The 120,185-nt window shown below is 44.8% G+C and overlaps 2 protein-coding genes across 11 annotated transcripts; one reads left to right on the plus strand and one right to left on the minus strand.

Annotated features, from left to right (window-relative positions):
• The first annotated feature begins 1,678 nt into the window (after positions 1-1,678).
• On the plus strand, positions 1,679-91,595 carry MPP3 (MAGUK p55 scaffold protein 3). Of its 10 annotated transcripts, none has more exons than XM_061591361.1 (21): positions 1,679-2,196; positions 7,954-7,999; positions 9,762-9,882; positions 12,253-12,371; positions 17,188-17,265; positions 18,420-18,500; positions 27,724-27,861; positions 29,695-29,776; positions 30,451-30,536; positions 39,769-39,843; positions 41,938-42,134; positions 45,626-45,685; positions 47,569-47,633; positions 56,328-56,348; positions 59,035-59,076; positions 61,104-61,268; positions 64,333-64,413; positions 76,159-76,252; positions 83,581-83,689; positions 85,320-85,442; positions 87,555-91,595. In XM_061591361.1, the coding sequence occupies exons 3-21, from the start codon at positions 9,858-9,860 to the stop codon at positions 87,732-87,734; spliced, it is 1,821 nt and encodes a 606-aa protein (XP_061447345.1). In that variant the 5' UTR covers positions 1,679-2,196; positions 7,954-7,999; positions 9,762-9,857; the 3' UTR covers positions 87,735-91,595. The 10 variants fall into 10 exon arrangements, with proteins under 10 accessions (XP_061447345.1, XP_061447344.1, XP_061447348.1 ...); XM_061591365.1 differs by lacking the exon at positions 1,679-2,196 and adding an exon at positions 2,636-2,974; XM_061591360.1 differs by lacking the exon at positions 7,954-7,999.
• Positions 91,596-92,484: 889 nt separating this feature from the next.
• On the minus strand, positions 92,485-115,964 carry CFAP97D1 (CFAP97 domain containing 1). The gene is made up of 6 exons (XM_061592106.1): positions 115,844-115,964; positions 106,516-106,586; positions 101,510-101,628; positions 96,735-96,858; positions 93,943-93,995; positions 92,485-92,548 (listed from the first exon to the last, which is right to left on the minus strand). Exons 1-6 carry the CDS (start codon positions 115,962-115,964, stop codon positions 92,485-92,487), a joined length of 552 nt encoding a protein of 183 aa, XP_061448090.1.
• Positions 115,965-120,185: the final 4,221 nt, after the last annotated feature.

Consider the following 120,185-nt stretch of genomic DNA (forward strand, 5'->3'; position numbering starts at 1 on the left):
CACACTATTAGTATTACAAGATGATGCCACACACACAGTGCACAGCTGTACCCCAGTTTGAGCCTATTGCACACATCTACTGGGAGTCCTAGTGAGCTGAAAGACAAGAGAAAAAATAAACCAGATAGATAGATAGATAAATTTTATTACAGTCATAGACCAGCAAAAAAATAAACCAGGATTCTGCATTCAAAGAACTGGCTGGCTAGTTCACATCAGTGGTGTGTAAAATTAATTGCATGCCTCTCTGCCTCTTTGTTATCATTATCTTCTTTAGGATTTCTAGGTCACAGTGCTGCAAGAACAGAAGCTATATGTGGCAGGATTCCTCCTTTCCGCAACTTTTATTGGGTTTCCATCCCAGTCCAGCTGATGCGTTTCCTCAAAGAATCTGGATTGCAAACATTGTGACAGCTTTGTTGGAATGTTTGGGAACATTCTGTGGAATTGCAACCAACTCAATTAATTGGTGCCAGAGGCTTCACTGTCACAAGTGCAATACAATACAGGCAGAACAGAATGCAGAGGATTTAGCATCTCTTGTACTTTTATTGCATACAGTTGCTGGTTTGCTTCTCTTTGGACATTCCAAGAGCAATCCCTTTCCCAGCAGTTAGAAGGATGTTTGATGCCTCTTTTTCTGGTGTGGGTTCCAGTGCAACTCTTGTGCACCTACAGGTTTTTTATGGATCACAGTGGCTAATATTAGTGGAAGAAAAATGTACTGCCTTCAAGTTGATTCCGACTTATGGCGACCCTATGAATAGGATTTTCATGAGGCTGAGAGGCAATGACTGGCCCAAGGTCACCCAGTGAGCTTCATGGCTATGTGGGGATTCGAACCCTGGTCTCCCAGGTCATAGTCCAACACCTTAACCACTACACCACACTGGGAGGATAAAAATGCAAAGGATCATTCAACAGTAAACAGTTGAAGACAGAAATGCCCAGGGACAAAACAAATACATTAAACAAAGCACTCAAGATGAAAAACTGAAATGGACGGGAGGGAACCGCAACCCTCATCAAACGTCAAAATTAAATTAACTTAATAAAAATGGAGAAACATTAAAAGAATAAACTTGATCATTTAGGAACCTAGAGGGCTGCCTTAGAGCAAATCCATTTCCTAGTTCATCTAGCTCAGCATTGTTTACATCAGGGATGGGGAACCTTTTTCAGCCTGAAAGCCGCATTCCCTTCCCGGTAACCTTGCAAGGGCCACATGCCAGTGGTAGGCAGGGCCAGAGGCAAAAGGGGTGGGATGATAAATGCCACCGCCTTGCAGTAGGTTAGCTTCTACACACACCCCTCTCTCTCCTCTACCCAGACAAGCAAGAAGCATTGTCAGCATCCAAGGGCACATTCTGTCAGGGAAAAACACTTGGGGTACGAAGCAGGGCCAATGAGGGGCACAGCTTGCCTTGGGAGAGTTCTGAGGGCCACATTTGGCCCCAGGTCTGAGGTTCCCGGGCCGCACTATACATTTAAATCACATCCAACACATATTTAAAGCATATGCCTTTCCCCAAAGAATCCTGGGAACTGTGGTTTTCCCCTCCAGAGCTACGGATGCCCAGCACCCTTAACAAACTACACTTCCCATGAATCTTTGGAGGAAATCGCCGGCTTTAAATGTGGGTTGGCTGTGCTCTAAAGGTATGACGAGGAGGGCTCTTGGGAGTTTAGACAAGGGTCAGTTTCAGCCCTCACTGGAGATGTTTGGCCTTGAACCTGGGTATGCAAAGCAGATGTCCTGCGACTGAGCAACAGCCCTATTTGTTGAAGTATTCATTGGCTTTGAGCCCAGGAGGGCGGAACCGACTCCCCGGCACGGCTCCACCTATGGTGCTCCAGCAGCCTCTGCGCGGGAATCCCCCAATTGAGCTGAGGATTCCTTCCCTTCGTCCGACCCTTACGGCGCTGAGACCGCTTCCTGTTTGGAGTGGGAGAGTTAGGTAGGGCTCAGGCCTTCCTCCGTTTCTCCATCCCGATTTTTGTCCGGGTGATCCGCCAGCCGTGCAGGCGAGGGAGGGAATAATACCCTTATGAAACGAGGAAACCACGCCACGGAACAGGATTAAGAAGGCACCCAAGCGCGTGTGAATAATCGGCACAAATGCGAGACAACCGCGCTCCTCTCTGCCTGTTGACTCAGGAGCAAATCCCACCGTGTTCAGTGAAGTTTACTCCCAGGTAGGAGAGCGCAGAATGTTCCCCCTCCACCCACGGCTGGCGTGAAGCCTGCGAAGCGGGAGGAGGCGGGCCGCCGCCGGCTCGCTCTCTCCGTCTCCGTCGTTCGGAGGCGCAACTCCCGAGGAGGGAGGCTGCAGAGCAGAAGCGGCCCGCGGGCATTGTCTTCCCAGCGCCGAACAAAAGGGGGAGGGAAGGTGCACAGGAGCGGTGTGCGTGTGTGTGCTTAGCTTTCCTTTTCGTCCCTCCCCACGAGTTTCATCCTCGCCGCGAAGCGCATGAGCGAGGCGCGCCTCGAGGGCGAGCCAAATATTAGAGCGCGCGCTCAGCGAGTGGACACCCCCGAAGGAAAGGACCGGCAAACCATCCAGCCACCCAGCCACCCAAGCGCGGATTGCCGCTCCTCCTGCGGGTAACGTTGCAGCGGGATTCGGTGCGTGCATGTAGGCGGGCGAGCGAGGCGGTAGCGGCGTTAGGAGGAATGGAGAAGCCAGGCCGGGCCAGGCCAAGCTTGTGGAGCTGCGCGCGCGCACCTGACCCTCCCTCTGGAACTTCCTTCGGTTCTCTTCTGCGTGGCCCATAGAGGCTTGCGGGGCCCTCCTATCCACCTCTCCAGTCCACTCTCCGCCCTCGATCCTCCAAAGAATTGTCTCTTTCCCTGCCCAAGCACAGTTTAATTTCGAAAGCTGAGAGAGGTGCATGGGCCTAGCATCCCTGCTTCAAATCATGTGTTTTTGACCTGGGACCCCAGGGCCAGCTGCCTGCCTGCCTGATCCCAAGGGTAGGGGTGAGCAAGGCTTCCTTGTAGTGAAAGAGCGCTACCATCCTCAGGTGTTTTCTCATGATGTGCTTGTATGGTGCTGTGCCAAGGGTGAGCCCGGCAGCCTCTTCATCACACATTCTAGGGCTGGAAGTAGGCAAGCATCTCAGCTTCGGGCCTCAGCTAGAGGCAGGACTCCCAAGAGCAACGTGTGGATTTCTAAGGTGGCAAGTCTCCGGCCTGCCTGCGGGACATGTTCTGTATGTGTGGGATTGGATGAGCTTATTCACTGATGAGAGAAAACCACTCTGCACATGCTCAGAATTTTTTAAAAAATGATTTCTCATATTCTAGGGAAGAGCCTTGACAGGTTTGGGAGCTGAAAGTAAACCCTAGATCCTGTTGCTGTTGGTTTCATAGCCTCTCCTCCTTCTTGAAAATATTTCACCAAGTAAGACGAAGTTGGGAGAAAGAGCTACCTGAAGCAGAGAGAGAAAAATTAGATTTTATTTTCTTTGCCGTTCTCCCCTGTACCCCTTTCTCACACACGTGTGCTGATGTGCAATTGTGAACTGACATGTTGCATTCTCCTTGCGGATGCATTTATTTATTTATTTTCTTAAAATTTCTACCCCACCTTTCTTTCATCATAGAAACCCAGGGCAGTATGCATGTGGTTCACTGACCTAGACCTGACCCAGACCTGCTTACTTTTAGCGAGGTGGTGGCCTCATGTGCCTTCAGACCATTCCCTGGGACACGCATACACATGGAACTGACATGAACAGCCTAACAGAATCAGGGGGAGGGTGCTTCCCCCCTTTGTCCTCCTCTCCCAGCCCTCTGCTACCTTCAATCTCTTTCCCACCCTCTGCTCTCCTCCTTCTACTCCCATATTACCTCCTATGTTACCCACACACTCTCTCTTTCCTCCTTGGGAAGACAGGAAACTGCCTTACACTCTGTCAAACCAGGGATTCATTTGGCTCAGTATTGTCTATACTGACTGGCAATGGCTCTCCAAGGTTTCAGGCAGGGAGTCTCTCCCAGCCCTACCTGGAGATGCCGGGATTGAACCTGGATCCAAAGTAGCTGCTCTACCACTGAGCCACAGCCCATGATGGTTAAAAGATTACTCAGGAGCTTTTCCTGAGAGATTCTGTCAAAAGATTCTGGTATTTATACATATACTAAGTCACCTTTACATTCAACAGATTTGCTAACATACTCAGAGAGCTCAGAAAAATGGGTGAAATGTCTGCCCCCAATCTCTGCTGTCTTTCGACCTCTTGTCTTCTCTTCCTCCTTCTCTCGCATCGCCCCACCACCCTCTTTTGTCACCTGATCATCGCTGTGCCCTGTTGACCTAATCCCCTGTCTAAACCCCAAAGTGCATCTTAAGAATGTAAGATGAGCCCTGCTGGATCAGACCAAAGACCTATCTGGCCAGCATCTTGTTTCCCACAGTGGCCAACCAGATGCCTCTGGGAAGCTCGCAAGTGGAATGTGAGGGCAACAGTCCTCCACCAAGAGAATGGCTACTGCCGCTGATTGGCTGTGTGATCGGCCATTCTGATGCCTTGACCTATGGGAGACACCCAGGAGCCAGTGGATGCTTTAGAATCCACTCAGTCCAGAGATCAGCCCAAAGCAAAACCCATTCTTCTGAGCAGTGGTGGCTGATGGCTCCATGTCAGTGGGGCAGTGAAATCCATTCTGGGTTTTAATCTCAACCTTCAAGGTGCTGAAGCACCCTGGACAGCTTTTTGAAAGTTTAGACTAAAACCAGGAGTGGATTCCACTGCCCCACTGACATGGAGCCACCAGTTGCCACTGGTTCTGAGTCTATTAAATATGAGCAAAGAGACTTATGACAGCTGCCTGAGAGAAGCTCAGCATGGGCCAAGCCTTAAGGCTACAGGGCAAATGCTTAAGGCCGGCCAAATGCTAGTGATGGAAGAAGCTGGCTGTATAGACTTCTAAGTAAATTAGGGAACTGACAATGTTTGATCAGTTTGTTGGCATATTACCACTCCCTACAGCCCCCACAACTGGATTTGTTTCCCCATGCAGGGGCTCTGGAGCTAGCATTGTGCCTCGACAGAGGCCTGTAATTGCTGCTGTATCTGTTGCTTTTCCTTTTGTCTGTTTCAATGTTTGTGAATTGCCCTGGGAGCTCTGTTGACAAAGAGTGGTTTAAAACAGCAATAAAATAAAATAACTGCATTGGAAACCGCTTCTTACTATCCTGTAAACAAAGTGCGAGTGGAGGTTCATGATGGGAAAGTATCTGTCTCTTCTGCACCAGAGGTGAGCGCAACCTCTTTTCAGAAAAGCAAACGAGAAATTTGGCCGTTAGGGTAGGTGCTGGGCAAGAAGCCTAAGAGGCCTCATAGCGCTGACTCTTGAGTGTGTCAGACCTGGGAGCAAACGAGGGCCCCCTGAGATGGAATGTGGTCGTGCCTGATGCAAAGATGACTCACGGTGGGGAGGACCTGAGTCCTAAGGGACTGCCCTGGGTTGTGGTTGGCCTGTCAACAGCCTGGCTGAATTCAGTGGGATGTGTCTTGCACAGAGTGTTTGAATGCTGCAGCGTGGATGGCAGAATGTTTAGTACTCAAGCATATGTAGGAAGAGATTACAACCAGAGCAGATGGATAAAAGGTCTAGGGCAGCCTTTTCCACCCTGGTACCCTCCAGATTTTTTGGATTTCATCAGCCCCAGTCAGCATGGCCAATGAGCAGGAATGATGGGAATTGCAGTACAAAGCACCTGGAGGGCATCAGGTTGGAGAAGTCTGGTCTAGAGATTAGTGGGCTGGCCTTGATGTGATGGATCACTTGATTTTTCTGCCTCCTTAAGGTAGGAAGACAAAAAGTGCTGAGCACAGTCCTGTGTAAGTTCCCATTAAATTCAATGGAGCTGATTCCCAGGTTTAAGACTGCAGGCTGAAGATCCAATCCTAACATCACCTACTGGACAACTGAATACAGTTGGACTTGAGTAAACAATATATAGGATTGTGGACTGGTTCTGCTGCAATCATATTCAGATGACTTATTTCTGAATAAAGATGTATAGGATTTCACTGTTCAGGCTTGATCTGCTAAACCTGAACCACCTTGGAGCCTGAAGTCAACATCAGAGGCACTTCTCCGTGTGCCTCCTCTAAGACAGGTGCAGAGGAATTTGCAAGAATGAGCTTTTTCAGTGGTGTTTCTCTCCCCAGCCCCAGGGAAACATACAGAGCACCATCATTGTCAGCTTTTAGGTGTCAGGCTGAAACATCCCTGTTTGCCCAGGCTTCTGGTCATTAAATGGGATCATGTTGTGGTACGATTTGTGACCTGTTTTGGGCTAGGGTAGGATTTGTCCTTTTTATAGTTATTGTTGGATGAGCACTTCTAGGAATTCTGTTCTATTGTGTTTTTTGTGTGTTTCATTTTAAATGATTGCTGTATTTTATGGATTTGAGACATTTTCTTGTGCAGAGTGGTGAATAAATGTAAATAATGATAGTGAAACAATATTAATGGCTCTGTAGTGACAGGCTGCTGCTTTTGCTGCTGAAGTAATAAGCCATTCTTTGGAATGCAGCCACAAGCTTCCAAATGTGCTCCATAAGGCAGTGTGGTAGGCCTGTGCCCAAGGGGGAACAATTCAGATAATCCTTTTGTCGTGAGCATAGGCAATAAATAAACAGAAGAGCAGGGTAGCTGTGTGAGCAGATGCTTGATATTTTATTGGAATTTAGCTGCCTTATATCAGGTCAGATTGTTTGTCCATGTAGCCTCATATTATCTGCTCTGACTGGCAGTGGCTCTCCAAGGCCTAAGGCAGAGGTCTTTCCCATCATCTACTAGCAGTTATCTTAAGTGGTGAGGCCAGGGATTGAGCTGGAAACCTTTTGCAGGCGCAGCATGTGTGCGGCCTGGGAGCAGTGGTCCATCCCCAGCAGGTCTTGCTGCTTGCAAACATGTGTAAGCATCATTTTATGTGGGCCTAGTGCTGCTGGAAGTGGGCCACCTGACATCCTTAATGGAGTGAGAGAAAGGAAGCAGACAGGATTATGTAACATTGGTAAGACTTAGAATTAGGATTCTCCATCATGGTGGAGATGATGACGACGATGATGATTATCTTTTAACAAGCCTTTTAAGTTGAGACCTATCCTAGTCTGCATCTGTGTCAGAATTGTTTAGTATGTTTTTAATAATGTTTTTAACCCTTTTAAAGGTTTATTTAAAATGTTTTTAATGCTGTTTTGTTTTAATGTATTTTAAGATCTGTTTTTATGATGTTTTAAAGTGTTTTAGTACTTTGTTTGCTGCCCTGGGCTCCTGCTGGAAGGGCGGGATACAAATTATTTATTATTATTATTATTATTATTATTATTATTATTAATAATAATAATAATAATAATAATAATAGATCAGGCTAAAAAGATCCCAGGTGACTGGCTGTGTAGACATTTGACACAGAATCTAGAGCATACAAAGCTACCTTATACCATGGGCCATTAAGCTTGATACTGGCTGGTAGGGGTTCTCCAAAGTTTCAGACAGGGGTCTTTCAAGTCCTTATTTGAAGATGCTGGGGATTGAACCTGAAGCCTTCTCTTTGCAAAGCAGGTGTTATACAACTATGCTATGGCCTCTCATTACCCTGGTGCCTAGGCATGTGCTCTTACTAAGCAAGGCATATTAGAAATCTGTTTTGGCAGACTCGTTTGGTCTGTTATCTCTCAGTCTTCCTTAGCTGTTGGTGAAGCTGTTCATGTGCACTCAAGCTACCATTGGCAAAGTGGTGATAGGAAGCCTTCCCCAGATAATGAACAATTCTCAGGTTTGACTATAGATAAAGTTTTACCGAGGTTTTGTGTTGAAAGCCAGTGTGCTAGAAAATGGCGCAAAGGTGAATCTTGCTGCAGGATGAAATTGTTGCTCTTTAAGTGGAATTTCCTCTTTGCAGCAATTTTACCCTTTTTCTTTTCTTTTAGGACAGTTGGCCACCCCAGTGCTGAAGAGAGGGAGTACACAGCCTAGGTATAATTTTTTTGAAGAGAGGTTCACTAAACAGGAAGGTGATGCTGCAATTAAGGGTTTCGCTTTGCTGGAGTTCATTAAGTTTCCCCTTTGCCAAAATGAAAAAAAGGATGCACAAATGCACCTGCTGGTGTGCTGCAGACTGGAGATCTCAGGCACAAAATTAGAGGGGTGGGATGACTTGAAGGCTGCAATCCTGTAAACGTGTACTGGGAGTGAGACCTATTTAATTCAGTGGGTCTTATTTCTGAGTAGACATGCGTAGGATTGCACTGTAAAGCTGCAATCTCAAGCATACTTACTATGGAGTAAGTCCCATTGGAATCCGTAAACATGCATACAATTGAATTGTAAATATGTGCTAAAAATGTTATGGTATTACATGTGGATTGGGGAGAAGAGGGGTGTCTTTCTGATCCCCAGTCCTGTCATTCCCAGTATATACACACACAGAGAAGCCATGCCAGCCGGGTGAACATCATTTGGCCGAGTAATAGCTGCATATTATTGTGCAATACAAAAAGTTGCCCTCAAAGGCTTCTATTTGATAGGGTTGACCAAAAGTGAGGTAGTTATAATGTCATGATAAACCATGGTTTATTGTGATAGAAATGAATCACAATGAGTCTTGGGCTCCCCATCTGCCTCTGACATGCTCGGTTAGAGGAGGCAGTTGGAAGCTTTCACTTCTGTTTTTGATTAACCACAGTTTGTCATTTCATTGGAACCCAGCAAACTGTGGTTAATCCTGCCTATGTTTTATTGAAACAAGGCAATAAACCCTAATTTGAACTTGGCTAGTTTTAGTAAATTATAATGTAAAACTAACCACAGTTTATCCATGTTTAGATATAACAACAAGCCACAATTAGTTAACAGTGGAGGCAAAAGCTGCACATTTTCTCATAGTGGTCTTGCCGAGGAGGAGAGGGGACAGGGGAGCTGATAAGCTGGAAGATAAGTGGAGGAAGTGGAGGAACAGGGACAGAGGGACGTCTCAGAAAGAGGAGCTGAGGAAGAACCTCAGACAAGGCCTAGAGACAGAAAGGGCTGTGCTTGCATGAAGGTGTAGACTGAGGATCTTACATCGGTTCCTTTGCTTTGTGGTTCTACCTTCCATGAGTTTGAGTCTTTTGGTTCCTAGTCTCTCGAAATGTATTGATTGGGCTGTGAGGCCAGCCTGATTTACTACACTGCTCTTGCATCTATGTCCCTCTCTGGGAGACCTTATGCAACTTCTCCCCCTTGCAAACTTTGACATATGTTCTACTTGCTTCCGTCCCATTTTTATCTGTTCAGCCCCCTACTCCCCAAGCAATGGCCTCTTACCAAATAGTATGGCAGGAATGCTGGGGAAATGTAGCTGGGCAATAATATTTGAATAAGGCAGGAATGGGGGCCCCGTGGCCCTCCAGAGGTTGCTGAACTACAACTCCCATCATCCCTGATCATACAGAGAGAGAAAACCTGTGGCTGGACTACATCTCCAATCATCCCTGACCCTTGGCCATGCTGGCTAGGGCAGATGGGAGGTGGAGTCCAACATAGCAGGTGGGCTCCTGCTGGGAGGAAGGGTGGGATATAAATTAAATAATAAATACATAAATAATGTAAAGGACCAATGGTTCCCCAAAGCTGGAGTAAGGAATGACTCCTTATTTCGTCAGTCCAATAATAAAAAAAGACATTTTCACCCACTTCTTGCTTGCTGTGTGTAAGATATATAAAAGTATTTCTCATCTATTTGTTTCCCTGACTGCAGGCATTCTGCTTACGTGTAAGTCCCATCCCCTTGGAAGTGGATCAGTCATTTGGGCTGAAAATCCATTGACTCTAGGTGGCAAGTGAGGAACAAACCATGCCTGTCCTGTCTGAAGATTCAGGTAAGGAGCCCTTTGCTGCTTTGGTGCATTCCCAAACAATATGTTAATAAGGTGCTGTATTAGAGTTGCGTTTGATCAAAAACCAGGCTCAGAGCACCATGACGTTCAGCAGTGGCATACAATAATTTAAATAAATAAATCTTTGTGTTGTGCTCCAGTGGAAACCTTGAGGGTGGCTTACAACTAGAATCTGTCAATGTCTGTTTCTCTCCATTTCTCATTTTTCAAATCAGAAGTTCAGTTCTTCACATTTCTACATCAGTTTACAATTTTTTAAAGCCCTCATGAAAATTCATCAGCATTTTCATGTGAATTTCTCCTTATATACACATTTTAATGCAATTTCCTCGATATATGCATTGTGCAAGTAATTTCCCCCAATATAATGCATTTCAGTAAGTTGTTTTCATCAATATATGCATTTAATGCACATTTTACCTTAGTAAATGCATTTTTGTATGCATTACCTGGTTGAAGAACTGCATTGCAAACTTCAAAGAAGTACGAAATTCAAAGGGTGGCTGAGTTTTGGTTTGCATATTTTTTCAGGAAGTGCAAATGAAGTTTGCGAACAGAACCACGTTTCTCCCCCATTCTTACTTCCAGCAAGGTAGTTTAAAAACAAGAAACCGTATCCCGTTAAATAAGTGGGGCCTGGAACAAAATGTTATAGGGTTTTATTGCCTCTTCTTCAGAAAACTATATAATTTTTTTGGTATTCTTACCTAACTGACATTCAACATTCCATGGTATCTGGATGTCATTGAGCATGCTCAGTTCTCATTGTACTCCTTTTTTGGGAGGGGATTGCCCCCCCTTAAATTCTTTTTTTTTTGTAGTCCTGCATACATCAGGATTCACCCAACCATGCCAACACCTTCCTGTAGTTTTTCTGTGGCCACATTTTGGTTCTGGTCCTGTTAGCGCAGGGGCACTGAGTTTGCTATTGGAGGGAGTGATATAAACCCAACAGTAATCAGAAAGATGAAGCCGCAGAGAGTTGACAGCTGAAAAAACAACAACTGAGCAATTCAGTGGAATGGTAAAAAAAAAAAAATCTTCAAGCTGCTTACAGCATCATAAAATGCAAAACAGTTAAAAACCAGAGAACAGGAAAACAAAACTACAGTAAACAACATTTCCTCAAAGTGCCCATCCAGCAGTACTATCAAAAAGGTCAAATTCTGACTTGCCCCACAAAAAGATGAGCACCACAACAACCGAGGTATGATCCAAAATGAACAGCCCAAAGCTTTTCCTGGCACCTAAAAGCTGATAATGTTGGCACCAGGCATGTTTCCCTGGGGAGAGCATTCCACAGACAGGGAGTCACCACTGAAAAAGTGAATTCTTACATTTCCACTCTCCACACCTCTCTTGGAGGAGACACACAGTGAAGGGTCCTGATAATAAAGCAGGGCCCAGACAGGTTCATGCAGGCAAAGGCGGTTCCTGAGGTATTGGAGTCCTAAGTCACATTTAGACTTTAGGTCAAAGTCAACTCTTTGAATTGGGGCTGGAAACTAAGGCTGCATTTGCACCATACATTTATTCTACTATTATTCCACTTTAAAGAGTCATGGCTTGCCCCAAAGAATCCTGGGAAGTGTTGTTTGTGAAGGGTGCTGAGAGTAGTTAGGAGACCCCTCTTCCCCTCACAGAGCTACAATTGCCAGAGTGGTTTCACAGTCAGTCTCTCTTCCCGAAGAACTCTGGGAATTGTAGTTCTGTGAGGGGAATATGGAACTGCTAACAACTTTCAGCACCCTTCAGAAACAACCCTTCTCAGGATTCTTGGGGGGAAGCCATGACTGTTTCAAGTGGAACAATAGTGGAGTAAATGTAAGGTGTACTAATAGATAGTGAGTGCAGTTGGACCAGGACTGGTGTTGTATGTAGCCCTTCACTGAGGAATTTCCCCTTGCCAGTGGTGCCTGATGATCATTGGTACTGGTGGGCTGTAAGGCAGTAGGCCTGCAATAGGTGGAGCCAGAGCCAATGACAGGCGCAATTACAGCCAACGACAGGCAGAGCCAATTAATTCCAGTTTTGTCCTACTCCTCCTGCTGCATTCTACAAGGACATTGAGACTAAGAAGGAGGAAGGTGACAGGCAGTGGCATCCCCTGGACTGTTACAAGTAAGAAGGCAGGCAGGTGGGGACTGGCTAAAGGCAGACTGAGGTTGGTGGGGCAATGCCCCATTTGCCCTAATGGAACAGCCCCCACTGCTCTCCCTGGTCCCAGTTTCTTGTTTTGTGCTGCAGCCATGACAGAAACTGCCTCTAGAGCCTGGCCTTAAGCTCTTTCTATGCTGTTTATCACTGAATAATGGGTTATTCCAGCGATTATCTTCTGTGATTGTCCTGTAGGCTTGCATGAGACCCTTGCCCTCTTGACATCGCAGCTGAGACCTGACTCAAATCACAAGGAGGAAATGGTGTTCCTGAGAGATATCTTCAGTGAGAGGAGTCTAAGCTATTTAATGAAGGTAAATATTTTGATCCTTCCAGTTCCCACTTGGCCTAATAGTCAACCCTGAAACCTCTTTGCAGTCTGCGAGCTCAAAAACCGGACATTGTGATGTAACAAAGAGAATGGAGAGTGCTTCTGAACACTTCCAGATTTTTAAATTTACATTCCTCTCTCCCTCCCAGGTATTTGGGTTGGCACTGGTGGTGGACATCCCATCTAGGCTCTGGCTTGGCCGGGCCTGCTTAGCTGCAGACCTATGGGTACCTCAGCCACTCTCCAACCATTCCTGTTGCTTATACATTCTCCAGGAGCTGGTGATGGAATGTGGTGATGGTGGTGGAGGAGCAGTGCAGGTCCCCTCCCCTCCACCACATATCATTGCCTGTATGAGCTGTGTCTTTCATGTAAACCAGGGCTGTGGAACCTCATGCCTGGGGCCCAAATGCAACCAGTGACTGTTGGTGGCTCCATGTCAGTGGGGCAGCGGAATCTGCTCTAGATTTTAGTCCAAACTTTCAAGGACCTGTCCAAGGTTTCACATCTAGGACAGCTCCTTGAAAGTTTGGACTGAAACAAAGAGCGGGTTCCACTGTCCCATTGACATGAAGCTGCTAGCTGCCACTGAATGCAACTGTCCAGCCTTCTCTCTCTTGCTCTTGGGACTCTCCCAAGACCACACTCTCTTTTCCAAGGCCCTTTGAATACTTGAAAGACTGCCTTATCCCTTAGATACCCAGTAGGTCACTGCAGTCTGTGGGAGGGCTTCTCTTGCAAGTTCCAAAAGATCTCAGAAGCCTGTTCCACAGGAACTCAGGCTTTCAATGTGGCTACACCATTTTATGGAATAGCATTTCTGTAAAGATTCGTCAGGCTTCCATTATCCACATCTTCCAGAAACAACTGAAGACATTTTTATTCCTACAAACTTTCCCAGATGGATGAATGGGTCTCTGCCACGAGTGACTGCTCTGTATTGTTTTTAAATTCATTTGCTTTCATTTTCTGTGCTGTTTTAAACTTTTTTTTTAGCCTTTTTATTGTATTGTGCAAATCACCTTGGCAGATATATGTGGAAGACAATTGATGATGATGAAGAAGAAGAAAGTGTTTTAGCCTGGCTGGAATGCATCCTTGAACTGTGATAATGCCTCTAGCTTGTCTGGATGGAGAGGGGTGTGCTGAGAAATGTCTTGCTTTTGCATGGCTGGAACGTAGCCTACTGTGCCCTGCCCACTTTTGCCTCTGGGGCTGCCCTCTACTGGTGTGGGCGTCCTAGAAGGTTGCTTGGGAGGAAATGTGGCCCTTGGCCTGGGAAAGGCTCCCCACCCCTGTTGTAAATTTTTGATGAATGGTGTGCAATTCATTTTAAAAATGAATGGAACACTAAACCAGTGAGCCACATTCATTTGGTTTATTTTTATTATTAAACTGAATGGGAATTAAATGGAAATGGACTGCCTTCAAGTCGATCCCGACTTATGGTGACCCTATGAATAGGGATTTCATGGTAAGCGGTATTCAGAGGGGGTTTACCATTGCATCCCTCTGAGTCTAGGCCTCCCCAGCTGGCTAGGGCCTGCTCAGCTTGCCACGGCTGCACAAGCCAGCCCCTTCCTTGTCAGCAACTGCCAGCTGGGGGGCAACTGGGCTCCTTGGGACTATGCAGCTTGCCCACGGCTGCACAGGTGGTAGGGCACGTAACCCCTGAGCCACTCCCTGTGGGGGTGATCTTTAGCTGGCCCTTGACACCCAGGAGACAGGAGCGGGGATTTGAACTCACAGACTCTGGACTCCCAGCCAGGCTCTCCTCCCTGCTGTGCTATACCAGCTATAATGGGAGTTAAAAGAAATATGAAATAAATGGGGGGGGGAATCTAGTTGCTTTTCATTTAGTTTCTGTGAGTCCGGGCACCTTTTGAATTGTCTATAACAGGGACAGGGAACCTGTGACTTTCCAGATGCTGTTGGACTTCTAATGCCCATCAGCCCCAGCAAGCATGGCCAGTGGTCAGGGATGATGGGGTGTTATAGTCCCGCAACATTTGGAGGGCCAGAGTTTCCCCACCTCTGGTGGAAATAAGAGAGTTGGAGTGTGACTGAGGAAACTTGGGATCCAATCCTTACTCTGTCATGAAGCTGACAAGGTGACCTTGGGCTAGCCACTGTCTCTCAGCACTTACCTCACAGGTTTATTTTGAAGATAAAATGAGAGTGGGTTAAAAAAAATATATACTTCCCCGGGTTGTTTGGAGGAAGTTTGGGTGCAAATGTAATCAATAAATAACAGCTACACAAGTGCCTCCCACTGTTTGCTCATGTTCAGATGAGCAGCACAGCCTTGGATTGGGAAACAAGATCAGGAGAGAGGTTTGGGGGCAAGGAGAGGGGGGTGGGGTGGGGACCCTGTGGCTCTCCAGTGTTGCTGAACTCCAACTCCCATCAGCCTCAGCTAGAATGACCAATGGTCAATGATGATGGAAGTTGGGGTCCAATGACATTTGGAGGGCCACAGGCTCCTCATCCCTGAGCTATAAAATACCAGTGTGGGTGTGGATGTATCGTGCCATGGAGCCACACTCTTGACACTGGTGTTGTTTCTGCTTACCGTGACAGTGTGGGGGTAGGGTGGCAGTGAGGTCAGGAATGTGCAGGCATACTGGATTGGCTCTGCCAGTGTGCTAGCACAGCCCCAAGTTTGCCACTGCATGTCCCAACTTCACTATTGCCGTGCTTGATAAATGGCAGTGATGCTAGTTTCGGGATGGCAGGTCTGTGGCATGGTCCCACTGCTTCAGTAGTTTCTGATAAAAATGGGAGTTCTTTGTCCGACCTATTTGAAATTTGGCAGGTCTAATCTCTGGGGTGGGTGCATGCGCGCATAAGTAGAATGCCTGAAAATGTCATGTGCCTTGGACAGCAAACAGTGGTGTGACAGAGCTGAAACTGATCAAAAAACGGAAACCACGGGAGATCATGAAAACAAACTGGCTAATAACGAATGAAGAACAAAACAAATGCATGTTCAGATGAGTGAAAAATTAAAGGAATAGAGAAGCAAAACAATTTTTTTTCCTCTTGCACATCCCAGCACTTGATCGCGGACGAGTTCTGTCCGCATACTTTGTCCCCCACAGATGAAAAGGGGGAAGGGAAGAAATAGCATGAAACGGATGCTCTTTGTGAGTAGATGTTCCCATGCAGGCCTTGTCGATGCAGGATGTTGTCTGTGTACTGGAGGGGAGGCGTTTTTGGTGCTCCTCAGTTATGCTGCTGCAGTGTCAGATCCCTGTCAAAATGTGAACTGGAGCTAAGTCAGTGGTGGGGGACCTTTTTCAGCCTGAAGGCCACATTCCCTTCTGGGCATCCTTCTGCGGGTCATGCGAGAGTCTTGGGCAGGGCCAAAGGCAAAAGTGGCTGGAGCAATGAATTTACTTTTGTACAGTAGGCTAGTTTCTACAAACACTCGCACACTACTCTCTGTCCTCCATCCAGTATTCAAGTACATAATCCAGCCAGGCAAAAACATTCAAGGAGGCTGCAAAGTGGCGAGAGGTTTGGCCTGAGGAAAGGGGATGTGACTGAGGAGGAGGTGTAGGCTAGAGAGGGTCCCGAGGACCAGATAGAGATGCATGGAGGGCTGGGTTTGGCTCCTGGGTCTGAGATTCGCCACCTGTGGGCTAAATAATCACAGCCAGCTTCTACACATCTAGATCTGAAACAGCAGCATTTCTGAGGCCAATGAGTGTTAGTTAAGCCCCACAACTGTCGTATCAAGCAAACTGGGTCCTGTGTTTGAATCCGTACAGGGAGGGAGGAAACAATTAAAATGCAATGTGTGGCATGGAGCAGTGAATACAAAACTACCCTCATGAAGTAAACTTCTTTCATATTAACAGCCAAGCCTGTGCAGTCTTGCAAGAGCCTTTGCTCAGATTTTCAAAGAAATCACTAGAATATGCATACGTTTGCAGTGATGAATTTTAATGGCACTTCTTGTCAGGATGGTCTGCAGAGTGCTTTTTGGAGTTTACAAAACCATGCCTTCAGTTTATACCCAAACAACCAACAACAGCAACAAAACACTTTTAGAGGGAATTAATAGTTTGAAAGAAATGCTTGCACTGTATTATTTATTTGTTTATTATTTGATTTATATTCCACCCTTCCTCTCAGCAGGAGCCCAGGCCTGCATTAAAAAAAGTTCTCTTTTTGTGTATATGGTTGTGTACACCATCTGAGATGTGGTGGGTGGCTACAGGGGAGAGGGCCTTTTTGCTGGTGTGGCCATGGCTTTGAAACAGTGGGAACTAAGTCCCTCTGGTTCTCTCCATCTCACCAGGTTTCTGTTATGACCAGTATATCTGCAGTGCACTCTACGAGGGGTTTCCCTTGCACTTAACCTGGATACTGCAGTTAGTGCAGAATGCGACGGGTTCTGACAAGATCAGATCCTTTCAGCATATAACACCTCTGCTCAGGATCTTCACTGGCTGCCAATTTGCTACTGAGCCAAGTCAAAGGTGTTACTATTAGTATTTAAAGCTATCAACAGCTTGGAGCCATTTTACTTGCGGGATTGCCTTACCCCATATATATTCATCTATCTCACCCATCTTGGCTCAGAGGCTTCTAGCATTAGCATATAAACACATATAGTGTCTCTTTCCGAATGTCTTTGGTGCTTGTGTTTCAACTTATGATGCTTTGGCCTCACTGAATTGCTCTCATATGCCCCTGCACTCTCAATGCCTAGTTTTTCTCTCCCTCTCCCATTTAAATGATAAGTCCTGAACAGTTATTTTGTACATGTGTGTGTCTATCTTCTGTTACAGATTCACGAAAAGCTGTGCCATTATGAAAGGCAGAGCCCAGTCCCAGTTCTTCACAGTGCCTCAGCTCTAGCTGAAGATGTAAGTGTTGGCATCACCTTTTATCAGAGCATGTGCGTACAGTGTGATCAGGGCCGGCATCAGAGTTTGGGCGCATCGGGCACCTGCCAAGGCCCCCACACTGATAGGAGGCGCGCTACCAATCCCTGAAGCCTTCTGGTGCTGCTGTTGCTACCTGTTCATCCTGCTCTCTGAGTGAGCAGTAAGAGGAGCATAAATGAGCCCTAACCTCAACATGCTTTGTCATCTCCACCTCTGGCAAATGGTGCCTATTGGGTCTGGAATCTTATAATTGTTCCATCCAGCTTCTAATATGCAGAGAGCCATCTGTCTCAGGAGTGGAGGGTGACCAGAAGGGGCCCGCCTCTTGCCCATAGGCCACCTCATGTTTGTGGGGAACCCAGTGCTAAATCATTCGTAGACTACCTGACCCTTTGGGAGCAAACCAAACCCAAGATCCACTGGGTTGGGTGACTTATGATCTAGCAGATCTCCACCTTAGGTGGGGCTATACCAGCATGAGTTCCCAACTCCAGCTCATTTGGAGATATGACAGTGTAAACCCCTCATCCCGGTTCAGGTGAGACCAGCATAAGTCCCAAGATCCAGAGGGCCACAGGTTCCCAACCTGGCATAGACACTACCAAGCTAGATGAAATGGAAACATAATCCAGAATATCAACCAGCATTTACTGTACTATTATAAATATTCACTCTATTGTTGAAATTCATCTTTCATTGTTTTATACAGCTTATGTACTATCTAGCCTTGTGCTGCTTTGTATTCCTTCTAACCACTGAGATAATTATTAATGGTTTTCTTTCATTGTGTGTATATGTGTGTGTGTGTGTATGTGTATATGTGTGTGTATATATATGTCTGTGTGTGTGTGTCTGTGTGTGTATATATATAGGTTCATGACTTAGGGGGGTTTTTTGCATCTGATTTGGGATAAGACAGCTTTTCTATGCTCTTGTGTCATTTCTCAGTCTTGCATACCTTGCAGTGCATTTATATATGCCATAGAAGTGATCTTTGACATGTCACTTCTCCAGAGCATGATACCAAGATTAGCAAACCATTGACCTGAAAATGCAAGCAAAAACTAAGATGCTGTCTCACCTGTCTTGTGCATAGATGGATTTCTCTCTTGTCTGCCTGTGTTTTTTTTAAGGTAATGGAAGAATTGCAGACTTCACCAATGAACAATGATGAAAAAGAACTACTGCAGTTGCTGTCAACTCCACATCTCAGGGTAAAAAGGTTCTCTGTTCTGTAGTTTGAGAAAGGAGTGGGAGTTGGAAACAGTGTTTGGTCATTTCCTGATCAGTTCTAATCATTTGTCATTGCTCAGCTATGTGTAACAGGCTAGAATTACACCTAGGTAGTTCCCCGCTGCAGACTCAGAAGAGCTTGCTGAGGTTTTGCTGTGGGTAACTGCTTAGAGTATATGTGTGAGGGGCAGAATGTTTACAAAACAGAGCCTAAGAGAAATTAATAAAGTTTGGCTAGGGTTAAAAAAACTCACATGGGGCCTAAATACTGAAAGGACTGAGAACTCTGTGGACAGAAACGTGTATAAATGGTTGTGGGCCCGTGGCCCATTTTGTACAGGAAAAACTGCTTCCCGGGGTGGCAGTCAGGAGTGAAGAAGCCAGGTGGAGAGGATGCTTACCCTTTCCCCTTCCACCATTTCCCTATTCTAAAATGGTTCCCTCTTTTGTGGGGTAGGGTTCAAGATGTGATGGCATTTGCTGGGAGAAAGTGAGAGCCTAGGAAGGAAGGTCAAAGGGGTATATATGTGTGTGTGTGGCTGGTTTCTTTGAGACGTGCCTGGTCTGTCATTGAAACTCCCCTCCCTTTCCTGGGTGTGGTTCCTTTAAAATCCTAAATGCAGTAAGTGCAACAGCTTTAATCTGCCCTCCTGCACCTGGTGGAATGATCATCCTTGGCTCGCTCATGAGCAATTTATTTTCAATCTAATCTTATCCTTCAAGGCCAATAGACTCTTGGTTTTGGCTTTACGTGTTCTGTCTCTGGGGCCACCTACTAAGAATCTCACATAGACTGTGGGACAAGAGGAGGATTTTTGCTGGAAAAATCAAATGGTCTTTGCCTGGCATTGGAAGGGCACCAGATTTAGTGCCAAGCAAGCCTCCCTAGGGAGGTAGGGCACTACAGCTGAAAAGGCCAGATCCCTGGTCACTTACCTGCTTGTGATGTGAGCCTTCTCTTGGAAGGCCTGCACATATCATGTTCCCTTGCCCTGTGAGGTGGGGCAGGTGGCCATGTGGGTAAGCCCATTCATGTTCCTCCAGCTCTTCCAGCTGGTGGTTTATTTTAGGTGGGTGAATTCTGCAATATGTCATTGAAGCAATCATAGTGCATTAATGGTGGATTTGTACTGGTCCGTCCACACTTCATTCCACTTTGTTAGTTGTTCTGCAATGCTTCCCATATGTTACCGCATTATTGCCATTCAGAAGGGCACCCTTGCTCTACAGTGCAACAAAAGCGGGACAACGCCCTCCCTCTGGTGGTGGTATGAAAGTCACAGGATTTTAGCAGGAAGCAATGGGACATGCACTGATTGGTGCAAGTACACCCGGAGACAGTTGGATGCTGGAAGGTGGGATTGTGTATAACCGCCCTGATACCATCATGAGCACAAATCATCATGAATGTAGAATAAAAAGGATGTCAGGAGGGGCCCTAAGGCTGTTCCAAAAAGGCATCTGGAAATATGGTCATTTAGCTGTCTGTTTATTGCTGCTGCAATCAGTTTGTTGCTACTCATAGTTTTAATAACATTTTGCTAATTTTTTGATACTTTTAATGCTTCAGGTTTATTGCTATTCTTTTAATATATTCAATAGCATATGTTACTGTTGATTTGTTTGGTTTTATTAGCTGCCCTGGGTATTTTGTACGGTAGAAAAGTGAGATAAAAATACTTTTAATGATTTATTCCTAATTCTGGGTGTGTTTATGTGTGGTGGGGAGGGGTGAATGGTTGTGGCTACTTGGTGAGCATAAAAAGACACTGCACATTTGCAGAGGATATTTCATTTGTATTATTTTTAGTTTATTTTATTTCTAATAACAATAACAATATGGTTGTAGTGCTGAAACCAGCCAAGCCTTGCTGAGCTGCAGTTTCCCATCCCCTCCAATATTTAATCAAGCCCGCCTACTCATTGAAACCTGTTGCTTCTTGTCCTGCAGCATTGAATGCATCATATACATGGCTGCTTCCGTCTTGGTAGCAAGAGATCTTTCTTCTCCCACTCCAGGAGGAAAGTCTTTTGCTCTCCTTTCCTTTTAGGTATTGAATAGCTATATAACAAACTGGGTTTTTTTTAGAGCAGGGTTTTAATAACTTTGACTGAGTGCAATAAGCTATAAAGACAATCCTTTTCAAACGATCCTCAAATTGCAGAGCTCTATAATAGATGTAGAATGAGATAGGAACTCAGGTAGCACAGGGGGAAAATGTTTTTATCAGCTGGTTCTCCTCCCCCTGATTGTTTGTAAAAGAAATAGAATTTTAGATTATGCCTAGTAAGTCAATAAATTCTTCTCTGGCTGGCAGGGAGTCAGTGGCAACTGGTGGCTCCATGCTTAGTAAGAAGTTTCAAGGAGTTCTCCAAGGTGCTGAAACCTACAGGTTCGGACTAAAACCCAGAGCGGATTCCACTGCTCCACTGACATGGAGCCATCAGCTGCCACTGCCAGGAGAGGGAGGGATGTGGTAGAAAAATATCTGTGAGTATATATGCCAGGTGTGGGTGTCCTGCCCAAACCCGTCGAAATCAGACACGAACACAAAGATGTGCTTTTCTTTATTAGTTTAATGGAAAATTTCAGTTCAGAATGCTTCATGAATCACCTTACCATTTACACAGGATTTGGCATCTCTACTAGGTAAAGCTAGGCTTGACTACACTGCATTAAGACATTGTCGCAGCAATTAGACACCCCCCCTTACAAGCTTTCAGTAAGGATGGGTGGTCTTCTTCCACTTGTGTGAGAAAGGTGTCATGATCGGGATCATGCGTGCATGTGAGCGCTCCTCCTCAGTGGACAGTGGGAACCCTTTGAGCCTGCTGGCATACCAGCCTACACATCTGAGGCAAGGGCACTGTGGACTGTTCAGGGAGGCCCTTCTCCTCAGGAGGAGGGGTGTGCGGCGGTGACGGCGGGGTGAGCGCGGAAGGGGGTGATGGGAAAGTGAAGAAGCAAGTTCCTGATCGGGCTGTGCCTCAGTAGAAATTAGATCTATGGGGGCGGAGGTGTCACAGTCAGTAGCACTGGAGTGTTCTAGCTCAACCATACCTGAACGCCCTCCTTCAAGTCCCAGTCTGTCTGCTCCTCTTTGTCCTCTTTGGTCCAAAACCATTAAACGGGGCTCTCATGCCAGTGAGGGACCTTTCGCCCTTCCAGATGATGTTGGACTACAGTTCCCATCAGCCCAAGCCAGCATGGCCAGTGGTCAAGGATGATGGGGACTATAGTTTAGCAACATCTGGAAGCCAAAGATTCCCCACACCTGCTGTATACTAAATCATGTCTTGCTTTCTATCTTGTGTTGAGGTAGTGAATGCTGTTGCTTAATGTAGCTAAAATGGCAATGCTCACACATAGGAGGGTGGTATTAGCAGGCTTGGGAGAGCCACGAGGTTAGTGCAAGTGCAAGACATTTTTTTTCAAAGGGAAGAAGGCTCAAGCAGGAAGAAGCACCCAAGATAGCCTAATGAGGGCTGAGTGTGCTCAGTGGCCCTGGAATGCTGGCTGATTTGTTTGGGGAGGGTAATAGAAACCCTGGGATGGGTAGGGAATGGAGTAGCTGGAATCCTGTAATGGGAGAACCCCACACTGCAACATTTTGTTGCAGATCCTGCTTGAGTAATTATATAACTCTATTTTTATGTTCATCTAAAAAATAAAGAAGTGTGAGTTAACAGATGCCTGAAATACATCATGTGCATGTTTTTACCTTCACAATCAAGCACTGAAACCAAGGAAGGAGGAAGCTGCTTGGGATCATTTTGGAGAGGGAAAATGGATGGCAGAGAAAGGATTAAGCCCCCCCCCCCCATGCCTCTGCTTATTCCCCATTCCCAATCGCCTCCACTGGAAGTGCATTTTCCTAGTCTCAAATGGCCAGTGAGGTGTCTTTGTGTGCATTTTAATGTAATGTAAAGCCCACATCTGTGTAACTGCGTTTGCTCGCAAGACATTCTGAGTTATTTCTGCCCATTACTGCACCTTGGGCTCTCTCTTTGGGGAGGGATCTTAGCCTAGTGGAAGTGCATATGCTTTGCACGCTTCATGCAGAAAACCCCAGATTCAGTCCAGGGCATCTCCAGTTAAACTAAAATAAATAACATCAAGTGGCTGGCGATGTGGAAGATATCTCTGCCTGAGACCCTGGAGAGCTGCTGCCAGTCAGAGCAGATAGCACTGTGCTATCAAATAGTCTTAAAAGGTATGTATTAAATCGTGTTGCTTTCCCCTTTCCCTATTGCCTTCTCCCTCCCCCAGGACTGTTGAAGTGTTCATTGAGAGGTCTTTGGGGATGGGGACCTGTGTTTTGTGCTTTCTGCCTGCTGATGTTGCTGCGTAAATAATGATTAATAGTTAAACAGGGCACAGGACTCTGAAGGGAGTCTTTGCAGTGCTGGATCCGGTGACACTACAGGCTGTTCAGTAAGATCATCCCTGTAAATATCGTGTAAACTTGCATTGCGCTGACTGGAGATTCAGTTTCTTTCTGATTTCTAGGACCAGCATTCAGGTTTTTTTAAAAAAAATTGTGTGTGCATCTGTACTGCTCCTCTTAGCTGGTTCCCTCCTGCCCCACCATCAATATACATCTACTTGCTCAGAAGTCAACTTCTCCTTTGAAGTGTGGAAAAATGCTTTCTCTATATAGTCTCTGCTGCAGCTTTATGGCTGGCTGCCAGTTCAGATCCATTGTATGAAATATTTAATGATACCAGGCGAGCGCAGAGATTATGTTCTTTTTAGAGATATTGCTGATCTAATAAAGCATGCAAGAAAAGCTAGGGGAGACAATTTAAGGGAGAAATGAAGAGAGAAATCAAAAGAAGCAGAGTTTCCTCTCTTGCACTTGCTCACAAACGTATTGTGTGTCCGAGGAAGATGACCTCCAAGGTTGATGTGAAAAAGTGACACATGATCACAAATATCAGCTTTGCCTTCTGTTGGTGGGGCTCAGATTCTGCAATCCCAATATGGAAATAATTTCCATGTGTGATTGTGCTGCACCAAGTGTAGTGCAATAGGGTCAATGGGCTACATTCAGAAATGGAATGCTGTATACATGGATCGCCTTGGATCGCCTCTGTGGACAGTTGCTGCTTTCAGACAATGGAAAACTATTGTTGGTTTTAGCTAAACAAACCATGGTTTGTGTTATGTTTGAATGTGAGCCTGCTCACAAACTGGTTTGTCTGGGGCTGACCAACCAGGATCTGAAACCATGGTTTGAAGCTGGTCTGCAAACCACAGTTACAGCCAGTGTTCTGCCTCGGTAGGCTACTGTAAGCATGGAGGACAGGAGTGAACTGATGAATGTACAAAGCTGAGTGCTGAGCAAATGGGAAAACAAAAGCAGGTCAGCATCTCTATCCAATGGTTCACCTGTTGTATGTCTGGAAGCATAAACTTTTGCACAAACTATGGTTTCATATTACATCTGAACTGAGTCCGTGTGTAGCTTTCTGCTACTCAGATGTTGTTCTTGATCAGAACTCAGGATTGAGAGACAGTGGCTTGCCAAAGGGCCATTTCATACATTATATTTCTTAGTTGTATATCTGAAAATAGAAACATATGAATATCATGCAGGTATTCTCATTTGGGAGCTGAGACTGGCTGCATTCAGTTTCTGGGCCCCAATTCAAAATACTAATTTTAAACTTCAAAGTTCCAGAAGTGTGGGGCCAGGATACCTTAGGGAGCACCTTCTTCTCTATGTTCTCTATACACTTAGTTTATCAGATGAGGCTTTGCCCATACCCCAGACAACAAAGATAAGGCTGGTGAGAACAAGGAAAAGGACCTTTGCAGCTGTGGCTCTCCCTCTCTGAAATTCACCACTGAGCGCTCTTGCTTGTAGTTTTAGAAAGCTGGCAAAAGCATTTTTGTGTCCCCTTGATTTCATCTGATCTGAGAGGCAGCTTTTTCAAAGTCAGATGCCAATGGTATCTAATTCCACATAGACCTTTTTGTATTTATTACATTGTGATCAGGGATGAAGTCATCCGGTGTTGCGGGGGATTGCAGACTGAGGACTTTTTTGGGAGCAGGGTCCCAGCCAGGTCCCTATGTGTGAGCCAATCATGAAAAGGGAGCATGTTAGCCATCAGAAAAAGTCCTTGTCCTTTCATGCTGATCGTAGCCAATCAGAGTGAAAGGAGGTGAGTCAGCCACTGAGAAGACTCTTCTCAGTAGCTAACATACAGCCTCCCCTTTCATTGGCTCCTAAGGACATCTTTTGTAATGGAGTGTGGACTCGCAAGATGGAAGAGAGAGCAAGTGAAATAATGGAAAGTGGAAAAGGTGGCATGGCTGTGAGGGAGTGTAGTGTGGCTATCATGAAAGGACCCTGCATGTCTCAATTTGTCATGACACTACTGATTATGATAGATGCTTGTTGGAGATGACCTGAGGTAAAACTTGATTATTGACATGTATTCTGGACATGCCCAGTAAAACAAAGATATTAGACTAACATCTTGAACTTAAACAAGTGATATATGATGGATTGCAAAATATTATGTATTATTATTTTATTTATTACATTTATTTACCACCTTTCTTCCAAGGAGCTCAAAACGGTGTATATGGTTCTCCATTTATCCTTACAACAACCCTGTGAGATAGGTTAGGTTGAGAAGCAGTGACTGGCCCAAGGTCACCCAGTGAGTTTCATGGCTGAGTGCAGATTCAAACCCTGTTCTCCCAGGTCATAGCCAACACTCTAGCCATTATACCACACTGGCTGACAGAGTGAAAAAAGATACTGGATTGATAGCCAATGTTAGTCATGCTTGGAGCAGATCCACTGAAATCAATAGATGAATATTAGATTTACCTTGAGTATGATTTAGGTGGATATCATCCAGTGTTGTATTTCTTTAAAGAATATATTAAAACAACTTGCTGAGAATGAATTGTTATTCTCTTTACAGCAGGAATTCTGTAGCTGCATTTTGGAAATTATCTTCAGTACCTCCAATTTCCAATTGGTTTAAACTTTTGACAATTTTGGAAAAACAGATTGACAAGTTTATAAAAAAATAGACAAATGTTCTGGAAGAATAAATTCCAGGATAACATCTGATCATGTGCATTTCCCCTCCCCCATGTCCTAAGTTTGCTTTCTTTTTCTTTCTTGTGTATAAATGATGTTTTACCTTTTAAGCTTTTCAAATAAAGAACATTAAAAAAGAGCATTTGTGTTTCAAAAAAGGTCTGATTGGGATGATTGGTGGGCAGGTTTGTTTGAATTGTTTTGGTGCTGTTCCTTGGCTAGTTAAGACGGTTTTGCAATGTGCTACTGATATTTTTTTTGTGGTTGGATTTTGTGGCTGGGTGGTTTTAAACTGTGTCTTTGTGGGTTTTAATTGTGAAAGCAAACTGAGGAATAGAAATGTTGAAATGCAAGTAACTGAAATGAAACTCTCATTTCATTACTTGAAGCAGGGTCAGTAATGGGAGAAGCTTTTCAAGTGGAGTGCGCGGTGCCCCCAGTACCAGATTTAGGCTGCATTCCAACATGAGGTTTATTGAGTTATTTTTCCTTTATAATCGTTGTGCTTCTGTCCCGATTTCTGATGTTCCTTTCACACTGCACTACCTGTTATGTTATGGAACCGTGTTTTTTTCATCAATATATTGCCATGTTGCGCTAAATTTCATTCATACCTACAGGCGTGGTGTGACATAACGAGAGTGGGTGTCAGACATGTCCCCTCCCCACCCTTTATGCACATGTGCACTTCTGCAGGCTGGTATACCGCCCAAAATTTCATTACGTGAGCCATGGTGGTATGATCCCAAGAAAACTGCAGGAAGAATGAAACACCAAACTCCTGCAATTTTTTCAGATTAGCGGGATTGCAGATGGATTTTTTTTCTGGAAGCAGTTAACATAGAAATGAGTGCTCAACTTTCACTTGATTCTGCTAGGTTTCCAGAAGTGGCTTTTATGTTGTGTGAAAGATCACATAAAATGTGAAGATTAACCGGGAAGTAAACACCAGGAAAATGGAATAAAGTACTGTCTGAATGCAGCTTTAATCTTTCAAGTGAAACCTCTTCCCCCAAGAAAGAAAACTAGTACTGCCAGATCGTATTTATACACAAAGGGTATATTCAGGGGGAAAGGGAGGCTGAACTGTGCCCCTTTCCCCTCTGCTGCAATCAGAGTACAGGAGAAGTACTCTATTTATTTATTACATTTCTATCCCACCTTTCCTCCAAGGAGCTTGAGGTAACATACATGGTTCTCCCTCTCCCCATTTTATCTTCTCAACAACCCTGTGAGGTAAGTTAGGCTGACAAATGGTGCCAGGGCCAAGGTTACCCAGTGAGCTTTATGGTCAAGTGGGGATTTGAACCTTGGTTTTTCCAGTCCTGAGTCCAACACTCTAGCCACTACACCACACTCACACATGATGCCATGTGAGTCTTTGCTAGTGATGCTTGAGAAATTGGATCTTTTGAATTCTGATATGATCTGCAGTGACCCAGTCTGCATCTCCTGGGGTAATTTGTGGATAAGAACATACTTATCCTTTGGATCTTGCATTGCTCCAAATTTTGCAATGCACAAAACAGGTATCAAAACACATTTAAAAGTTTGAGAGAAAATACATTTAGAAATACATACTTAGTGAGAAAATTATTCAAAAACACTATTTAAATATGTGTTTAAATGCAGGACTTTTTAAAATTGTGGATTTAACATGGAAATGGAAGGGAGGAGTGAGCACATGTGAAAGTGATACATACTGGAAATTGAATGATCCAGCCATTTCTAATCACGACATACCTGGTGCCTGTGTAGAAATGGAGATAGCTCTGGTTAGTCTATTTTCACTCTGTTGTTGCTTTCATGGAGAGACAGTGTGGTATAGTTGTTAGAGTGTTGGATAAGAACCAGGGAGAGCAGGGTTCAAATCCCTGCTCAGTCATGAAGTTCCCTACGTCACCTTAGGCCAGTCGCTGTCTCTCAGCCTAACTTCCTCACAGGGTTGTTGAGAGGATAAAATTGGGAGGGGGAAAACCATGATGTAACACCACCTTGAGTGGAGTAAAGGTGAGATAGAAATGTAAATGTGTTTTACCCATTCAATTCCGTTTCTATTTCAAGCTCCAGTTAACTGATGTGTCTTGCTTGGACTTTTAAAGCCCTGTTGCTCTTTCCTTTCTCCCACGACCCTAAGGCGATGCTTGTTGTCCATGATACTGTTGCCCAGAAGAATTTTGACCCTGTCCTCCCTCCTTTGCCGGACAATATCGATGAAGATTTTGATGAGGAATCTGTGAAAATAGTTCGCCTGGTGAAGAATAAAGAGCCTTTGGTATGTATGTAAGACACAGTCTTTGTCACAGGCAGCAAAAAGGCTTGTGAGAATGTAAGAAGGACCCTGCCGGATCAGAAGAAATGTCCATCTGAGCCAGCAGTTGGCTTCCCACAGAGGACAACCAGATCCTTCCAAGAACCGTTACGCAGGGCATGGGGGCAATAGTGCTACCCTACTGTCGCTTGTCATGCTTCCCCTCAATCACCACCACTTAATCTGTTGTAGATGATGGACACGTTATTTATTTTTTCCTCCAGATACACTTTTATATAGCAGTGCTGCTTTATTTCATCAGCCCTTGCCACATCTACCAGGTTTTCAGGCAAGCCTTGCCTCTCTGTGCCTCTTTGTATCCCTTCTTAAGATCACAGCTGTGGGTTTGCTTCCCTAACCTGTTACTGTAACTCTGAGGTAATTTTGCTGCCACTGTTTGATACTGTTTCACAGCCCTTGTTTATATATTTTTTACCAATCCTTATATGTATTATAGTAGCTGGCCAATAACCAGACATGTTTTGAACCAAAGTGATTTATTAAATAATGGATTTGGAGATAAACAAGAATACTTTGTGTTCAGGTTCTTCTGCATGTAGTTACAAATAAATGTCCTTCCTCTCTGCTCACAACACAACCCTCTCCCTCCACAAGTCAAGCCATATCTGCTGTTCAACTGGCAAACACTCAGATACAAACTCTCAAAATCCATTCACTCAACCAATCACAAACCAGCCTACACCAACAATCTCACTCATTCCCTCCTCTCAACACTCACCGCTTACCTTAATCATTCTAATATAGAAACTCACCATATATAACATAACACAAATGCATACAACATTTTAATGTACAAGCGTGGAACATCACATCGCTCCCCATGTGCTTCTGAACATGGAGTTTCTGTTTAGTTCTCATGGCGAAGGGTCATTGATGGACCGGTCCTCCTTGAATTTGTCTAATCTCATTTTAAAGCCATCTCAGTTGGTGGCCATTGCTGCATTTAGTGGTAGTGAATCCCATACATTAATTATACGTTGTGTGCAGAAGTACTTTTAAAAAAAATTCCCCCTCTGTGTCTTGAACTGACTCCAACAGGGCAGGTACAAATCATTTTGTTGTCCCCCCTCCCCTGCCAATTCTATGCAGTCAGCTAGACTGATGGCCCTTCTCTTCCCTGCCATCTGCCATCTGAGGCATCCGCCTCACTCTACCTAATGCTGAGGTTGGCCCTGAGGTGAGCCCATCCTAGTATTATGGGAGAGGGAGAAACCCTAGGTTTTCTTTGTGCTTCTAAGTGTGGAGATGGACAAGAGCATCTTCAGGCAAATGCTGTGGGCTTGCAGATGTGGAGTTGTGAGTGCAGTGAGTTTTGCCAGTGTGAAGAAGCAGAGGAAAGATCTGGAAGTGAGAAGAATTCCCTCTTCCCTTTCTCATAATATGAGGACACAGGGTACCCCAGACTGGCATAAGATGCAGGAGAGACCAAAGAAGACAACACAGAATTCCCAGAATTCAGTTCCATGAGATAATGGTGATGACTGCTTCCTTAAATAGCTTTGAAAGGAGAAATCAGATAAATTTGTGGCAGACAGATCTATCAATGACTATTAGCCAGGATAGGTAAATGGAACTTCCAGAGGTGGTACGTCACTCAGTACTAGTTGCTGGGAGATGCATGGTGGGAGGAGGGGTAGGTGGGGCTGTTAGCGCCCTGCTTGTAGCCTTCCCAGAGGCATGTGTTTGGCAACTGTGTGGAGCCAGATGCTGCATAAGATGGGCTTCCAGTTTCAACCAGCAGTGCTGCTCTGATGGATATCTGTCTTTTCATTCAAGGGTGCAACAATCAGACGGGATGAGCACACAGGAGCCGTGATTGTGGCGCGGATCATGAGGGGAGGGGCAGCTGACCGTAGTGGTACGTTCTTTCCATAATGAGTCTTTCTTTTCTCTGTGTTGAAGCTAGAGAGGACAAGCCCTGCTTAGATTGGCTCGGGATTTTTTCTTTTTCATTCAGGGAAACCAGAAAATGTTTCCTGAGCCAGTCTGAGAGCTCTGAAAGATACACCTTCCAAATAGCCCCTAAGCATGCTCCTCCCTGAAGTGTGTTAACAGTGTGGTGGGTTGCACTGGATTATGGGAGTTGTTACTTTCCAAAGGTCTCCCCACAAAGGACTTTTGCTCACCCCTTGCACTGTCTTTTCCTTCCTTGATGTGACAGGAGGAGGGGCAGGGGTGGGAGGAATGCTCAGCCCCAGTACTCGTTCGTGGCATCATAAACCATGGTTTATGAAGCCTCAAATGACTGTCCAGGCTAGTCCAGTGATTGGCCCAAGGTTACCCAATGAGCTTCATGGCTGACTGGGGATACATCATGTTATACTTTTAATTGAATTTGGAAGAACGTGGAAGGTTTTGCTTTGGTTTTCTATTCTGTTCATTCTGCTCAGAGGCTTGGGAATAGGCATTGGTGGAATTCTCTGGCTTTGTTCTCTGCTGTGAGCCTTTGGGTGTTTTTGCAGACAACTTGTGGAGTGTTTCACATCTTAGAAGGGATAGTAACCTTTTAATAATGTTTCCTCTTCCTTATAGGTCTTGTTCATGTAGGAGATGAGCTGCGGGAAGTCAATGGGGTTGCCGTGCTTCACAAACGACCAGAAGAAATTAGTCAGATTTTGGTTTGTTTTGCATTTTCCATGCTTTGTTTCCTATTTTATTAGGGCTGCAATATTTACAGTGTAATCCGATTCATGAATGCCCCATTGAGTTCAATGCAACTTACTCCTAAGTAAGTGTGTACATGCAAGATTGCAGCCTAAGGGAGTGAGGTTGCAAACCACTAGGATTTCTGAGTAGATATGGTTAGGCTTGCACTGTAGGTCCTCGGTGGGACTTTTCTGAATAGACATGCATAGGACTGCTCTATTAATCAATAAACTGGTTTAACTAACTAAAAAGTTACTGATAATTGGGGCAGTAGATTTTTTTTAAAAAACTATATTTAATAACAGTACATGATTAAGTTTTAGGCAGTATGTCTTTCTTTTTTTAAAAAAAGGTGATGATTTAATTACTAACAATGCACAATTTAATTACTAATAATGCAAGTATGTGTAAAAAACTGTGGGTGGCGAGACCCATCTTAAAAGAGGCATCTGCACTCTTCTCTCTCTCTCTTTCATAGGATGGAATAGATCTTCTAAGACACCACCAGCTAGGACACAATGTGTGACTCCTCTAAAAACAAAGAAAATATGCTTCTTCCTTCAGAAATGTTGTTTTACCCATATACAAATTTAATCAAGTTAATTGGCTAAAACATGATACGATTGATCAATTTTAACATTTTTTTTTAAAAAAAATGCGTTGCAACAGGCAGCAGTTTGCATTTGTTTTTAAAAAAATCCTTGCAGATGTTACTAAAAGTGCATTCACACGTGCTTTTTGAACACAGGAATAAGCTGGCACTTTGCCTACTCTTGTTCTAATGTGTGCCTGGTAAATTGTTAAAATCGCAGGGCCAGACTAATGTCCTCCTGCAAAGTAGGATGGACCCCCCAGGCATGACAGACCCCCCCAGGCATGCCGCCCTCCCCAATCCCAATTCTCCAACATATTCCAGACAGACCCAACTCCGCTGTGGGAGGGACAAAGCAGACCTGTTGCGGCACGTCTGTGTCACATTTCCTGATGTCTTTTTCTTTCAGAGGTAGTTGTGGGAGGGGCAGGAAGGCAATCTGGATTGAAGCCGTGGTGCTGGGGAGCGGCATTTAACCCTTCCCCCTGTTCCATTTTCCTGGTTTTACTTTTGACTTCCTCCGTGAACCCATCCCCATCCCCATGCGTTATAGCAGCTGGTGGTGAGGAGATTCTCCAACAGGGAAATGTCATGGTATGGGGGGGGGGACGGGACAGTTACTTCCCAATCATCAGAACTTTGATTAAAAATCCCCTCTCCCTTACTGGCTGCATTTCACTAAAGAAAAGAGAGACTGGCTGATCACAAGAATTTAAGGGGAGCCCTGCTGGATCAGGCCAGTGGCTTATCTAGTCCATCATCTACTCCAATGGCCTATCTAGTCTAGCAAGTAGATGCCCACAGGAAGCCCACAAGCAGGGTGCGAGTGCAGCATCCCTCTCCCACTTGTGTTCCCCAACAACTAATATTTGGAGGCACACTTCCTCTGATCCTTGAGACAATGGATAGAGAACCTTATTCTCCATGAATTTGTCTAATCTGCTCTTAAAGCCATCTAAGTCGGTGGCCGTCACCAACTTGTGGTAGCAAGTTCCGGTGATGGGTCTCACACACTGTGTCTGCTTTGGCCCCCATGTGTAGAATATGGAGAAAAGGGTCCCTTTACTCCCCCCCCAGTTCCCCTTATCGCTTCCCTCTGTTTCTGTATAAGCTCATCTCTTGATAGGCTGTCCTATTCTCCTCTTCCTGCTAAGCTGTTGCCTGTGTCAGAAACAACTCCCTGTTTGTTGAGCCTCTTCCATTTTCTTGTTTGCATAAGCTTTGCATTGAAAACTGCTACTTAAACAGAAGGGGACGGCTCCGTTTTAGCAGTGGTTTCAATGGAAAGTGTTTGGTGCTGTCGGAGCAAGGCACACTGCCACTGCCAGTTAGCTGATGGGCGGCGGAGAGGGGGAAACATGCCTTGCTCCAGCCAAGGAGCAATCAGGAGCTCGCTTTAAGTTTCCAGTTGTTCTTTTGTAGCCATGCTGGTACCTGACCTGCACCTGACATCACATATGACATGTGGGAGGGTAGGTGGACATGGTTTAGGGCAGATGTGGAGGAAATTTGGCCCTCCAGATGTTGCTGAACTACAACTCCCATCACCCCTGGCCATTAGCCATGCTTGCCGGGGCGGATCTGGAGGGCCAAAGGTTCTCCACACCTGGTTTAGGGAAAATGGCCTCAGGGACCAGATGGGGAGGACTGGTGGGCCACATGTGGCCCCCCACACTTGGTTTAATGACTCAGACTAGGCTCTGCAGTCGTAGTGTCCAAACAAATTAATGTTGATATTGTTAAACAGCTGCTATGGGTAGTGGTAGGATCAGGAACATAGCGATGGGTGAGGTTAACCCTTCTGCCTCCCACTGTTGTCCCACTGAAAATGCCCTCTCCATGCTACTCTTAGTCCCAGAATGGGAAGTTTCCATTGGTGCCAATAGTATGGGCCAATAACAGCTTGATGGTGGAGTGTTTTGTTGCAAAGGAAAGGTTAACCTCCCCTTCCTATCCCCCATGGTCCTGATTGCCTCTTCCTAGCGGCTATTTAATTTTGTTTTTAAGCTGCATGGTAATTGCTTACATGCAGTTCATGACACATCTTGTGTGGCCCTCAAATTCTTTGGATGGGAAGGGACCATTGTTCAATGGCAGAACACCTGCAATGCATGTAGAAGGTCCGAGGTTTAATCCTGAGCATCTCTAGCTAAAAGGATGTGTGATGAGTAAGAGCCTTTGCCTGAGACCCTAGTAAGTTGCTGCCAGCCAGAGCAGACCATATTAGGTTAGATGAACAAATAGTCTTACTATGTTCTTATATGTTCCACTGCCACCTGAATCTCCACCCCCCACCCCGTGGGACCATGTAGACACACGTGTTCAGTGCAGCACCCAGTATGTCTCCTGCAGTATATAAGTTTAAGATCACCAGGAACAATGCAAGTTGTCTTGTACTTGGTCGGACCATTGGACCATCTATGGTGACTGGCCAGCGGCTTTCCAAGATGCCAGATGGGAATCTTTTCCCAACCCTGTCTGGAAATGCCAGGGATTGAATTTGGGATTTTTGGCATGTGTGGCACCTGCTTTACCATGGAGAAGAGCCCTGCTGGGATAGCCAACCAGATGCTTATGTGAAGCTCACTAGCAAGACATGAGCACAGCTGCATTCTCCCCACTTCTACTCCCTAGCAACTGGAATTTAGAAGCCCATTGTTTCCGATGCTGGTGGTAGTACACCGCCGTTGTGGCCAGTAGCCACATCATGGTTTCACTGTGTGCATCATGACTTCACTATGCGCTGTGTTAGGAATGGGGAACCTGTGGTCATCCGTATGGTCCCGGACTACAACTCCCATCTTCTCTGCCAGTTGGCCATGCTGTCTGGACTGATGGGAGCTGTAATCCAACAAGAGCTGGAGGGCCACAGGTTCCCCATCCCTTCGCTATGTGAAGAAGTGCTTCCTTTGGTCTGTCATCATGAATCTTCCACCCTTTGGCTTCATCAGATGGCACCAGTTTTAAGAGAGTGTTACAAGTGCTATGGCCCTTCCTCAGTACTTGTAGGAGGACAATCTCTGAAAGGGTCCACCTATCTCAGTGATGTCAAATGCTATTACTAAGAAGATGTTCATCTCCAGAAGAGTCTTTTAGTTGGGAACATGACTCTCCTGTCATTCTGGTGGTGCAGAGACCCACTTAACATGCCAGCTCTGGCACAGCATTAATTATATCGTCACGAGGCACACTTCTTCCGTGCCAAAGAGGAGATGACGTGCCCAGTGACTCCTACGCAGGGAACTGAAAAAGCAACCCTCATCCAGAACACAGTTGTTGATGTTGCTGTAATTACCACTGAAATGTCTCTTCAGAACTAAGCAAGCACTAGAAAAGTTGGCCTAGGGAGATGGTGGAGTAGCCAAGGAATCATCAGTATTTTTTCCTTTTTTTTCATTTTACGGAAACCAGGAAAAGCACCCCTTACAAAAAAGAAAGAAAGAAAAGCAAAATGTTCTGGAGAACATCATAATGAAATTTTATTTCTGAAGTGAGTTTTCTCAAATAGATGGCACAGGGAGCTGGGGTCAGGGCAGTCTCATGCTGCAAACTGCAAACAATTAGGAGAGGACACTCAGATCAGTGGTAGAGGTCATGCTTTCTCAGATCTAATCCTTGGCATCTCCAGCTAAAACGGCTTGAAATCTCCGGAAACAGGGCTAGAAAGATTTGCTGTGTGAGAGATTCTGCCAGAGTGGATCAGGGATAGGAACCTGCAGTCCTCCATATGTTGTTGGACTCCAGCACCCATCAGCTCCAGCTAGCTTGGTCACTGGTCAGGGATGACTGGAACGTCTAGTCCAGTTTTGTCTGAAGAGCTGCATTGTCCCATCCCTGAAGTAGACAGTTCTGAGGAGGTGAACCAGTGGTTTGATTCATTATAAGGAAGCTTCATCTATTGAGAATATGGATGCCAGCAAAGTTCTCTTGATCCAGACTTGGAAAAGCCCGCTTCAAAGCTTTTAACACTCTGAAATTCTTCTCTTGTCTCCCAATCCCCAAAGTATCCTCCCTGGGCAGCACAACTCTTCAGGATTTCAGGCAGGAGTCTTTCCCAGCCCTACCTGGAGATGCCGGGGATTGAACCTGGGATCTTCTGCGTGCAAAGCAGATGCTCTGCCATTGCTGCTATTGCAATTTATTACAATCTTTTTGGCCCAAAGACAGCCCCCCTCAAATGTTGAACAGCATATTAAAACAACAAATATGGAGTAGAGTATGATAAAATACCGTAAGTCAATCAGCAAGCAAAATTATAGAATGGCAAAATCTCAGTGGGGGTGTGGGAAGGCGCAGAAGAAAGCCTTCTTTCTGCAAGATGGGGCTTGCCATCTACAATTTTTATTGTAACCTATAAAAATTCAGTAACCTATTAGAATTCTTTGAGAGTGTCAACAAGCATATAGATAGAGGTGATCCAGTGGACATAGTGTACTTAGACTTTCAAAAAGCGTTTGACAAGGTACCTCACCAAAGGCTTCTGAGGAAGCTTAGCAGTCATGGAATAAGAGGAGAGGTCCTCTTGTGGATAAGGAATTGGTTAAGAAGCAGAAAGCAGAGAGTAGGAATAAACGGACAGTTCTCCCAATGGAGGGCTGTAGAAAGTGGAGTCCCTCAAGGATCGGTATTGGGACCTGTACTTTTCAACTTGTTCATTAATGACCTAGAATTAGGAGTGAGCAGTGAAGTGGCCAAGTTTGCTGACGACACTAAATTGTTCAGGGTTGTTAAAACAAAAAGGGATTGCGAAGAGCTCCAAAAAGATCTCTCCAAACTGAGTGAATAGGCGGAAAAATGGCAAATGCAATTCAGTATAAACAAGTGTAAAATTATGCATATTGGAGCAAAAAATCTTAATTTCACATATACGCTCATGGGGTCTGAACTGGCAGTGACCGACCAGGAGAGAGACCTCGGGGTTGTGGTGGACAGCACGATGAAAATGTCGACCCAGTGTGCGGCAGCTGTGAAAAAGGCAAATTCCATGCTAGCAATAATTAGGAAAGGTATTGAAAATAAAACAGCCGATATCATAATGCCATTGTATAAATCTATGGTGCGGCCGCATTTGGAATACTGTGTACAGTTCTGGTCGCCTCATCTCAGAATGGATATTATAGAGTTGGAAAAGGTTCAGAAGAGGGCAACCAGAATGATCAAGGGGATGGAGCGACTCCCTTACGAGGAAAGGTTGCAGCATTTGGGGCTTTTTAGTTTAGAGAAAAGGCGGGTCAGAGGAGACATGATAGAAGTGTATAAAATTATGCATGGCATTGAGAAAGTGGATAGAGAAAAGTTCTTCTCCCTCTCTCATAATACTAGAACTCGTGGACATTCAAAGAAGCTGAATGTTGGAAGATTCAGGACAGACAAAAGGAAGTACTTCTTTACTCAGCGCATAGTTAAACTATGGAATTTGCTTCCACAAGATGCAGTAATGGCCACCAGCTTGGATGGCTTTAAAAGAAGATTAGACCAATTCATGGAGGACAGGGCTATCAATGGCTACTAGCCATGATGGCTGTGCTGTGCCACCCTAGTCAGAGGCAGCATGCTTCTGAAAACCAGTTGCCAGAAGCCTCAGGAGGGGAGAGTGTTCTTGCACTCGGGTCCTGCTTGCGGGCTTCCCCCAGGCACCTGGTAGGCCATTGTGAGAACAGGATGCTGGACTAGATGGGCCACTGGCCTGATCCAGCAGGCTCTTCTTATGTTCTTATGTTCTTATTTAGCACAGTTGCCCCCCAGCTGGCAGTTACGGACAAGGAATGGGCTGGCTTGTGCAGCTATGGCAAGCTGAGCGGGCCCTAGCCAGCTGGGGAGGACTAGCCTCAGAGGGAGGCAACGGTAAACCCCCTCTGAATACCGCTTACCATGAAAACCCTATTCATAGGGCAGCCATAAGTCGGGTTCAACTTGAAGGCAGTCCATTTCCATTTCATATATATATATGATGCTGCCCAAATTAATTTTAATTAATCTAGTCAGTTTCTTTTCTCTTTTTAGCAAAATTTGATTAATTGACTGGTGCTGAATTAAAATGGCAGTTCTGTACTCATTTGAATTTCTTTCTGAGTTAATAACGTGCATAAGATTGTGCTATAATGTTTCAGTTCTAATTTATTATTCTGTGATGTGGCATGCCCTAATATGTGGTTAATAACATAGGTGATGGTTTGCAGTGTGACATAAAGAGGTCCTCTGAATGCTGGCCACTTGAATGAGTACGAAAATGAGCTAAGTGCCATAATGTGAAGGGTAACATCCTTTCATCTTTTTCTGCTTGGAAACAAGGCAGAAAGTGGAAGAATACTTCTCAATGGGTCAATTAATGTTCAAAGTGTTGAAGGAAAGAGATCCTAGTTATCCAGAACTCTCATTCAGCCCAAGGGGAGAATGCCTTTTGCTCCCTACTGGAACAAAGGAACCCAGAACTTTCAGGATTCTCATTCAAGCACTTAAGAATTGTTTAAGCTTTGCTGAAGAGCTTCAGGTTACAAAGAGGCCCTCCCATGGTTCTCTCTTTCAAAGCTAGTGGCAGGGTCTCCTTTTAGCAGACTCTGGCAATATGGTGCATGCAAAATGCATTTTTGTACTTTTAATACTTCAAGATTAAACAGGCAAAACAGCTCCTCCAGGGACAAAAGCAGCCCATGAAAAATAGCTGTTGCCTTTCAGAATATAACAGCCAACCCTGAAAACGCCGACATCCTTTGACAAGGGATGTGTTTCTCTGCAAAAAACACTGAATTCTGTGTCAAGTGCTGGTTTTTGTAACCTGGAAATTGTGCAAATTAAGGAAATCTGCATACTGTAGATTAGATTTTTTGGCATATTGTTTTTACCCACTGCATTTGTTAGTAATGAGGGTCATAGGAACAGAAAAGCCATACTAGAACAGGCCAAAAGGCCCATCTGGTCCATCATCGTGTTCTCGCAGTGGCCAGCCGGATGCCCACAAGAAGGACCTGAATATAATAACACTCTCCCCACTTGTGATTCCCAGCAACTGGTATTCAGAGGCATACAGAGAAGGGAGAACATAGCCATTGTGGCTAGTTGCCATTAATCCTCTATAATGAGCTAGCTCTGATCACACAAAATCTTGTTTTGTCTCCATCTTCTTCCCTTGCCCATTGCAATTCCATTGGCAGACTTTTTAAAGTCATGAGAAGAGTATGCTTTTGACAAACAACAGTAAAGCTAAGATTGTCAAGGTGCTGTTTCTTGCAACCATTACCAAATTCTGAGCCTGTGCAGAGTTAGGAAGATGCGATAGCATTGGTCTGTCTAGCTCAGTATTGTCTACACTGACTGGCAGTCCCTCTCCAGGGCTTTGGACAAGAATCTATTCAAGCTGTACCGGGAGGTGCATTCTGCAAAGTGTAAACCGATCAGCTGCAGCCTCCCACTCCAAAGGGGAAAATTTCAGGATGCAGATTGCAGAACGAAGTTACAGTTTATACCCAGCCCAGCATTTGAATCTCATGGTAGGCAAAGGATGACCAAAATAACCCCAGCCAAATGTAATCATAGGTGTTGTGCTTGCAAAGGTGAAGATCAACTCTGAAAGCAGGCGGGGCACAGAATCAATTGAAATAAAATTGGATAGGATTACTGAGTTGGGGTAGTGTGGTTGTCAGACCACACAGCTCCATCTTTTTGAGCTGTGGGATGATAGGACAAATGCCATTTAACTTGTCTATCACATTGCCTTTCCTCCAAGGAGCTGAGAGTGTTGTACATGGGTGTATCCCTTTATATTCTCTAACCTTGAGAGGGAGCCTAGCTGGATTAAAGAGTGACTGGTTCAAGGCTTCTAGTTAACTTCATGTCAAAGGAGAGAGTTTGAACCTGAGACTCACCTGTACAGTTCAGCCTTCTACCCACTGTGCCACACTGATTTGTAATTCCACCGCCAGTGTGGCATAGTGGTTAGAGTGTTGGACTATGATGTGGGAGACCAGGGTCCAAATCCCCACATAGCCATGAAGCTCACTGGGTGACATTGGGCCAGTCACTGCCTCTCAGCCTCACAGGAAGGCAATGGTAAACCACCTCTGAATACCACTTACCATGAAAACCCTATTCATAGGGTTGCCATAAGTCAGGATTGACTTGAAGGCAGTCCATTTCCATTTTCTCCCTCCCTTAAAAAATATGGCTGTACTTGGCACCTTAGCATTCAGCTTTTGCACACATCTTTTACTTTTTTCTAAAGATTTCTGTAGAAAGGAATGTCTCTGACACATCTTCCTTCAATCCGCTGAGCAAAGCAACATGCAATCTAGAAAAGCAGGGATATTACGCTTTCAGGAAAGCGGGGATATTACGCTTTCAGGAAAGGGCTGTCTTTTAGTGGTAGCACACATGTTTTGCACACTGAAGATCTCAGGCTCAATCCCTGGCATCTCCAGGAAGAACTGGGAAAGGTTTGTGGCTGAAATCTTTGAGAGACAACGCTGGTTGGTGCTGATAGTACTGAGCCAGTTGGGGTGACTCTGTATGAGTCAGCTTTCTTTGGCGCTGTGTATCAAGCACCAAACTGACCTAAACAGTGTTTACAATACAGACATAGTCTGGCTTTTTGTATTAAAAAAGTTCTTTTCTTTTAGGCTCAGTCCCAGGGGTCGATAACACTGAAAATAATTCCAGCCATCAAAGAAGAAGATTGCCTGAAGGACAGCAAGGTAAGAGATCTTCCTGGCAGTAAGAAAGCACGCTGGGCCTGTTCAGATAGTTTTCTGAATACATGTTTTGGGGGGGAACGGGCTTGTGGCCCCACCCCATGTAGATGTGTTTGGTGGAAGGTCTGAAAGGGCCTATGTTCATAGCTTCCATCACCAAAATTGTGGACTCTTTAATTGGGGAGATCAACACTCATCGTGGGCTGTTGATTAGTGCATGGGTTCTTCCAGACCTTCTGCTGAATGTGTGTGTAGAGGGGAGGCAGTGGTTGCAATCCCACTCTCCCTGATAAGGGCATCCAGGCAAATGATTGTACAGTGCTTTTGGCTTGTTAATACATGGATCTTCCCTTTGGCTCCATGGAGAATCCCCACAGCTCTCAGTTCAGAGCTGCGCTTACACTGTGAACATGAACGGATAGTTTTAACTGTGATGGCTTCTTGGGAGTTCCAAGAAGGGAGTCATGGCAGTTCAGCAGGTTGGAAACCAGTTTTCAGGTCAAGAGGGTAAGCATTTGGGTGGGGACTGTCTTGGGGCCAAAAAGTTGTAATAAATTGTAATAGCAGCAGTGGCAGAGCCTCTGCTTTGCACACAGAAGGTCCCAGGTTCAGTCCCCAGCATCTCCAGGTAGGGCTGGGAAAGACTCTTGTCTGAAATCAGAGTTGCTGTTGCCCAGGGAGGGAGGAAGTCAGGGCCAGCGCTACCTCTATGCAGAGGAAGGCAGCAGCCCCCCCCCCAAAATAGTTGGAGCAGATGCAGATCTCATTTGGCTTCTGAACATGGAATGTCAGATGGCAACATGCCTTGGGCTGGCCTGGAGGAGGTTGAGGAGGCAATTGACTCCATAACAGAAGGCCTCTTTGCTCATTAATGCCCTCGCATGTTCACTGGATGTGTGAGCGGGCTAATAAGCAAATAGGGCTAGATTGTCTTGAGGATGCAACCGAGCCCTTTGCTTGCATGTTTTCAAAAGACTTAAACAGGCCTGCTTGTAATCCAGCCCAAGAGAACCATTTTCATTGTATTTTTGAAGAGCTTATGGCTTATCCCACAGCGTGGGTGGGCTCTGTTGACCTTTCCCCTGAAATCAGTGGTTTGTCGGGATTTCTAAGGTCATGTTCTCCACATAAGAGGGACACAGTCTCTGGGTATGTGGGGTCAAAAATGGTTTGAACTGGCAGGCGTGTGTGTATACGTGCCAGTATGGTTTGAAAGGGCTCAGGGGCATGTGTGGACCAAAATGTTTTAGATGGTGTTTTGGGTGTATGGGGGAACTGCAATAGTGGCAGTGGCAGTTCCCCTCCCCCTTTCTCTTTTCACAGTTTAAAAAATGCTGCTGGTAATGTCGGCAGTGGTTTTCTTTTTTTTTAACTGCTTAAAAACAACAGCCCCCTGTCCACCCCCTGTCCACCCCCAGAATTCTCCTGGAATGACACTAGCATTACATTAGCTAGTTGTTATAGATTGCAGTTTAAAAAAAAACAGTTAAAAAAGCAACTGTTGCCAAAACAAACACTTTTTTTAAAAAAAAATGTAGAACAGGAACGTGGAACCTTTGGCCCTCCTGATGCTGATGGACTCCAACTCCCATCAGCCCCAGCCAGCACAGCCAGTGGTTAGGGATGTTAGGAATTGTAGTCCAGCAACATCTGGAGACCCACAGGTTCACCATCTTGATGTATAAGTGGCAGGGGAAGGAAGCCACCATCCTCACCATGGTAAGCGCCCCTCCCACCTAAAAACGCTTGAACTGTTTTGGGCCCCACCCCCCAAAATACTCTTATTTATTTATAATCTTAAGTAATTGAAGTGGCTCCTCCAATTTGCTGCTTGTGAATGGGGCTGACAAATGTGAGAGGCCAGTTTGGCCCAATGCTAATATATGTCCCTCCCCCTCCGCTCTACCATTTTGAGAACCATTGACTTTCTATTCATTTTATTTGTAATTTATGTTCATATTCCTGAGGCTCATGATGACATGCCATTGAGAATGATGAATTCTGCAGACTTTATAAAATTTTATGTTTTTTCTGTACTTGCGTGGAACTGCAGGAAACCCACAGCTCTGGCCATAATAGTCATTCTTTCATTACCAGGTGTTCATGAGAGCCCTCTTCTCCTATAACCCGAAAGAGGATAAAGCTATCCCATGCCAGGAGGCTGGGCTGCCATTTCAGAGAAGGCACATCTTGGAGGTGGTGAGCCAGGATGACCCAACATGGTGGCAGGCCAAGCGTGTGGGTGACACGAATCTTCGGGCAGGGCTGATCCCCTCTAAGCAGTTCCAAGAAAGGTTGGTCAGGGAGAGCAGTTGGGTGGCTCTGGGAGCAGGTGTGACAAGAAACCATAGCTGAACTTTTAGGATAATAAAGCAGTGATGAACATCCGCTTCCCTTGAGTGAGAAGGGAAGCAATTAGAAGTTTTTGCTTCTAGTTTGTGGTAAACCATAATTTGCTGTTTCATCCAAAGTTAACAAACTATGGTTTGTGCAAACTGTTGTTCACCTTCAAACCAGGATGAAACTGGGATTTGGGATTCACGGTTTGAAGACAAGCCAAGTGTTACCACATTTGGACAAAACCCCAAACAGTGGTTTTTTGCAACCTAGAAGGGGAAAAGTCAAGTGTCTAATCTCTTTCTCTTGTATGACATTCTTGGATGGCTGTTCCCCCTGGTGAAACATTTGGGAAAAGGGCCTCTAAGAGAAAATCTTCAAAACTTGGCCAGTTTCATATTAGAGAAAGTTTCCTGGCCCTTAGGGCTTCATAGATGATAACCAGCCCTTTGAATTGTGTCTGGAAACAAAGTGGTAGCCAGTTCCTCCAAAATGGGAGATGTGTGCTCCCTAAAATTGACTCCAGTTGACGTTCTGGCTGCAGTTATCTGAACCAGCTGAAGTTTCTATAGTCACTTTATCTCTGTGCTTCACCATCTACATTGGCTCCAAGTTTGTTTCCAGGTTCAATTCAGTGTTAGGTTTGAGTTTCGACCTTTTACACCTGAGGGGCCTCTTGTCTCCCTATATCTCTGCCCAAACCCTGACAGTGTTCCCAAACCTGGTGCCCTCCGAATGTTTTGGACTACAAAACATCTGGAGGGCAGCAGGTTCAGGAAGACTGTTCTGAGATCCTTAACAGAGCATCTTCTTTGCATGTCCTCATCATCTGATGTGTAGTGGATGGCTCCAGGGAAAAGGGTCTACTTCTAAGAAAGAGGCTTGCCTTCATGTCCTTTCAATGCTGAGTAAAGAGCTTTTTTTTAAATTTCCCAGACTTTAAAAAATCCTCTGTACATTGCTTTTATGCTGCTTGGTGCATGTTTTAATTTTGCTGGCTCCTGTTATGCTATTCTTTTTGTATTGTGGTGGTTTAATGCTCTTGTTTTAATTGTAATTTTAGCTCTTTGTAAGAGAGGTAGTGCATGATGCTAAATCCCATATAGCAGGGACAGGAGACCTGCATTGCTGGACTACAGTTCCCAATATCAGCCTTGACCATTGGCCCTGCTGACCTGGGCTGATGGGAGTTGGAGTCCAGCAACAGTTAGAGGTCCCCTATCCCTGCTTACAAGATCCTGCATTTGAGTAGTGCCTCTGTATAACTGAATTGGTTTTTAAGTGATCTGATCAGCCACATAGGATAAACTTGATTCCCCATGGCAAATCTTAGGCTCTGATCATCAAGACCAGTTTTTTCCTCTCTCTCTTAAGCCTCTCTGCAACCACACCAGCACTGGGGGGTTTAAAGAACAGTATCCAGCTCCGAAAGGCAGGATGCAGCTTGCCACTGTGAATTTTCTCCTCTTAAAAATTGATTTTTAGTACAAAGAAGGGGACAAATCAATGATAATAGAAACAAATGTTCTGCATGTTGCAATTGGCTGCCTTCCGCTTTTAATCACACCATTTCCTTTGAATATTCATCTTTGCACAGCTCCTCCTTCCTTCTGCCTATGGCAACTAAATAGCCAGAAAACGCACAAGAATCAGAAGCCAAGAATCCTGCAGTGCTGCAGATAGCTTTCAAAAGCAGGGAGAGGAAATAATGCCTCCCTTCTCCAGAGCTGCATTGGGGGGGGGCAACTTAGCCCTGGCCTCCACAAGCAGGCTCCCCTTCCCCGGCCATCACTTCTGTGCATACCACTGGCCTTTGCTATGGCCCTGCCACTGCGCTCACATTGCATACACAAAAGGCCTCCAACATCACACACCTGTTCCAGGCTCCATATACCCTCTGGGAGGCCTTGGACATTGCCCACTCCTTCCCAGTGAGGCTGTGTTAAGTCTGCTTCCAAATAAGAATCCAGCTGCTCTTGCCTTATCTTGCACTCACGCCCCTTGAACAAACCCGTTGATGTGGATGCTATGCAAATAGCTTGAACTGAGCTAGTTTGGATCTGAATCCCTGCATCTGCTTATCTCTTATTCCAGGAAAAGACGCAAGGGAGGATGGGGAAGGTGGGGCATGAGTTCAGGCAGGGAATCAGGACCTTGGAGAGCTCTAAGGGCAGCTGAACCAAGTTCAAGCTGCGTACGGGTGTCCAACAGCAACTGACTAGGTTATTGCTGCAGCGAAGGTCAGGAGCCAACGGAGGGTTTAAATCAGGGATGGGGAACCTGTGGCCCTCCAGAGGTTGCTGGACTGTAATTCCCATCATCCCTGACCATTGCTCATGCTGTCTGGGGTTGATGGGAATTGGAATCCAATAACATCTGGAAGGCCACAGGTTCCCCATTCCTGTTCAAATAGGCTGCACCTCAGAAGACCCTTCTGATTGTAGGGAGGCTGGCCCCTGACAGCTTACAGAACAGATCCAGGAATGGGATCTGCTTCTACTCCAACTGTTACTGGCAGCCATGTCCCCATCAAAGAAACCTATCCATGTTTGTTCTGGAACAGTGACCATTTCAATGTGCTGCTCCACCCACCAAATACATAACTGGATAGGATGTGGAATCAATGGAGGAAGTCTCAGAATCAAGGACTAAGAGCTTTGAAAAGCAGCGAGAAGAATGAGGGAGATGGCTGGAGGGGGCAATGGTGCAGGCTGTGTATAGCAGTGCAGAGTAGAGCTGTTGTAGGCATTAGGCAACGAATGGTGTATTGGGCGATGAACTGCCCCCCAAACCTAAAGAGACCCCATTCAGAATCAGCATCCAACCTTGCTTGGCATCACTAACAAGCACCCCTTTTAGATTGTAAGCTCCTTGGGGACAGGGACCTGACCTCCTGACCTGTCTTCTGTGAAGCTGCATGCACACTGATGTTGCCATATAAACAGCAATAATAGCCTCTAGCTGAAATGGTCCAGCCCGTTCAAGACAAATTCCAATTATTTTATTGCCACATCTCATCCCTGGAATGTATGAAGAAAGTGTATGCATTTGAGCATGAACAGAGTGTCTCATGCTCTCCAGTTAGTAAATGCAACATCTCTGATTCAGGGTAAGGGGCTTCCAGATCAGAGGGCTTCTTTTTCAGCATCTGCCATTGGAGAAATGAATCACTCTGCGTTTCTATTAGTTTGACGTGCTAAAACCTCTCTAATTGTCCCATTGTTTGTACACTCCTGTGAGGAGGTGTAACAGAGTGCCAATTTGTACATTAACCTCCTTTTATAATGAGTTAGCAGTCTGTTTGGGAGCAGGGTTAAGACATCATGTCATGATGGCTTATTAAGATAATTTTATTGGAGCAAGATACAAACCTATTGATTACTTGGCCAGCGTACTACTTTTATTACGTGACCATCTCTTGTGAAGGTACACTGTGGATGTCTTCCAGGAAAAACAACAACAATGAAGACTCAGATCAAACTTTCTCCACCTGCTTTAAAAAAAAGGAGTGAGTGAAGGGTGCATTATAATTGAGGACGGGAGTGTCTCTGGAGGAATGGTTCTGTGAACAGGCAGCAGAACCATTGATTACAACAGGGGTGGGTACCTTGCCAGCCCAAGGGCCACGTTCCCTTCTGGGCAACCTTCTGAGGGCCACAAGCTAATGGTGGGCAGGGCCAGAGGCAAGAGTGGGTGGAGCAACAAATATAAATTTTATATTATTTTACTTAATTGCTTGTTACCTGAAAGGTCTCCAACTGACTTATATTTAAAAACAAACATAAGTACTTTATACCATGAAAAATTCATATAAAACATTAACATGCACGCACACGCTGCTCCATAACAGCCACAGGGAGCTTTAGTAGCATACTAACAGCAGTGTAAAGTCAGCTCAGCCCATCAAAAGCCTGGGGAAAAAAAGGTAAGTCTGCTTGGCCCCGAAAAGATGGTGAAGACACCAGGTGGACCTCGCTGGGGAGAGCATTTCACAGATGGGGAGCCACAACTGAAAATGCCCTCTCCCTTGTCATCTCCCTCTCGGCCTCCTTCAGAAGGAGGACTTGTATAAGAGCCTCAGATAAAGATCTAAGGGTCTGGGTAGGTTCATGTCAGGAGAGACATTCCAGAAGATATTGGGGTCCTGAGCCATGAAGAGGTTTATAGGTAACTGTGCCACGGTCCAGACTTCAGCTGTCTGGAATGTGTTCGCATCAATGGACTCAATGCTATATGCCCCCTTACCAAAGACCACTGGAATTAGGTTCCCTTGCTGCCCTCAAGCTAGTTTACACACACAGAGAGACAAAGAAAAGAGGCATTATCAGAGTTCAAGGACACATTCCGAATCAGGCTAAAACAGTGTGAATCAGGGCCATTGAGGAGTGTTAGGCTGAGGAGGAGATGTAGTGTGGGGGGAGTCCCAAGGGACAGATAGAGAAATTTGGAGGGCCACATTTGGCCCCCTAGGCCTAACGTTCCTGAACACTGCACGAGAAGATATATGAACAGTAAAGGTAACTGAGGCAGTGTGATAAAGAGCTTAGAGGGCCAGACTTAGACATGGAGGCCCAGGTTCACATCACATCCCCAGTCGGTCATGATGCTGATTGGGTGAGGCCTAGTCACTATCTCTCAGTCTAATCTACCTTACAGGGTTGCTGTGAGATAGAATGGGAGGGAAGAACCATGTAAGACCCCCAAGCTCCTTTGGAAGAAGGTTGGGATTATAGAAAAAAGGCTGGGCTGAGGGTCATCAACATCTGGATGCAGCTTCAAATCCTTACATTTTTGAATGCAGCAAAGCCATAAAATAGATAAGGGGAAACACACAGTTTGTGGTTATTCAGAATTGCTTCTCGGTAGTGAACACAGACACCCCTGGAATGGATCAGGAACGTGTTCTGGATCAGGACTCCACAGCTGCTTCCCTCCCCTGTGGAATAAAAGCAGCCACTTTTAGCTTTTTAAAAATTGCTATTATTAACTGAATAAAATAATGTGTAATTTGGTTCTTCATTCCATTGTTTTAATAGAAACTGAGTGCAACTAACTTGGTCACATCGATATCATACATTTAAAGCAGTCTTAAACGGCTAGAACAGTCATGGCTTTGCCCCAAATAATTGTGGGAACTCTAGTTTGTTGAGGGTGCTGGGAACTGTAGCTCTGTGAGGGGTCTCCTAACAACTCAGCACCCTTCATCTACAGTTCCCAGGATTCTTTGGGGGAGCCATGATTGTTGAAGTGGCGTAAGACTGCTTCAAATGTATGGTGCGGACATGACTTTATTCAGGATCCAACCCAGATCGTTTGACTAAAGACTATCACTTTCTTCTTACATTTCCCCTTTTCTGAATCTGAACTATGAACTCTTGTTTTTGCACATAGGCGTTTGATGTACAGAAGGGCCATGGGCGCAGTGCACAACACCAGAAGTGTGGCAAAACCACTCTGTGAGTCTCTTGTTTGGTCAATGTGATTTGTGTTTTCACTGCATCTGGTTCCCCTCCCCCCCCATATTCTTTGGTGAGGTTTTGTAATGCCATCCCTTGAAAGGTACAAGGCCACACAAAGAGCCTGCAGTATTGCTGTATTGTGTTGTTCAGATACAGCAGCAGTGATGTAGCACTGCGGGGGAGGCGAGAGTAATACAGGGAAGGTAGCTCTGTGGTGTGAAGAAAGCATTTTGTGTCCCATCCTCCACTCACTTCTGTGGAGTTAATGACAGCCATTTGTTCTATGCTCATGCAATGCAGGGCTAGAGGAATGTGAATCGGGGAAGGAAGGCTTACAATCATAAATTCGGAAGGGATCTCTCAGGCCACCAAGTTGACCCCCTGCTCAGTGCAGGAATCAAACTTATAGTATACCTGACAGGTGGCTGTCCGGTTGCCTCTTGAATGCCTCTAGTGTTGGAGAGCCCACCACCTCCTTAGGTAATTGGTTCCATTGTTGTTCCCCTCTAACAGTTAAGAAGCTTTTTCCTGATGTTCAGCCGAAATCTGGCTTAGAACCAGCCACTAGGGAACTTGTATATAAATAGTAAATTCCTAATCTCATATGAGCGATGGGCAATACATAAACAATCAGTTGCAGAGTTTATTAATCAGAATACTCCTGCAAAAGGACAAAGGTCAGATTATGGGAGAATACTATAATGATAACATGATTTATGTCGATGTGATGACCCTGTAAATAAAGTTAGTATGACCAATACAAGCCCTGCAAGGTATGCAGGCAACCCATGGTGCCTAAGTCAAGGCACTATATCTGGCTTGTTGGGATCTATTCTTGAGAAAGCCCTGTACAAAGGCACTTGATGCCTTGCCAAGTGGCAAGACCATGCGTGGTATCTTTCCTCCCTTCCATACAACCTTTTGCTTTCCCTGCAGGAGCTGCACTGATTGCCAGCATTCCAAGGCTGGTCCTTCCCTCTCAGAAGTTAGAATGTTTAAATGGATACTGTGTGTTATCACAGTAGCTCAGCCAATGGCTGATGAGATTCAAACACAGTTGCCAGTCCTTATTGGGAGGGGTTTTTTCAATTTTTTTGTACACAATTCTGGGATGCTTAAAAATTAAGTTATGTTGCAGGGCAGGCTACCCCCATCCCTAAAGTCATTGCAGGCTTTGTATATCTGCTGCTTTCTCTGGCCTGATCCTTATGATTAAGATAGCCACTCCATATCCTGTTATAAGAATGATTTAGTGAAATGACTATAAGGTGGTAGTGGTGTTTTTTTTGGGGGGGGGCATTGTGATGACTGGTTTTGTGAATGTTCTGACACACATGTGGAGCTCACCAGCTGCTAAAAAACTTTCGCAATCTGGGTTGAGTCCAGAGATTGCTTTATGCCCAGATGTAGCCCCATCAAAGTATCAGTCCTGGAGCCAGCATTGAAATAGTAAAGGGCAGTGTCACTGCAAACGCACAGATGGTCTTTCCTTGGTCACTGTTGTCTCTGCTCATCCCCTGCATATCTGGATTCCAAGCAAACCTGAGTCCCAGCTACCTCTTTCTTTTTAAAGATTAAGCATTGTGTAACAAGTGAAGTGGAACATTTTAAGCAGGAAACCTTCCTCATTTCAAAATGCATTGTTTAATAAAATTAATTTGTAGCACAATGAATATAATGTAAGTCAGGCTGAACAATTGGAATGGATATAGTACCAGGCAAATCTACAATCAAAGATATAATTAACTTTTTTCAGGTGACTAACCATAGAAGCACATATATTTATGCATACAGCACTTCAGGCATACTAAAATGAGCATGTTAACCATTTTCAGTGCCTTCATTTCCCCCCGCCCTTTAAAATCTAAATAAGAGAAGGGAACTATTTGCTATTGACTGTGTTTGAACTATCATATCTCTGTATAATAAGCCAGGAAACTATGGTTAACAACTTTGGAACAACCTGTCATGGCCCCGTCAGAGGACTCCTCAGATGAGGACGACTCGGGAGTAACAGCAGCAGACCCAGGAGCAGCAGGAGACATGGAGGAGCCTCCTGAGAATCCAGCTCCTTCTGCCCCCCAGCTGCAGAGCACCCCAGGGACAGCAGAGGCCCTGCAGCCAGACACAGACAGTGAACAGGATACTCCCCCCTCACCTGCAGAACGTAGACAGCAGAAGGTCAGGCAGAAGAGAGGCAGGCCTGTCTCCTTAAGGCCCAAACGCTGAGGGCTCACACCTGCTGTCCATCCTGCTCTTTATAAGGCACCCCTTGGCTGCAGCTTGTTGCTGACTGCAACGTCAGGCGTGGCTTTGTGTAGACCTAGTTTCCCTGCAGCATCTCTTTGACTGACCTCCTTGGCAATTGATCCCGGACCTCCACTGACCTCGCTTCTGGACTTCTGACTCGGCAAGTACGCTTCGGATAGGCCTGGCAGATTTACAACCCGACTGCTGGCTAAGGACTTTCCTTCCCTGCCAAAGACCCAGGAATTTCCAGCCCCCCCTGACACTGCTGATGCAGTGTAGAGCTGACAGTTTGCAGTCAGCCCAAACAAAGCAGGCAACAAAGGAGTGGGGGAAGTGCTGACCATGGAGCAACTCCAGCAGGAAAACTTGCTCCTGCGCTCACAAGTAGACCAGCTGCTGTTGGCCGTCCAAGGCTTGCAAACCCAGCTAGCAGCAGCCCCACCCCCTCTCCCTACAGGGAGAGCCAAGTGCCCTGTGACTCTCCCAGAGAAATTTACTGGGGCTTCCGACCAGCTCTCAGCCTTCTTGGCCCAGGCCCAGCTCTTCATGGAGTTACGCCCAGAGGCCTTCCCAGATGATAAGACCCGGGTGGGATTCTTGATTAACCTCTGCACCGGGGCGGCAGCTAGATGGGCCACGCCCCTGCTCCTCGAGCGGAGCCCCGTGCTCAACGACCTAGCCGGCTTCACCAGAGAACTGAAGGCTATGTTCGAGGACCCAGTCCAATCTGCTACAGCCAACCGCTGGATACGCAGGCTGTGGCAAGGCCGACGCCCCTTGGGGGAATATGTAACAGACTTTCGTCTATTGCAACAAAACCTGGGCTGGAACGAAGCCGCTCTCATGGACCAGTTTCAGGAGGGGCTGTCGGATGAGCTCCTGGATGAGCTAGCTAGGTTGGAGCGCCCTGGAACCCTGCAAGCCCTCATACACCTGTGTCTCCAGATTGACGGGAGGCTGGAAAGCAGGCATGCTGCCAACCGACCCCGGCCAGTCTACAGAGCATCAGCCCCAGTGGCTGGGCCCTTGGAGCCTGTCGGCAAGGACCCTACACCCCCGGCAGAACCAATGCAGCTGGGAGGGGCTCGGCCACGTCTCTCTGCGGCCGAAAAGCTGCGACGCCGGCAACAGGGCCTCTGCCTGTATTGCGGGACCCCAGGACATTTTGCAGCCCAGTGTTCCGCGAAACGACCCACAGCCCCTGCCTCGGGAAACACCCATGCCCCGGCCTTCACAGGCCCCTGAGCCGGGGCACCGTCATGGTTCAAGGGGCCTGCCACCTCAGTTCCTCACCGCCCAAGCATCTGACCGTGTTGATCGCACTGACAGTCCCCGGAAGGCGGACCCTACAAGTACCTGCCATGCTGGACTCAGGATCCACCAGCAATTTTATGGACGTGTCCTTTGCCAAGCTCCACCGGGTTCCTAGTCAACCCATTCACCGCCCCCTCCTGGTGGAGACTATTGATGGCCGGCTTCTCGCCTCGGGCCCTGTAGTACAGGAGAGAGTGCCGCTCGACATGTTCCTGGGGGAGCACGAGGAAAGCCTCCAGTTCTACCTGGCTGCCGCACCCCACTTCCCGGTCGTGCTGGGCCTGGCATGGCTCCAGCGGCATGACCCCATCATCCAGTACCGGGAGTTCGCGGATGTGTTTGGGAAGCAAGAGGCAGACCAGTTGCCGCCCCATCGTCCTTACGACTGTCCCATTGACCTGCTCCCCGGAGCCAAGATTCCTGTGGGCCGGCTTTATTCCCTGTCAGAACCCGAACTGGCAGCCCTCAGAGAGTTCCTCGACAAGAACCTGCGCCGAGGGTTCATTCGCCCTTCCACGTCCCCTGCAGCCGCCCCTGTCCTCTTTGTCAAAAAGAAATGTGGGGAACTCCGGCTGTGCAATGACTACCGTGCCCTCAACCAGATTACAGTTCGGAATCGCTACCCTCTGCCCCTGATCCCAGAACTGTTAGAGCGGCTGCGGGGTGCTCGCATTTTCACCAAACTAGACCTGAGAGGGGCCTACAACCTGGTGCGTATGCGGGAGGGCGATGAGTGGAAGACGGCCTTCCGCACCCGTTATGGGCACTTTGAGTACACCGTGATGCCGTTTGGCTTGTGCAACGCCCCTGCCGTCTTCCAGCACTTCATGAACGACATCTTCCGGGACCTCCTAGACCGCTTCCTGGTGATCTACTTGGATGACATCCTGATCTACTCGCGGAACCCCTCGGAACATAAGGAGCACGTTCGAGCGGTGCTGCAGCGCCTACGGGAGCACCGCCTCTTCGCCAAGCTCGAAAAATGCGCCTTTGACCTCACGACCGTGGATTTCCTAGGCCATCGGATCTCGCCCTCGGGTATCCAGATGGACCCCGCCAAAATTGAGACCATCCTCCACTGGGCAGCTCCGCAAAGCCCCAAAGATGTGCAGCTCTTCTTGGGCTTCGCCAACTATTACCGCCGGTTCATCTCCCACTTCTCCGAACTCACCACGCCCATATCAGACCTGCTTCGAGGCAAAGAGAAGTTTGTTTGGACCGAGGCCGCTCAACAGGCCTTCCGGCGCCTCCAACACGCCTTTACATCTGAACCCATCCTCCAGCAACCCGACCCTACCCGACCTTACATAGTGGAGGCCGATGCATCTGATAAGGCAGTGGCAGCGGTCCTACTTCAGCCGGTGGGGAGCAAGCAGTCCCTGCTCCCCTGTGCGTTCCACTCCCAGAAACTCAACGCTTCAGAACAGAACTACACCATTTGGGAGAAGGAGTTACTGGCCATCAAAGTAGCCTTCGAGACCTGGCGTCATCTCCTGGAAGGGGCACGCCATCCGGTCCAGGTACAAACAGACCACCGAAATCTGGAGCACCTGCAAAGCGCCCGACGGCTGAACCAACGCCAGATCCGGTGGTCCCTGTTTTTCTCCCGGTTCCAGTTCACGGTCACCTACCTCCCTGGCCGCCGAAACACCCTAGCAGACGCGCTCTCTCGCAAGCCAGAATACCAAGCCGAGCAGGTCGATCGCCCCCTTCACCCAATTCTTCGCCCAGAGAACTTCGCCGCTACCCACCAGCCGCAACCCCTCCTGGACCGGGTGCAGGAACAGCAGCAAAAGGACCCCTACGCCCTGGCCCAGCAGCGAGAGCTCCAGTCAGGGATGCCCGCCCGGGACAGCCCCTTTTCCTTGCAGCAGGGCCTCTTGTATCACCGGAACCGGTTGTACGTTCCCCCGGGAGCTCTGCGGGGAGAGGTGCTCCACCTCTGCCATGACAGCCAGCCGGCAGGGCATTTTGGAACGTATAAAACCCTCCACTTGGTCCTACGGGATTTCTGGTGGCCCCAGGTCCAAGCGGACGTCAAGGACTATGTAGCGGCCTGTGATACCTGCCAGCGAGCCAAGAGCCACCCCGGCAAGCCCCCGGGGCTCCTGCTCCCACTGCCTACCCCCCCCGGGCCCTGGCGCTCGGTCTCCCTGGATTTTATCACAGACTTACCGGCCTCCCGGGGAATGACCACCATCCTCGTAGTCGTAGACCTGTTCACCAAGATGGCCCATTTCCTCCCCTGTGCCGGCCTACCCTCTGCCCCAGAAACTGCACAACTGTTCTTGACCCAGGTTTTCCGGTTACACGGCCTCCCCGACCACCTGATCTCTGACCGAGGAGCCCAGTTCACCGCCCGGTTCTGGCAGGCCCTGTTTCGGGCCCTGAATGTCCAGATCCACTTGTCCTCCGCCCACCACCCTCAATCAGATGGACAAACAGAACGTACCAACGCCACCGTCGAACAATACCTGCGGTGTTACACCTGCTTCCAACAGGACAATTGGGTGGATCTGTTACCGCTGGCGGAGTTCGCGTATAATAACTCCGTGCATGCCTCCACGCGCCAGACCCCGTTCTTTGCCTCTTACGGCTACCACCCCCGATTCTTCCCCTCAGTGCGACCCCCGTCGCTGGTCCCCGCTGCGGATGTCATGCTGCAGGAGTTGCAAGCCCTGCAGGCAGTCCTGAAGGAGCAGCTGGAGCAGGCCAAGGACGCATATAAGCGCTTTGCTGACCGCCACCGCCAACCAGGCCCGCCGCTGAAGGTAGGCGACCGGGTATGGCTCTCAACCAAATTCCTGCGTTCGCAACGGCCGTCTCACAAGCTGGAGGCTCGGAATGCAGGTCCCTTCCGGATCACCCAGCAAATTAACCCGGTGGCATTCCGGCTCCAACTCCCTGCCTCCTTCCGCATTCACCCTGTCTTCCATAGATCACTGCTGACTCCCGCACTCCCACCTCACCCCTTGGGTAGTCAACCACGGCCCCCACCACCGATACAAGTCAACGGGGAAGAGGAATTCGAAGTGGCGCAGATCCTGGACTCCCGGAGGCATCGGGGCTGCCTCCAGTACCTCATGTGGCGCAGGTGCATGCCCCTCGTCTGGTCCGGCGCTTCCACCAGCGCTACCCGGATAAGCCGGGCCCCGGCGGGAGGCGGAGGGTTGGTCGTGGGGCGGGGGATAGTGTCATGGCCCCGTCAGAGGACTCCTCAGATGAGGACGACTCGGGAGTAACAGCAGCAGACCCAGCAGCAGCAGGAGACACGGAGGAGCCTCCTGAGAATCCAGCTCCTTCTGCCCCTCAGCTGCAGAGCACCCCAGGGACAGCAGAGGCCCTGCAGCCAGACACAGACAGTGAACAGGATACTCCCCCCTCACCTGCAGAACGTAGACAGCAGAAGGTCAGGCAGAAGAGAGGCAGGCCTGTCTCCTTAAGGCCCAAACGCTGAGGGCTCACACCTGCTGTCCATCCTGCTCTTTATAAGGCACCCCTTGGCTGCAGCTTGTTGCTGACTGCAACGTCAGGCGTGGCTTTGTGTAGACCTAGTTTCCCTGCAGCATCTCTTTGACTGACCTCCTTGGCAATTGATCCCGGACCTCCACTGACCTCGCTTCTGGACTTCTGACTCGGCAAGTACGCTTCGGATAGGCCTGGCAGATTTACAACCCGACTGCTGGCTAGGGACTTTCCTTCCCTGCCAAAGACCCAGAAATTTCCAGCCCCCCCTGACACTGCTGATGCAGTGTAGAGCTGACACAACCCAGGATGTTTTGACGTTGCTTTAATATCCTAGGTTGTTTTGAAGGAGATAACTATAGTTTCCTAGTTTCCGAAATGGGAAACTGTGGTGAATTATAAAGACTTCCTGGTTTAATTGTGGCTCATGTGAAGGGGCAGAGGTGAGAAAAGGAGGGGGGAACCCCAGGATGTCAAAAGGAAAAAACGTAGATGATGAAATTCCAAATGGATTTAATAAAACTTTTTAAAAGAAATGTGCCCAACACACGTTTCGGCTTGACAAATCTCAGCCTTTGTCAGGGGCTAAAACAAATAAATATAAAATACAATCAATAGATAGTTTGTATCAAATATCTACGTACAATATATATCTGAACCATGAACAGGGGTAGGGCACATTTCTTTTAAAAAGTTTTATTAAATCCATTTGGAATTTCATCATCTACATTTTTCCTTTTTTCCTTTTGACATCCTGAGGTTCCCCCTCCTTTTCTCACCTCTGCCCCTTTGGATGCCATCCACTCCTGCCAGTCATGTGAAGGGGCTGCATGTATAGACCACAGACGTGTTCGTATCTCAGCTTCATAAACTATGATATGATCATCCAAACATAAAAAAACCCCTTGAAACTAACATTTAGATCACAGTAACAGTGCAATCCTGTGCATGCCTACTAAGAAATTATATGCATATCTGCTAATACATTTGATTTTATAGGACTGTAGCCTTGGAATGTTTTATTAATCCCCCCCTCTGATATTTCAATTCAAATAATATTGGCTATTGCAAAAACTTCAGGGAGATGTATACACTATTTAAAATCCACACTGCATTATTTATTTCTGTTTACTAAATATGTCAAACAGCCATAATATCTCCGATCTCAGGGTATTTAGGGCAGCTGAACATTTTCCATTTCATTTTTTTGTTGGAAAACCCACATTGGTATGCACAACTCATCTTGAATGGAAGCATTTGCCAGAAGGGGGTGAGAACTGGGAACTTGGGGTGGCCTGGCTATGTCGTTAGCATGCCAAAATAATAATGCGGATTGGCCACAAGGTGTTAACCAAGAATGGGAGCCTCAACTGGTAGCATCTGCTGTCATTCTGCAAGGAAGGGAGGAAGGAGGGTTCGTACGCAGGCCACTTGGGTCTTGTGGAGTGGAACTTACCCAGAATGAAAGGCTATTCCAGGGATCTCCAGCATTGGTGATCAATGTGGGCACATAGCCTTCTCCATTGCCCTTATATCTCCCCATGCAACTGTCTATACAAGTTGGGGAGGCCAGAATCTGAACAAATAGCTCTAATTAATTGCAACATTTTTCCTTGGTCTCCTGTTAACTGTGTTGCCTCTATCTTTTCATGCTGACCACAGATGATCAATCTTCTGAGAAAGGTAGGTTCTTCACCTGTTTCTGGAGTGAGCCAGCTGTGCCTTTTCCTGCACATAAAGAGCTTGCTAAATAAAACAGTCCTCTCTGACCAAAGCCAATCGGAAGCAGATCCTGATTCTAAGACAGGAAGCCCAAGTTCTGCAAATAAGAGAGGGCTGTATCCAGTATTAGCCCTACTCAGAGTATACCTATTTAAGTTAATGGACATGATTAACTTACGTCCATTAAGTTCAGTGGATCTACTCTGAGTAGGACTTAGTTGGATACAACCCAGAATAAAATGTGTGCTGTATGTACATCTATTTGTATAGTTTTTTATAATTAATTTTGCTTCTAAAAAGATACATTCTTTTTCAAATAACCTGGATACACAGTGACGTTGGAAAGGGTGGGCATGGAGATGTTTTCAGTTTCATGTGCAAGCATGAGGACTAGGAACCTTTTTTTAAAAAAAAATACTGTGCGGCTGCTTCACACATGACTGCTTCTATTTGACTCAGCAGTAAGCTCTGTTGCATTCACTGGGCTTAGGATTGTACCCTTATGTTTCTGTGTCAGGGAAAAAATGTATGCATGTGAACAACCTTGAGAGTCTCAGTGTTGCACAGAAATGTCTTTTTAACCTCTTTAAGTGCAGTCCTGCTACGTGGTGAACAAGAACATAGATGCAATGCGGATAGGGATAGTTTGCATTCTATGACAGATGAGCAAGATGGATTGCTGGGTGGCTGAGCACAGGATAGGACCGAGGTGAATTGGAGGGCCAGGGAGAGAGAAGCAAGAGGGGGCTTGCAGAAGACACTGATGATGAAGAAGAGGAGACTAGCCATGATGGCTATGTTCTACCTCCAGTGTCGGAGACAGGATGCCTCAACGCCAATTGCTGTAAATCACAAGAGGGGAGAGGGCTGTTGCACTGAGGTCCTGCTTTCGGACTTCCCACAGGCATCTGGTTGGCCACTGTGAGAACAGGATGCTGGACTGGATAGGCCGCTGGCCTGATCCAGCAGGGCTTTTCTTACGTTCTTAGGGAGGCTGATGAAGAGGCCATTTCTGTACAAGGGAGCAGGATCTGTGCTTGTGTTGGAAACCTGCAAATGTCGGTCTGACACACAGCCCTATCTGGGGGATGAGGGGGAGGGGGCTTGATTCAGCGTGGATCTTGGGCATAATGTCATTGGAATGCCAAATTTGCTCCTAAATCTAATTTCACTCCAGCCCAGGTCTGGTTTTGTTTGTATCTCTGCCCACCTCATTAGCAATTGATGGATTTGAATTTAGGCTTGCTGCACAATTAGCCCTTTAGCACGGCAAAGTGGGAAGAACTGTTGCATTTTCTTTTGTATTCCCCCTCAGGGATTCTAATGTCAATCTTGTTTAATTTTCCTTAGCTATTAATTTGCCTTGTGCTTTTTTGTTTTGTTTTTTAATCATGTAATTTTGTGTGTGTGCTAATCACATGGATTAAGCTCCTGCCGTTTCTTAAAAGCGATTGTGCTGCTCCTTGGAGCCTTTGTTAACACAGCAGGCATTTCCTCTTGATCCACGATGTGATGCTCTTGCTTCCCCCCCCTTTCTGACTTTTGGGGCTTGCTCCTTGCAAGAAAAGAACAACTACTTAAGACTGTAGGGACAGGGTTTTGACGGAATGAGTGCACAGCATCTAGTGCTGGAGGTGATTTTATAAATAAATGTTGTTATTTTTATCAGCTCGGGGGCTACATTTTAATTCCAGCACTTTAGCTCCTGGTGCTGTTTGCTTTCAGTTTCCATGTGGTCTCTGGGCATAATTGCCATTAAAGAACAAAGTTAGAAGTCCAGTTGAGAGAGGAGGAGGAAATCGTTTTGGTGTACAGTGGTAAACATTGCACTTTCCAAATTAATTTTAAATGGGCTGAAGTCTCATTGCTTGACGTTTAGCCAGTGGCTAGAGCAGGGGTGGGGAACTTTTTTTCAGCCTTCCCTTCTGAGCAACCTTTCAAGGGCCACATGCCAGCGGTGGGTGTGGCCAGAAGCAAAAGTAGGCGGAGCAAAAAATTAAAATTCACCTTTGTACAATAGGCTGATTTCTACACACAATCACACATCCCTCTCTGCCCTCCATCCAGACAAGCGAGGGGTATTTTCAGCGTTCGAGGACACATTGTAGCCACCACTGCCTGTTGCTTCTTTTATTTCTTGCATTTTGTTCTATTCCATAGAATTCAAATTGCAATGCAATAAAATACAATATAAGAAATAAAAGAAGAATTAAAATAGAATTAAAACCAGCATTGAATAGTTAATGTTATGGATGTGCCATCTTCAACCACCAGTCCAGAGATGTGCCATGGACCACTTGGATGAAGCTCGTGGACCACACTTTGGGAACCCCTGAGTCAGACCATTGGGCCACCTAGCTCAGCATTGCCGATACGATCTGGTATTAGCTCTCCAGGGTTTTAGACAAGGGTCTTTCCTAGGCCTAACTGGAGACGCCGTGTCCTTATTGTAACCACATGCATCACATCAGTACTTCCTTTTTACTGTTCAGTTGCCCCCCTCCAGTTTCATGCAAAAGCATCAGAGATGTCATATGAAACTCTTCATCTTCCACTATATATATATATATATATATATATATCGGTAAAACAACTTCTGTTCTCTTAACACCCTTCCATTCTCTCTCTCTTTTTTCTGTCTAAACAGAAGACTGTGATTGTGAAGGATACTTCAATGGACAATATATAGGTGAGGAACTGGCGGTCTTCAACCCATTCTGGCCGTGGTTGTGGGCCATGCCATACACAAGCCATGTTAGTATCATACATTAATTTATTATTTCATTTTGTATGCTACTCTCCCAACACAAATGTGCCCACATTTCCCAACATAAATATCTTAAGTGGTCCACAGCATGACAGCAAAAATACACATCAGTGCATCATTACAATGACAGGTTATACTAATTCATTTCAAAACATAATCTGACAATCCAAACAAATAATTTGTTTTGATAATGTGGACTTTATAACATTTTCAATGCAGTGTACAATACGCTATCAATTAAATATGCTGCTTACATAGAAATAGGATGGTATATACTCTGCCTTGGAAAAACGAACCAACCAAAACCTCCTCCGAGATTCTGTGCTGGGAAAGCTGAATTCTGCAACCTGCATGTACTTTGAATACATTAGGATGTTGCCTTATATCATATTAGACCCTGGTAGGCTAAAATCGTGTCGGTGTTGGCTGGTCCCCAAGTGCAACGTTGGTGGCATTCACTTCTATGGAAGAAATTAAAGGTTTGCACCCAGATAGCACTACTCTGGACTGTCTAAAGGGAGAAGCAGGCTCCACCCCTCTTAGCTGTGTCACATAGAACTCAATGGGAACCATGATAACTGAGCCAACCCCTTTTTCCATAGTCCAGGTCCAGTTTCTTTGTCCTGTTAGATTGTGACAGACTATTGGGAACTGGCATATATATATGTGAATAAGATAAGAGAACCCTGTGAACAGTCAAGGGCAAGGGTGAATACAGACAACCCCTTAACGAAATGGGGGCTTGTTGTCCCTGTGTTGAAGCAGTGTGGGGTTCCGTGCATTTACAGCAAGGATGGGGAACTTTTCATGTTTAAACTGCCAGGAAGAGAATTGCAGCATCTGGAGAAGTTTGTGATCCAATGAATTGTTATGTTCCGATCCCCACATCAGTCCAAGTGGTGCAGGTGAGGTCATGTCACATAGGAATCGGCAAAGATTGAAATCCCTCAAGCATTTCTAATCTTTTGTCGTCTTTTTGGAAGCAGGTAGAGACATTCTTTAGGCAGGCTTTGGGATGGCAAGTTGCTTTTTGTTTTTATTTTCTTTTTCTGTTTTTATTTTATGATGATCTGTTGCATTTGTGTTAAGCATTTTAGAAGTGGGACCTGCAACAAACTGTTGCATTGTGGAGTGCATCAGTACCTGATGCCAGCCTAGCCAATGATGCCCTTTTCAAGTTTACTCCATTCCACTCCCATTCCACCTGCCTGCAGTCAGCTTGCGTTCTGTGGCCACTGAGTGTGCTCAGTCCTCTTGGGGCTGATTTGGGGTTTTCCCCCTCCTTAATAGTTTTTTCCCCTAAAGAGTTCTGCAACCTTGGGGCTACTATTTTGGGGAAGCTGATAACCATTTTTAAAATTAAAATCAAAGTTAAAAAACAAAGGAGGAGTGCTAAATTGTCAGGGAGTCCCTATGGGCCACCGCAAATCTCTCCACAGGCCATATGTGGCCTGTGGGTCAGTCAACCCTGGCTTAGAGTTTAAGAGCCACCAAGCTACTATAGGCAAGAGTAGTGGGGACTAAAGAAAGCTTTAGTTATATCAGGCGTGGGGAAACTTTTTCAGCTTGAGGGCCTCATTCCCTTCTGGGCAACTTGGTGGGGGGGGCACATGCCAGTGGTCAGTGGGGCCAGAGGCAAAAGTGGGTGGAGCAATGAATGAATATGTTATTTTGGTACAGTAGGCTAGTTTCGCTGGACACCCCTCACTGGCCTCCATCCAGGCAAGCGAGAGGCATGATCAGAGTTCAAGGACACCTTCCAGCCAGGCAAAATCACTCAAGGAGGGGGTGAAGCAGGGCCAGTGAGGGAGTGTGGCCTGGGGAGAGGCCCAGGGCTGGATAGAGACACCGAGAGGTCCATATTTGGGCCCTGGGTCTGCGGTTCCCCCAACCCAGAATTGTACTTTGGGCTGCGCTTGGTGGTAATAACGTTGTTTTTGGCTTTGTAGCTGGCTTGAGACGGAGTTTCCGACTGAGCCGAAAGGAGAAGCAAAATGGCCAGAATGAAGCCAAGCAAGTCGAACAACCTCACCCCTCAGAACTCCTCACGTACGAGGAAGTCATCCAATACCAGCAGCAGCCGGGAGAAAGGAAGAGGCTGGTGGTTTTAATCGGTGAGGCTAAAAAGCAGTTTTAATTTGGGAGGTTAAAAGGTGGTTTTAATCGGTGAGGCTAAAAGTGTGGTTGTAGGAAGCTGCCTTTGTGCGGAGCCGGACCAATTGATCCATTTAACTCAGGGCTGTCAACACTGACTGGCAGCAGCTCTCTAGGGTTTTGGATGGGGGACATTCCCACCTCTACTTGGAGATTCTGGCTATTGAACCTGGGGGCTTCTGCATGCAAAGCAGATGCTCTGCCAATGAGTTACAGCCCCTCCCTTTAGGTACACGTGAGTAACATGTGAATAAGGTTTTTGAGGCATTTCTTTCAGCTCTGGTGATGTACCTCAATGGGTTGTCCCTAACTAAGTTGTGCTCAGAGTACACCCGTTGAAATTAATGAACCTAAGTTAGTCATATCCATTAATTTCAATAAGTTTACTCTGAGTAGAACTAGTATTGGATACAATCCAGTAGGTTTTGCATGGGGCTATATATGCACCATACATTTAAAGCACATTCCCCCTTCCCACAAAAAAGAATCCTGGGAACTGTAGTTTGTATGGGTGCTAGGAATTGTAGCTCTGTGATGGGTAAACTACAGTTCCCGGGATTCTTGGAGAGGGGTGTGCTTTACATGTATAGTGTGTATGCAGCTTGGGTCTCTTAGCCTGGCGGAGAGAAACTGTTTTCGCTTATTTCACTAGGGCTTACTCCACTCTTTCAACACTAGCGACAGACTTCTCTGTGGCACTGTAAGGCTATATTGCTAATTAAAGCACTTTCCGGGGCATCCAATCCAGTTAGAAACAACGAACCGTATAATAACTTTTGGAGCTTAGACTTCTCCAAGCAGCTTTGGACACCTTGAATATCTGGAGGGGAACAGGAAGCGTAAGAAACACAAGCACCTCTCTGTGCTTCCGGTCCGCGGGCTTCTCTGCTGCTTCGGGATGGGGCCGTGGCTCAGTGGTAGAGCATCTGCTTTGCATGTAGACGGTCCCAGGCTCAATCCCTGGCATCTCCAGGTAAGGCTAGGAGAAACCTGCTCGTCTGTAGACAGTACCAAGCTAGATGGACCAATGGTCTGAACTCAGTGTAAGGCAGCTCTCTCTTTCCAAAATGGAAATGCTGTATCTCTCTCCACTGTGAGCGGGGGCGGGGGGCAGATACTGTCCCTTCCCAATGAAGAGAGAATGTGTTGTTTGGAAGTGGAAGAGAGACGCAGAGAGACGGGAAGCAGGGATTAAGACCATAGGAAGAACCTGGCTGCTGGATCAGGTCAAAGGCCCTTCCAGTCCAGCATCCTGTTCTTACAGTGGCTAGTCACATGCCTATGGAAAACCCATAAGGCTGAGTGCAGCAGTGTTCTCTGCACTTGTGTTTCCCAGCACGCTGCCTCTGACAGCGGAGGTACTTTTTGTGCTCCTTGTTCTTCCATTGTGCATTTCGATCATGTCCATGGGTCCACCATTGTTGTTTGGTCTTTGTAGCCGAGCCAAAAACTGTGTGGTTACCAGGTTGCTGCAACCTGCCTCTCCTAGGGGGAGCATCACTCAAGAAACTCCCCTGCCACCTTTCCTTGCAGGAAATAGTGGTGGGGAGCGTGTCGGCTTTGGCCGCAGGAAAAGAAAGGGGGAAGCCTCCTAGATTAGAGACACAAGAACCTTGTACTGGAGACTCAAGACTCATGTTGGTTGTGCCAAACAGAGACCCTCAAATAAGGATTTATATTCAAAATATGTGAGACTCAGTGAGCATACCTCTCTGCAACTGGAGGCTTCCCCCTCTTCATTTCCGCCTTTGGTGTCTTCCTGTTTTTCTTTTCCTCTTCCTATGATGAGCAGCAGCCAAGGAAGCTCCTGTGTCCCTTTTTACTGCTTCAGGGCTTGCTGGTTTGCTCTGGATGAACTGAGGCACTTCAGGTATCTTGGACACACAGTTTCCAAACAACCCCCAGGGTTGTCAGGGCTGGGTAGATACTTTTTGCAGAAGGACAAGATGGTACCCTGTCCTATTACGCTTAACGAAGCTGACCAGTCGGGATGGACGAATCTGCCAATTTCGGTTTCTTTCAGTTGCACATTTTCCCAGTCTTTCAGTTCTCCGTATTTCCCCATCAGTTTGCGATCTTATCTTTAAGAAAAAGTCCTCATGAAAGTTCATCAGCATTTCTATTGCAAGTTTCTCCTAATATACATATGTTTGTAAATTTCCCTAATATACACTTTCTTTTTGCAAAGCAGTTTTCCTTAATATAATGTATTCTTGTATGATATTTTCACAAATGTATGCATTTTTATGCACACTTTATCCTAGTATATGCATTTTTGGTTGGGGAACCGCACTGCAAAGTTCAGAGAAGTGCACATTTTGAAAGCTGGCTGTGTTTTGGTTCGCATATTGTTTCAAAAAGAGTGAATGAGGTAGATTTGCCTTTAAATGCAAACTGAATTAAAATTCTCCCCCCATCCCTACTGACCAAACTGGCAGTTTGAATCTAATTTCAACACTGGTGATGGGAGGGTGTCCTCCACTGCAAGTGAGGGTAGCAGGCTGGCTTAGAGGGCATAAGGCAGGCTGTATGTGGTGCGCGCACACTGAGATCTCTCATATTAATGCCTTGCTGCCACTCTCTGCCCTTCAGTATCTGCTTCCTGAAGTGGCTGCCTCACTCCACCTAATGGCAGGGCTGGTTCTGCCAACCATTCATTCATTCATCCTGTCCTTCCTTCCTTCCAAAGGAGCCCAGGGCAGCAAACAACAATAATAAACATCATTTTTAACGCATTCTAAAAAAAAAGTTAAAAAGCATTCCATCCAAGCATGGAGCCAGATGAGTTCAGGGATTTCTGTGAAGCTACTGGATAATCCCTGTCTGTCTTTTCCAACTTGGATGTGGAAGCCTGATGACATCCAAAACTTTAGCGGAGATGTTCCTTAGAATAAAATGAGGTGGCTCTGGGTGCAGAACTATTTCTGGCCTGCTTTTATTGTTGTTGTTAAGTTTCCTCTTCTGTAAGCTAACCATATGCCTTTGTTTTGCCCACTGAGATACCTTCTCCCTCTAACCTCACAGGTTCTTTGGGGTCCCGCTTAAATGAACTTAAGCAGAAGGTGGTAGCAGAGAACCCACAGGAGTATGGGGTTGCAGTGCCACGTAAGTACTTTTTTTTTAAATGCAAAACACACTCCTATCCCACACCAGCACCTCCATAGCATGCCAAGACATTTATTACAGCCTGTTAGGTCAGTGGATTCCCATGTACAACTTGAAGGGTGTTTGGCAGGCCTGATTCAGAAGGCATAAGTTGGAGTCCATATCCAGAGAAACAGGCTGTAGCAGTGGACACGGAACTAGTGTGTGTGTGTGTGAGGGGGAGAGAGGGGGGGAATCAAAGGCAGAAGAAGCAGGGCCAGGAGGTATTCCTGGATGGTGACAGAATGTGTTCGTGTATATGTGTGCATACATACATACTAGGGGCTCCACCCTGATCACTTTGCTTGCCAACCTCACCTACCATCGTCAAAGCTCCCCTTCCCCCTTGGGTCACCAAAGGCCCCTTCCCTACCACAGGGGCATCCAGAGCTACCCTCCCTTCCCCCCGCCCCGGGGTCACCAGAGGTACCCTCCCTTCCACCCCCCTGGGGTTGCTATGGCCAGCTTCCCATCTACCTGATGAAGCAGAGACATAGGCCGGCATGCTCCAGGCCTTCCACATGGGCCTGCCAAGCTCCAGGTTTCCAACTACCATTGCTGCTTTCGAGCTCCAGGCCTCCCACCAACATCTCCACTACCACTACTGAGCACAGACCTCCTACTGCCAACGCCTCTGACCTCCAGGCCTCCCACTGCCGATGCAGAGCTCTGGGCCCCATTTTTTTTTTTAATAAGATGGTTTGCTGCTGTGCCTATATGTCATGCTGCATGATATCGTGACAGCATAATGTCTTACAGAAATATAGTATGGGATACACACTCACATTCTCCAGGAAGTTCAAAGCAATTTATAATTCCAGTGTGATGTGTTGGTTACTGTCAGACTAGGACTGTGGAGACCCAAGTTCAAAACACACACACACAGATCTTACACTCTTACTCTCTTGGCCTAATCTCCCTCACAGGGTTGTTGTGAGGATAAAAGGCAGGGTGCAACAGAACCATGTATGCCACCTTGGCCCCCGAAGAGGAAAGGCAGGATTTAAATGTAATAAATCAATACATTTTAAAGCCAACAGTATAATAACTCTTCAACAACAGTGTAGAACAGCCACACAGAACAATATTTCAGACACCTTCCAATAAAAACATCAACAGGGATAACTTTCTTCACCTCTTCAGGAGGGTTATTTGGGCAAATTGCTGTAAAGGCTTGAATGTCTGACTCTCACCATCTAAACCTGCCACAAAGTTGGCACATACAGTAAGCCTGCAAACTAGACATCAGCATGCAAGTGAGCTCATACAGGGAGGGGACAGTCCTAAGACAGGAGGGTCTTAGGCTGCACAAGGTTTTGAATTTCTGCAGTGGAAATTTCTGTAGGGCAAGAGGGACTTACCAAGAAAATGTGATCCAGCTCAAGGTGCCAGCCAGCCAACCATGCCCTTTTCCAGGACACCCCATTCCAAACTGCCATCCCCAGTCATTAAGGAAAGATGTATTAATTTTGCGACTTTTAAAGATCTGGAAAAACAAACAAATGCAAATTCTCAGATACAAAACTTGGTATTTTGAAGCCTTTGTTGCCATGTCAATTACATTCACACACAAGTTGCTGCACTGGGCGCAAGGGGCTGCCCTGTTGGGATGATGGATTACTTGATATGAAGCCGTCCGTCTGTAGCAAATGAGAGAAATAATTATCCCAAGGCGTCTTAAATAAGCATTGTGTAGGCATGTATGTCTCATAATAACCCAATCCCCTTCCCATTTCTGATTATTTTAGAGCTGCGCAGTTGGGCCTTTTTGTCTCTTGGGATCATAAATGCAGACTCTGCCTTCTACCTTAGAAGGGTTGTAAACGCACCTGAGCGAGGAGACTGTTTGTGCCAAGTGCGTGCTTATGTTATGTGGCAGGACTTCTTGCCCATGGGATTCTACTTGGCCAGTTTGCTACAATTTTCAGCACACTCATCAGAGCTAGCCTGGTCCCAAGAGCTGTTTAAACAGAGCAGAGCTGGCGTGGAAGTGGTTTTTCAGGTGCCAAGCAGCTATTTCAGTGGGACTTGCTATTCCCATTGGGATAGTACAGTTGAAAGGAAGCAGAGGCCCATCTAGCTCTACCCACAGGCATACCACACATCCACCTACACCACTGTTTTTCCGCCTTGTGTCCCCAGATATTGTTGGACTTCAGCTCCTATCATCCCCAACTACTGGCTAAGCTGGCTAGGAATGATGGGAGTTGTGGGCCAACAACATCTGGGGAGCCAAGACTGAAGAACACTGATCAGCACAGCCTGGATTGCTGTGGACAGTTATGGGGCAGAGGGCAGGTGCCTTGCAGAGCAAAATAGGTCTGAATGAGTTGAGCATGTGAGCTACAACAGAGAAGCAAGAGATGGGAGTGAGTCCTAGGGGTCCTAGCCAATGTGGCTTAGGGGAGAATTCTTGCCTGGTTCCAAATGTGGAGATTGGTCAGGCCCTGTGTGAGTGAAATTGACTCGCTCCGAAAGAAAATGCCATTGGCAGTAAACTCCAAACCATTCAGTTTCCTGTCTGTGATTGGGTTATGGCTCACAACAGCAATCTCCTGTCTAGGTCAAGGACCCATTTCTTATTATTTGAAAGGGGATGAAAGGAGGACCCCCAAAATGCATGCAGTGATTGTGTGTGTGGTGTGTGTGTGTGTGTGTGAGAGAGAGAGAGAGAGAGAGAGAGAGAACGAGAACAAGAACGAACAAGGGAACACCCATTCCAAGACCCAGGGAAGCCATTGCTGCAGCATTCAAACCCAGCAACAAGCACAGTCTAATGTATCCAACTCTGACTTGAACGCTGAGAGGTTGTTTTTTTGCTTCCATAACTGTTCCAGGAAACTTCCAGTGCTTTAGACTTGCTACTCTGTTCCAGGGGTCCTGCAAGGGTGCTGGCAAGACACTCACAGGGCAAAGTAGTTGCAGGAGCACAGGTTTCTAGTCAGCTCCCGGTGGAGAAGTAGATCTCAGAGGCTGGATGAAAGGCACACCCTGAGCAGCAGCTAAGGATGTTGCTCCAGCTACTGTCTGGAACCAACGGTGAGCTTTTAATTAAAGCTGGACCAAATCACTCCCCTTTCATGGAAAATTCATTGTGAGGGGAAGGTATTCAGCGACTTTTGGGGATGGACAAATACGATGCATTTTCAGAGAAAGGCTTGCCTTTACAAAGGTGGTCAAGTCTTCCTGCCTTCCTTCCTTCCTTCCTCAGTCCCTTCCCCCCCATCGCCACCCAAAGACTTGCTGCTGATACAAGCCCTGTCCTGTTCATGGGACAAAATACCCCTTGGAGCAATGGTAAGTCATGATTTACCATCATTCCCAGAGGAATTGTTGGTGTGTGTGTGTGGGGAATAGCCAGGGCTGGCACCAGGCATGCCTGAGCCCTTGGGCACCTGCCTTCCTTGGGCCCGCAGTGCTGAAGCGCAACCCCTCGCACATTCCACCTACCTCTGTTGTGCCTGTAAATGACATGCACGCTGTGTGCGCATGCCTGCCATCAATCAAGGTGGCGGCAGGGGCATCGGCCCCTTAGGCAAACCTCTGTCACCATATTTGTTGATGGCAGGCATGTGTGCACAATGCGCCTGTCATTTACAAGAGTGATGGGGGGGGGCATGCATGGCTCACACTCACAGGTGCCTGGGAGCTTCCTCTTGGCAATCTGCAGCAGGGTCAGGCCGCCTCTGGGCCGCAGGGGTCCTTGGCCAGGGCCTGACCTGGCTGCCCCCTGGTGCCAGCCCTGAGTATAGCTGCCCCAATCTCCACTCCACCCACCCAAGAATGCCTCTGGGAACGATGGTAAATCATGACTTACCATAGTTCCCATGGCCATTCTGAGAGCTCCCAAGCCCCCAACTGAAACATCAGCAAGCCTTTTGGAGAATAGCAGGGTGGGGGTGGGGGTAAAAGAAAGGAAGAAAAACAAGTGTTTGGCCACCCTGAAAATAGAATCTGCCTGCTCCCTGAAGATTTATTCCAATCTCTGTATCTTACAAAAACTGCTGGGCTGACCACTTCATCCCAGTGCTGCAGCCAAGAGATTGTCTCTCACTCTGCACCCTATTTGGAATCTGCTGCAATGAAAAGGGCTGGGCCCTGTTTCCTAGGTTTTGACTCCCATGCCAGAGCTCCAGAGATACTTGTGTTCTCTGGCTATGTTTATCGTGGGTTGCCAACAATGAAAAATTTCATTTTGAATACTGAGATCCCAGCTATAGCTCAGTAACAGAACACATAAATTTTCATGCAGAAGGTCCCACGTTCAATCTCTGGGCTCTCCAGGTAGGGCTGGGAAGGACTCCTGTCTGAAATCCTGGAGAGCTGCTGCCAGTTAGTGTGAGCAGTACTGAGCTAGATAGGCCTATGGTCTGACTCCAATATAAGGCAGCTTCCTATCTTCCTGATATAGAGTGTGTTGGGTTTGCTTATGAGCTGGGCTTGCGTAGCTCTGCAGCATCTTTACTGTGTCCCTGATACCTTGTGTGAGTCTTTCCCCCCCATGAGAAAAACTACCAATGGGGCAAAAGTGTGCAGCCTTTCTTCTGTTTTTATTTATGTGTAGATGCAGGCAAGAGTGTTTGTCTGTGTTCCTATTAACAACTAACCAATCCTTAGTTTTTCCCTCTCCTTGTGCTAGACTGCATTTGTAACAGTTGTGCCTGGCACTGGTGCATGCTTGTGCCATCCTAGTTAAGACCTTGGTTCAGGGCTTAAAGCACTGGTGGGGAACCTTTGACCTTCCAGATTATGGTTGGATTGCATCTTCCATCATCCCTGACCATTGGCCTGCTTGCCAGGGCTGATGGGCCCTGGAGTCCAACAACATCTGGAGGTTCTCCACTACTGGGTGAAGCCAGGGCAAATATCAGGTGATGGGAAGTTTTGCTGGGACCGTTAAAAAAAAAAGAGTAACCTCTCCCACATCCCTGATGCTAATTCTTTCCCTCCCCCAGCTGTAATTTAGAAAAAAGTACATTAAATACATCTATGTATTTAACCACCTGTCTTTAGTCCTGCAAAACTGTTTAGATGCTAGGACAGGGCCTCCCCCTTCCAGATTTTTTTTGGCTTCTTGCCCCATAGAAAGAGCCCCATCCCACCATCCTTTCCTTTCTGACCATCTCTTCTTCTGAAGCCTTCCTCCATTTTGCATAAGAATTTTCAGCTTTTGAAAGGATCGGAGGGTTTTTAAAAAATCAGCACAGATCTGTAGGGTTTGAGGAAGGGAATTGCTTGCTTTGGTCCTAAATGCATTAGGATGGGTGGTGGTGGTGGAATAATCTGGTTTTCAGCAATGGCCCAAGAATAAGGGGGTGGCAGCGCAAACTTCATGATCCAATTTTGAAACTGCTGGAATTAAATAAGAGCAAGGACACTCGAAGAAAATGGAGCTGATGAAGATGTTGAATAATTGAAACATTTGTGAAACATGGAGCTTGGTTATAAAAAGTGTAAACCATTTTGGGAGCTAAGAAGGAGATTATATAAATGCTTATGATGTGAGGCCAGATGTAGAATATCATTTCTGTAAAGGCCACGGGGGAAATGGCATATGGTTGCTGAGTACAAAAGTTCCATGGCATAGCAGAGGTGTGGATCCTATAGTCTTCAACCTAGTTTCTGGTGGCTCTCAGCCTAATTTCATGGGGGCTGCAAGGAGGGGGAAAGGGGGTGGCCAAAAGGTAGAGAAAAGGAGTACCTCACCCACTTCTGGCTCTGATCCTGCCCACCACCAGCATGTGGCTCCCAACAGATTACCGTTGGGACAATGTGGCCCTTGAGAGGAAAAAAAGGTTCTTCACTCCTGGGGTATAGCCTTAGATGAATGCTCAGTCCTCATTGGTTTGTTTTTGCCCCTCCCCTTCTGCCCTAAGGCAGGTGTGGGGAGCTTTTGGCCCTCCAGATGTTGATCTACTCCCATGTATGCTGGCTGAGGCTGATGGGAATTGGAGTCCAACAACATCTGGAGGGCTGAAGCTCCCTATATAATTTCTAGTTCACCAAATGAACTCTGTAGTTCAAGAGTGTGGAAGCTTTGGCCCTGCAGATGTTACTGAACTGCCACCAGCCCCAGCAACCATGGCCAGTGGCTAGGGATGATTGGAGTTGAAGTTTGGCAACATCTGGAGGGCCAAAGGGGTTGTTCTTTTTGCACTTTTGCAAACATTTTAGTTCCTCCAAGCCTGCTGTGACCTTCCCATTTTGAATGGATGGTGTCATTTTGACTACATTGCCACCCTGGGCTCCTACTGGGAGAAAGGGCGGGATATAAATCTAATAAATCAAATAAATACATAAAGATCCGGACTTGGGAATAAGTTGGCTATTGATAGTCTACACTCTGTTTTTTTCTTAAAGGCCTCTCTCTATTCGCACATGCAATGTTTTAGGGATTTCAGTCACTCTGGGAGGAGGGAGGGAATGCATGCCCTTCATTTACTTGGTCTCCTCTGGGCAGAGTTCCAACAGATGTCACCCACTTGCCAACTCTCTTACTGGTGGAAAGAAGGCAGCCAATTTTTCAGGATGATCTCCCTCCCTCCTACTTGGAAAATTGATTTTCTAACTTAGGCTGTGTTCTAGTACTTTCACCTTGGTTGTAGTTTCCTAAGCAGTGTTCTTGCCAATTAAATGAACTGCCCCAGAAGTTCAGCTGAGCTTGCTAGATGGAAGCAAAACACCCTGTCACCCAGTGCAGTTCCCCTTTGCACCTTATTTGCAAGTTAATTAAGATAACTTGTACAAAATTTGAGCTTACAATGCAGCTTTGAAGCTTTGCAAGAAACAGCATCTTGCATGTTTTTTTATAAGGTGTTTTCCCCATATAAGACTGCTCTGAATTAACAGAAAGGTTTTATTATATTTGGTTGGTCTTGTTTATGCTTTGATTATGGGTGAAGTAGTGAGGTAAGGGGGCTGGAGTGGAGACTTCATCTTTGGAAGGAGCCTGAAGGATAGTTCAGTAGTCATGGAGTTCTTTGTTTAGAAGAGGATTGCTACATTGCTGGATCAGATCAAGATTCATTTAGTTCAGCATCCTGTTTCTAACAGAGGTCAGCCAAATTCATCTGATGGGAGTTGTAGTCCAAAACATCTGGAGGGTACCAGCCCTGGAGACTTGACTGATGTCAACGTTCTCGTCATTTTGGCGTCAGGTGAAACTTGTTTGTTTGCCCCAGCTTTTTTTGGGGTGGGTGGGGTGGAAATCCATCACTGCAGCAACTGAGGAACTGAGATTGTAGCTCCCTGGCTGTTTTCCAAAAATATCCTGTATTTGTATCTGCTTTTATAAATTGTGCTACATTAGTTTTCTTTTACGTAACTCACCCTGGGATCATATGATGAAGGTTGGGTTAGAAATTCTTTTCACTCTTTATAAAAATCAGTGTTCATAGGCAGAACAGCCTTCCTCTGTTGTCTCTGTCCCCAGCTTCTGGTACTTAGAAGCACTTCATCTCTATACATGGGGGTTCAAAGACCTATAAGTGAATTTGTCTAACTTAGAGCTATCTAAGCTCTTCTGCAGGGGTTAGGAACATGTAGGCCCTCCAGATGTTGCTAGACTACAACTCCCATCATCCTTGACATTGGCAATGCTGGCTGGGGCTGATGGGAGTTGGAGTCCAGCAGCATTGGGGGGCATAGCTTTTAACCAATTATGCTTAATTCTTGTTTGTTTTTAATTACATTTGTTGTAACATATCTATGTTCCCGCTTCTAATTGTATTGTTTTTTACTGTGAAGATGTATGGCTTTTGTTGTTTGGCTCCTTCTGGGAGGAAAGGCAGAATATAAATTTAATAAATAAATATGTAATATCCCTTATTTTATATTGTGATGACCTATGGTTTTAAGCAATACTTTTGAATTGATTAATAATTCCACTAAGTATGGCAATCCTATCATTCAAATTAAGTGCTGTATTATAGTGGCTTGAAATAATCTTCAAGCTTCCTGCTGAACATCCTCTTCAATTTCCCTTTAACATATTCTATTTCTTGTTATGTTCTCCCTCTGAAGTTAAAATGTAACCGTGATGGGCTTTCTAAGCAATGTATATACAGGACTTTGGGCTTGCCATCTTTTTATTGACAAATCAACTTTTTTAAAAAAAATCAGGAAGGCTTTTTGAAAATTGCTGCTAGGCTAGGAGATGAGATTAATTTGGTTTTCAGTGGATGCTGGTTTCAAGAGTTTTGGTTTTAATTTGTTAGAAACACACATGCATACATGGGGCCATAGCTCAGGGGTAGAGCATCTGCCTTGCATGCAGAAGGTCCCATGTTCAATCCTTGGCATCTTCAGGTAGGGCTGGGAGAGACCTCTGCCTGAAATCCTGGAAAACTGCTATCAATCAGTGTAGATAATACTGAGCTAGATGGCTGAATGGTCTGACTCAGTATAAGGCAGAAGTCTAGATTTATTTTGGCATTTCTTTAGTGCTTTTCAGCCCAAAGTAGCCCAAAGCAGCTCACAAAATACAATTAATCTTTGTTTTTAAATTGGAAGGCAGCAGTCCGTATGACAAGCCTATACCTGAAAGGGCTTTGGGGAAAATGTGTGTGCTCATACACACACAAGCACACACCCCTCCTCTCTGTATTATGGGCTGCTCTGCTATGGAAAGCGCACTTGCGATGTTGTCGTGTGTCTCTTCTCCTCTAGAAGATAAAGATCAGAAAGGAACAAGTTCTGCCACTTTGGAGCAGAAGGAGCTATTCAGGGCACAAGCACCCTTCCCCTTCTCTCCTGAGCAGATTTTTAGGCTAAAAACAAAATGACTGCTTAAAAAAAATAGCAATAATCTGGTGTTGAGTGATTGTCTCAAGTGGATGATTGTACAAATGATGCGTCAAAGCAGGCCCCAAGGGTCAAATGTGGTCCTCTGGGCCTGTCTGTCTGGTCCTTGGGAGTCTTTCCAGGCAATACCCTACACCGCCTTCCTCTGTGCCGTCCTTGAATGCTTTTGCAGGGCTGTAATGTCACCTTGAACTGTGGTTATGCCTCTTGCTTGCCTGGTTTGAGGATTAGAGACATGGGTATGTGCCAAAAACCTCTGAAATTTGTATGACTGCGATGTAGTCTACCATGGTAAGAGCAACATCAATTGCCCCGCCCACTTTTGCCTCAGGCCCTGCCCACCACTGGAAAGTTGCCTGTGAGGGAATGTGTCCCTTGGGTGAGAAAGCTCCCCAGCCCTCCTTTAAACAAGAAAGCAAAAATGAGATTGGATAGCCCACCAGAAGCAAGGGGGTAGGGGCACAGCTTGTTCTAACTTAAAAAAAAAAGTTTTAATTGTCTTGCTTTTTAACTGGCTGGTTTTATTCTATATTTAATTAAGGATGGTTTAATGTTCTGATTGAATTATTATTGTGTATTTTAATTATGTATGTATTTTCTCATTGACTTCATAGTTGTAAACCATTTGGAAGCCATTCTGGAATAGATCAATCAATCAATCAATAATCAGTAAATTGGTACTCACTATGGAGGCAGATATGTGTCCATTTTACAGGTGTCTGCAGGGGGAGCAAAGGGGTAGTTGTCTCCCCAATGATTCCCAGCTTTCATTTAAAACAAACAAATGAGATGAGGCAAAATTTGAAGGCAACTACTGTGCTTCTTTGTTTTGTGAGAAACTAGCCTGTTCCCACCTTTCAGTGTTTTAAGCCAATGAATGAAGTCATACCGATTATTGATGTTTTGATTATGCAGATCTAGCCAATTAGGCAAAGAAAGGTCTAGAGTGAAACGCCTGTTGTCTCCTTGTAAAGGAGAAAGTTGTTGGTTCATTTGTTTTAGCATTTTAAGCTGGTCAACCCTAGTGGAGAAGAGATGTGCTGCCTGGTAGAAAACAATTTAGGTATTCAGGTGCCCCAAAACAAAAGGCACCGGCAATGATGGGAGTTCATGATTTTTCTGACTCTGGTCTTACTTCATATCTCCCAGAAGTGGAGTTTTCCCTCCGAGGCTGTAAACATTAAATAAACTATCCTGCCAATGCAGACAAAGTCCACCATTATTAAACCCGTGCTCCAAGGAGCAGGACTGTGGTTGAAAGTTCATGGATTATGCCGCCCTTCAGAATAACCCAGTGTTGTTATACCTATTTTGCTGAGGGCAGGGCAGTTACAGTCCTGTATGTCAACTCTGGAGTGTAGGCCAGTAGTGTTATTTTTTAAAAGAGAAATACAGGGCGGGTAGGGGCTGTAAAGTTGATTATAGCAGTGCAGTTAATTAGGGACTGAAAGGAGCCAGGAAAAGAAAGGAGGGTTTCAGTGGTGGGTAGAAGGACATTGCCTGGATGGCTGGTCTGCCCAAGATCCAGGAGCCAATGTGGTGTCCTCCAGATGTTGTTGGACTACAACTCCCATCATTCCTGATCATTGACCTTGCTGTCTAGGGCTGATGGAAGTTGTAGTCCAAAATACAGTAAAATAGAAGTTACTAGGGTGAGGCAAACGTTCTCTTAAGTTTTCCCCCAAGTTCTGAGGTGTTCCAGTTGCCACAGTGCAGCGGATCTCTTGGCCTGGAAATAGCTGAGAAAGTCACCAGATTATGATGATTAAGATTTAGATTCCACTCTTCCTCCCAGTAGGAGCCCAGGGCGGCAAACAAAAGAACTACAAACACTCTAAAACATCGTAAAAACAAACTTTAAAATATATTAAAACAAAAACTCCCTTAAAAACATATTAAAACAAACCATCTTTAAAAACATTTTTTTTAAAAGCTTTAAAAACTTATTTTTTAAAAAAACTTTAAAAATGTGTTAAAAAGCAATTTCAACACAGACGCAGACCGGCATAAGGTCTCTGCTTAAAAGGCTTATTGAAAGGGGAAGGTCTTCAATAGGTGCCAAAAAGATAACGCAGATGACGCCTGTCTAATATTTAAGGGGAGGGAATTCCAAAGGGTAGGTGCCACTACACTAAAGACACACTTCCTATATTGTGTGGAACGGACCTCCTGATGAGCTGGTATCTGCAGGGGGCCCTCACCTGCAGAGCGCAGTGATCCACTGGGTATATAAGGGGTAAGACTGTCTTTCAGGTAACCTGGTCCCAAGTTATATAGGGCTTTGTACACCAAAACCAGCACCTTGAACTTAGCCCAGTAGCTAATAGGCAGCCAGTGTTCAGTTCCTCACAAGGCAGGGCTTCCTGAATGGGCTGCTGCTCATGCCTCTCGCAGCCTCTAGATCTGGACCCCATCTGCACATTTAAAGCAGTATCATATTTCTTGCAATAGTCATGGCTTCCCCCAAAGAATCCTGGGATGTGAAGTTTGTGAAGGGTGTGGAGAGTTGTTAAGTGTCTCCTATTCTCCTCATTGGGTGGGGGGGGGGGGGAACGACAAAAAGGGCCAGGGAGGAGCAAAGCATCTGTAAGCTTCTCTCCAGAAGCCTTTACATCTGCACAGTCATGGTTTTAATCTGCACAGTCATGGTAAACCAGGGTTTGCCTTACTGCCTCGTGTGAAGCAGTTCATTTAGAGGGGCCAAAGAAAACTGTCTCTTCTAGAGGATTGACTTTAACTTTCAGAGCTACTGTTCTAAGTTGTCCCTTTCTCTCAGTAGTATTTTAGTAAGCTTCGGTGACTGGCTCTTCCTTTGCCATCTAGAGCAAATTCGGGAATTTGCAAAGAGAGATGTCACATTTGTTATGTTGCTGTTGTCTGATTTTGGCTTCCTCTCCTTTCCAGATACCACAAGGTCGAAGAAGAGCCATGAAAAGGAGGGTGTGGAGTACAACTTTGTTTCAAAGCAATCATTTGAGACCGATGTGCAGCATAACAAGTAGGCCTTGATGTGTTGTCTTGTGCTGTGCTGTGCTGTGGGAAAATGAAAGCACGTCTCTTCTGGGCAGGGATGTTGTCATCCAGGGTCTTGGGGGGGTCTTAAGCCCTTTACTTGTTTGGCAGCCAGGTCCCAGCAGGGCCCATATGTCTCCAGCATCCAATGAACCATTCAGCATGAAAGGGGAGTGTGTTGGCCACTGAAAAGAGTCTTCCAACATGCTTCCTATCCTTTCTTGATGATTGGAGCCAATCAGAGTGAAAGGAGGTGAGTCAGCCACTGAGAAGACTCTTCTCAGTTGCTAACACACTCCCCTTTCATGCTGATTAGCTCTGGGGCATGACTGTTATGGGAGAGGGCATTAACAAGGAAAGAGAAGCAGAAAGCCAGACCTGGCCAGATTATACAGCCACAAGAGTGGCTGTATACTATAGCCAGCATGGATTTTTTGCATTCTGCAATGTTAAATTGAAAATACCCCCATGCCATTCTGATGCTTCCCATAAGCTCATTTCAAAACAAAACTTTACAAAACTTATAGTCCTGAACTCAGAAATGCTCACTTAACAACCCTCTAAGCTTTCATGGCAATACACAAAACAGTCAGAGAGAATCAAGAGTTCAAAGTGTAAAACGAGAAAAAAAATCCAAATCCCTTTTGGACTTTTTTCTGTCATAATTCTCATAATTTGTTGAAATTAATTAAAAATCAACCATGTTCACAGAGTACCTGTAATCCTATTACTGACCTTGCCCCATACTCTGACCTTCATCTTCTGCAGTTTAAAAGTTTAAAAAATGCATGGCCAATTTTTAATTAAAGAAATTTAACATTGAAGTCTATTATAACATCGAGCATGCTCAGTAAGAGCCAACGATCCATGTTCTGAAGACTCATAGCTGCTTGGCTTGGCTAATCAGGGAGCCACAGCCATGCCAGACCTTTATTTCATTTTAGACAGTCATGGTTTCCCCCAAAGAATCCTGGGAAGTGTACTTTGTGAAGGGTGCTGAGAGGAGACTCCTATTCCCCTGACAGAGCTCCAGTGGCCAGAGTGGCTTAACAGTCAGCCGCTCTGATTGAAGCTCTGTGAGGGGAACAGGGCATCTCCTAGCAACTCTCAGCACCCTTCACTACCTTCACTTCCCAGGATTCTCTGGGAGAAGCCATGACTGACTAAAGTGGAATAAAGGTCTAGCGTGGATGTGGCCAGGGACAGCTTTGGTTTAAATTGGGGTGGGAGGCTTCGTGTGCCTGCTGTAGAATAAAAAGGTGGGGAAACACTGAAAAATGATGCTGCTGTTCACAATGTTTTCTTTTTTGATGGAAAAGGGGCTTCCTCTGTCCAGTGTCCACCCACCCAATCTCCTCTCTTCCCCCGCCCCTCCCCCCAGTCAGTTTCACCTATCCTAAGCATGATTGCACAGGAGTAAATCCCATTGACCTCAATAAGCATGCAAATGATCAAACTTGCCCTCCCCCTTCCCTCCCCTCTCTTGACCCCTCCCCCTCCCCTTCCAATCTCCTCCTTCCCCTTCCCCCCTTCAGCTCCCCTCTCTCCTCCCTCCTCCTCCTCTCTCCTCTACCCTCCCCCTTCCCCATGGTCAGTTTTACCTACCCTAACCATGATTGCACGGGAGTAAATCCCCTTGACCTCAATCAGCATGCAAATGATCAGACCTGCCTTTCCTCTCCTTCCCCTCTCCCTTCTCCCTCCCCTCTCTGCTTCCTTCTTGCTCCTCCCCTGTCTACTCCAGCCCTCCTTCCCTCCCTCCCTTCCTCCCTCCCCCTCCCTCCCTTCTCCCTCACCATGGTCAGTTTTACCTATCCTAAGCATGACTGCACTGGAGTAAATCCCACTGAACTCATAAGCATGCAAATGATCAATCTGTTCTCAGCAAACTTGCACAGGATCCCATTTCTTACCCCCCAGATTAAAAAGCAAAGAAATTCACTAATAGGCAAAAAACCTTGCGGTTTAAGAACGTACCTATAGCCCACTGATATTTCTATCGAAGTTTAAAAAGCAGGGAAATTGGGCAGCTATAGTGAATGCACCAGGGGAGCAGGAGACCTGACCTCCTCTCTGAGATATTGTACCGCCCTACAAATTTGTCAAAATACAAACACAATTTGGGTTGGTCTTTCACAGTCTAATCTACTTCCTGTGTAGCGTGGAAGAATTTGGTAACACGTGCCTCTGAGCATATGGTGAGTGGTGGCAACACCTACAATCAGCCCAAATAACAGAAACAAGAGATGTGCTGTGCTGATCTTGTTATAGCAGAGAGGAAGCAAACATATGAAGACAGTTGATATATTTCAGATAGTCACGTTAAATATTTTGTTTTACTTTGCAATTTTAGTGAAGTTTCCTATAGTAAATCATTTTCATTTGCTTCTGTTTCTGTGAATATGTGAAGTACAGCAACACTTTGCAACACTAAAAAAAAGCTCCAGAAAGAATAATGTGGAATAATGGCACTGACTATTCTGCAGAATAGTTTCCAATGGACATGAGGAGTGTCTCAGTTTGCACAAGATCAAACAGTGGGAGGTGAAATATATTCTAGCAAAACTCCAGGTGTGCTCTATGTTTTTAATGGACCATGCCCATCTTTCCTTAAGTGGAGTAGTTTAAGCATAGCAGGCTAAAAACATGCATCTTGGGCAGGCCACGTTTGTTTTTTCCAACAGCTAGAGTCATTGTTTAAGTAGCAACATATTGTAATCAGTCTGATTTTACATCAAACTGCAGTTTCAGATTCAACTATTAATGCACCTGAAATAGAACATAACCTCCAGTGTGAAACACAAAAGACTGTCTTCACCATCATATGACACTGACCAATAAAAAGGCCTTGGAATTAATAAAAATAAATTTGACACAGATTTCTAGGATGAATAATGAGAGAAATATAATTTTTAGGTTACATTCTCTGTAGAAACAGGAGTAACACAAGAAAGAAGCAAAGTAAGAATAACACCAACAAACATACAAAAATGTAATTCTCCACCTTTGGAGATGGCAGGTGTTGCCACCACTCACCATATGCTCAGAGGCATGTTATCAAATTCTTCCAAGCTACACAGGAAGTGGATTGGATTGTGAAAGACGAACCCAAATTGTATTTGCATTGCATTTTGACAAATTTGTAGGGCAGTACAGTAGGGCCCTGCTTCTCAGCATCCTGCTTCTCGACATTCCACTCATATGGCGGTCAGGCGTGCTGGGAAGAGCGGAAGGCAGGGAAGCTTCTTGGTGCTGGCTGCGGTGGCACTCTCTGCCTTGGCCCTGGACCAGGACACCCCGAGCCAGCCGGAGGAGGAGGAGGAGGAGGAGGAGAAAGAAGCAGTGCCAGCCTTCCTCCCCCCCTCTCTCTGGCCTGCGGCGAGAGCAAAGTGGGCCAGGCTGGAGAGGTGAGCCTCCCGGTGCAGCCAATGCTGAGGCCAGCGCCAGGAGGTGGTGCAGTGCGAGGAGGCACCGGAACCCGCCTTGTAGACATGCCCATAGGTCCCCCTCCCTGCCTTGCAGCCCTTGTACTTAAAGAGGCCCGCTGCAGGAACCTGGGAGGAGGAGAGGGAGGAGGCCCACAATGCCGCTGCGATGCAGATGCGTGCACGGGGAAGAGGCAGGAGTGGGGTAGGGGGATGGAGGCTGGTGGTGGTGGTACGGCTACTCCCCTCAGCCGGCTGAAGAGCCAAACAGGCAAACTGCACCAAAAAAACCCACACACCACCCAACAGCTCTCATCGCCACTTCTGACGGCCTGGCTGCAGCCCACTCATATGGCGGGTTAGGTTCCAGACCCCCTCCGTAAAGCTACTGCCTTTGATCCACTTTGCGGCAATTTTTGCTTTTCAGCGGGGGTCTGCAACCTAACCTGTCATATGAGTGGGGCCCTACTGTACAATATCAGACAGGAGGTCAGGTCTCCTGCTCCCCTAGTGCTTTCACTATTGCTGCCCAATTTCCCTGCTTTTTAAAGTTTGATAGAAATATGTGGTGGCTATAAGCAGGGCTGGATTATCCATTAGGCGTAGTAGGCTGAAGCCTACGGGCCTGGAGCTCTCCTTCTGCGATCTACGGAAGCATCTGCGGACCGCCATCCCCCTGCTATCCCCCCGTTTTACCTACTTTTCCATTGTTTTTTGCGGCACGCAGATTTGCCATCAATAAAGATAGTGGCCGAGGTTTCCTTAAGGGGCTGAAGCCTCTGCCACCATCAACAAAGATGGCGGTAGAGGCTTCAGCTCCTTAGGGAAACCTCTGCTGCCATCTTGATTGATGGCAAACCTGTGCGCACTGCAAAAAACAACGGAAAGGTAGGTGAAGCATGGGGATAGGGGGGCCCAAACACCAATCAGCTTAGGAGCCCTCCTCAGCTTAATCCGGCCCTGGCTATAGGTATATTCTTAAACCGCAAGGGTTTTTTTGCCTATTAGTGAATTATTCTGTGTTCTTAGGCGATTGTATAATCTTAGAAGGGAGATGGTTGTGATGGGGCATGACTGTGACTGTCATGAAGGAAGTCTGCACTTCTGAATTTGCCATTTCTGCTTTTGGGGAAAACTCCATGGTCTGATAGACAAGAGATGCACTTTTGATGGAGGGAGACTGCTGTCTCCTTTGATGATGGTGGCTTCAGGGCCTTTAACAAACTGACCAGGAAAAGAAATGACTGGCAAACATTTTTCCACTATGGAACTGTACTGAATGGGAAAGCAAGAGCAAATTTTATCATACAGTGACAAACTGGTAAAAACAAATTAAAACACCAAAGTCATGCATTTTTCTCACATACATGGAATTAAAATAGATCGCGCTTATATAAACTAAGGATAGAAACAAAGATACAATTAAATTATCAAAGTCTCTTTCTGGGTTTTTGCAGCAGAAAAGAGGAATCTAGCAACTGTTTCCATTATTATTTTGTTCCGTTATTGTTTTGTCAGCCAATAAACAGGCCAATCAAAAGTCCTTGCTGGGTATTTTAGTACAATGGGTGTAAATAATCTGTTTTGCCCATCTCTGCAAAAAGTTGCATGCAAAAAGAACACGTGTTCATGTTTCTGTTGCTCCATCCGTGCAGGGGAGAGCCATTATATGAAATACCCAGAAAACAGCCATTTGGAACAGCACAAAGGAATCAGTTCAGTTTAGACTTGGGGTTCCCAAACTGTGATCTGTGAGCTTCATTCAGGGTGGTCTGCAGCATGTCCACATTAAATATTCATATTGATTTGTAATTGTATTTTTATTCCTTCTTTTATTTCTTTTATATTGCATTTTATTGTTTTACAGTTCGAATTCTGTGGAATGCAAATTGAAATACAATATAAGAAATGAAAGAGGCAATAAAAATGCAACTTTAAAAAATCATATAACACCTGGCACAGTGCATTACAATTGCTACAACAGGCAGAAAAAAATATCATTAAGTGGTCCACCTAGTTCATCAGCAATTTTCAAGTAGTCCACAGGGAAATGTTTTTGGGAACCACTGATCTAAGCCTACAAAAGATCAGCTAATAATTTGGGAACATTCAAGTTATCCAAACCAAGATGAATTGAAGAGCGGATTTTATGAGCAGCTCGCATGGAATACTGTAAAAGGGAAAACCGAAAATGTATAACTTTTTTCTACATTCAGATATCGAGGTGGAGCAAAGATGGGCCTTGCTAGGACATAGGTTTAGGCTTTAAGCACCACCATAGGCTGATAATGATAAAGACTGATTTGAGTCAGTGCTGCAATTTGAGCAGCTATAACTATTGTTCTGAGCCCTGCAGTGTGGTTACTGTTGAGGGCTGGATTTTGGGTAGAAGTCTGTACCTTTTAGGACCAAGTTCGAGCAGAATTCTTGTGTCAATGTGTTGGGCAGGGAGTATATATCCCTAATATTATTCCGGGGGGGGGGATATAAAATCCATGCTGCATCAAATATCTTTGTTAATAATGTACCTTTATGCAATATTTTCTAGGCAGTCCATTTGCACAATAAACTCTGTTTGTTGATCTAGCCATCAGTGAAAGGTGCTTGCTTTCCCCCTTCTGTTCTCTAGACAGAATAATTCTGATAGCAACTAGTAACTTACTGCACAACCACTGAGTTGTTCCTGTGCATGCATATCTGGCAAGGCTTGGCTGGTGTTGTGATTTGGCAAGATTTCAGGAGATAAAGGATTAAAATAACACAAGAAAGTAACTATAGTTGAGAAGACACAATATTGTAAGCGATTTAAGTATAAAAACAATGAAATATTCCAAAGTCCAGGATGAACATGCAAAGAATTCGCTGAAGCCATAACAAATTTGGGAATGGCCATCAAATTTGTTGAAACTGTATTATTTACTAGAACTGCCATTTTTGACCACTAATTCTTTTTCTTTGTGAATATCAGCAACTTGACATGTTATAGGTAGCTCGTTCCAAATTATTTCTTTTACATCCTTGATCCCGTATGTCACCATGAATGCATAAAGTCTACTTATCTCCCATTACCTTGCCTACATTTACACAATCCCGGGTGTGTTCTTCCTCACAACTGGTCCTAACATACTTGCTTCCCCATCTCTTTGTTGCACCCTCCTCCAGCTGATTTGGGATGTCGTTTAAAACAGTCACCACATGAAAGATCAGTCCTTACCTTTGCAAAGAAAATATTAACAGGCTCTTTGTGACATGCCATCTGTACCTTACATTTAAATATCACTTTAAACAGTCATGGCTTCCCCCAAATAATCCTGGGAACTGTAGTTTGTGAAGGGTGCTGAGAGTTGTTAGGAGACCCTTTACCCTTCACACAGTACAATTCTCAGAGTTCCCTGGGAAGAGGGAATGACTTTTAAATCACTCTGGAATTGTAGCTGTGTGAGGGGAACAGGAGTCTCCTAACAACTGTCAGCACCCTTTAAAAACTACACCTCCCAGGATTATTTGGGAGAAGCCAAAACTGTTTAAAGGGATTCATAGTGCTTTAAATGTATAGTATGGATGTGTCCATTGTAGAATTTCTTTTTTCATGCTAGAAGTTTGACTGTCACCATAGAAATAAGCATCTAGAAAAGATTATCATCATGTGAGGCTGGATGGATGTCTCTCTCTGGAAGGGATTCAGATTCTAGCTTTTTATTCTCGTGGTGGTGACACCAGAATGACCAAAAGCAGTAGTCCCTTTTAATCATGTTGTCTGTAGCCAACCGTTTTTTTAAAAGAGAAAACCGTAATGGACTGTAATAAACATTTGGCGCAGTTCTTCTGCTATGAATTCTGAGGTGGGTGTTCCAGCCCCCCCAAAACTTAATTCTCTCAATGTTTTCAGGTTTGTAGAGCATGGGGAGTATAAGGAGAATCTCTATGGGACAAGTCTGGAGGCAATACAGTCTGTCATGTCCAAAAATAAAATTTGCCTTGTGGATGTCGTGCCTGAGGTAAACTATACAAGTTTTTTTTTAAGAATTGAAAGAATTGCCTTTCAGTTCATAGTCCACTTTATCGGTGGAATGCAGGGCATTTTACACTTTTCTGTCACTTGTTGTGTTGTGATGGATCATTTTCAGTTATTGTCACCCAATAATGTGGAAAAGATTTTTGGAGATCTAAGACTCACTACCTACGTAGTGGACCATTGCTTTTATTGGCTGGTAAAATGAATGGGCCAAGCAGTCACTATGGGAAGCAGTCCTTAAGCAGTCACCATGGGAACTTATCAGTATCGGCTGAGGGTGTGATCCTCTTTGATTAAAGAGAGTATGTAACCCAGGGTTAGCCAATGTGATGCACAGATATGCGGACTACAACTGCCATCATCCTTGGCCAATGGCCATGCTGGCTGGGGCTGATGAGAATTATAGTCCCTAATATTTGGAGGGTCCCATGTTGGCAACTCTTGCTGTAATCAAATGTACTTCGAAAAGCACCACACTTGATCCAGTGGCGATACGGGATTCTAAGTCTGTGTCTAGGATTCCATTTTGGGGGCAAAGTGATTAAATGAGTTGTGGTGACACAGTTCTAGGGATTTTTTTGAAAGAAACTGATTTTCTGGAGCCACGTTAGTTTGGAGTCAAACCTAGATTTGGAACATAAACCACTTTAGTGGTTCTTTAGGACAGTCTGTACCTGGAGATGCACAGAAGAGTGTGACCAACTTGTTTATCAGATCCCTCAGTAGCTGTAGATTCTATAGAGTCAAACTCCTTGTGTTCTCCAGGTCTTACTGGACTTCAGCTCCCATTAGTCCCAGCCAACATGGCCAATGGTCAGGGATGATAGGAAATGTAGTCCACAGCATCTAGAGGGCATCCAGGTTAGGTATTCTGAGTCTAGACCACCAAATTATTCTGTGTTGTCTAATGGGATTGAGAGTTGGAGATGCTGCTTTGTAGTTCTAAGTCCTGTCCAGCTGGGTGCTGACAGAAGGTGGCGCTTGGTAGCTTCTGTTCTCCTTCAGAAATTTATCCTGTGCAAGGTTCCATCTTCTCCATGGTGCCTTTTAACGTTGGCAATGCAGCTGCTGAGGACAGTTGTCTGTGGTTTGGGTTGTGATGTCGTCCACGTGATGACGACACCTAATTCAGTTTTCACTTTTTATCTGAACTGAGAACCTTAGTGTGTTCTTTCAAGCCTTTGTCTGAACATTTGGATGAGAATAGACAAATTAAAGCTTACCCCAGACACGACAGAGGTGTTGATGATGGAATAAGGTGATGGTGGATTTGTCTGTCCTGGATAGGATTGTACTGTCCTTAAAGGGGCAATCACACAGTCTGGTAGTATATCTAAACCCCTACAACTGCCGATAGTCAATTGCTTTGAAAGGTTGAAAACAGTAAAGTTCCCCCCTACTGCTGCCATTGTAAGCCTCCTCCAAGTGATTCATGCTGTCCCTTTCTTCCTATTTCGAAGTTTGTTCAAAGCGCCCACCCCAAATTAGGAGAATCCCAAAATGGGGAAAAATAATACCAGTGTCCTAGTTTTGATTTGATTTCTTTCTTTAAGCTATTGTGTGGCATTACAGATTGGCAAACAGGCTTCTAATTTCTATATTTCTATTTGCAGGCTGTGAAGCACTTGAGGACAGCAGAGTTCAAGCCATATGTTGTGTTTGTGAAGCCGCTCATCTCAGAAAAGAGAAAGAATGCTCCAACATCTCTCTTGACGGATGAGATCTTCATCCCGCTTGTAAGTATTTCACATTAAAGGCTGATTCACAGAAGGGAGCCTCGTCATAAGACTTTTTTTCCATCCCTTCAGTTCTTAGCAATACAACAGTGTGTGAAAGCACCCTAGCATGGTAGAACTCCAAATTCTGCCCTACTGAAAATGATTGCAAAGGAGATATTCCCACCCCCAGAGTGTAGTAATTTGTGATCTTTTACCAGCCGGGAAGCCTTTTGCAAAGCCACCTTAGGGGCTAACCACATACTTTGTTATCCAGTTTTGGCCCCAAAACCTCCTTGGTTACCCTGTGTGATGACCTGTGTCAGGAGAGGTGCAGGGCAAGTGTGTCCCAGGTGATTCTCCTCAACCTCTCCATGCTTTTGACACCGTCAACCATGGTATCCTTCTGGAGACATTGTCTGAGTTGGAAGCAGAGGGTACTGTTTTGCAGTGGTTCCTACGTGGATGGTCGTCTCCAGAAGGTGGTGCTTGGAGGATGTGGTTTAGCCCCATACAGTCTCTAGTGTGGGATTCCATGGGGTTCAGTTTTATCCCCCATGCTGTTTAACATCTACATGAAACTGCTGAGTGGGATCATCTGGAGTTCTGGAGTGCATTGTCATCAATATGCTGATGGCACACAACTCTACTTCTTCTTTTCAGCTCAAGCAGGTATGGCAGTGAATGTGCTGGATTGGTGCCTGGCCTTGGTAATGGACTAGGCAAGAGCCAACAAACTGAATCCAGATGAGACTGAGACACTGTTAGTGTACAATGTACAGTGTGTTGCCTGGCGATTACCAGAGCATAGAGAACCAAAGCCAGGCTTCCCCCTCCAGACAGAGTTGCAGCCAGGCTACCAGCTAAAGCTGGTGGAAGGCACTCCAGGTCACTGAGACCACACAAGCCTCCAGTGACAGTGCTGGATAAGTGGAACTAATTATCTAGGGAGGTAGTGGGCTCTCCAACACTGGAGGCATTCAAGAGGCAGCTGGACAACCACTTGTCGGGTATGCTTTAACTTGGATTCCTGCATTGAACATGGGGTCGGACTCCGTGGCCTCATAGGTCCCTTCCAACTCTACTGTACTATGATTCTGTGACTGCCCACCATATAAACCTGCCCAGACCCTGAGAAAACATTCTATTCTCTGCATGCTGCCGCTAAGGGAGGTCTGTGGGGGTGACAAAAGAACAGGGCTTTCTTTGTACTAGCTCTCCTGATTCTGAAATGCTTTCCTCAGGGAGGTCCACTTGGCATCAACCTAGTCATCCTTTTGACATCAGGCAAAGACCTTTTTGTTTCCTTGGGGGTTTGGACAGCAGCAGTAATATAATATTGTATTGTTAAATTTGTTTTGAATAATGTTTATGCAGTTTTATCATTGCATTTTGTTTTTTACTTGGTTCAAAATAGCTTTGGGACTCTTTTGGTGGGAAGTGATATATACATTTAATGAACCTAACCCAACTTGGCAACTCTCCCCCTTTATGCTTAGACCGAAGAGGCTAGAAAGTCCCCCCACCCAGTTCTCCTGGCAGCCATTATTAGTGTTGTTGTTGTTACTGTTACTATTATTATTATCTTTCCACAAACTTCTCAAGGTGATGTACAAAACAATAAAACCAGCTAAAAACAAAAAGACAGAAAGCAGCAGCAGATAAATTTATAAACAATACAAAGTAGACACCGATGGCAGAGACCTATTTATCCAGCTGGGAAAGCTTCTAAGAACAAAAGCTGTTTCTGGAAATATGCAGATAGTGGAGGCCTCTTGTATCTCAACAGGAATGCTCTTCCAGAGAACAGGGGCACTGAAAGCCCTGCTCAAAGTTACTGCAGAGTTTCTAGGGCCAGTTATCGTGCCTTCTGGTTGCCAGATGGGGTAAGGGCAGGTGAGAATAGCTATCTCTTGACGGGAAACATAGTCTGTCTCCCCTCACAAGTTTATCTGCAGGTTTACCACGCAAGTAACCCAATCTGCTTTTGGTGGCAGAATGCGTCCACCTGAGGATTTTCGATCTTGGATAATGCCGAGAGGTACTGCAACTCCAACAGGATTCCCTTGGTTAAGAAGAGCATAGCCATGCTCTGAGTGCAGCTTTGTGTTGTCTCTCTGTTTTGATTTGCAGGATGAGGAGCAGCAAGAAATGGTCAACTCGGCTGGCTTCATTGAAGAACAGTATGGCCACCTGATTGACACTGTCCTGGTGAAAGAAGATCTCCATAGTGCCTGTGGCCAGTTGAAAACCATACTGGAGAAACTGAATACAGACGCCTTTTGGGTGCCAGTCTCTTGGGTCAGGTTGTAGTCAGCTATGCTGTGCCAAAAAAAAAAAAAAATGAAAAGAAAGAAAAAGAGAAAAAGAACAAGATATATCTGTTTGATCATATGCTGTAAATAGTATGGAAGATCAAAAAGGTGGGAAATGTCTGCTGCAGCAGCCAGCTTGTTTGGAAAAGCAGCAAAGAGAAGCCTTCTCCATGTGGGAGCCGATTCTGATGTAACCATTTCCTCCACAAAAGTGGAAAACATTGCAATGAAATGGAAAATCACTGCAGGATACAATCCAGAGATTTTGTACATCATTGGACAATAGTTATCTCCAATTCTGGAGAGAAGCCTTTAGCTTTTTGGAAACTTGCAATTTATGTATTTGCAGTATTTATAGGCCATGCTATAACAAAGATCTTGGGCCTGCTAACAACAAATATAAATGCAGCATAAAAAAAAAAATACTAGGCTCAGAATGTGGTGATCCAGACAAAGCTGGCAGAATGTTATAAACTTCATTGTATAACAAAAATGCACACACTCATTTTTTGTTGATTGCTGTAACTTTGGAAAGATAAATTCAGTTACAGAGTTATAAGTTCAAGCAGCAAAATAAGGTACACTTTGTTTAATTTTTATTTTTAACTGCTTAGCCAGACTGGAATCGAGAGAGCTCTTATCCAGATGGTAAAAGTTCATACTTTAGCAAAAGGGAAACCTTCCAGGGCAAATCAGCAAGGCTTTTTAACTTTCTGCCTGAAAATTAACCACGTTGTATAACCTAAATAGCCACAGTTATAGCTAACTCTATTTTGAGTCATCAAAGATCTTTTAAGATTTCCCCCCCATTGTATGTGCAAGGTGCTCTAAATAATGTGTTGCATAATGTGCTTGAAGCATTGGAAACTTTCCATCTTTCTAACCAGAAAACCAAAAACTCCTATGTGGAAATAAAGTCCCAAATAAACAAAGGGCTGGGAGGTATGTGCAGGACTGTCCCAGGGAAGGTGGGAGGGGAAATTAAGGTGACTTGGGGGGGGCATGCCTGGCACTGGTCACCACAGCCAGCAGCTCTGGTGCCTCCCATCTACCCAGTACAACTCTGCCCCTTCTTCCTTCCTTAGAGCAAGGCAGGGATGACGGAGCTGGAGGGCCTTGCCGAGATGGGGCAAGGAGGCTGCTGCTGCTGCTAAAGTAGCAGAAAAAGAAACAAGCATGTCAAGAACAGAAGGCAGCAGAGGCACCACCATCATTGCCAAGAAGAGAGGGGGAGGGTGGCGGCAGCAGAGGGGAGATGAAGCCAGGGGGGGAGCACAATGCCATTTGATCTTGGTCCCACCTCTGCTCCCTCCACCAGAGGTGGCTCTCAGTATCTGCTATATTTATCTGTTCTTTTTATTTTGCTTGCACAAGGTTTGAATGAGGCCAAAAACAGGATGGGGAACCTCTGGCCCACAGGCCAAACTTGGTCCATCAGGCCACCCTGTTTTCCCCAACCAGGATGTTTTCCCCAACCCAAACCCACCTGCCCCACAAACAACGTCACATACGGCATGGCTTCAGAACACAGGATTGAAATCTCCATGCATCAGCTAATGCCCAGGGAGCTTGGTCCTACTTGGGAAGTATCTTCCCTCACCCCCATGGGCCAACTTTGACAACTGGGTGGGACAATCCATCTGTCAATTACCTGATACCATTATGACCATGAGGGAGATAAAGATCTGGCTCACGAGGGCAGAAAGGTTCTCTACCTCTGGCCTAAATTGTTAAGGTGCCAGTGGAGGCCAACTAGCTACTCCAGATCAATTTCTGTTTAGGCAACTGCTCTGTTTTTGTTTTTGTTTTAAACTTGACATGTGGGATGTTGAAAGGGACATGAAAACTCCAGCTCAGGTGGTACTGCAAGTGCATTGCATCATTTCACAGGATCATAGCCATTGATTCTGCAGAAAAGATCCATTGGGAGGAGGGAGCACAAATGCAGCATCCAGGCTTGTGGCTGTCCTGCACACCCATGAATATGCTGTGCAGGCAGAAGACTGGGTGCAGAGTTTTGCAAAACTCTGCACCCAGTCATTCATAATCTTTTTTAAAAAAGAAAACAGACAAGTTTCTAGTTCTTATAGAGTATATGTCTTTGGGGTATGTGGGTGGGTTCCTGGGTAGCCAAAGGGAAGCTGCAGTTGTCTCTTCTAGGGACTGGGGAGAAGGCACATCAGAACCTTAACACTCCTTGAGCTCTACAGAAAATTTATCCCAAATCTCCATAATTTCCCTTCCTCTTCTTTGCCACATAATTCTACTTTTTAAAAAACAAACCAAGACCATGATCTTGGGAGCAACTAATTTATGCAACATACATATATATAGAAGCAATTTTTTACATTTGCATAATTCCCCTTGGAGGATGTGGGTTTTGTTGGCAGCTAATGTTGCTTTGGGGATTGTTACGTATGAGTGTGTTAGGGATTGTCTGCCCAGTATGTTTCTTGTTTGGTTTTTGTTCTCTTTAATCCCCCCCCCCCACTGCAAATCCATCCAGATACTACGTTCCAGTGTAATAGTTTTTTTCCATGTGTATTTCTTTGTAAGAATAATTACAAGGAAAGACTTTCCATTAGATCTTCCTGGGGCTGTTAGGTGTGCTAACCAAACTATCACAATCGTGCCATTTAAAACTTGAGTTCCCAGTTTAGACCACTGGTTTTAAAATTGCAGTTGGAGGAACTTTGGAAACTTATCAAGGGTTCCTCAAAGAGATGAGTAGTAGCAGACATGCTTCCCTGAAAGGCAGTTTACCCACCTTTGCCCACCTTCAACAGGGGAGACTGGGGCATGCTCCAAGGTACCATCTCAGTTGATGTGGGCAGATGGCAAGGACACTACCCTGCATAAATGGAGTGTGTAACTTAGAACATGTCCCAAGGTCATCAGAAGCATGTAGGGTTCCATGACAGATGCTCAGGTATTCTGCAGAGAAAATCATGCAGAAAAGAGGTCCTTGAAGGTAGAAAATAATCCACTTTGTGATATGAGTGGAACAACACATAGCGTCTACTTGAGTTTACACACTTGATAGATGTGGTTGTTTTTCTGTGGCTGTCTGGACGAGAGCTGCGGGATTTTATTTGTATTTGTTCTTTCAGATGTCCTAAGATTTCCTCCATATTTCACTTTCTTCTCATTTGAAGCACATCCCCCCCCCCCGCCACAGTTCCTTTGATTGGCATTTGTTGTAATGCTTGTATTCCATCACAGGGTCACTGCTGCTGAATAGAGGTTGCTCCAGTGTTAGCTCCCTTATGCTCATTAGCTGCCTTCTGTGAAAACAACCATTATTTTCCCATGGTAGGCTGTTCTGTGAGACTAGGCTGTGCAGGTTTTATGCAATGAGGCAACCACTGGAGAACAAAATGGATCAACCACATGTGAGGAACATATAATCAAAAAGGGGCTATTCTAACATGTGGCATGAGGCCTTCTTAACCCTATGTACTTAAGGTCAAATTATTATTAGAGTTACCCAGTGTACAAACAAATGGTCAAGTAATATTCTCTAATATTTTGTGCTTTCAGTTCTTACTCATAATGCAATGGGATAGAAAGGAGAAAGGTTTAGCATATTTTTCTGTCAGAAAACCAGAGTAAGAGCTTTCAATGGAACAGTGATACATTACCACAGTTCTCATTGCCCTAAAACAGCCTGTAGAAACCAAGGAACAAACTTTCTGTTTGCTGAGTTGAACTGCTTTAGTATATCCCATCCAACCATATACATTTCTACTCAGAAGTAAGTCCCACTGATTTCAGTTCGGCTTACTCTCAGGCAGGTGGCTCCATGTCAGTGGGACTGTGGAATCCGCTGCGGGTTTTAGTCCAAACTAGCAGGGGGCTGTTCAAGGTGCTGAAATCTATTCTCAGAATAGGTTCAGCACTTTGGACAGCTCCTTGAAAGCTTGGACTAAAACCTGGAGCAGATTCCACAGCCTCACTGACATGGATCTACCGGCCGCCTCCGCTCCCAAGTAAGTGGGCTTAGGATTGCAGTTTTGCTGGCTGCTGGAAAGTTTCTGATTTTTTGTTTGTGTTTGTGTGTTTCGTCTCTGAAATAAGCACAATCACTACGTTGGTGTTGAGCCATCTCTATTTGCTTCACCTAAATGTTAGCCCCCTCCCCACACCTTGAATCTGTGCAGTGGAAAGGCTTCCATTCTCTACCCGTTTCGTATTTCAGTAAGTTAAGTGATCTTTAGTATTTAAATGACTGTGGCAAAGATATACTTTAAAATGAGCACTGATGCCCTGATGTTCTTAATTTTAATAAATTATTTACGTTGGACGTGCATGATTATATATATTACAGGAGCATAAACTTGTCCACTCCCACACGATGGGCCAGAGTGAGGAAGAGGTATTATCAGATCTGGCCCAAGCTAGTGTGGGAATAAGTCCAAAGAAGAACAAAGCACAATGTTTATGTACTACTGAACTTCAAAGGAAAGCAAAAAGGATGATAATATCTCAAAACCACCACGTGTGGGCAAGATCTTCAGCAGCAGGTGCTTTGTTGACTGTCTAGTTGCAAGGGTTTGCCTTTGCAGTGGGGAGGACTGATACAGCCTGAAATGGCTCCACTATTTCTTTTCATGAATTTGAGCAGAATCTCAAGAAAGTGGTGATTACAAACTTTTCATAAAGGAAGCAAGGAAGAGATGTTCTTTCAGTGCCTCATGTTTTATTCTAAAACTCCTAATGAAGATATCAGCCAGTTGTTGACGGTGCCATCAACTGGCTCTTAAATTTCTAGCAGTCCCAAATGATCTGTTGTTCCTCGCACAGCCTAGCTTCCTGTAATAAATTAGAAGGGGAAATATTAGAAAGGAAAGCCTTGCTTGCTTCATCAGAGAAAGGTGAGACTTCTCTTGTGTTGTTGGGCTTCTGCAGGGCTATGCTCACCTTGCTGAGGCTTAGCCCCAGAGCCTATTTCCAGTGCCAGGATCTAACCCTAGAGCAAATTAAGTAAAAGGAGAAATCTCTTTTTCACATCTAGACCACCACCCATATATTTGACATGAAGAAGGTGTGAAAGTATTCCAGCTTATAGCATGGACCAACAGGCAGACTGACTTCAGCTTTAATGGGCTTTGTTTTAGAAATTCATCAGTCCTGTTTCATAGTAGAGTCTCCCCTGTCACAGCCAGGAATCTACATCTACTCCCACTAAAATCATTGCAAGAGAAGAAAGAGATCCTCATACTATTTAAAACATGCTGCATCTGGGTATCGCCTTGCCAGCCGTATTTGGACAGCTTAATCACTGAGCCACACTATTCTCAGGAATGAAAACAACCAGACCCAAACAAACGTGGTTCAAGCACTGGCCATCCAGTGTGACCGGTAATGCTACAGGTGTTTCTGTTTCCCTGCTACATACACAGGGACACACACAAGCCTGATGGGGAAGTGTCAGCACATAATCTCCCATTATGGCCACAGCAAAGCTGCATGTGTAGACTATGCAAAATGTTATTCCCGGATTGTACAGATCAGCCGTGCTAATGGCTGTGTTGCATTCTATAGTATTGTAGATCCAATGGGAATATGTGAATGCTCACACTTGCCACTTCCCTCCTGGCTGTGGAGGAGCTGTGTATCAATTGGACATTAATCTTCAGTGGTTCACTGTGGCATGGTAAATGCTAATTCTCTCCCTATGGAGGGGCAGTAAAATGATGCACAATAATTAAAAATACTTTTGTGGGCATTTTGCCACATCAAAAAGTGATGTCTGAAATCAGAACCAGACATCCAAGGAACCTACATTTTCTCTTCTTAGGTAATGCCTCTGGGCACTTGGCGACTCAATAGGAATCCTTGTGGGGTAAAGCATTTAGTTACCATGCATTGTCCCATTTCAGGATGTGATTTGGTGTCCCTTGTGCAATTGGCTTTTGTGCACTTGGTCCAGAAGATCTGCATTCACAGATTGGTCTCTTTGCATATGAATTGTGTTCTCAGGACAAATATCTGAACAACCATTTCCAATTCTGAAAATCTGAGAAATAATTTCATAAGGCTGACCTTTATATTTCTCTTTCCCCATTTTTTTAATGTCAAAAAATTAAAAAGTGTGTGTGTTTCTCCTAAAGCGTTTCTCTCTTTCTCTGCCTATACATTTGTATACATCCACACATCTGCATGCCCCCTCCCTCGGTGTGGTCTGGGCAGTGCTTCATACTTACTCGCAGTTTGAGATTAGAAAGCGAGTGCTCTTCCTCAGATATTTCCTTGAATTCTGAAGGGGTGAAGACAACCAAGGTCAGAAACTAGTCAGTGATGCTTTTTCACTAGTAAGATGAATGCTATTGGATCTTCCTGACCTTGAGGCTAAACAGCTGTGATGCATTCTACATGGGGCTGATGCTGGTGACGATTAGCCAAAACTCCTGCTGGTACAAAAATGTCGTGAACTTTCCACTATTGGTGCAGAGTAACCAGAACCATATTATACCAACATGGCCAACAGATTACCCCCTTCCTTGTGACACATTGCTTAGCTCAGCAAAAGTGCCCTCTGAGGTTGAGAGATTTTTTTGATGGCTTGCTCATAACAGCAGATTTCCTTTCTTTTGTAATCTCACAGGAACTGTAAGACTTTTTTACAAAAAAAACAACCTGAGCTAACCTTTGGAGATGGGCTGAATGTGTCTGTAGCATGTATTTATGGATTGCCTTTCCTTAGGTTGTAGCCAATTCATTGGTATTAATTGTCTTTGTATTATTATTACCTGGCCTGAGTTTTCTAGATGCAGCAAGAAAGAAACAGAAGGGCCTCTTCCAGACTGGATGTTTTTGTGTGGATATATTCTGAAATGTGTCATTGATGCAATAATAGTGCATTAGTGGTGAATTTATACTAGACTGTCCACACACATTATTTTGCATCATTAATTGTTCTGCGATGCTTCCCCAATGTTACTGCATTGCTTCCATCTGGAGGGACACTTTTGCACTATATAGCACAACAAAACTGGGACACACACACAAAAACATAGCAGAACTATTGTGGTATAAAAAGCTACAGGATTTCAACAGGTGATTGGAAACTAAGCAGTATGTTAGTCCAAAAACTTTTGCAAGTGCAAACAGTATTGAAAGTGGGATTATGTATAACCCCCCTGCCCCTGATACCATCATGAGTACAAATAATCATGACCTCACAATAAAAAGTGCATCTGGAGGAAAGGAATAAATGGAAGAGTTTAGGTCCAGGCACAGCCTGTCATAGGGCTGGAAGGTGGACAAGATTAAAAAATTCCAGATCCAAGATGACATAAAGCGTCCTCGCAGTCTCCATTTTCACCCGAGAAGCAAAGAGGCGGCAACTTTTGTGCTAAGACAAAGGGTGCAGCTGTGCCATCTGCTTTCTCCTCTTGTCTGTGGGAGGCTTGTTGACATCAAGGAGATGTCGCTCGGCTCTTGGGAGAGATTTTAATTCCACCGACAAAGAAATTAGGGCTGGCGGCTTTTCACAAAAATGAGACCGGAGAGGAGGGGAGAAGACCTACAACGTGACGCGTGGAATACAAGCCCTCCTGTGCCTCCCTGCTAATAACACGGTTGGAACACTCTTCTCCCACGCGTGAGCTTCAGAAAGTGCCCCTCACTACCCCCACCACCACACTTGTTCCCCCGGAATAATCATCTTCTGCAAATGCTGGTTGGCGAGAATGACAAAGTTGATGGGAGCTACAGTGGCCCTCTTTTTACTTGAAAGTATAAAGATTAGGCAGCCTTTCATAAAACAGAAAAGTTAATAACAGTTCTAGGTCCCAGTTCTCTTTTCTAGGCTTAGAGCTGACTCTCCTTAAAAACAGATTCCACCCCCACCCCTTAAATATGGATAAAAGTCACAATGGTGAGGCAAAAGGGATTATTTATTTATTTGATTTATATCCTGCCCTTCCTCCAAGTAGGAACCCAGGCTGGCAAACAAAAACATTAAAACACTTTAAAATGTCATAAAAACAGACTTTAAAATATATTAAAACAAAACATCTTTAAAAACATTTTTTACAAAATTAATCCTTTCTAGCTGCACCAATTCTCTCTTAAAAGCCCCTCTCTGAAGTCCTTTTCTTCCTCCACAGCAGTTAGTTTGAAGGTAGAGGGAGCAATTTGAATCACAGTTCTACTGTAGAAATATTTTCTCTTACATACATATTCATAGACTCCAGAATTTCTTTTTTAAAAAATGTGTATTTTCACTTGTGAAAACAGTCTTGGGTCTAAATATTTCCACAGCAGATAAATGTTCCTCTTGTACCACTTTCCAGCTATTGAAACATGCACACACAAAACTGGACAAAGTAATGACAGAATCACTTTCAGATTATTTTTTCTGCCCTCATTGACTGCAAATGGAATGCAGAAAAGCACTGAAAGGAAATAAAATCAGGCCTGTCTGCATTACTGGCGTGTCTCTCAGCTTCTAGAAACTCGTGGTTTTGTTTATATTTTTAAGCTAATGTGTTTATGATGTGGAGTTCTGTGCAAGGCTGGTGTGCTTACAGCCTGATCTGATGCAGGCATGCATGCTCACTCAGAAGTAATTCTTACTAACATGCTACAGGCCTTAGAAGTGCAATCCTATGTACATTTACTTAGAAGTAAAGTCCCCTAATTTCAACAGGACAAAGTCCCAATTAAGTGTACATAGGACTGTAGTCTTAAAGTGATATATTTAATTACATCGAATCCACAAACCTTTTCTATTCTCAATGTCCTGGTGCTGGGTATAAGCTCACATTTGGCTTTCCCCACATTTATCTGCTCTTCTCATTATGTTGTTCACACATAGTGACTCCTGCCTGCCTCTTCAAAGAATATAGACTTTCTTTATGTTATAGACCCTATATTTGTAAAGCATCGTGGCCATTATACCAGCTGGCCCTTAAAAGCCTTGAACTTCTACATCCAGGGAAATGGTGGTTGGTTGGTTGCTTTTTAAGAAATAGGGTAACAGTGCACTTGCCTGCCAATCCAATTCAGATTGCTTCCGGTCATAGGTTGGCTTTCTGTCTTTGATCCTCTTCAGGATACCCTGGTTCTCCACAGTAATCCTCACAAGTTCTATGTTCTGCTTCTGTCTGAATGAGCTGCAAAACCCAAACAGGTCATATTTAGAGTGGGGAAAAACACAAAGGGATGCCCTGGAAAAGTGGAGGCTGGTTTTGCTTGTGTAGAAATCAAGTAGAAAAAGAAGGCAGAAGGCACAGAGGCTGAGGATCATTGCGGGCAGTGGCTCCAACGTTGGTGGGGCAGTGAATTCACGCCGGGTTTTAGTCTGAACTTTTCAAAGAGCTGTCCAAGGTGCCCAGAGCAGATTCACTGCCCCACTGACATCAGTGCCACCAACCTCCATTGATTATGGGCAGTGTCCAACCATTCCTGTTCCACTAGCACAAGAGACTTTCCCCAACTGTCCCTTGCAATCCCCCCACCCTCAAAATAAGCTCTGGAGGGCTGGGTGACCCTCTGAAGCAGATTTGTGCTTGAAGAGGAGGGGATCAGTAAATCCTGTTGTGCGAATGGTGTTCCGCTTGTAGAGCATTAGACGAAATCCATCATGGCTGTGTATACATACATGTAAGGCACATTTAATGCACGTTCCCCGACAATTCCCAGCACCCTTAGCAAACTACAGTTCCCAGAATTCTTTGCAGGAAAATTATATACTTTAAATGTTTGGTGTATACACAGTCCATGTTTAAGCACATAGCTCAGAAAGAAGGAGTTTCTGGCTGGAAAGTTGCTTCCTCAGGATCTACTTTGCATCTTCTTTGGTCCCTGGCCACAAATACCTTTTTATTGGCTACTGCCCCAAGAACCAGGCTAGAACCAGAAAGGATCCTGAAGTTTTGTTTCAGGATCTGTTGTGAATGCACACACAAGGAATCCTGGGTCAACTATCCCTCTATGGACAATCTTTCCTTAACCATTTCATATTGAAAATCCATCTCATTAGGATATGCATGTCCCCTTCCCCTCCAAATATGTTTTTTGTGTAAACATCTACTCATCATTAACTAGAAAAGAAAGCAAGAAGAGGAACAAATTTGTAATGCAGATGAATATCTGTTGAGAACATCACTCCTCTTGGCCAGTCATGAGCCACTCAGAGAACTCATGTTGTAGGGTGGCTATAAAAATGCAATGAATAAATACAAATAAAATCTTAGACTTCCCCCCCTTTGCTCCCCACTCTAGGGCTAAATTAGACATTACCCACAAATGCATTACCTACCTACCTTTTTATTTTCTTTTTTAAGCAGATTCAGGAGGTACCATTGTGAAACACAAACAGCAGACCAGAGTGCTTAACTGTTCCCCAGCTCAACGTTCCTCTTCCAAACACACCTCCAATCAGTTCTCTGAGGTTTCAAATACATGTGTTTTACAAGAGTAAACACGCATTTGGAACCCAAGATGGGGTTTTCCAATAAGAAACGTGGTGGTAAAAGAACAAAGCATCCTCCCCTCTCCCCCACCATTTCTCCACCTTGCATTCCTGCCTCCCAAAGCTGCTTTTTTTAAAAAAAGACTATTGAGGTTTCATTACAACCATTCATTTTAGCATCTAGTATGGCCCTCTATCATAATGTTAGGTTGCTTCTGTTGGAGTGTTGGTAGAATTTAGCAGAGTTTAGCCGAGTGTAGCTTGTTCAGCGTTCTGTGCAGCGTGAGTGTGTGGGGTTTACCTGAGAGAAAGCAAGCTTTTTCTCTTGCTTCTTAATAGAAATACATGCTTGATAGGAAGGCTCTAGTTCTAGCTTACTATCTAAGTTGGATGGACATTGCTTTCATGCTTCAGGTCCAGGGAGAAGACAAAAAGGGAAATGTCTGCTATCCCTCGGCTGGTCCGAGAAGAAAAAGGAAGGAGAGGCTGGAAGTGAGGTCAGATTCCTGAGAGTACAAGGCAAGGAAGACAGATAGAGTAACACAGCTAAGGACAGGCAGCCCAGATAGCTGGAGGACCCTCTCTCTAGCTCCCCTTAGGAAGGCAAAGAGAACCAAACAGGAATTGCTCTTGCCAAACTTCCAACAGATTCTCCTTACCTTTAAAGCTTTTCATGGCTTCCTGCGCTTCCTCTCCCTGCCCTTGTTTCCTGTCAGACCATCCTTATGGGACCTGCTCCATATCTTCCACAACAGCTGTGAGGATGTCTTCCTGCCTATGACTGTTAGCCTCTGAGTTCACAGGCACGTCTAGTTCTAAGTCCTGCTCAGGGCAGCGGGGTCCACTGTCTTTGGGTTGCCATCAAAAGTGCAACAGGGGTTCCCTCTTACGTGATAGTCAGAACACTACGACAAGCAGCATCCCAGGCATCAGAGAACCTGGGAATCATAGTTCTCCAGCATGCTTAAGGCAGCCTTCCCCAACCTGGTGCCCTTCAGATATTTCAGACTACAGCTCCCATGTGCTCGCTGGGGCTGAGGGGAGTTGTAGTCCCATCTGGACGGTACCAGGATGGCAAAGCCTGCCTCAAGGACTCAGGCACCATAGAGAATTATGTTTCCCAGACTGTTGTTTCTGGGGTGCTGTAAGCCAATGAAGGAGCACAGAGGCTTCCAGACAGTCCTTGCTGCTGCAGCTATCAGGTAAGTTTAGGGGAAGGAAAGGGGGTGGTAGGGCAAAGAAGGGGCTGGCAGGAGTGAACCCTAATACGAGCCAGGCCCAGCTTGGAAAGGTCTAGGCTTCAAACATCTTAGGGTGAAGCTTTTCAAAGTGAGGGAGTTCCATATTTGCCTCCTTTGCTACTCCCGGCCGCACACACTGTTTTCTTTACACATTATGTGTGAACAAGACCTGCAAGGTTGAGGAAAATCTAGCCTTTTACAAGGACACTCACCTTTCAAGCCTGTTGAATTTAACCCTATTAGAGGCACCTGACAAATAAGAGCTCCAGAAATGTTGTCTCAGTCTAGAAGACTAGTCGAGAAATAAGCTGGAGGGAGGGAAGCTTGAACTGCGGTGGCAACAGGCGCTAGAGAGTTCCTGGGATCATAATTTGGGATATTATTGTTATCTGGGGTAGGAGCAGCAACAGGAAAGAAGCAGCCATGGCAACGTTTCAGTCCCTCTCTCTTCAGCGGTTCAGACTCGTGCATGCTTCTGTCTCTCTCCCTGGCCTCATGCAGGGTGACCAAGGGGCTTTTAACCACCTTGGCGATAAGCCATTTATCTGCCTCAGTCCTGGCAGTACATGGAGGGAGCTGTTTTTATTGGCTGACTCAAGAAGGCTATACAAAGTAGTTTATCAAGAAAGGGGGTGAAACATCCTCATGAACCGTTCAGACTGTTTGCCTGATTTCCAGCCAGCAACCAATGTATGATGGGGACTGGGAGTTACTAAGTTGAAAATTGTGCTCTGACTTCACGCCATCGAGGAGAGGAGAGCATCTGGCCCTTTGCCATCTCCCCCCCCCCTTGTGAAAAGAGTACAAAACAAAACAAAAAGCAAGGTATATGTGTTGGCCCATAATGGGTGGGTACAAAATCCATAGAAGAGCGGCTAAAATATAACAAAATTGTGAGCAAGCTTTTGAGTTCTCCAGGATTCTTCATCAGGCTGAGTTTTAAGCAAAGGGGAGGAAGAAACTGGCTTGCTATTAAAGCCATAAAACAGGATTAATGCAATATTCTTATTGATGCAATATTCCTATTGTTAATATCATCTGGCAATGGATTTGTGCTGTTCTTGCTGATTTTTAAAAAAATCACTTTAGTAGTAGTAGTAGTAGTAATATTTGCTTTTCCTTTTTTGTTACAATTGCACACACACACACATACAATATATATATATATATAAATTGTGTGTGTGTTGGACTACGACTTGGGAGACCAGGGTTCGAACCCACACAGCCGTGAAGCTCACTGGGTGACCTTGGGCCAGTCACTGCCTCTCAGCCTCAGAAAAAGGCAATGGTAAACCACCTCTGAATACTGCTTACCAAGAAAACCCTATTCATAGGGCTGCCATAAATTGGGATCGACCTGAAGGCAGTCCATTTCCACATATATAATATTTTGTTTGTGATGTGTGTGTGTGTGTGTGTATAAAAGCTATAAAGTCTATAATGTAACAGTCTTAAAATGAAGCGTGAGAACAAGTAGTAGCCTTACTAAAGGTTAGGCTCTCCTATTCTATACCATTTTAATGAACAGCTCAATGTCCTGAAAAACAGCTAGTGCACTGCAGACATCCTTTTACAATTCATGTATTAAATAGATAATGTTGCAGGGCCCGTGTAACATGCTGGAAAGTCTGAAACAAGGGCCTCCAGCAGATAATGTTCAGTGATTTACCTCCTATGGAGTGTACTGGAAGAAGTAACCTCAACAAATCAGTCAAATTAGCCTCTGTGGATTAAAAGGGTGCTCTATAGGCTGAAGTTCTATGGAAAAGCAAATATTCAATCAGATGACAAACCAATCTCTCCCCAGCCAATAGGGATGCACCAGGCCTTTATAAACTCTCACATCCAAATCTTGTTAGACAGCAGCAAGCCAACCTGTCTTGTTAGGACATGGAATGCCTTGCTTTGGAAATCTGGACACCAACCAACCTGTTTCTTCAGCCGCAGCATCTACCTTTGGTCTTGTGTTTGATTGTAAAAGAACCGCCGCCCCAGCTGAGGCCTGCCTGCCCCAGTGCGTGGGCGAGGCCTGACAGCCTGTTACCTGCTTCAAGAGAGAGCAGAAAAGGGTTTTATGGTGGCATTAATGTATGACTCACAAGCGCCCACCTCTTCTGTTCGTACTCATTCCAGCAGTCTACCATGCCTTGGCCACGATATATATTAGCTAGACGTGCTGAGAGGGTCTTGTTTTCTCTTTCAATCAGCCCAATTTTCTTCTGGGCATCCTATGGAAGAGAGATCGACTGTGTGAGCTCATGGTTGTTTTTAATATGTTATCTCACATACCCATTTAAAAAAAAATTACCTCCCAAACCCCAGGGTTGTAAACTGCAAATGTATGTAGAAAACCCTCTTTCCTCTTTCCATGCCTATGTGCATAACATCACATTGACAAAAGAGAAAAGGAAACTGAACATTTTATAAAATGGTAAAGTTCTTTTCCTCTAGTGTCATGGTATCCAAGCAATTATCCCCAGCAATATAATATATTTTTTATTTAAATATATATATATATATACAGAACTAAATGTGACATTGGGAGATCTGTGGAATCTCCCCCCCCCCTTTTTTTTTTTTTAAACAGAGTAATCGCTGTTTTTCTAATTCGGGTAAATGACAGCTGGGGGGGATGTAGTCATAGTTTCAATTTAGAGACATTCTCTTATTTGGGACATTTGAAAACCTTTTCTTAAAAGTTCAGGATTTGTGGACTTGCCAAAATGGTATGTCCATGTAGAAAGGCTGGATCACAGAAAGACCTGAGACTGCTATATAAATGGACTCAACAATATCATGAGAAGGGTTCACATGGCCATTCTCTCCACACCACAGACCCAGTCCGGATCAGCTTCCAATTGTCCCCACACCAACTCAATCCAATTGAGACTGCAAGGGAAAATATAGGTACCACTATGGTGCCTGTACATTTCTACTGGAGGGGAAATTGTTTAAGGGCATGGGTGGGGTTCTTTCCCATGGTATTATGATCTCAATCTGTTCCCTGCCCCGCTCCCCTCAGCAACTTCTCCTCCTAACTCTTCTGAAAATATGAAATGGAAATTAATTTAAATGATTTATTTTGAAAACCTTTCTATCCTGCTGTTCATAAACATTTTGCAGCCATTTACTAATTAAAATGAATCAGGCAAGTAAGAACATGCTCTTTGTGCTGCAATTGACCTTTGTTTTTATTGTATTTTTAATTTATTTAATTTATTTATTTAATTTAATTTATATACCGCCCTAAGCCCGAAGGCTCTCTGGGCGGTGTTTTTTATTCTGTGGTTGTCGTTGTTGTGTTAAACATGTTGTAAACTGCTTTGATGTTTTTAACGAAATAGCGGTATACAAATATTTTTATAAATAAATAATTAAACAAATTATACTTTAAAGTATTATTAAGTCTGCAATCCTACTCACATTTATTTAGGAGTAAGATCTATTATTTATTAATCTATTAAATTTGCATCATGCCCTTCCTCCCAAAGGAGCCCAGGGTGGCAAGCATCAAATTGTTAGAAAAATACAGCTTAAAATAAAATAAAAAACTTATTTAAAACATTTAAAAACAATTTGAAACCGTCTAAAACATTTTTAAAAATTTAGAACATCTAAAAACAGTTAAGTCAAGGAGTTAGGTTTTTAAAATATATATATACAGTACAAAATACAGTAACATACAAATCTTAAAAATAAACCAGTCAATACCATAACCATATAACAGTTATAATGGAAAGGATTGTCCTTAATAATATATTGCTTAGCATTTTAAAAATGCCTAAAACTTCCCCATTCTTTCCCAAATTTGTATTAGATCTGACATTTTTATGTTTAGTCTGAGAACAGACCAGATGATCTTGTTCATTGTAGCTAGACCCCAAACAATTCCCTTAATGATGGAGTCTGTTTTGAATGGTTTGCACTGTTTTGCATATAACAATCTGGCACAAGATTCATATGGAATAACAGTGTTCCTGTTAGAGACTTGTTTCTTTCAAATAGATATATAAAAATATTTTAGGGCTTGGTGACAATATGAAATCGTACATGGCATAATCAAATCTGGTATTTTGGCCATCACTACCATAAATGTCTTGTAGTCACAATTAAGAAAAGAAAGTGTGTGATATGAAATTGTTAGGTATATGTCCTTTTCTAGTTTGGAGATAACTATACCATACTACCTTTTGCAGTAATTGACCTTTATTATTGCTGTATTTTAAAATGGTTTTTATAGTGAAATGTGTCTGTACGTTAGATGCACAGCAAAGAAAGAGTTAACTTTCTCTAGGTATTACACACCATAAGGGGAGCTAGACTGATTTAGTTACTGGAGTCAGTGTTGTGTATGCTGGGTGAGGCCTACCACAGAACAAGCTCAGATGATTTACTGTTTTAAGAATTATTAAATCAAGAAGCTCTATTTTATCCTTGGTCTCATCCTGATAAATATAACCGTTTTTACTGTACGGTTTTTATTCATTGTAAACCGCTTTGATGTTTTTTTAACTGAAACAGTGGTATACAAATACATGTATAAATAAAATGAAATAAAAAATAAATATAATATTTGGTTCTTTCAAAGAATGTGGAATTCTTTCCCCCTCCCTTCCCCACTGTGTAAGTTTGGTCAGTGGTTTCATTAACATTAGGGGGAATGTTTTGTAAAACTCAAAATGGAAAACCATCTAAAGGTGGAGATACATTTTCTTTCTAATTTAGCATTCTTAATTACATCGTGTACTGCCACAGGTTCATTTGGCCTCTCCGTCCTATCTTGCTCCACAATCTTGGGGAGTTTTAACTTCTGAAGTGAAGAAAAGAGAGCATGGAGACTTGATTAGGTTTCTCGGAAGAAGAAAGTTCTAAATAGTAATTTTCAAACTTCTTCAGTTAAAACAAAATCTTTTTCTTTTTACCCCATGGTACAATATTCAGATGGTATCCTAACATCTTCTCTGCTTAATTGTCCCTTTCTCCAAAGAAGCTTTGCTTACTCAATAGCAGAATCCTTTGCGCTTTTGATGTTCTGTTTAGGTACAACGTTTTCCTGGCTGCCACTACATTTTGATAGTCTTTAGGGTTTAGGTGAACCAGAAAATGTACGTCTAGCCTATTGCCCTGGATTTCTTTATTCTGATGTTATTTATAAAAGATTGCCAGATGTTATAGCCTGTTCCCAGATAAAAGCTTTACATGCCTCCCATACTGTGGCACTACTAGCATGTGACTTACTTCTAAGTAAACATGCATCAGACCAGGCTGCACAATTCTGAACTCTGATCTAATACAATAAAGCTGCCTTACACTATTTCAACACCACTGGCCCAGTATTGTCTATCCTTGACTAGCAACAGTTCTCCAGGGTCTCAGGCAGAAGCATTTATCAGCTCTGCAAGATCTGGGATAGGTTCACTAAAGATGCTAGGGACTGAACCTGGGGCTTTTGGCATACAAAGCATGTGTGCTGCTGTTGAGCTATGACCCCTCATGTAGAGATGTGAAGGCTCAGGGGAAAAATGGGACAAATTTGGGGGGGAAGAAGTCCCCCCCCCATTTTGCCCCCATTTTCTGGGGGAAAATGGAAAATTACAGGGGGGGGGACAGGAAAAAAACTATTTTTCCAGTTTTTTCCTCCTGGGCCTTCACATCTCTACCTTCACAGAATATCAAATTATGTACCTGTGGATGTACACAGCCTTGACTATAGATGCCTAGGCAAACCTGAAATTTGGCCAGTTTCTTTGGCCTAAAACCCTCAATGTCTATGTAAATAGCAGATAAATGACCAAATTAAGGGTCCCTCCGGTTGCCCTTTTTTGTACATTCATGACAATTTGTGTTTATGATGATATTGGGTTGTTTATGCATGGTCCCACTTTCAATATTGTTTGGGCTGCAAATGTTTCAGGGTGGATATTGTGCTCTGTTTCCAATCTGTGCATGTCCCATAGCTTCCTGCTGAAATCTGGTAACTCTTCATGCCACAAATGTTCCACTTTATTTATTTTGTTCTGCTTTTGTCGTGCTGTATCAATAATGCAGTAACATTGGAGAAGCATTGCAGAGTAACCAAGTAAGCAGAATGATGCGTGGATTGGTCCAGTATAAATCCACCAGTAATGCACAATTATTGTGTCAAATTATATGTTGCAAAATACACCTGCAAAAAAAACCTCCTCCAGTCTGGAGGGGTCCTAAATTTAAAAAATAAGTTCATGTAACTCTCCCCAACTGTTCTGCCTTTCTTTCTTTTGTTAATAAAGCAGCTTCAGGAGGGAAGAAATATGGGAGGGAGTTAACCATTTCCCTGCCAGTTGATTTTCCACTCCAAATTTTATTATTTATAAACATATTTATATACCGCCAATTCATACAATGTAACATGGTGGTGTACAGCAGTATATACAATAAAATAGAACACTATAAAAATAGCACAAAGTGATCCTTAAAATGACTGGCTGATCAAAAAACATAAACAGTTGTATAGACCTGTCTACATAAAAAGTGTGCCTGCTTAATCTCTTTTGGAAGAGTGTTCCGCAGCATGGGACTAGCGACACTCTGCGGAGGCTGGTCCATTACGGCAAATGGAGCATTGCCCCACCAATCTTGGTCTACCCTCAGCCAGCCCCCATCTGCCTTCCATCTTGGGCAAATGGTAGGCCACTGTGAGAACAGGATGCTGGGCTAGATGGGCCATTGGCCTGATCTAGCAGGCTCTTCTTAGGTCCTTACAACCAGTTGGGTTGCCTCTGTCTATCATTGGCTCTTGCTGCACCCTGCCTTTTGCCCCACCAGTCCTAATGGGTGCCAGCCCCTAAATGCCCACTTCTAAGCTGTTTCACCCCCTGCAAGGTTTTAAACTTGTGTTTGTGGGCCCAAATAAATGTTTGGAACCAGGTGGGATGAAAAGCGGACTATGGTGTGATTAGAAGCAGAAAAGTGATGGGCAGAGAAAACGTTAAGTGCTCTGTCTGCTGCTTCTCTGCTCCAAATCTCCCTCTTCCATCGTGGATTTTTCTGAAGAGAAAAAAAAGTTGCATTTGTTTATATGTAGAGTCTACTTTATGCCCTAGGTCAGCACCAGTTGCAATGGAGTGTTCATGTACCTGTATCTTGGTGACCTTGAAGTAGTGGTGAGTCTGGGCATTTGGAGGTCTGTTATCCACATGACTTCTTGCTGGAGGAAGAAGATAAAACAATTGTGTGAAAGGATGGAAGTAGATCTGATGATGATGATGTTGATATCATCCTGTCAAAGGCCCCTCCCCCCAGCTGTCCTTTGAAGATCATGTATACCTCCTCCTGGCCTAGCCTATGCTGCTTTTCCTAGCCTAAACACTCTCCTGCTCACTTTCACTCTGCACATAGCCACCCACTGGATGTTAGCAAAATCAGGTTGGAAACCAGAATGTTACTAACTACTAGAGCTGTAAAAGCTGAAATAGTTCCCACAGAAAGAACCTCACTGTATTCAAGATAAAAATGTGACAGATAAAAAGGATAAAGGATATAATCTTAACTCATGCCTCTCGTGCCCCATATAAGTTGCCTTTTGGAATGATTTCAAGAAAGGCTTTCATGCATGCCCAGGAGCTGGCTGATCTCCGTGCTTGGGGTTGGGAGGAAATCTCTCCTCAAATTAAGGGGGCTAGAGATTCCAGACTGGTTGTTTTTGCCTTCCCCTGCAATGTGTGGCTTGGTTTGTGGTATGAATAATCTGAAGCTTTTTTATCTACTAACATCGTTCTGCAGGGCCCCTTCTCTCTAACTATGGCCCTGGCCTGGTGGCGTGTATTGCATGAGTTAATTGAGATGTGTGTGTGTGTGTTGTGTACTAAAATATGTTTTGTCCTTTTCCAATTTTGTGTTATTTATCACTAGAGGCAGTGTATAATGTAAAAGGACACAAAAGAGACACAGTTCAGGCTAATCTAATTTAGATTATTATCAAGACAAGGGTTGAGACAGAGATTACTTCTTCCAGGTGACCTATTTGCTGATCATTCAACCTGATTTGTTTGCAGGGAGATTAGACAGCACTGGCTATTTAATAAGCATTCATCCTGATTTATTTGTGGGGAGGTTAGACGACACTGCATCAAAGCAAGTGTTATCCCACACCTTCCAGTGCATTTCCCCATCACTTACCTAATTGCAAAAAGTCCATTCTTTGGGGGAAGAGGGTTTGTTGTGCAAGACTCTCTGTCAGCTTTAATGGGAGAACCTGAATTTTTCAGTATGTGATTGAATCCCGCCTGAAAATAGTGACAGTCTGGAAATACCCAGAGAATAGGGATTGGCAGGTAGTTTGGGGAAGACACTGGTGTAAATGGAGGTAGCAGGTCATATGTGGCTAGGGTGATTCCAGAAAAGCTTTGCTGAGGAAATGGGTCTGAACTGGACGAGGAAAAATAAATAGCTTCATGAGCTGAGAGGGTATGCTATTTCAGCATGATGCAGGAGGACACAAAAAACAGGAATGGAAAAAGGAGCAAGAGACTTCATAGTTGGTTAGCCTGTGCAGTGTCTCAAGAATGACCCGAAGCTGACAATTGATGTAGAAATCAACAAGGAATTAGTGCAGAAAAACATAGGCTATTTCTAAGTGAGGTTTTACAAGTGAGTCTTGGGCACATTGAACCTGTCACAAGCACAGAGGTGGCACAGTGATGATCTTCACTGAGCTGATTGATGCACAGTTCAAGAAGGAGACCCAAACTCTGTTTCAAGCCCTTCATTCATTCATTCATTCATTCATTCAAGGTATTTATAGCCCATCTTTCCATTAAAATATTCAGGGTGGTTTGTGCTACCAGATAACACTTCCTAGTGGTACAACATCCTCCACTTCTGATTTGCTACTCCAGTCATTGGTAGTAGTGCTGTTAAGTGTACTTCTGATTTCCCAGATGTTACTACTTTGTGTAGTGCTTTTTGTTTTAGATCAGTTGCACCTTTCATGGTCTCGTGGGGGTGGGGAGGAATGTTTCTTACCTGTAAATTTATGTTCTGGGAGATGAGAGGGATTTGTGAATGCATATCCTCTTGGCTATAGGCAGGATCAAGTTTCTAGGACACATAGGCTAGCCAACTTTCCAGACTGAGGCCTGCAAGCTAAGATTCCTCCACCTTACTAACCTTAATCCACACAATCTATTTCTTGAGCAAAACAAGGTAAAAAAATAAACAAGACAGGACAGAAGAACATTCCCTGGAGTCAAAACTTTCTAACTTCCTAGAGCTCAGCTGTATCAGAAACTAGAAGGGGATAACTGCTTCTCCTCCTAACATCTTAGAGAAGATTTGTATTTTATTACATGCACTTGGTGAGGATGTGTGTGTGGATATCTAGTTTGCTGCCCTGCTTGTGTCTCCAAGGGACTCACTGTTTTCCCCAAACTGCAGAGGCAACCTCTTTCTTAGCAATTTTATTTATTATTTTATTTATTATTTATTAGATTTATATCCCACCCTTCCTCCCAGTAGGAGCCCAGGGTGGCAGATAAAATAAATAAAAACACTTTAAAACATCATAAAAACAGACTTTAAAATATATCAAAAACAAAACATCTTTAAAAACATTTTTTTTAAAAAGCTTTAAAAACATATATATATTTTAAAAGGTTTAAAAACATATTACAAAGCCATTCCAACACAGACTAGGATAGTTGGTGATAATACCCTGATGATTTATATAGGTTAGTACTATCCTATGTACCCTACTAGACATCAGGAAATTTTGGAGTGGTGAATTTTGTCATGGGTCTACCCCGAGGCGTAAGACTAAAGGAAACCAAGATCTCCTAGATCTGGGTGCATAGAATCTTAGGGCTCCACAAGCCCCATGATTATGCCACCTTTCCCCCCTTGGAATTGTGGGTTAAGTGAGGAGGAATGTCTCCTGTAACCTATGGAACAGATTTACATTAGGCACGAAGGAAGTGACAAGCCCTTAGTCCAGAGATGGGGAACCTGTTACTCTCTAGATATTGTTGCGCTAAAACAACACGTATCTATCATCCCTGACCATTGCTATACTGGCTGGGGGCTGATGGGAACTGGAGTCCAACTACATCTGGAGGGCAACAGGCTCCCCATCCCTGCCTTAGTCCTTATGGAATGAACATGGGCCCATATTGACTGACAGGTATCATGTCTGCCCATAGGCATATAAGGAAAATGCATGGAAAATGACTCCCAGTTTGGTTACCAGAATGGCAGCTAAGGCCGACACTGCACATTTCGAAGTATTAGTGGTTATTCACCTTTAAATCTAGCGCTGATTGAATCCTTTCAGTTTTTAGATTATAACAATGTGTAATCAGTCATCTTCTGGATTCTGAATGAGAGCAGCTGAACTGGCTGGCACTGTAAATTGGCAAAAATAAAACCCAGCCGCCCTATTTTGACTTCATCACATTGGCTCTCTGCAGACTCAGGGGATGTCAGGCTGGCCTTGCCACTGTAGGATGGACAGGGGGAGTCTACCACTCAGCCAAAGTCAATTTCTCAAACTTGTCAGTGCTCTGTCAGAATTGCTAAAAAGCTGGTCCTGACCATTCTAGATCTGACATTGTCTGAATCATTTTATCCAGCGTAATATGAAACATATTTCCTCAGGAACTTCTTCCAAGCCTGAGAGTGTGTCCTCCTTCTCATAATGGCCATGCCCACACCATGTATTTAAAGAATGCTTATACCACTCTGGGAATTGTAGCTGTGTGAGAGGAATAGGGGTGTTCTCTCAGCATCCTTAGCAACCTACAGTTTCCAGGATTCTTTCTGGGAAGCCACGGCCATTAAAGTGGTATAACAGTGCTTTAAAAGTATGGTGCAGATATGGCCATGCCATATCTGAAGTGGGCAGAAAGCATCTCCCACGCTGCTTTTGCTTTTGAAATTTGACACGGGAAATTTGACACTGTGAGACCTTTCTTTGGTCAAGAGTTTGCAAGCCCAACTTGAAAGTCGACTCTATACAGAAAGAAAGCCTGACGAGAAGGATCCAGGGTGCCTCCTGATCAGAGCCTGGAAATTTACTTTTTTGAACTACAACTCCCATCAGCCCAATCCAGTGGCCATGCTGGCTGGGGCTGATGGGAGTTGTAGATAAAAAAAGTAACTTTTCCAAGCTCTGCTCTTGATTTGTATCTGCTCCTTAACAGATTCCTGAACAGAACGTCTATTCCACAGGAAAACATTGCAGAAGTTTATTGTAAAGTTGCATTCTAAAATAGACTCCTGTAAGGAGCCCAAAACAGATGAAAACTCTGCAGGAGGGACGCTGTAAGCCTGGGATCCCAGTGTGGTGTCTGGGAGCATCTGAGCATCCTCAGGCACCCGCTTAGCACCCACCAAAGTCCCCTGACCCTCCTTTTTTAAAAAAAGAGGGTTGTTGCTGTTGTTTGGGTGTTGTCTGTTTGGGGGCAGGGATATTGCCTGCTTTTTTTGCCTGTGTTGTGTAGATATTTTGCCTGTGTTTTGCAAGCACTGTTGCCAGTTTTCTGAAATTGGTATTCTGTGGTGCCCACAACAACTTCTTAGTTTCCAAAATGTGCTCCAGGCCCAAGAAAGTTTGAGAACACCTTCTCTAAGACATACTAAGCACTGAAGCAATGCCCTTGCAGTTGTTGAGCCAGTTTCCAGCCTATGTCTCTGCTGCTCTAGGCCTTAGTACTACTGATGATGTCTTATGGGGAAGAAATTGTTCAGATCATGCTGGGAGAGGAAGGAGACGGGGAACCAACATTCTCTCTTCATTATGTTTGTGGCTGAGTACACACCGTACATTTGAAGCACATGACTTCCCCCAAAGAATCCTGGGAACTGTCATTGTTAGGGGTGCTGGGAATTGTAGCTCTGTGAGAGGTGAACTGCAGTTCCCAAGATTGTTTGGGGAAAGCCATGTGCTTTAAGTGGGTGGTGTATATGCAGCCTGTATCTCACCTGCACAGCTTTTGCCACACTCTAGCCCTGGACTTTGTAAGGGGAAAGATTGTTTGCTGCTTGCTCAGGACACAGGAGAGGAGGAAGATTCCTTCTCCAACATGCCTGCACTGCTGCTGTGGGGCGCTGGGCAAGTGGCAGTGGGAGCAATCATATAGCTGGTGGCAGTGCTGAGATATATATTTAAAAAGGGAGGAAAACTGGGAGGTCTCATGGAATGCACCAGCATGGCATAGTAGTCGAGTGTTGGACTAGGACCTGGGACACTAAGGTTTGAATCCCCACTTAGCCATGAAGCTTGCTGGGTGACCTTGGTCCAGTGACAGTTTCTCAGCCTAACACTACCTCACAGGGTTGTTCTGAGGATAAGATGGAGAGGGAGGAGAACCATGTACACCACCTTGAGCTCCTTAGAGGAAAGGAGGGATATAAATGTAATAATATTAAAATTAACTGTTTTGGGCTGAATCTTTTGAGCCCTGGTTGCCCCCAAGGTAGCATCCATGGGGCTCTAGATGCCCTCTTTGTGACTGTTGAAGCAAAGCAGAAGACAAATCACCCAGCAGCCTTCTCTGTCTGCTCCTTCTCTACCAATAACGGGGGAAGGAAGGAACCCGTTTTTCCCCATTTTGAACTGAGGCTGACTTGTTTCTCACTATGGAGATGGAAAGAAGCAGGAAGAAAGATGCTTTAGTGCTTCTGGCTTCTGATACCTCAGAAACAGACATCCTATAGTGGTAGAGACTCTGGCTGCAGATACACTGGCTGATTCAAAAGCAGCCAAACCGTTTTGTATAGTTTTGGTTTAAAACGCATTTAAAACGCGTTTGTCCATGGCTGGACACATCTCTCTTCCCCGCTGCTGATCTCAGACCTTTGAGGACCTCCCACAGCAAAGCGTTGGGCCAATCACTGACTCTGCCCAACTTACAGCAAAGTGTTTTCATTGGACACGCACCACGGAGTGGCAATGAGTCGATCTCCCAAACAGTTTTGATCTCAGCATCAAGCTGATTTCACAGAGAAATGCATGGGAGTTGCATTTCCCCAGGTTTTGGAGAAATAATGGCCTGACTAGCATCATGTGTCCCTGATGTTAGAAAACAGAGCTGAAGCCAGCACAACCACAAGTGTGTCTCTACCCTTAGGATTCTCTGACACAGTAAGGCAGGGACGAAAACTACTTTGACAACAACCTTCCCCAGCTGAAAATGGAAGTGGTTCAGAACAGCAGCAGCAATGCAGTGGGGAACCTCTGGATATCCAAATGCAGGGATAGCCAAACATGGTGCCCTCCCAATGTTTTTGGACTACTGCGCTCATCAGCTCCAGACAGTATGGCTAACGGTCAGGGATGATGGGAGTTGCAGTCCAATAACATATGGAGGGCACCATGTTGGCTACCACTGTTCTTTTTCTATTTCCAGTTATCTTTTTTCTCACCTCAGGCCCCTAGGAACAAAGGAAAAGGTAAGAGAGTAAAAAAAAAAAAACTTTTGGGGGAAGTTCTTAATATTTTTCAAAACCACCTGTTAGCCAGGCAAGGGTGATATATCTCTAAATAAATGCTGTCGAATTTTTATTTATTTATATGTTACATTTATACTCCGCCTTTCTTTCACCATGGGACCCAAGGCAGCATGTATGTGGTTCCCAGGCTGACTCCCATCCGGGCACCGACCAGACCCAGACCTGCTTAGCTTCAGCAAGTGGGTGGCCTCGTGTGCCTTCAGACTGTAGCCTTTAATAGTTTAATTAGCCAGTCACTTTAATGCTTGCCTGTATAGTTTTAATTGTGTTTTTATGTTTTAATGTTGTACTCTGCCCTGATGTTTTATGACATGGTGGTATAGAAATACCTTTAAATACATACATACACTCATACATGGGGTGGGGGTCCTTTCTGTTTAGTATTCTAGTAATGTCATCCTGCCTGTAGCGAAAAGGAGGTGCCAGCTCCCCAGATATGACAATTACCCTTCTCCCAAACACCTCAGGAGAACATCACCACCAGAGGTTGTAAAAACCTAGCTGTTTCTTCTTCACATTTCCTGATAGGTCCCAAGAGTTATAGATGACCACAGAACTAGGTAGACAATCCCTTTCCGACTTCAGATTCCCCTCCCTCCACCAACCCAGCATTTAAACTGAACTCTGTGTTTCCTCTTAGCTTGGCATATGAGAGCAGTTTCATCAGTCCGCCTGGTCACTAAAGCCAGCTGTGGACTCTATGGCTCTTCCATCATACATTTCCCCATTTTGCTTGGTACACGTGCACTCCTCTGGAAGCCATGAGGGAAGAAAGCCACTTTGGAAGAACACATTCCTCTTTCGTGTCTGATCAAGGTGTTGCATTAATCTGCCGGGAGGCCATGCTGATCCTATATTGTTAAGCTGATCATTCATATTTTGGTCAGATTGCTGGTGAAGGGAGAGATTTAGACCAGTGCAGGAATGGGTCTAATCTCTCCCTCTGATTTCCCTCCCCTTTTTTCAATGGGAGGTTTATATGTATCTCCCCCAAAAGGATTGAGGAGTGCAAGAGTTGCTCCTCCACCTTCACTTCTGCCCTGCTGGTGGCTCAACTGCCTTTGGTTTTTACTCTCCTACCTTTGCAATACAACTTAGGTCTCCAGTTTCTCTCTTATCCAAAGGAAACCAAATATGGACAGCATTGCCCTTAGAACTTATTTAATTCATTTGAACGTAATTCATTAAATGTATCTGTAAAACCAAAAATATATGTGGAACAGACAAACGACAACCCATTTGCCATCAGTATAATGAAAAGCAATTAATAAAGCAGAAAATACAATTGAATTAGACTAGCTCCAAGTCTCCAGCCCTAATGTTTTCATTTGGCTTCTTTTTGTTTCAATACTAAATAAATGTATACCATTGTTTCTGAAGCTGACAAATTGCATTGTGGTTCCCCTTCTGCAGGTTCCTGTATGGTGTTAATCTGTTCATAAACATGCCATGCCATGATTGTGGCAACCATTCCTCAAGAATATTGATTTTGTTTCCAGTGTTTGGCAACTAAAATCTGTTCTGTAATCAACAGATTTGTAATTAAATACCTGTATTTCTTAGGGATGCCTCCTTTAAATACAACCCAAGGGCAATAACTTCCAGAGGTGTAAAAGGTATATTTTGACCAATCAGTTCTTAACTTCTACAATATCCTTCCAAAACATTGGACATTTCCTTGGAACTTCTCATTGCCTGAGGAAGTTGGGAGTGTGTGACAATAAATCCAACAATCTAAATAACCCACAGTGCTTTGCCAGTAATTCAATTCATGTCAGAAAGTAATGAAATCTTGCAAGGGGCAATAGGATATTATGGGTGATACACCATTCCTGCATCCATAATTTCATTAAACTTGCAAGAGGTCAAACACAACCCCGCACCCAATAACCTCACAATACATCGCAGCAGTATTTATCTGCACAGAAATCAGTGGTGAGAAGGCTGGAAGGGAAATACAAAGCTGCCCAGTTGTTTGTGGGGAAATGAGGAAACCTTGAAAAGATCTTTCAGCGTGTCACCTAAACTGGTCTTAATTTTTTTTTGTACGGACACAATAGATTTTATTGCCCTGTTGTATTTTTAGTGTTTTCTGCTGAGTTGTTTTAGGTTTTGTTTGATATTGTGCTTATGATTGCCGTGAGCTGTCCTCAGGATTCAGTAAAGTGAAGGGCAGCATGCAAATGTTTAAAATGAATAAATATATAAACGTGTGGCTTGGCTCGCTCACCTGAATCATAAGGATAAGGCTATCAGTGACTTCTAGCCATGATGGCTATGCTGTACCTCCATAGTTGGAGGCAGTATGTTTCCAAATACAAGTTGCTGGGAACCGCAGGAGTGGAGAATGCTCTTGCACTTAGGTCTTGCTTGCAGGTTTCATTGGCCACTGCAAGAACAGGATGCTGGACTAGATGGGCCATTGGCCTGTTCCAGCAGGCTCTTACATTCTTATGGAGTTGATGGGGGTTAGTTATAATCTACTCTTCATTAAAATCAACCCCAGAGTGGAGTACCACTTGAAATATATATAATGCATAATAAAATATTTGCTGATCTGTGACCGAAATAAAATTATCTATCTATAATAAAATAAAACAATCTGAAAAATCAAACTACCACTATAAATCAAATGCAAATCCCAACTCTGTGAGATGTAAACCTCCTCCAGTAGGCTCTTTTCTGGCACCCACCTATTCTTTTCTTGTAATGCTATGGTCTCTGGATTTTTCAGATGGAGCTGCCGAGGGCTAACATGATGTTGACTTTCAGCAGGGGGATGAATTACTTGGCTTTTTAATCTGTTCCAACTCTAAGACTACAATGCTATGTGCACACTTACCTGGAAAAACCCCAAATCAAACACAGTGGGACTTAATTTCAAAGCAAGCATGCATGGGAACACATGGCATGATTCTAGTACTAAACAGATTTAGGACTGCAAGAAGGTTAGCCTACCCAGTTCTGGTTTGCCATGGCGTATGAATTCACCCGTACGGGACTGCTTTTTTCCAGAGGTGAGTCTATGCCTAGAATCGGCAACAACCACAGGGAATGTTAAGACTTCAATGCTGCTCATCTTTGCACAGCTATCCATTACCAGGTCCCAAGAAAAAAGGCAAAGCTCGGGGCTTAGCTTCTGAGCAAGACCTCCCCCTTGCCAGAGGGTTGCCATAGATGCCCCAGCTGTGACATCATCAGCTGTGAAATGCCATAAGAAGGATGTATTGCAACATAAACTCTCAAGAACCTTTGGATGCAGTCAGCTAATCTGTATACTGCGTTTATGCTTCCCAGGAGAGATATCCAGGGAAGACTGGTTTGTAAGAATTGCCAGGCTGGGTCAAGGAAATGGTCTGTCTTGCTCAGCATTGAAGAAAAAACCTATAAAGGACAGAAATTTGTCTGTATTTTATGCATCTATTATACGTCTAACAGGAATGGGTTGTTTGGGCAAAAAAACTAAATACTCAACATGCACTGAAGAAATTGTGCTTGAGAGTACAAAAACAGTATCTCTGCACACTTTCCAAAGCTGTTTATAAAATTGGCTATCACAGCATTCTGTGGCTGTAAGATCCCCCAAGCTAAGTTTATGCTGACAGAATAATTCTTTGTGTCTTCTGCCAGTTTTCAAGACACTGCATGGATTCCCCCCCCGAAGTTGTATCCCCCCTTTCTGCATATAGAAGTTACTTGGAGTGATACTAATGATACTTCATTATCATCACTAACAGTGATGATAATGAAGATGCAATGGGTTACATCCAAAGGTTCCCTTCTTCTGGAGGAACCTTCTTTGGAGGAAGAGAACTTTTGAATGCAGACCATAAAAAATAGTGTTAAAAAAATCAGTAACGCTAGGATAAAAACAGCAGATAAAACCAATCAAGAATTAGAACAGTCAACAATAAAGCAACAATAAAACACCAAGCAGTGGACAATTAAACATGTTAAGATGAGCAGTAACAAAATAAAATCGACTCCATTTGCCCATTCATGATTTTATTCATGATTTCTTGAAGCTGCTTTTCATATAAAAATGGCATTGAGGCTCAGTTAGATATAGTGACCGAGTTAGCTAGCTCCTGTGTTTGTAGAACTTGAAACCTTTCACCTGGCAGAGAGAGAAGGAGCTTGTCAGATAACAACCCCTATTCCTAGGACCTCTGTAGGGGAACATTGCTACCTTCCTCTCCTTGTGGGGGGAACGTAGGCTTCATTTCCATGTATAGTAACCAATACATCAAAGGAAAGGAGCAGAAATGTCTTGAGTTCAGAGTGGGGATTGGTGTATTGGCTGCTGATGTCACAAAGGTATTGCTTTGCCTTACTAACCAGGCTGCAGGAAAAGACAGAATAGAAGAAGGGCATTTATGCAGAAAGCCACAAGGGGTCTGAATGAAAGGAAGCCAGGGCCCAAGGAAAGAAAGGTGAGTCGAGCCCGGTTGAAAGGGGAGCTGGGACTCACACCCAGCCATAGCCCATCTTCATGGCCACATTTCCATACACATTCCTACTATTTAGTGTCCTCTTTTCTCATCATTATTTTGTGGATCTGTGACAGTTTGATAGGGGGGATGTAACCTAGGACAGTGCCTGCTTCCCCTAACCTAGAGCAGATGGGAGGTCTCCAGAGGCCAGAGCAGGACCAGCTGGGAATTGTCCAGCAGGGACCTGGTGGTGAGAGCCAGGGCATGGCCAGGAGTCCTCGGCCAGCAGGAGAGCCGTCCAGCAAAATCAGTGCTTGGAAAAGTTACTTTTTTGGACTACAACTCCCATCAGCCCACTCCAATGGCCATGCTGGCTGGGGCTGATGGGAGTTGTAGTTTAAAAAAAGTAACTTTGCCAAGCTCTGAAAAATCTAGAGCTAGGTTTGTAAAGCTAAGTGAGGTGCTTACTGAGAGCTCTTGTTCCATCAACTAACAGAAAGAGATGGAAGGGTGGTTTCTTTTTTTTTTAGCAGGACTGGCTGTCCTGCCTCATCCTCCAGTTCAGCAAGGCACCTGAGCTCATCTCCCACTCATCATCACAGGGACCGCCACAGACTAAATCCCCTTCCTCCAGCCCTGAAGAGAACTCAGCAGAGACAGCATGGCAAAAACCATTCTTCCTCCAAACCCAAGTCCATGTCCTAACAATTAAAAGGCTAGTGCCCACACATGATTCTCTGCCAAAGATATGCCCTTTCCCATAGGGTTTTTGGAAGGAGGCTTGGAATAATTTTGACCTTTGTCTTTTTCTTGCAAGAGTAAAGCCACCCTCTTACTGTTTTGACCGTGCCTCTGTGCCTTTGGCATCTGCACATGAATACTGATGTTTATGGAGAGTCTATATAGCACTACTAATATATAATGTAATTTACAGAATATTGTAAGAAAAAAACAGGTTCCTGCCCCCAAACAGCTTACAATCTAAATTCTGATGGGCTGGAGTAATCAACAGTAGGAAGATAAGTAGGAAGATGCAAGATAAACAAAACAATTTGACCTGCTAAGATTGTGCAAATAAAAAAACAGGGAATGAATATAAGCAAATGAATATACAGCTAATAGGATGAGGCCCATGTTTTTGATTGTCCCAACGTATGAGAGCTTTCTCTCAGTAGATTCAGGTAGCCCCACTGATCTTGGGTTAAAAATTCACTACAAACATTCCTGCAGGGTTGTTTTCTGTTTTGCCAAGATGCATTTAAAGGCATAGATTTCAAACTGATTTATTTATTTTGCACCTTGTCAGTTTCAGAACCTGGAGATTTATCTTTCTTTCACTCTGCCTAATCTGGGACCAAGAAGTCTTTAAGTGACCAGATACTGAGATCCACAGTGCAATGAAATATTAGAAAATTACAGAATATACAGTACAAAATAAATAAATATGCTTGAAGCAAAGTTCTTGTTTCTCTGATGTCACTGCTGGATAAAACTGTTTATGGAGCCAATCTATTGCATATCATAACCTAAAATGTTTCCTGTTTATCAGATGCTGTCAGATACTGTGGAGGAGTGAGCCATCTCTCTATTTAGGTGACCTCTTGGGGTAAAACATTACCCATTCCATCAACTTTGGAAGCAGCCAAGGAATTTGCAATTCTTGTCCAATTCAGGTGGATATGAGTCTGCTGTTTGCAACAAGCAGAAAAAGTATGTTCTCTCCTGGGATACTTTGCTGCTTGCCTAGGAATATAATGTGAAGGAATACTCTCTGAAATAAATCTCTCAAAGATTATGATGTATTTTAAAGTTTAATGTTTTTAGGGGGGGGGCTTTAAAAAAAATGCAAAATCTATCTTGCATTCAGAAGTGGCCTTGGAAAATAGGATTGTTGATATATAGAGTCCCTTTTTGATTGACGTGTAGTGTTATGTTATTGTTTTGTTGTTTTATTCTTTTGTTATTCTTTTGCCTGGAAATGCCAACCAACACTGAAGAGTGGCATGTAAATCTTAGCAATATACTTTTATTAATACATGTATACCCCAATTTTCTGTTCAAAACAGAACAGCCAAGGGGGCAAACAATGGGATTAAAATATACATAAAACCACTAAATACAAAAAAAAACCAGCAGAAAAAAATAAAAACAAACTATTAGAATAACACCAATAACGAACAGAGCACCTAGCCGGTCACCCCACCAGCCTTTGGAATAATGAGGGCTTTACAGAGTGCTGGGTGGCCATGAGTTGGGGTGTGTGTGTGACAGATAAATATCCCAGGGTATTTGAGTTCAATGTGTTCTGTCTGTATGCCCTTATTTTATAAACCCGGCACATTGATAGTATTGTTACTACTGGATGAACATTCCTTTTGTTAGGCAGATTGGAGCAAGCCATAGCTCAGTAGTACAGCACATGCTTTGCATGCAGAAGGTTCCAGATTTAATCCTCAACCCTTGGTATCTTTAAGCAAAGTGGGAAAGGCTCTTAATCTGAAACCCTGGGCAGCCTGTCAGTGTAGACAGTGCTAAGCTAGATGGAGAAATGATCTGACTCTTTATAAGGCCATTTCCAAAGTTCCTACATTGCCAGTTAAATGTCCAGGATTGCTGTTGATTAATGAGCTAAAAGGTTAGGAGATGGTCACCGTGCATGGCCACTGGATTGGGCTGATGGGAGTTGTAGTTCAAAAAAGTAACTTTTCCAAGCTCTGGTTCCCATCACAGCTTGGAGGAGGCGACACCCCTTTAGCTGGGAGAATGCAGCAGCAGAGGTGTGTGCTGTGAGAGAGACAGAGGAGCCAACAGTGTTGCAGAGAGCTATGAGTTGGTCAAAGGTAAAAGGAACTTTGTGTGCAGGGACC

This window comes from Rhineura floridana, chromosome 11 (genome assembly GCF_030035675.1).
Source record: "Rhineura floridana isolate rRhiFlo1 chromosome 11, rRhiFlo1.hap2, whole genome shotgun sequence".
NCBI classification, from domain to species: domain Eukaryota; kingdom Metazoa; phylum Chordata; class Lepidosauria; order Squamata; family Rhineuridae; genus Rhineura; species Rhineura floridana.

Coding starts and splice junctions, on each gene's coding strand:
- CFAP97D1 (XM_061592106.1), bottom strand. CDS start 115,964: ATGAGCAGCATTGAAGTCTTAACATTCCCTGTGGTTGTTGCCGATTCT. Junction 96,859..101,509: donor AATGAGTACGAACAGAAGAG/GTGGGCGCTTGT, acceptor TGGGTTTTGCAG/CTCATTCAGACAGAAGCAGA. Junction 93,996..96,734: donor AATCTGAATTGGATTGGCAG/GCAAGTGCACTG, acceptor TCACCCCTTCAG/AATTCAAGGAAATATCTGAG.
- MPP3 (XM_061591361.1), top strand. CDS start 9,858: ATGCCTGTCCTGTCTGAAGATTCAG. Junction 9,883..12,252: donor TGTCCTGTCTGAAGATTCAG/GTAAGGAGCCCT, acceptor ATTGTCCTGTAG/GCTTGCATGAGACCCTTGCC. Junction 18,501..27,723: donor TGTCAACTCCACATCTCAGG/GTAAAAAGGTTC, acceptor CACGACCCTAAG/GCGATGCTTGTTGTCCATGA.